General features: G+C 44.5%; 1 protein-coding gene across 2 annotated transcripts; it reads right to left on the reverse strand.

Moving 5' to 3' along the window:
* Positions 1 to 12,089: 12,089 nt before the first annotated feature.
* Positions 12,090 to 104,863, reverse strand: paqr5b (progestin and adipoQ receptor family member Vb). Of its 2 annotated transcripts, XM_080214210.1 has the most exons (9): positions 104,791 to 104,863; positions 83,228 to 83,320; positions 56,531 to 56,752; positions 49,428 to 49,555; positions 37,324 to 37,529; positions 36,053 to 36,179; positions 19,735 to 19,831; positions 16,419 to 16,563; positions 12,090 to 14,792 (listed from the first exon to the last, which is right to left on the reverse strand). In XM_080214210.1, exons 3-9 carry the CDS (start codon positions 56,579 to 56,581, stop codon positions 14,527 to 14,529), a joined length of 1,020 nt encoding a protein of 339 aa, XP_080070336.1. In that variant the 5' UTR covers positions 56,582 to 56,752; positions 83,228 to 83,320; positions 104,791 to 104,863; the 3' UTR covers positions 12,090 to 14,526. The 2 variants fall into 2 exon arrangements, with proteins under 2 accessions (XP_080070336.1, XP_080070337.1); XM_080214211.1 differs by lacking the exon at positions 83,228 to 83,320 and having other exon boundaries at positions 104,791 to 104,819.
* Positions 104,864 to 144,179: the final 39,316 nt, after the last annotated feature.

The raw sequence follows: 144,179 nt of genomic DNA on the forward strand, positions 1-144,179 counted from the left end.
TATCAAATAAATAGGTTGGACTAAAACCTGGTGTTGTCAGACTTTTTACTGTGTTTACGCCAGTCCAACGCCGGCATACCCACATCATGTATTTCATCCCCATGTTCCTAATTGTTACTCACCCAGGACAATGGGGCCAGTTGGAAGATCTCCTCATGGCTGTTACTAATATGATCACAGGAATCATTGGATAGGTATCATAGGATCCTACAATGTGGAAGGAGGCTATTCGGCCCATTGAGTCTGCACCAACTCACTGACAGAATATCTTTTCCAGGCCTACTCCCTGCCCTATCCCCACACATTTACCCAGCTAATCCCCCCTAATCCCCCCATCTTTGGACACTAAGGGGCAACTTAGCATGGCCAATCCATCTAACCTGCACATCTTTGGACACGAAAGGCTATTTCGTATGGCCAATCTGCCTAATCTGCCCATCTTTGCGCTGAGCCTGGTTAGGAGGCCATTCACAGGTGGGAGATTGACAGGTTCAATTAGACTAACTATCTGCTTCTCTTTTTGACTATATCCCCGCCCTGGGTACCCCTGGCCGTGAAGCACACTGTGTCCACTTTTATGCCTGAACCATCTGTGGCAGGTACAAGAGGGGATTGGCAAGAGGAATGACATTATTTAAAAACACATATTAACGTGGATGTTGGAAATTGGAAACAAAAACAGAGCATTCTGGATAAGATCTGGCAGCAATGGTGGAAAGAGAAACAGAGTAAAGGTCAATGACCTTTGATCAGAATTGTAAAAAATAGGAACAACAATTTGCTTTAATTTAATAAGTTCCTTTTCTTTATAATTTGGGATATTTGGGGTTGCACAGTGGCTAGCACTGCTGCATCATTGCACCAGGGACCCAGGTTCAATTCTGGCCTCAGGTCACTGTCTGTGTGGAGTTTGCACATTCTCCCCGTGTCTTTGGGGTTTCCTCCGGGTGCTCTGGTTTCCTCCCACACTCCAAAGATGTGCGGGTTAGGTTGATTGGCCATGCTCAGGGGGACTAGCAGGGCAATTATGTGGGATTACAAAGCTTGGGCAGGATTGTTGTCAGTGCAGACTGGGTGGGCCAAATGACCTCTTTCTGCATTGCAGGGATCCAATGAATGCTAATCTATGACTCTGTTATTGTCCCTTTAACAGAGAGATGGCTTTTGAAAAAAAACTTACATTGATGGCAATTGTGTCAATCTAATTGTCACTTTATGAAAGAGTTAGTCACATAGCCTGGATACCAGAGTTACTAGATCTATGTAATCGCCTGCAGAGATGCAGAGGGTTCTGAGATTTTGGCAGTTTAGTGATCAGCTGCTACAGATTAAGAGCTGAATGTAGCACCAAACCTCTTACCAATAATGCTTAATAGGGCAACACGGTGCATGGTGGTTAGCACTGCTGCCTCATCATGTCAAGGACCCGGGTTCAATTCCTGATTTGGGTCACTACCTGTGCATTTTTTTGCACGTTCTCCCCGTGTCTGCATGGGTTTCCTCCGGGTGCTCCCGTTTCCTCCCACAATCCGAAAGACATGCTGGATGGGTTCATCGGCCATGCGAAATTCTCTCTCAGTGTATCCGAACAGGCGCCGGAGTGTGACGACTAGGGGATTTTCACAGTTACTTCATTGCAGTGTTAATTTAAGCTTACTTGTGATACTAATAAATAAACTTTAAAACTTAAATTAAATTGACAGCAGTTGGCAAAGCAGACATTAAACATAGGCCATTAAGCATACCACAAAGGATGATTTGTTTTGTTCAAATTTAAATAAGTTTATTTTATTTTCCCGCAAATGCTGTACATTTGGTGTTAGTTATGAACAATGTAATAAAAATAGAAAATCTTGAACAAGTTATTGTCACAAATGAAGAATTCTCAATCGTTAACAGCATCTGAGCAGCCAAGGGCACCACAACAAGGTTGCAATTTTAGTGCAGTTATCTCAATTGTAGTTTTATGTGAGAACAGAAACAGCAGGAAAAACACAATGCACATCCCACGTAAATCCTAAACTACATATTTCAGATGTATCAGAAATGAACAATAGCTATAAACTGAGCTAAAGTAGCTTGGCGTACAGTTCTGACTGATTGAAGGAATAGAGACTACATTCCCCATTTCTCTAAGTAATTTGCAAGCCTAGGATCCTACTTTATCACAAGATGGCTTTGCACCAATGCTAAATTTCAATGACACAAGATTCCCCAGAGCAGGAAATTACAATCTGCTCCACCGCAATTCTAGATTTCCACTGCAAATTCATTGCAAAACAAAACTACTTCACACCAGTGGTATAAGCTGCACCTCACTGTCTCTGGGGCCTATGGTATTGCATCACAGTGTGCGAGAGTTCACAGTAGCTCTATTTAAACTGATTTATTTGTTATACTTTGTGCTGGTTCAGATCTGGGGGTCTAAATGTTGCACAGTGGATGGTTCTTCATGTTGGATATCTGGTACCAGTATGTATCAATCTCCAGTCAGGTATCACCTGCGGAAAGATGTCAAGTAAAGCCCCTCCTATTCACTCTTTGACAATCTTGGAAGGATGCACCAACTATTGCCAATGGGGCATGGTCCCATTTACAGCATCAATCGCCACTTCAGTGTCTCTGAGTGAGACTATGAACTTAGTGCTGGCTCTTGGTGATTTAGGAGACGTTTTGTAATTTTTGTCCTTCACACTGACTGAGTTGGAGATGGTTATCATGTTTCACAACGTGCTCTCCTTGCTCCAAAAGGAAAAGGAAGAGAGGTGCCTAAATCATCATAGAATCCCTACAGTACAGAAGGAGACCATCTGGCCCATCGAGTCTGCATTGACTCTCTAACAGAGCATCTTACCTTGTCCTTCTCTCCCACCCCATCCCCACACATTTATCAAGGCAAATTCCCCTAATCCACACATCTTTGGAATTAGCATGGTCATTCTGCCTAACCTGTACATCTTTGGATTGTGGGAGGAAACCCACGCTGACATGGGGAGAAAGTGCAAACTCCACACAGACAGTTACCTGAGGTCAGAATTGAACCCAGGTCCCTGGTGCTGTGAGGCAGCAGTACTACCCACTGTGCCACCATGCCAGCCCAATCTGCAAAGTTGGACTTTGTCCTTACTTTTTCTGATTGCATGGATTTACAAATAATTACAAGACCCCAACTGACAAAGACAAATGCTTAAAGAAAAGCTTTGACATTAGAATTTTACAAATACAGAACGAAAAAATATATTCTTTTTACTTCTGAATAAATTTAGACTGAATTATCAGAGTCACCTATGATTGTCAGCAAACTGCGGCTGTACTCACAGATTTCCACAACCGCTAGCCCACAGTAATTACATTGTGCATCATCTGCCAATATATATTTGTTAATATATTAAAAAAATATTACATCTTCATATATCCTGTGTGCAACTGTCAGCCTGGCTCCATGGATAGTACTCAATGTCTGAGTCAGAAGGTTGTGGGTTGAAGCTTAGTCTAGCGAACTAAACACTAACATTTCACTGCAGTTTTGAAGGAGTGCTGCATTCTCAAAGAGACTGCCTTTCAGGTGAGATACTAAATTAAAGACAAATGTGAGAGAAGATAAGCAAAGGCATTCCTCCCTGTCTGATCAATATTTATCCTACAATCAACATCAGTAAAATAATGAGAGCTTCCTGTGTATAAATTGGCTGCTGCATTTCCTGCATCGCAACAAGAAGTACACTTCAAAGGTACCTCAATGGCTGTAAAGCACTTTAGGACTTCCTGAGATTGTAAAAGGCACTGTTTAAACTACATAGTTTTCCTTTAAATGTATCTATACCATTCACATTAACTATTCTTGAGGTAGTGAGTTCCACATTCTCACCACTCTCTGGCTAAAGAAATGCCTCCTGAATTCCCCAATGAAATTACCAGTGACTATCTGATATTTGTAGTCTTGAGTTTTGGAGGCATGTAATCTCACAGCGTGTGCTTTTACCAACATTTACATAACAAGAGAGTGCAAATGTGACGGGAAATCCATCCACCTGTTATGTCTTTATGAACAGGGTTGACTCAAATAAAATTCAAAGGCTTTGAATCCCTTCACAGTGTGAGCGCTAATAACTGGATTTAAAACAAAACTTTTGAACACATCAGACCAACTCCAGTAACCTCTTTAACAACAAGCAATAGGTAGAATTTTCCCATCCCACCCGCCGTGGGAATCATAGTGGGCAGGAGGGGTGGACCTTGCAAAGATCCATTGATTTTGGACGAGATTTTCCGGTTTTGTGGCAAGTGCAGCTGGAAAATCCTGCCCAAAGTCTGGATTTAGTCTTTTGTTCTGTATAAGTCTGGAGCAAGCACAAAGAACTGCATTCAATATTAGTGCAAGTAAGGGTGCTCCAATACTCAGGCTGGTAACTTTTAACAGTGTGACACACCAGCCAACAGGCCTGAGTAAAGGAGCTGGTCTCATGTTGAACTTGCCTCAGTGCAAACCCGTCTCTGACGGCAGTTGGACTGCTAACCACCTGGAATTGCCCAGGAATCTCTGGAAAGGGAACGGTTAATCTCATAAATGTTACTCCGAGCAACACTCTTGAAGAAAACTCACCGGGAAAGTTCCTGAAAAACATGAGCTTTTTTTCCACATTTCCTTTGAACACTTTTGCTCATTAGAAAAAGGCTCTTTGACTGGGCAAAGCTCCAGGAATGTGTCCAGCCAGAGTTGGCAACCTTAGTTGGTAGTGCCTCAGAGTCATCAACTTGTGGGTTCCAGTTTCACTCAAGCAGTTTAGTCTGATGCTTCAGTATTGCCAGAGGAGTCACCATTTGGGTGAAGATTTTAAACTGAAACCCTGCTCTGCTGGTTTTGATGAGCATTAAAGATCTTATGACTGTATGTAACAAAGAGTAAAGAATCCTCCTGATGACCTGACCAACATTGCTCCCTATCACGTTAAAAATAGACTGGTGACCCATCTTATTGACAACTGTGGGATCTTGCTGTGTGCTTTTGCTGACATGCATGAGATAGGGTGAAGCATAAAATAAATAAATAAACACAGGCCTTTGCAAGTACACAGCTTGGCCTCTGTGCATGAATGTCAACGTTCCTTTTTTCATTCCTTCATGGGATGTGGGTACCACTGGCTAGGCCGACATTTATTGCCCATCCCTAATTGTCCTTAAGGGGGCAGTTAAGAGACAACCACATTACTGTGGATCTGGAGTCACATGCAGGCCAGACCAGGTAAGGATGGCAGATTTCCTTCCCTCTAAGATAGGGTTTTCACAACAATCCATCGTTGTAAAAGGATTTCATGGTCATCATTAGACTTTTAATTCCAAAGTATTTATTGAATTCAAATTTCCCCATTAGCCGTAGCGGAATTTATACCCGTGTACCCAGAAAATTGCCCTGAATACTAAAACCAGTGACAACTCCTCTAAGCCACCATCTCTGCTTTGATTAAAACAATGGGCCATTTTCCCAACTTTCCCAGGCCTGCTGGCAAAGATTTAGGCCGGAATTCTCCGGCCATTCACGCCCCGCTGCCGCTGCCAATGAAAATGGAGAATTTGGCTCACAACCAAAAGTCCGTTCACTGCATCGGGATGGGGGAAGTCTGGCTGTGGGTGAGGTCAGAGAATCTGGTCTTTAAGGTTTGTACAGAGCTGGAGTTATCCCAAATTCTGTACAAAACCCAAGAGGTTTTGAGACCAATTTACAGAGTGCTTTCATGTCTGTGTCAATTTAGAAACCCTACAATGCAGAAAGAGACCATTTGGCCCATTGAATCTGAACCAACAACAATCCCACCCAGGCCCTATCCTTGTCACCTCACACATTTACCCTGGTAATCCCTCTAACCAATGCATCCTGGGACACTAAGGAGCAATTTAGCTTGGCTAATCAACCTAACCTGCACATTTTCGGAGCGTGGGAGGAAACCAGAGCACCCGGAGGAAACCCATGCAGACACTGGGGAGGATGTGCAAACTTCACAAAGATAATCGCCCAAGCTGGGAATCAAACCCAGGCTCCTGGAGCCGTGAGGCAGCAGTGTTAACCACTGCGCCACCATCGCACGGTGTACCGCGTACTCCTACCTCTGCTTGTAAGACACTAAATTATTTCCTACCCTGATCTTCAACCTTCTCATTCTCTGTCCCCTCGCAATCAACTCCAGCTATTGTCCGAGGAAGACTCTCCCACCCATAAAACAATATCACTGGGCTAAGGCTTTGGGCTTCAGTTTCCGCTTGTTTAGCAGAGCAGAGGTTCATTCGCTCAAAGCGATTAACGCATTAGGCTCTTGCAAACTGGAAGAATCTCCTGAAATTACAGGACTGATGAAGCACTCAAGAGGCGTTTTAATCTATTTTCTGTATTACTAATGAAAGAAATGGTTACTTCAGAAGCCATCAATACTGGCCGTTAAACCAGTTCCAGTTCTCATGATTAATCAATAGTGCTTTAGCCATAATTACATTTAAACACCCCCTGTAATTGTACCCCATTATTTCCACAAAAGAGCATCAGCTTCTTTTAAATGGCATCAGTCTGCAGCTCTCTAAGGCATATTAAGTATTCCTTTCATTTGTTTTAACAGCAAATGTGCTTTTGTTGTATTATTTTTAGGCATATTGTGTGCTCACTAAAGTGGTTGATAACTGTTAACATAATTTATGATTCCATGATTCTGTAACCAGGGGGAGCAGGTTTCAAGTTATTGGTAGAATGATGAGAGGGGAATAAAGCAGAATTCTTTTTCACTGAAGAGGGTCCAGAACTCTCAGCATGAATGGGTGGTGTAAGCAAAGGGCGCAATTCTTCAGCTGTGCTGGTCTAAAAGCCGGAAATTCCCGCCTGACCATCAACGGGGTTTCACATTCTCCGCAACCCACTCGCTAAAATTCCAGTGGCGGGCAGGATGGGAGAATTCCAGCCAAAGTCCCTCATCACATCCAAAAAAAAATTGGATTTGGGCTTGGAGTGTTGAAACCAAGAGCTATGCAGACCGAAAGGGGAGGTTAGGCAGGATGGTTTATTTTGGCCAGCGTGGATACAGAGGGCTGAATGGTCTCCTTGGTGTGGATTTCTATGAGGTCAATGCAGGGGAATGGAACACTTTCTATCTAAAAGCACCTGGGGTAGAAATCTGATTTGAATGCGAATATAAGTCTAGGTGCTATCATACCTGTTACATGCATTGCAGTCAATGGAATTGGCTATTGAAAGGAGCCAAAGAAGAGGATGTTGGCATTGTAAGAGGCAGCCAACCTGCTGCTGCTCAAAATAAATTTCTAACCCATGGTGTTAGCGCCAGTTCAGATTGAGAGAGTTCTGTGTAGCTATTCTGCCTCAACATGCTTCAATCTCAAACTCAGTAAAGTACAAGTGCAACATTTCATCTCCCCAGTTCTCACCTGATTGACGGTTGACAGGGAGAGATCAGAGACCTCTCAGAGTCAGACTGCCAATTTAGTGCTAAATTAGGGGCAATATGCCCCATAGAACCTACACCAAGAACACTCAAGATCAACACCCACTGTCAAAAACCAAGAAGATTTCCAATGCAACAATCCGTACTGGATTCAAATTCAGGTCCCAGAGCTGAACATCTAACCATCTCTTTAATACATATACTAATAACCTCCTAATCTTTTTTTATTGTTTCAGAGCAATTAGGCACGATTTTACCATCACTATTCATCATGGTTATAGTTTATCAATAATCTAATAAAATCTCTTAAAGAGCTGATTCTTAAAACTGAGCACTTTAAGAGAAAACTATCTAATTTGCAATATTGAACCAAAAGTGCATTGCCCTTGAACTAAGTTGTTGCTCCAAATTTAATAAATAATCAAACCCTTTATTCTATAAAGGTAAGATAGTATCTAAAATGTATTCCTGTTGTTCAATAGCTTTTGGGCTCAATTCTCCGACCTTGCCCACGGCTGGGATTTTCCAGTCCCGCAGCTGTCAATGGCTGAGCACCAAATTCTCCATTCTCACTGGCAGCAATAATGAGGCACGTGAGTCTGGAGAATCCCAGCCTATACAAATCTCATCACAATGCTTCCTAATCCAACCTCATTCTCTTCCAGGATCTTATATCTATGGAACTCCTTCGTTTCCTCCAACAATATACAAACATTTGAAATTCTCTTGTTCGCTATTCAATAAGTCTTGATCTGTTTCATCTTGTTTCCTTGTCATTTTACGCTGGTTATTTTGTGTGGTGATCCCCACCTATCACCTGGGGCCTTGCAATGAAACAATCCTTCAGATTCCAACCAAATTTATTTGCTCAATTTGAAGGAGACACCAGGAAGAAGAAGTTTAGGATTAAAGGAAAGGAGGGCATAAAAAACACTCTGGCACTAGTTAAACCCCTCCCCCTCAATCCCCATATTCAAATTATTTGGGCAATTGAGGCATTGAGTCAGATCCCAACACCAAAGAGGTATAACTGTGGCAGAAAACATGATGTAGATTTCAGCAACATGACAGTGAAATCAAGGATACATAGAGTTAAAACATACAGTCCATTCAGCCCAAGCAGTTTGTTTTGAATCTTCATCTCCACAAAAGAAGTAGTCCTAATCCCATTGGCCGTTTTTATTCCCATACCCTTTATTCCCATTGCTTTCAACCTCCCATTGAATCTAGTCTTACATCCTGGCACAGTCTCTGCTTCGATCGATAGTGCGTGCCACAACTTGATGTATGAAACATACTTCTCTTGCTCATTTATCCCGAATCTCTTCCATTAAATCATAGATCTATGCCCTCTCATTCTGGACCCCCTCAATCATTGGAAACAACTCATTTCTATCAACCCTGCCTCATCTCATCATATGATCAAATCTTCAAGATCGCAAAGTGACTTTAAGTAACTCGTGCAATTCCAATTCTCCCCTCAAACCTAGTGGTGCACTAAGGCAGACTTTTGTCTGTTTCCATACTGAAGTACCTTCAGTACTTCCTGGAACAGATCACTAGTCTGTCGCCAGGGGCTAATAGCCTGAGGAGCCACTCCACATCAAGCGTGGCTGACCAGAAGTCTCTCCTGCTCTTACCGCCAGCCATTGGCATGTTTGGTAGGGTTTGCAGGTTGACACTCAACTTGTTTGGCTGCGTTATGAACCCACCTCCCTTGGCCATCAAGTTCTGGGGACTCAAATCCAGAGCTTCTGATTCAGAGGCAGGACACTAACCACTGCGCCACAAAACCTCCTAACCTATGCAAAGATATCCAGGAATTTCTTTGAAAACTGCACTGGGATTAACATTCCCAGCAACTGTATTAACCAGAGAGTAAATCATTGAAAAGTGAATGGGTGCTTTGATCTTCGGAGGTTGGACTTAACATAAAGGAACTGAAAGTGCAAACTTCAATGCTATTAAAAGAGGTATGTAGAATTTGTTCCCACATTCACACAAGACTGGACAGATTCTGAGCCAATTAAATATATTAAACATACTGCAAATCAGTGGGCTGTGAAAAAAGATTGGCATCCTTCGCATAACCTTCTTCACATTTTGAAATAACAAAGCAACTTGGCATAAACATGGTAAAACTTCAGATGCTAATATCACACAGCATAGCAAACATCACATGGAGTAGCTGAGGCAAATAGCACTAATGCATTTAAACAGAAGATAGATAAATGGCTGAAGGAGAAAGAAAAAAGAGGGGAAGGTTGATGGGGTTCAATGAAAGGAGGCAGGGAGAAGGCTTGTGTGAAACATGAATGCCAACATGGTCATATTGGGTAACTGGATTGTTTCCAATCAGGAGGCATGGTGGCACAGTGGTTATAACTGCTGCCTCACAGCACCAGGGACCTGGGTTCATTCCCGGCTTGGTTCACTGTCCATGTGGAGTTTGTACATTCTCCCCGTTTCTGCGTGAGTTTCCTCCGGGTGCTCCGGTTTCCTCCCACAGTCCAAAGATGTGCTGGTTAGGTTGATTGACCATGCTAAATTGCCCCCTAGTGTCGGGGGACTAGTTAGGGTAAATACATGAGGTTATGGGGGATAGGGTCTGGGTGGCATTGTGGTCGGTGTAGGCCCAATGGGCTGAATGGCCTCCCTCTGCACTGTAGGATTCTATGTAAAGCCCAGGTCTTCCCTTTCCCCTAGGGGATTACACCTTAGAAGATGCACCGGGGGACCCCTGGACATTCCTATGCAAGGACTGTATGGGAATTTTTCAGAAAGTTTAAAGCTCCGTTCAGCAATTATCCTACATCTGGAACTGTCGGAAACTCCAACTTAAATCAGAAACTTTGGATGGTTGCGACTCTTGAGCAGAGCAGTTACCCCCGAAAAGTTAGAAGTATTAAAACCACTTGTAACTGTAGTGCTGACTATTGCCCTTCACTGGGCTCCTCGATAGCCAGACCACCCTACCCACCTGACTACCCCGTTCATGCATCCAACCCCCACTGCAACCATCTGACCCCACCCACCACCCTACCAACTTACCTTACATGTTGACCTTCACATGTTGAACAGCTGTAAAAACTCTTGAATGGATCTACCTTGCACTAAGTTGATCTTCCTCTACACCCTAGCTATGACTGTAATATTACATTCTGCACCCTCCCAGTTCCTTCACTACGAATGGTATGTTTTGCCTGCATAGCATGCAAGAAACAATACTTTTCACTGTATCCCAATACATGCAACAATAATAAATTAAATCAAATCAAAATCAAAATCAAAACATCTTCTCTGTTATTAAAGTGGTTATCAAACTGAGTGGTTAAGCGGGGGGGTGGGGCATTGGTGGGGGTCGTGGTGCTGGTCTCACTCGTCCCCCCCACTTTCTGCTACATTACAGGGCAGCTAAACTATGCATTCCTCAAGAGGTCCGAGTGAGAATAGGTTCAGTGAAAGCCAGTTGAGTTCTGATGGTGACTCAACAGAAGATCTGGCCCATGGTCTAACTGAAATCTCCGGCCAGTGTTGTGCATAATGTATTTCATTTCTAGCTGTTTTCCAATGGGACTTTGAGTTTGGAGCTTTGGCAGACTAGTTTTCTAATTTGGTCCCAAGAACTCTTAAATACAACGTGAACACCAGTTCAGTGTGATAGTGTGTGATAGTTCTGTGTGATATTAGTATCGGAAGGCTGAACATGTTTATGTCAATTTTATTTCCATTCTTTTAACAGAAGCAACCCATTCAAGATGGATGGAATAGATTCTCTGTTAAAATAATGGATAATAGGTTAAGTACTCATACACTCTCATACAATTACAAGCCCAATTATCCACTTTGTTTCTCAGATGATTACAACCACGAAATTACTATTCCCTACATTACACCATTCCACTTCACAAGTACTTCATTAACTGGAAAGTGCTTTGGAGTCTTCCTGAGGTCAGGAAAGGTGCTACATAAATGCAACTTTTTCATACCTCATCAATTTCTTCCAACAGAAACAAACGGGAAGGTTTTTACTATTTCTGTTGTTTCTCCCCCCGCCCCTGCCCTGCCACTCTTTTTCCTTCTTTGACAAGAAGCTGATTCTGCAACTGTTCAGAGTTGCACACCATACACAATCACTGGACTGAGAAAGGAATCCACTTGTTAAGTTTTAATATTCTGGTTCCCCTCAACCTTCTCTTCTCTAAGGAAAACCATCCCAGTTTCTGTGATAACGGATGTCCCTCACATTTGGTGCCATGAGTAAATCTTCTTTGCGTCCAATCCGAGGGCTTGTTCAGCAGTGATGCACATCTAGCAGCATATCTGAACAAGAACACAAGGAATAGGAGCAGGGGTGGGCCACTCGGCCCATCGAGCCTGCTTCACCATTCAATACAATCATGACTTATCTTGGGTTTCAAATCCATTTTCCTTCCCCCCCACCCCCATATTCCATAATTCCCTGAGAGGCCAAAATCTTGTCCATCCCAGCCTTAAACGCACTCAACAATGAAGCATCCACAACGCTCTGGGGCAAAGAATTCCAAAGGTTCACAACCCTTTTAGTGAAATAATTTCTCCTCATTTCAGTCATAAATGATCCCACCCCTCATCCTGAGACTGTGGCCCCCCCCCACCCTGTGTTTTAGATTCCCTGGCCAGCGGAAACAATCTCTCAATGTCCACCCTATCAAACCCCTTCAGAGTGCTGTAGCTTTCGATGAGATCACCTCTCATACTTCTAAACTCCACAGGGCATTAGCCCAATTTACTTGTTAAAGCTCAAACCTGGAGCTCACAAAATTCAAGGAAGCGATACTAGTTTTCAGAGATCAGCCTATTTCAAACTGAAGTTGGAATACGCAATTATCGAGGGGGGGGTCTTAGAAAAGGGAAATTGGGTGCATTTTGAAAGGGGAACATTCCTTTGGTCACAGTTCTCAGAAAATGCGGAATCTTCTCTCTATGGCTGTATCTCGTTTCCCTTGCTTTGATCGATTTAGGAGATAAAAGAAAACTATAAGGTATAGAAGCAGAATTAGTCCATTCGGCCCATCGAGTCTGCTCCACCAGTCAATCATGGCTGATAAGTTTCTCAACCCCAATCTTCCCCTTTTCCCCTGTAACCCTTGATCTTTTTACTAATCAAGAACCTATCTATCTCTGTCTTAAATGCACTCAATGACTTGGCCTCCACAGCCTTCTGTGGCAGTGAATTTCAGAGGTTCATCCCCCTCTGGCTGAAGAAATTCCTCCTCTTCTTGTTTGCAGCACAGCAAACAAACAGCAATCAAAAGAAATCTCCCACTGTTTCTGAGAAAGCTTGGAGGCAAACAAGCAGCTTTTCTGCAACTTCAATACAAAAGACCTGAACTTGTGCCCTCTTGTAATTGTCATTTCTGCCCTTGGAAAAAGCTTCCAACTATTCACCTTATCTATGCCCCTCATAATTTTATAAACTTCTACCAAGTTGCCTCTCAGCCTCCGTCTATCCAGGGGGAACAATCCCAGTTTATTCAATCTCTCCTCATAGCTAATACCCTCCATACCAGGCAACATCCTGGTAAACCTTTTCTGTATTCTTTCCAAAGCCTTCACATTCTTCTGTGTGGCGACCAGGATTGGATACAGTATTCCAAATGTGGCCTAATCAACATTTTATACAATGCAACATAAGTTGCCAGCTTTTATACTCGATGCCCCATCCAATGAAGACAAGCATGCCATATGCTTTCTTCATCACTTTTTCCATCTGTGCTGCCACTTTTCAGGACCTGTGTGTGTCTATGTTCCTGATGGTTCTGCCAGTTATTTTGTAGCTCCCACCTGAACTGAATCTACCAAAATGCATCACCTTCCATTTGTCCGGATTACATTCCATCTGCCATTTCTCCGCCCGTTTTTCCAGCTTATCTAAATCCTGCTGTATTCTTTGACAGTCTTCATCACCATCCGCAACTCCAGCAATCTTTGTATCATCCACAAACTTGCTAATTAGACCAGCTATGTTTTCTTCCAAGTCGTTTATATATATTACACACAACAGAACTGATCCCTGCAGAATGCCACTAGTTGCAAACCTCCATTCAGAAAAACACCCAACAGAATTGGCAGCGGGCAAGTCCGGGTCATGCCAAAGGAGACCTTTGGAAGGTTTCCGATGCTGGGATTTCGACCCGAGAATGAAAGTTCAGCCCACACCGCGCAGTTTATTCAGGAGCTCGGTAGCACCATGTCCGCAGGTCCTCCCATTCCCAAAACCAAGTCAGTCGAGTTTCCCTCAAGGTCTCTCCCAATTCCCTGCTGGAAGTTCAGGGAAAGATAGCAGGAGATTCCAGTGGAACGTTATCCCTGGATACTTGCTCTCTTACTCCTAAAGTTGCAGTCAAAAACTGGAGACCAAGGTGGAAATTTTAACCTTGTGATTGGTAGCGGTGCCTGACTTACAGCCACAACCGGAGGCAATATTGAGGTTATTTCAGCTTCCTGAAGGCTGGACTTTAGGATTCCAGCCTTAGCTTCCCTATCACAGTACTTCACTGGTGATGACGGAGTCTCCTTGCATTAAAGTTAATAATTAGCCCGTAATGGCACCAATGAGACAGACACCCCACTACTCCAGCTATGGCAAAACATTTTGGTTCCTGTTATCCAAGCCAGGCCTCTTTGAACACAGCATGTCAATCCTGCTTCAAAGGAAGGATGCAACGATATTTTCTACTCCTGATTTTGGGCGAGGGTGCTCTGACCAATCTTTAATGGCAGGAGGTGTTTCCCCGAGTACCAGGGATGAAACACAGGCCACTGAAGGTGAACTGACCTTCCACTTACCCCAAAGGCAGATTTATGACCAAGTTGAGTCAAACACGCACAGTGTAATATAAATATCCACTTCCCCGGACGTGAGCCTATTAAAAGATTACCACGCACCCATTAAAAGGCACAGCTTATCATTTGGGAGACACATCCATTTTAAACAGGAATGTACTTCATTTCTTTTTCCATGTCACAGTGTTACTTCGAGCACTTGTACTCTGTTGAAAGTCTTGGCCTCTTCTTCAGCCAGTTCAAGGTGAGGTGGATCATCCTAATCTATCTTGGACTTCTTGTGCAAGTATGCGTACTTCAGGTCAGGCAATGTTGGTGTCCAGTACAGAGCCAGTGAGAACAGTGCTATGATGAAGAGGTTCAACATAAGGGCAATACCAAGTGCGCCAATGGTGTTCATGAAAGTGGGCAATGGCGCATGAAGGGTGAGCCAAGAGTGGCGCAATGACATGTCCATTATTATGGCTTCCATCTGAAAATGAGTGCCGATGATTGCACAGATGTGGAACAGCTGATGGCTATGACCTGAAAGGCAATGCATTCAGACAGACAGTTGTTACAATGCGTGCAAACATTAAACAACAGTCTCAAAATCTTGTAAAACATTTTTATCAATGAAAGGAGTTTGTAAGCAGTGCATTTCTGCTCTTAATTTCTCACAGACGCTTAGTTGACCACCTACGAAAGGAGGGAAAATGACCTCCTTGTTAGTAATTATTAATAAATACACTTCCAAATTTGTTTGTGTCACAAATGGGGTGGCATAGTGGTTAGCACTGCTGCCTCAGTGCCAGGGACCTGGGCTCGATTCCCGTCTTGGGTCACTGTCTGCATGGTGTCTGCACACTTTCCCTGTGTCTGCATGGATTTCCTCCGGCTATTCTGATTTCCTCCCACAGACCAAGTGACGTGCTGGTTACACGCATTGGCCATACTAAATTCTCCTGAACAGGCGCCGGAATGTGGTGACTAGGGGATTTTCACAGGTTGGAAAGAGAGGGAATGCCATTGAGAAGGTTAGTTGGTCAGTTGTCCAATCAATATTTCCATGTCGGTTCACTGTTCATTGGACAGCATGTTTCCACATTCCTTAGCGTTTACCTGAAGGAAGACAATGGACAGGTAGTTGGCCTATAACACTGATCTAAACTCAGGCGTCTTAGAGGGTTTATCGAGACTTGTCAGGAAGTATCAGGTACATTGCTTACAGTTTAGTTCCTATCGTCAGTGAATGAAATATCCACCTGCGATTTACCACGATAATTCACCAATTTATCTGAGGTCGAAGGCAGTTTGTTGTGGTGACACTGCTGCTCCAATGTGCCATGCCATATTGAGACAGAATACAGCTGTTAATGGACATCTACAAGTGGATTCCAGATGTGGGAGAGACGGAGGGGAAGATTCAAGAGCTGCCCTCTAGGTGGTGACTACCGATAGTCATAGATACGCCACCAACCATCCTTGGCATAAGATTGGCACATACCTCATAGAATCAAAGAATCATGGAGTCCCTACAGTGCAGAAGGAGGCCATTTGGCCCATCGAGTCTGCACCGACCATAATCCTTCCCCCCCACCCCCGGTTCTATTTCCATAACCCCTCATATTTACCCCTCTAATCCCCTGACAGTAGGGTTAATTTAGCATGGTCAATAAATCTAACCTGCACATCTTTGGACTGTGAGAGGAAACCGGAGCACCCAGAGGAAACCCACGCAGACACAGGGAGAACATGCAAACTCCACACAGACAGTTACTCGAGGCTAGAATTGAACCTGGGTCCTTGGCGCTGTGAGGCTGCGGTGCTAACCAGTGTGACACCCCACCTGGCTTTAAATCAGCTAATGAACAAATTGTCTAGAAGTTTCTAAATTGTGAACCGGATTGGCGGGTCATGTTTCTGAAACAATTATGATTCAGTCATTTACTGAGGTTACTAAGGTTTCATTGTCAACTTGTAAACATCAGACCTTAAGCTTCATCTAAACCCGATTCCTTACTCTCATCCTGCCCTCGCTTTTGGGCAGACCAAGAGATGATGGCATCCAGTTCTTGGAATGGTGGCACTGGAATTAAGTTTAAGAGTCACTAAGTTAGGGATGGCATTGAACTTGTAGAACAGAGAATCCAACTCCTCTGAGCTCCTTACCGATATAGTCAAACCTCCCTGGGGCCAGGCGCTCAGGTAAGTGTGTGGCAAACAAGAAGCAGGTTAGGAAGGCAAGTGCCACGTGCCTGTAGTGGATAGGAATCGTTTCATTGTGTGCACAACCTTCCCCCGAGCAAAGGAACAACTGCACAAAGAAAAATAAAACAGAAACTGATTCAGGCGGACTGCAATTCAATTATTGAAAACAATTTAAACTTGACTCTGCATTTTCCCACGTACAATCCATTTCAGCTTTGCACATTGTTATTTAACAGTTTCCTATCTATATTTGTCATCAACCCTATATTCTAAAACCTTCCAACACTGTGATTAAAGACAGTACCTGGCAGAAACTTTCAAATGGTAATAAAATGAAATGAGTTTTGGGGTGTTATTTGGACACATTCGAACTGTAATTCTGTTTTATTCATTCAAGGGACATGGGTATCGCAGGTCAGCCAGCATTTATTGCCCTTCCCTAGTTGCCCTTGAGAAGGTGGTGGTGAGTTGCCCTCTTTGCAACTGAGTGGCTTGCTAGGCCATTTCAGAGGACAGTTGAGAGTCAACCACATTGCTGTGGCTCTGGAATCACATGTAGGCCAGAACAGTCCAATAATGTGTGGTTTACGTGGATTGGCAATGCTAAATTGTCCCCTAGTGTCAGGGGAACTAGTTAGGGTAGATACATGGGATTATGGGGATAGGGCCTGGAAGGAATTGTGGTCAGTGCAGACTCAATGGACCGAATGGCCCCCTTCTGCACTGCAGGATTCTGTGCATAGATAAGGACGGCAGATATTCTTCCCTCGAGGATATTAGGGAACCAGATGGATTTTCTGACAATCAACAATGGTTTCATTGTCATCAGCAGGTTGGTAATTCCAGATACTTTTTTATTAAATTCAAATTCCACCATCTGCTGTGGTGGGATTCGAACCCATACCCACAGAACATTAGCTGAAAGTGTAGTGATAATACTACTAGGTCATTGCCTCCCCAAGCTGGCCTTTGTGATAATAAACTCATTGTGATGAATGACTGGTTCTGTAGCTACACAGGTGAGTGAGCGGAGATTTTTGTGTTTGTTGAAAGCCCGTCCTTTAAAATGGTTTTCAGATTTATGGGGAAGATGCTTTCTGATTTTGGAAAAACTCCAAGGCTTTGCACCTATACAAAGCTGATCTTGAATCTGGCTGCTATTTATAATGTAGGTGTTAGTTCCTATGCAAGTGAGAACACTAACTTGGAAATCGCCACAAAGAACAGAACTTGGCTTGAAAGCTGCTACAGTGTGAGTAGCCCAAGTTCCTAGTGGTATGAATGTGAAACTCAAGGGTGAGACTTTACGGCCTTACTCGACTTGAGACCTGAAAATCCTTCCCATTGTCTCCCCCTCGCCTGCTCCGATTCCTGTGGTGGGCGGGATGGTAGAATTCCTGCGATAATTTTTAAAAATTTATTCATGGGACATGGGTGTTGCTGGCTGGGCCAGCATATATTACCCACCCCTAATTGCCCTTGGAGGACAGTAGAGAATCAACCACATTGCTGTGGCTCTGGAGTCACATGTAGGCCAGACCAGGTAAGGATTTCTTTCCCTCAAGGACATTAGTGAACTAGGTGGGTTTTTCTGACAATCAACAATGGTTTCATGGTCATCAGTAGATTCTTAATTCCAGATTTTTTAAAAAGTTCAAATTTCACTATCTGCTGTGGTGGGATTCGAACCGAGGTTCCCAGAACATCAGCTGAATTTCTGGTCAAGCGATATTACCATAGGCCGTTGCCTCTCTCTTACACAAAGTCGCTGGGGAAAGTAGACTAGACTTTTTTTTAAAACATTTGTTTGAGATGAGGGCATTAACTGCCCAATCCTGGCTGCCCTTCCACTGAAGGGAAAGCTAAATAAGTACATGGGGGAAAAAGGAATAGATAGTTTGCTAAATAGTTTAGATGAATTACACCCAGGAGAAGGCTTGCGCAGAGCATTTTCTTTTATATTATTTATTTCATTTTATTTATTAGTGTAACAAACAGACTTACAGTAACACTGCAACGAAGCTACTGTGAAAATCCCTGAGTCGCCACACTGTGGATGTACCTACATTTGGTGGACTGCAGCAGTTCAAGATGGTGCCTCAAGATGATGGCTCATCACCCCCTTGGCAAGGGCGATTAGGGATGGATAATGAATGCCCAGTAAATACCCAACAAAGCATAAATGGATGTTAATTTAGTCAATAATGCTCACATCCCATGGAATAATTAAATAAGAGGTTAACACTGGCACTTCCTATGAGTCTGTGCGAGGCCACCAAAAAGGTGAATATCTTTTCTTTACACTAACACTGAGTGTGGATTCTGGAGTGCATCACGTTCTCAGCCTAAGTGTTAGTCAGTTAATCCCTCCTGGTGGCCTCCACAAGCAGGTCCCACTAAGGCACACTTTCCAAAGCAGATGCTGGATAATTATTACAGGCAGGAACTCTGGCTGACTTTGCCACAATTCAGGGGCAGTGAAATTATTTTTAATGTTCCTCATACCAGCCTACCTGAGATAAATCAACTCAAGAGGAGCTTCATAAGAATAATTCCAGAAATGAAATGTTTGATGCATGAGGAGGGTTTGAGGACTCTGAGTCTGTGCTCAATGGAGTTTAGAAGGATGTGGGGGCAGGGGTGTGGGTGAGATTGTATTGAAACTTACAGAATACTGAAAGGTCTGGATACAGTGAACATGGAGAAGATGCTTTCATTAGTAGGAGAGACTAGAATATAAGCTCACAGCCTCAGAACAAAGGGATAACTCTTTAGAACTGAGATGTGAAGGAATTTCTTCAGCCAGAGGATGGTGAACCTGTGGAACTGATTGCCACAGAAAGCTGTGGAGGTCATTGAGCGTATTGAAGACAGAACTAGGCAGGCTCTTGATTGGTAAGCGGGTCAAAGGCTATGAGAATAAATGGGAGAATGGATTGAGAAACTTATCAGCCATGATCGAATAGCAGGGCAGACTCAATGGGCCGAATGGCCTAATTCTGCTCCTATAACTTGTGGTCTAACACAGACCAAGGAGCTGAATCTGGGTTGGTCCTCATCTTATAGCTCAATTAGCTGGTGCTTTAATTGGGTAATTTACCAGGAGTCAGTGTTAAACTTTTAAAGCTTTTACTTGAAACCTTTATGTACTCCCACACTTTCTCAGCAGATCTCAGTCCATAGCTTCAAGAGGACTAATGGGGAACAACAACCACCAGGCCAGCTCACTGCAGAATGTCCCTTTCGCCCTCCCATTAACGCTTGCTCACAAACTTACCCGATAAAACAGTGGGATGTTATCAAAGAGATACGGGTAAGCAAAGGCCACAATGCGTACCACTTTACTCAGGATTGGGTGATCCAGTTCTGGAGATCTGAAACAACAGCAAGCATCAAGAAATTTGCACAAATATCGTCCTGTCATTTTTTTTTCAGGTGAATAAATACACGGGCACTGCAGCCAATCCCGTCCTAAATAATAGCGCCAGGTTGGCCAAAGTTCAATTCCAATTTCCGCTGTATTTGCTCATTGCAGCAACTGCAGTGATCCCAGCCCAGGAACACAAGATCATTCATAGAATTCCCAGCATACAGAAGGAGGCCATTCATCCCATTGCGTCTGTAACCGACCAAAATCCCACCCAAGCCCTATTCCTGCAAACCCACGCATTCACCCTGCTAACCCTCCTGACACTAAGGGCCAATTTAACATGGCCAATCAACCTAACCTGCACATCTTTGAACTGTGAGAGGAAACCAGTGCACTCGGAGGAAACCCATGCAGGCATGGGGAGAATGTGCAAACTCCGCATAGATGGTGGCCTGAGGTTGGAATTGAACCTGGAACGCTGGCATTGTGAGGCAGCAGTGCTAACCACTGTGCCACCTTGATTGATTGGGATCCTGATTGTTTTTTGACCTCCCTCACTTAATCCGCCTCTTCCCTCATCCCCCACCCCCTCAATGCACGGTCCTATTGCCATCCCCGGCCAATGCACAGTCTGGGTTTGAACCTGGGATCTTTCTGTCCATATGGTACATCACACTCCACGGCAAAGCAAGAAAACATTTGAATTGTAAAAGAAGGAAATTAGGGTTTAATTAGCAGTCAAATGTAATCAACATAGCAACCCAAGAGCATTATCTTCATCCAACGTGCTATTGGCTTAGTTCCCAAAGACTAAGCAGCCAAATCCATGCAAAGCAAACACGATTGAGCAATTGTACCAAAGCCCTGAACTCGTGCAGTTTGTCACTCACTCAAGGTGCCCATCACAACATTCCCCTCTCAATATCAGCGATGGTATTTTTTTTGCATTCATTTTTATGGGATATGGGTGTCGCTGGCTGGCCCCTCATTTACAGCCCATTCCTAATTGCCCTCCGTTTGAGAGGGCAGTTCAGGGGGTCAACCACATTGCTGTGGCTCTGGTGTCACATGTAGGCCAGACCAGGTAAAGACGGCAAATATCTTCCCCTTAAAAGACATTAATGAACTGGATGGGCTTTTACAACTATGGTTTCATGGTCATCGTTAGACTTTTAATTCCAGGCTTTTATTGAATTCAAATTTCACCATCTGCCATCATGGGATTCGAACCAGAGTCCCCAGCGCATTACCCTAGGTCTGTGGATTACTAGCCCAGTGATAATTCCACTGTGCCACTGCCTCCCCATATCCTGATATGAGTCTCTCGGGCTGCCCATATGATGGTAAGCTGGCAGCCTAAAGCAGATAATTACAAGGACTCTAGTTGAAGGATCAATTATAGGGGGGCACAGATTAAGGTGATTGGTAGAAGGATTAGAGGGGACATGCGGAATAACCTTTCCATCCAGAGGGTGGCAAGAATTCACTGCCTAAGTTGGTGATTGAGGCTGAAATGCTCAAATCATTTAAAAGATATCTGGATCTACATCTGAAGAGAATCATAGAATCCCTACAGTGCAGAAAGAGGCCATTTGGTCTATTGAGTCTGTACTGACCACAATCCCACCCAGGCCCTAACTCTGTAATCCCACATATTTACCCTGCTAATCCCCTGACACTTGTGTCAATTTAGCATGGCCAATCTACCTAACCCGCACATCTTTAGACTATGGAAGGAAACCGGAGTAGCTGGAGGAAATCCACGCAGACACGGGGAGAATGTGCAAACTCCACACAGACAGTGACCTGAGACCAGGATTAAACCCGGGTCCCTGGCGGTGTGAGGCAGTAGTGCTAACCATTGTGCCACTGTGTCACCCTGCTGGAACCTGCAAGGTTACAAACCCAGTGCTAGATAATGGAGTCAAAATGAGCGGCTTGGTTTTGTTCTGGCCGGCACATACACGATCGGCTGGAAGGCCTCTTTCTACACTGTAACGTTTCTATGGTTCTAGTGTGTAATCATTATTCCCTCTCAACACCACTGCATCCCAAAACTCCCCTTCCCCTCACTCCTGAGGGTGTTGACATCTTACTGACCCACGGGCCCTTTGGTTCATGTAACCATCAGTGATTCCATCCTTTGGTCATTCTATATACCTGGGCCGAATTAATGGGGGTACGTAACGGCTGTTCAACGATGGAGGCAAAGGCTAAGCCAGTCTTCAGTTGCTATCCACAGGTTGGATGGGAGGAATCACAGTCGGAGACAGTGAGGTCAGATAACCTTATCACGGGTTCTGGCTGAGATCAGAAAGTCAAGAAGTAAACATGGTTCCTTCCCTCCTGCATGGTTTCAGGAGTTGAAGTGGGGATTGCATTGTGTGTTCACATTGTGGTGAGCGTAACCTGTGAGAAGGTTGGAAATCAAATGAACACCCTACCCGAGATATTTCTCTGCAAACTGTCACTATTATTGTGGTGAGACAGGAGTGAAAAGATTAAAAAAGGCACCTCGGACTGCGGAGTGTGAACATAAGAACAAAATAAAAGTGTGAAGCTGCCACAACTATGCAGAACAGGGAACAAAACAGAATAAAATTAATAAGCACTACCATTCGCACACAGGAACAGAACATACACTATCCGGCTTGTGCTATTTCAATGCTGGTGTTAACCTGTTTAACATCGTGTTAAAATAGCACAAGAAGAACTAGGAACAGGCACATTAAACATCGACACAGGAAGAGTGCTGGTCATGGTCTTAACCCCATTGTCTTTTATCTCATTTACCTTTCCACGATGTTGCAGTTATAGTGGATGATAGGCATGCCAAGCCTGTGGAGAGGTTACCAGAGCGGGGAAGGATATGGCAGGTCTTGGATTAGTAAGGAAGCAACTGGAGATAGCAGCATTTTATACATACATCACACAGCGTTATAGTTGGAAGAGAGACACGCTTCATAGAAGCAGCATTGTTAAACAAACCAGATATGCATGAAGAGACATTTGGCAAACTTTTCTTTGTTTGTTCAACACACACACACATTAACAATGGCTCAGTGGGTAATACTCTGACTTAGAAATTGCTAGTTCAAACCCCACTTTGGCATATATATAACCCATGCACACAGTGCCTCACAGTTTTGGGACCCAAGTTCAATTGCAGCGTCAGGTCACTATGTCTATGTGGAGTATGCATGTTCTCCCCATGTCTGCATGGGTTTCCTCTGGGTGCCCCCATAATCCAAAGGTATGTAGGTTAGTTCAATTGACCATGCTAAATTGTCCCTTAGTGTCCCAAACTGGATAGGTTAGTTGGGGTTAGCCATGGTAAAATAGGTAGGGTTACAGTTATACAATCATAGAGATACACAGCATGGAAACAGGCCCTTCAGCCCAACTTGTCCATGCCAACCAGATTTCTGAAACTGAACTACTACCATTTGCCCATATTTGGCCCATATCCCTCTAAACCTTTCCCATTCATGTACCTGTCCAAATGTATTTTAAATGTTGTAACTGTATCTGCCTCCGCCACCTCCTCTGAAAGGGCGGGGGAGAGGACCTGGGTAACATACTCTGTCAGAGTCGATGCAGATTCGATGGGTCAAATGGCCTCTTCTGCACTGTGGGATTGTATGATACAATGATTTCAGTTCAGTATTGAGAGAATGCTGTGTTGTAGGAAGTGTTGCTTTTTTTTGGAGCCACATCACCGCCACCCCCGCCACCCCCTCAGATGAATGTGAAGCTGGGGTTGGGTGGGGGGGAGTAACCCCCATTATCCTAGGCAATATCTATCCCTTTACAATACGAATTACCACAAGAAATTGAGGTTCAATCCTTTGTGTGTGACACTGAGACAGCAGCAATGCTACTCTGGTATTTCTTAACATAGTAAGCAGTTTCAACCTCAACAAAAAAGAAAGAAAGAAATCTTTGCGAGCCGAACGATCACTGCAGGTTCCAGGGGAAATGCCAGCCTGACAAAAAGTCATTCCTTTCCTCCTCAGGTACGTATTTTTAGAGCAGTCACACTGCACAACATAAATGCAGCACAGTGACTTAGCAGCAGGAATTAAATCTCCCCTTTGATGTGACGGAGCATTGAATTTGAAGGATTCTTGAAAAGAAACAGAGCTCAGTGTGAGGTACCGTGCCAGTTATTCAACTCAACCTTAACAATTCATTTTAAAAAATGCCAATTGTATAATGAAAATGGAAGACGGTGGATAAATACCATAAACCTGTCAGCAAAGGGAGCTGTGATTAAAGGCAATGAGTGAAGAGCTGCAATGTTAATCTAGCCCTTCTCTTATCGGGTATGGATGGAACTGCATGGTTATTTCCAGTTTCTTCTGCTTTTAAGTTGACATAGTGAAAAGACACTTCTGATGCACCCTTTCAGTCCAGAGCAGCAGTACCATAATCAGCCAGTAGAGGTTGCAATTTCCTGATAAGCCTTAACGGTCAGAATGTCAAACATGTTATAGACTCAGAATCATATATGAGGTTTACAGCATGGAAATAGGCCCTTCGGCCCAACTTGTCCATGCTGCCCTTTCTTTACAAAACCCCTAAGCTAGTCCCAATTGCCCACATTTGGCCCATATCTGTCTATACCCAACGTACCCATGCAACTGTCTAAACGCTTTTTAAAGGACAAAATTGTACCCACCTCTACTACTACCTCTGGCAGCTTGTTCCAGATACTCATCACCTTCTGTGTGAAAGAACTGCCCCTCTGGACACTTTTGTATCTCTCCCCTCTCACCTTAAACCTATGCCCTCTAGTTTTAGACTCCACTATCTTTGGGAAAAATATTGACTATCTAGCTGATCTATGCCCCTCATTATTTTATAAGGTCACCCCTCAGCCTTCTACACTCCAGAGAAAAATGTTCCAGTCTATCCAGCCTCTCCTTATAACTCAAACCATCAAGTCCTGGTAGCATCCTAGTAAATCTCTTCTGCACTCTTTCTTGTTTAATAATATCCTTTCTATAACAGGGTGACCAGGACTGTACATAATACTCCAAGTGTGGCCTTACCAAAGTCTTGTACAACTTCAACAAGACGTCCCAACTCCTGTATTCAATGCTCTGACCGATGAAACCAAGCATGCTGAAGGCCTTCTTCACCAATCTGTCCATCTATGACTCCACTTTCAATGAGCTATGAACATGTACGCTTTGATCTCTGTTCTGTAACTCTCCCCAACGCCCTACCATTAACTGAGTAAGTCCTGCCCTGGTTCAATCTACCAAAATGCATCACCTCGCCTTTATCTAAATTAAACTCCATCTGCCATTCGTCAGCCCACTGGCCCAATTGATCAAGGTCCCGTTGCAATCTGAGATAACCTTCTTCACTGTCCACTACGCCACCAATCTTGGTATCAATTGCAAACTTACTAACCATGCCTCCTAAACTCTCATCCGAATCTGAGGGACGCCGCTGGTCACAAGCCTCCAATTTGAAATACAACCCTTTACAACCTCTGGCTTCTGTCATCAAGCCAATTTTGTATCCATTTAGTACCTCACCCCTGTATCCCTTAACAATTAAATGTGTTAGCATGTTTAAGTTTAAGTTTATTGATTAGTGTCACAAGTAGGCAATGAAGTTACTGTGAAAATCCCCTAGGTGCCTGTTTGGGTACACTGCGGGAGAATTTAGTGATTCAGTTAAATAGACTAGTGGTTCTCAATCTTTCATACGTCACAGCACATCTCCATACTGTAGAAATATTTTGAGGCATACCTCCTATTTTCTCTAAGATAAAGGCAAAACACTGCGAATGCTGGAATCTGAAACAAAAGCAGTAAATGCTGGAGAAACTCAGCAGATGTGACAGCATCTGTGGTGAGAACAGAGCCAATGTTTTGAGTCTGGATAAGCCTTTGTCAGTGCTCTGATGAAGGGTCATCTAGACTCGAAACATTGGCTCTATTCGCTCCTCACAGATGCCGTCAGAGCTGCTGAGATTAGTTTTAGTTTAATTACATGAATTTTGAATCTTTCTTCATGGCACACTTGAGGGGGGGGGTCTTCACAGCTCACCAGTGTACCACTACGTGCTAGTTGGGAACCACTGGAATAGATGCATAAGTTTAAGTTTATTTATTAGGATCACAAGTAGGCTTACATTAACACTGCAGTGAAGTTACTGTGAAAATCCCATAGTCGCTACACTCTGGTGCCTGTTCATGTACACTGAGGGAGAAATCAGCATGGCCAATGTACCTAACCAGTACATCTTTCGGACTGTGGGAGGAAACTGGAGCACCCAGAGGAAACCCACACAGACACGTGGAGAACATGCAAACTGCACGAACTGTGACCCAAGCCGGGAATTGAACCTGGATCCCTGGTACTGTGAGGCTGCAGTGCTAACCATTCTGCCATTGTGCTGCCCAGGTAAGAGTAATTTAGCAGAATAGAAACAGAATAGAGGGACATGTTGCAGGGTGGGTTGAAGTAGGGAGGAGGCTTGTGTTCAGTATGAACAATAGGGAATTGTTCTGCGATGTAAATTCAACACAATACAGGGTTACAACATTTATAGTGAGATGCTGAATGAACATGAGGATATAAATGGGCATAAGAAAGATATTAATTACAGAAAAAAAGAACCTCAGTTACTATTTCCATGACAACAACATTTGAGGTTGGGGTTCTGATGGCTTCTCTGTGGGAGTGAAGTTATGGTGCAGCCTGTAGTGTCTCTAATCTTTCACCATTCCCCTGGCCTTCCTCTGAGGGCTGCAACCTCCTGGCACCAGCAATTAGTGCCTCACTCAGGTTCTATTCAACTACACAAGGCATCACGTCCTGACATCTACACCTGGGCGATTTCCATCCGAGATTACAGGACAAGCAGCGGAGTGGCAACTCCAGCTGACTTTCTTCATAACATCTCTCGGCATAGAACACTTTTCAGCTAATAACAAAAACAAAAAAAAACAGCGATGGTAATAATCCTGAAAGTGCTGCTAGCAGCAGTGCTCCGTGCAGGTTAGGGGCACATAAAGATGCGAATGTGATTATGTTGACGCCACAGAATCATTCCAGGCAGCACATCAAGTGAAGCTGAGAACACTAGCCCTCAGAGGGCAGAAATCAGGATAGCAAATTTGTCAGCAAATTTAAAATGACTTTGTTTATCTCCGATTTCAGCATGTGCAGCACGGTGGCACAGTGGTTAGCACTGCTGCCTCACAGCGCCAAGGATCTGGTTAAAATTCTGGCCTTGGGTGGCTGTGTGGAGTTTGCACATTCTCACCGTGTCTGCATGGGTTTCCTCCCATAGTCCAAAGATGTGCAAATGAGGTGGATTAGCCATAGTAAATTTCCCCTTAATGTCATAAAATGTGTAGGTTAGGAGAATTAGCCATAATAAACTGCCCCTTAATGTCCTAAGGTGTGCAGGTTTGGGGAATTAACCATAGGAAATTGCCCTTATTATCCCAAAATGTGTAGTTTAGTTGGATTAGCCATTATAAATTCATCCCAAAATGTGTAAATTAGGGGGATTAGCAGGGTAAATACATGGGGTTATGGGGATGGGGTTATGGGGATGGGGTTATGGGGATGGGGCGGGGCCAAGGTAAAATATTTTGTTGGAGAGTTAGTGCACACTTGATGGGCTTCTTTCTGCACTGCAGAGATTCTAATGTTCATTAATTGGTAAATCAGAGCTTTCATGAATAACAGTTGAAGAGGAGTGGTCTTTTCTCAAAGAGTGCTGCACTTTGAGCTGGATATTTCAACGAGAGAAGTGGCTGGCCCAGACACCCTGCTGAAGTTGCTACTTCGTTACTCGCAGCTCAGTGTTGGCTATGGTTTATCTTAAATAAGGTTCATCATTGCTCCATCCAGCTTTGGATTGGAACCGTTGGCAGATTTCATGTTTGGTTGAGTCCATGTTTGTTTTTGCTCATCTTTGGGTACAGTTATTTATGAGTAGGATTTATCTCTGGGGAAGCTTATCTTTGGGTAGGGTTGGCGTGAGAGGGTGCTTCATGTTTGCGTATTTTTCATTGGCGGTCATGTTTTGTTGTTGTTTACACTTGGGTGATGTTTGGGTGGAGGATAGGGCTAGGGTTAGGGTTGGGACACACATTCGTGGGTGGTTTGCATTGGCATAGCGATCATATTTGTGTGTTCTTTGCTTTTGGGTTGGGCTGATTTTTGGGTGCAGGCCACGTGCTTGCTGGGTTCTTGTTTGGACAGGTTGCAGTTTTGGGTATTGCTCTGAGCTCTTTCCTCTCTCCTACACCACAGCATGAAGATCCCAGAGGAACAGCTTGGAAGCAATGAATCATGAGAATTATTTAAGCTGTATCACCATCATAGCTCCATGCTAAGATGACACTGACTTTCAATGTATTCTTTTAAAGTGAATGAGGCAGCAAAAGCAACATCAACCTGCGCTTATAGTGTTTTTAACATAATAACATGTCCAAAGGCACTTCTTACAGAACCATTACCAAACAAGATTTGCCACTGAATCTTATAAGAAGATTAGGACAGAAAAGCTTGGTCAAAGAGATAGGAGAAATTGCGGTTGAGAGGTTTAAGAAGAAAATTCCTGAGCTTAGGGTCTTGATAAATGAAGGTATAGAATTATAGAATCTACAGAACAGGAGCAGGCCATTTAGCCCATTGATTGGTAAGGCCACACTTGGAAATACAATGTGCAGTTCTGGTCATCCTATTATAGAAAGGATATTATTAAACTAGAAAGAGTGCAGAAAAGATTTACTAGGATACTACAGGGACCTGATGGTTTGGGTTATAAGGAGAGGCTGGATAGACTGGGACTTTTTCCTCTGGAGCGTAGAAGGCTGAGGGGTAATCTTATAGAGGTCTATAAAGTAATGAGGGGCATAGATCAGCTAGATAGTCAATATCTTTTCCCAAAAATGGGGGAGTCTAAAACTAGAGGGCAGAGGTTTAAGGTGAGAGGGGAGAGATACAAAAGTGTCCAGAGGGGCAATATGAAGAAATGAAGAGGGTGGTAAGTGTTTGGAACACGCTGCCAGACGTAGTAGTAGAGGTGGGTACAATAGTTTTTTAAAAAGCATTCAGATAGTTACATGGATAAGATGAATGGAGAGGGATGTGGGCCAAATGTAGGCAACTGGGATTAGCTGAGGGGTTTAAAAAAAAGGTGACATGGACAAGTTGGGCCAAAGGGCCTGTTTCCATACTGAAAACCTCTATGATTCTATGAGTTTATGAGTGCACCAACAACAATCCCACCCAGGTCCTGTTCCTATAACCCCACATATTTACCGTCCTAATCTCTCGGACACTAAGGATCAATTTAACAGGACCAATCAACCTAACCTGCACATCTTTTGGACTGAGAGAGGAAACTAAGCACCTGGAGGAAACCCATGCAGACACAGGGAGAATGTGCAAACTCCACACAGTCAATGACCCGAGGCCAGAATCGAACCCGGGTCCCTGGTGCTGTGAGGCAGCAGTGCTAACCACTGTGCCACAGTGCTGCGTGGTTGCCAGTGGTGAATGAAGTAAATAAATCCAGGGACAGAATTGGAGGAATATTGATAATCGGAGGATAGATATCTTGGAGGGTAGGATGAACTACAGAAATAGAACATTCATTGGAGTGGAGAAGTGAAGAGATGGCTAAGAAACACCTGCTGTAAAAATGGTGTAAATAGCTAGAAGCAATTAGGGTTCATCACTAAATATACCCTTCCCAGCTTTACCCAAGTCACGGGGGTGAATTTTACTGTCTCGCCCACCATGGGAATCAGAGCAGGCGAGCAGCAAACAACGGAAAGGTCCACTGACTCAAAGAACAAAGAAAATTACAGCACAGGAAAAGGCCCTTCGTCCCTCCAAGCCTGCACCGACCATGCTGCTCGAATGAACTAAAACCCCCCACCCTTCCAAATCCCTCTATTCCCATCCTATTCATGTATTTGTCCAATACATGTATTTGTAGCCCTTAAAACTCACTATCGTATCTGCTTCCACTGCCTCCCCCAGCAGCAAGTTCCAGGCGCCCACCACCCTCCGTGTAAGAAACTTGCCTCGTACAACTTCTTCAAACCTTATCCCTCGCATCTTAAACCTATGCCCTCTAGTAAATGACTCTTCCACCCTGGGAAAAAGCCTCAGGTCGGATTTTCTGGTTTTGGGGTGAGCGGGGCTGGGAAATCTCACCCATGATAACCTAAAAAACAACCCAGGATGTTTTCTCTCGTGGAAATCAGAGGACATAAAGACAGTCACTATTAACCAAACAAAGAACCCAGGTGAAAAGCTTCTTAACCCAGACACTGGTGAGAATGTGGAACTCACCACCACAGGGAGTGGTTGAAGTGAATAGGTTAGATACTGTCAAACGGGCAGCTAGATTAGTACAAGAGGGAGAAAATGGATCGCAGAGTGGGCGGCACGGTGGTGCAGTGGTTAGCACTGCTGCCACACAGCATCAAGGACCCAGGTTCAATTCCCGGCTTGGGTCACTGTCTGTGTGGAGTTCTCCCCGTCTCTGCATGGGTTTCTTCTGGGTGCTTCAGTTTCCTCCCGCAGTCCAAAGAGTTGCGAGTTGAGTGAATTAGCCATGCAAAATTGCTCTTTAGTGTCTCAAGATGTTAGATGGATTAGCCATGGGAAACGTGTGGAGTTAGGGGGATAGGGCCTGCGTAATACACTCTGTTAAAGAATCAGTGCAGACTCGATGGGCTGATTGCCTACAATGCAGAAGAGGCCAATCTGTGATTCTATGCTAAACAAACACGTTTGGATAACATAGGATCGAAAGAGATTCAAGTGGAGGCGAAACATCAGCATACACCAGTTGGGCTGAATGGCCTGCTTGTGTGTTGGGATTTCCATGTTTTCCTGTAATGGAAGGTCCCAAACCATCATGGTTACCATGCTAACTAACCCATGGTGTACATTCTCAGGTGCAGAGAGGTCCCTGGTTGGACTTTGCATATCAGCATGCCTTTGAGGGTATTTTCCATTGTCCATACTGTGGAATCTTTCCATAGCTCCCGATGGCATAGGTTCCACCTATAATAGTGGCTTCACAAGACGATGCATGAGAGAGATAGAGCAGTGAGAGAGATGGACAGAACAGAGTGTGAGAGAAAGCGATCGAGGGTGAGGGCGATTGAGGGTGAGGACTGGGAGAGCCGGATTGGGACAGCGAGAGATAGAAGGAGAGGTGAAAGACAAAAGTTGAGAGAGAGTGAGAGAGTGAGCGAGACAAAGAGAAGTGAAACAGAAATATTGAGAAAGAGAGAGATTGAAGGATGGAGAAAAAGAGAATGAGGGGGAGATTGAGAGAGAGGGTAAGTGAAAGAGAGAGGCAGAGAGATAGAGAGAGCAAGAGATGATGAGAGAGAGAGAGTGTGTGTGAGTGAGTGAGAGAGAGAGAGAGAGAGAGAGTTCCAGTGTAATGGGTGGGTGTGTGTGAATGATGAGGAATTTAGTCTTGGCTTTCTAAATACACCATCAACCACAAAATGAAACAGTTTGTACAAATCAACTGCAGACAGAGATTGAATTACAGCTTCATAATCAGCCAGAGCCCAGCCATCTGGCTCATCCTCCTTCCTTTCACAATCTATTCCAAACAGAATGTTAAATTAAAAAAAAAATCACTGTAATGGGTGTGCTGCAGCTGGATATATTCAGAAGGTTAGAATAATGTAACAACAATATAGTAATCATCTAATCTGATGTATTCAGGAGGAAACCTGATAAATACACGAGGGAGAAAGGAATAGAAGTGAATTCTGACAGGGTTAAGTGCAGGAGGAGGAGATTGGTATGAAGTATTAACAATGGCATCGCTGACATGGGCTGAATGGCCTCTGTAAATACTTGTCATGTTGAAATCAAGCACAGGATAAAATAATAGTGAAATAATTTTGGTCCAAACATGGAGGCAAGAGCTGACACCCAGAGGTGAGGTGGGAGCGACTGCCCTTGATATCAAGACAGCATCTGACTGAGTGTGATATCAAAGAGCCCCAACAAAACTAGAGTTAATGGGAATCAGTGGGAATATTCCCCACTGGTTTGAGTCGTATCTGACACAAAGGAGGATGATTGTGGTGGTTGGATGTCACTCCTCAGGGTAGTATCCCAAGCCCAACCATCTTCAGCTGCTTCATCAATGACCTTCCCTCTATTATAAGGTCAGAAGAGAAGATGTCTGCTGATGACTGCACAATGCTCACCATTATTCACGACTGAAGCAGCCCATGTCCAAATGCAGCAAGATCTGGACAATATTCAGACCTGGGCTGACAAGTAGCAAGTAGGATTCATGTCACACAAGTGCCAGGGACTGACCATCTCCAACAAAAGAGAAATCCAACAGTTGCCCCTTGACATTCAACGGCATTATCAATGCTGAATCCCTATTACCATCATCTTGAGAATTACCATTAACCAGAAACTTAACTGGACTAGCCATATAAATACTGTGGCTACAGGAGCAGACCAGAGGTTGGAAATTCTGCAGAGACTAACTCACCTCCTGACTCCCCAAAGCCTGTCCACCATCTACAAGGCATAAGTCAGGGGTGTGATGGAGTACTCTTCACTGGTTTGGACAATTGCGCCAGGAACCACACTCAAGAAGCCCAACACCATCAGGACAAAGCAGCCAGCTTGACTGGCACCTAATCTACCACCTTCAACATGGCAATCCTGCAGGGTTTTGGTGCAGTGTCAGACATTGCTCAATTAGTAATATACTCACCTCTGAAACTCAAGGTTCAAGTCCTACTTCAGGTCTTGAGCCCAACAATCAATCTTCAAGTACTGAGGGGTTACTGCATTGTCAAAAGTGCAATATTTTGAAGAAATTTTAAACTGAAGTGTTATTTGCTAGCTAGGGTGGTGATTAAAATAACCCTATGGCACTATCTTGAAGAAGAGTAGGGGAATTATTGGTCAATATTCATCCCTCAATCAATATCACAGAACAAAACAGATTAAATGGTTATTATCACATTGCCATTTGTGGGATCTTGCTGTGTGCACATTGGCTGTCACATTTTCTACAACATAACAGTGGCAACTCTTCAGAAACTCTTTGTTGGGTGCAAAATGCTTTGAGTGTCCAGTGATTGTGAGAAGTGTTGTATTAATGCCAGTCTTTTAACCCTAGTCTAGTAGCTTGCCATTGCACTTGGCTCACATGGGAAGGACAGGTGAGGTTGTCAGGATCTGTGGAACTCTACTCTAACCAGATCCAGTGTCATCAACAGAAAAATAGGAGTGAAGAAAATGGAGGAAGAAGATATTGAAACTGGGGAGTTAACTCCAATTTTAGTTAGTAAAACGTCAGGTAGCGATGGTGAGCTAGTGGCACCTGGACGTGTCTTTTCTGCCAGTTTTTAAAATTTATTCATGAGACTTAGCCATTACCAGCAAGGCCATCCATTGGCCATCACCTAATGCCCTTGAGAAGGTGGTGAGCCACCATTTTGAATACAACTGAGTGGCTTTCTGGACTGATTGGTTAGGAGTCAGCCACACTATTCTGAGTTGCTCATAAACACAGATCAGGTAAGGCTGGAAGATCTTCTTCCCTTAAAAGGACATTACGATTAACCAGTATTTAAACAGTCACCTTCACTGATGCTAGCTTTTTATTTCAGATTGCTAATTATTTAATTGAATTTGAATTTCCCCAGTTGTCACAGCGGAGACTGGGGGGGTGGGGGGTGGGACCTGAACTCATCTCTCTAGATTATCTATCATTATCCCCTGGATAATTGGCTCAGTATAATCACTAAGCTGCCATATTCTATCAAATCAGTGAAACAAACAAGACAAAGGGCAGCAAGCACAAGGTCATAACGAACATTGTCACCTAAAACTTTCATAAGGATTCTCTCAAATTCATGGGCATTTTCAGCTCAGGAGGAGGCCATTCACCCATTGTGTCCGTGTCAGTCAACAAAGAGCTAACAACATTAATTCCATTTTCCAGCGCTTGGTCCATAGCCCTGGAGGTTATGGCAACACAAGTGAATATCTAAATACTTGTTAAATGTTCCAAGAGTTTCTGACTCAACTGAGCCTTCAGGCAACGGGTTCCAGACTCCTTCCACCCTCTGGGTGAAAAACTTTCTCTTTGACTCGTCCCTTAGTCTTCTGCCTCTTACCATAAATCCATACCCGCTGATTATTGGCCTCTCTACGAATGGAAAAAGTGCCTTCCTATCCACCCTATCTATGTCACTCATAACCTAATTCACCTCTATCAGGTCCTCTCTCATTCATTGTTGTTCCAAGGTAAACAATCCTATTCAATCTCTGCTTGTAACTCAGACCCTCCAGGCTAGGCAGCAGCCTGATAAGTCTTCTCTGCACTCTCTCCAGTGCAATCATATCCATCCTATAGTGTGGTGATCAGAACTGCATGCAATACTCCAGTTGTGACCTAACCAGCTTTATATACAGTTCCAGTATAACTCCCCTCGATCTTGTATTCTGTGCCTCAGCTAATAAAGGCAAGTATCACATCAGCCTTCTTAACCACTTTAAGGGGTCTGTAGAAATGCACTCCAAGGTCTCTTTGATCTTCAGTAACTTCCAGGGTCCTACCATTAATCCTTTGCCTAGTTAGCCAAGTGCATTATCTCACATTTTTCCAAGTTGAATTCCATTTGCCGCTGCTCTTCCCATCTGACCAGTCCATTGGTATCCTCCTGCAGTGTATGGCTTTCCTCCTCACTATTTACTACCTGACCAACTGATCTGTCATCCACGAACTTCCTGATCATACTCGTGACATTAAAATCATTAAGGTACATCACAAATAACAAGGCACCCTAGCTCCGGGTCCTGCGGAATCCCACTGGAAACAGACTTCCAGTCACAAAAGCGCCATTCTATCATCACCCTCTGCTTCCTGCCTCTTGGACAATTTGGGATCCAATGTGACACTTTGCCTGGGATCCCGTGGGCCAGAACTTTTTGGAGCAATCTGCCGTGTTCACAATTCTTGTCCAGGAATTCTGTTACTGTTATTGCGGGAGATTGGGGAAACCCTGTCAGCAATCTATCTAGTGTAATTAGGGCCGGTGTGATTGGGGTTAACGTGTCACTTGGGATCCTTCATACAAAGAGAGACAATAATGGGACAAGTCAGACAGTCACAGGGCAGGATTTTATGGCTTTGCTTGAGCGAGACTGGAAATTCCCACCCAACATCAATAGCATTTCCGTTGACTGCCCCTCACCCGCTCCGATTCTGTGCTGGGCAAGGCGGTAGGATTCCAGCAGTAGAGCCATTGAGCAATACAGCACAGAAACAGGCCCTTCGGCCCAATCTGTCCATGCTGACCAGGGTGCCCATGTTTGGCCCATATCCCTCTAATCCTTTCCCATCCACGTACCTACCAAAAGTTGCTATTGAACTTGTCTCAATCGCTTTCTCTGGCAGCTCATTTCAAATACACACCACCCTCTGTGTGAAGAAGTTGCCCCAGGGGTCCCCGTTAAATTTTTCTCCTTTAACCTTAAACCTTTGCCCTGTGGTTTTCAATTCCCCTTTGCTGGGAAAAGGACTATGCGCGTTGGGATAAAATATGTGAATGGTGGGGGAGGGGTGGATTTGAATCAGGAAGTTTGTAAAGTGCTAAATCTAGAGAAAAGGTACCTTTTTAAAAGAAATCAAGATGGCGCTGGAATGTGCCAAGTTCTTGCGAGCTGTCCCCAGCAGATCCTCTAATCTTTTACTCTCGTTCTATGCTACACTACAGACTGCACCCTCTCCTTTCCTTCTCCCCTACTCTGTGAACAGTACGTTTTTGTCTCTATAGTGCGCAAGAAACAACACTTTTCACTGTATCCCAATATAGGTGACAATAATAAATTATATCAAATCAGAATTCAGAACACTATAATGTGGGTCACAGTGTAAAAGAGATCATAGAGTAATTATAGAGTCATTTTTATAATAGAGTCAGAATTGCAATGTAATTAGCGTTACAATGAGGTTTGACTAGCAACTATCATAAAATTCTGATATGTTCTGACAGCTTTGATCCAGTCAATATTCAATCAATATTTGTAGCTAATTCTGTTGGCATTTCATCAGTAAGTAGCAGGAGGTAAGTTTAATGGACCAAACATTGAAATGTCTTCTTCATCTTGTATCATAATGTCTATGAACATGGTGTGATGCTCTAGTAATCAGTCTTACCTGGAATAGCATGATAGGCCAGTAGAAACAATGGTGTTGAAGACAGCGACAGGCACAAACCACTTGTGGAAGGGAGTGTTGATCCATTTGTCGGGCATGATGTAAGCTGCGTAGACAGTGGCAGAACCTGAGGGGAAAGGGCAATCCAAAATGTAAAACCGTCAGGAGTCTTTTACAATTACAGCAAGGGCTGGTGATGGCCAAGTGGTATTATCGCTGGACTATTAATCCAGAAACTCAGCTAATGTCCTGATGACCCGAGTTCGAATCTCACCACAGCAGATGGTGGAATTTGAATTCCATAAAAATAATCTGGAATTAAGAATCTGCTGATGACTGTGAAACCACTGTTGACTGGTTCACTAACATCCTGTAGGGAAGGAAATCTGCCATCCTTACCTGGTCTGGCCTAGATGTGACTCCAGAGCCACAGCAATGTAGTTGACTCTCAACTGCCCTCCAAGGGAATTTAGGGATGGGCAATAAATTCTGTAAGAAGTCTCACGAGACCATGTTAAAGTCCAACAGGTTTATTTGGTAGCAAACGCCACTAGCTTTTGGGGTTCTGCCCCTTCCCCATTCACCTGACGAAGGGGCAGAGCCCTGAAAGCTAGTGGTGTTTGCTACCAAATTAACCTGTTGGACTTTAACATGGTCTCGTGAGACTCCTTAGTGTGTTTACCCCAGTTCAATGCCGGCATCGCCACATCAATAAATTCTGGCCAGCCAGTGACACTCATCTCCCACAGATGAATAGAGGAAAAAACACGGGGACAGATTTCCTCAAAGCATCTGACCAATGGTAACATTCAGAAAAAATGTTCCCAATGGTGGGGGAGTCCAGAACCAGGAGTCATGGTTTGAGGATAAGCAATAAACCTCTTAGAACTGAGGTGAAGAGAAATTTCTTCACCCAGAGGGTGGTGAATGTGCAGAATTCACTACCACAGAATGTAGTTGAGGCCAAAACATTGCCTGATTTCAAGAAGAAATTAGATATAGCTCTTGAGGCTAAAGGGATCAAGGATATGAGAGGAAGGGTGGATCAGGATATCGAATTCAATGATCAGCCATGATCAAAATGAATGGTACAGCAGGTTTGAAGGGCCAAATGGCCTACTCCTGCTTCTTGTTTCTATGTTTGGATGCATTTGGGTATGCTTTTTGCCAAATTTCCACCACAAAGTTGTCACAGGCCAGTTAGAGAAGCTACGAAGATATCCACCATTTTCCCCACTTGTTGGTTATATATTCAGATAGAATCAATGTACCTAGGCTGTACAGGCTGAGAGCACCATAGTCAAAAAAGAAGCAGATGTGTCTGGCACGGGTGGACATTGAGCTAAACGTATGGGCACAGCTGGAAGTGAATGGGTAGATGCAACTCGACAACATGTAAACCAGGAGCGGCCACGTGTAGGCTTCATTCCAAAAGTCTAGCGTGTAGGAGAGAGCCAAAAGGTTCCAAAGGAAATACCTGCAAGGAAGAAGACAACATTTTTTAATTGACATTAACGTGATAAAGTTTAATACAGACAGAAAAGCAGATATACAATAAATTCAGCCTTTTATTATTTGATTTGATTTATTATTGTCACATGTATTGGGATACAATGAAAACTATTGTTTCCTGTACACAGAGAAAGAAAGGAGAGGGTGCAGAATGTAGTGTTACAAGTCATAAGTAGGGTGTAGAGAAATATTCACTTAATGTAAAATAGGCCTATTCAAAAGTCTGATGGCAGCAGGGAAGAAGTTGTTCTTGAGTTGGTTGGTATGTGTCCTCAGACTTTTGTATCTTTTTCCCGATGGAAGAAGGTGGACGAGAGAATGTCTGGGGTTGTGGGGTCCTTAATTATGCTGGCTGCTTTTCCAAGGCAGCAGGCTTGCACTACCAATTTCCTACATTACAACAGTAACTATATTTCAGATGTGCATCATTGTCTGCAAAGCACTTTGAGATGTCCTTGGTACTTGGTAAGGCTTCCCTCTGCAGTCTTACACTGGAGTTTTCACAGGAGGCACGCAAAAAGTAAAGTCAACAGTCATATTAACCTAAAATTAACGTGGTTTTCAACTGGTGTCCCTTAAATTAAGTTTTTTTGAAAACATTTTTCATTTTGTCATGAGTAGGCTTACATTCACACTGCAATGAAGTTACTGTGAAAATCCCTGAGTCGCCACACACCGGCATTTATTCGGTACACTGAGGGAGAATTTAACATGGTCAATGCACCCAACCAGCGTGTTTTTCAGACTGTGGGAGGAAACCGGAGCACCTGGAGGAAAGCCACGCAGACACGGAGAGAACAGGGTGTCAGTCAAGCGGGCTGTTTTACCCTGGATGGTGTCGAATTTCTGGAGTGCTGCTGGAGCTGCACTTATCCAGGCAAGTGGGGAGTATTCCATCACACTCTCGACTTGTGCCTTGTAGATGGTGGACAGGCTTTGGGAAGTCAGGAGGTGGGTTAATGATCTAATTTGTTGAATAGTTTTGCACGTGGTACATGGTTAAGAGCTTTGGAAAAATCTACAAAGCTTTTTCTGTGGTGATGCGATTGCCAAAATTGCAGGATGGTGAGTTCTAATTCTGTTGATCTCGATTAATGAAAGGCATGGTGTTCACCAATAAGAATATTCTACCTTTCAAGATGTCTCATTATTTGCCTGTCAGTGGTGTGTTTGAGTAATTTACAGGAAATGCTAATAAATAAAATAGGTTTAGAATAAGCTCTAACAAAGGGCCACCTAGACTCGAAATGTTGGCTCTGTTTTCTCTCCACAGATGCTATCAGACCTGCTGAGATTTTCCAGAATTTTTCTGTCTTTTTTTTCCAGAATCTTGCTGGATTGGTCGGGGCCCTTTCTTGTAAACTGGAGAGACCTGGGGGAGTTGATGGGTAATTCACTTGTGTTCATGCACAAAGATAGAGTGCAACATTGGTTCAAACTCACTCACTACAGTTGTGAGTGCAGGGTTTGTGATATCAGGACATCAAGCTTTAGATGGATCAACATTATGAGGTTCTGAGCTTGTTAAAGATGCTACTGAAATGTAAAGTCTTCCCTTTCATTCACCAATAGAATTTTTGCAATGCTGCTTTAACTTTGACTTGTTAAGTTGCTGCAAAATCAGTGGAGTGTGAGAGTTGGAATGCCTGTTTGGTGTCCCCAGAGGGCACATACTAAACAAGAATACTAACTTCAGGATGACTCTGCAGTATAATTGCTCGGCAGGTGCCTCCTTCATTGTAGTGTGAGGAAAAAAAACTTCTCCACACAACGCGTGGTTCAGGGCTGGAATGCGCTACTTGGAAGTGGGTTGAATTGAGGCAAGAGGGCATTAGATAATTACTTGAACAGAAACAATGGACAAGATTCCCTCTCCCCACTACCCCCATCCCGGGCTGTGTTTTGCGATGGCAGAGATGCCAATCATTGGCTGGTGGCAGAATCTTCTGATCCCGCCATTGTACTGTCATTGGGTTTCTCGTTATTCGCACCCTCTGCTGCTGGGGTGTCTGCAGTGGGGGTTGCCGTCGGCAGGACTGGAAGATCCCACCAGTGGGAACGGCTGGAAAATCCCACCCAATCTGTGGGGAAAGGACAGGAGAAAGGCACAAAGTCATTGTCTGGAGAGCTGGTGTCAAAGTGACGGGCCAAATGGCCTCTGTCTGTGCTCTAACAAGCCTGCGATTATTGAAAGGCTTTCACTGTTTAAAATCCAATTGTAGCATTTCTTCTGTGTGGTGAAGGATTGGAACTGGAACCTTTCTGATCTGTGTCATTCAACTGTGTACTCCATGACCTCAATGAGATACATAAAAGAATCCAAGATCTCTCAAGAAAATAAAAAAGAATAAACATATTCTTTTGTCTGCTGCATATGCCATCTATCAGTGTGCACTGTGGCATATCGCAGATTTTTTGCCGGTCTCTTGTTGGAATCCCAGGAAAATGTAATCTGGGTTTTCCGCAATGAATTATCTGGCAGGAAAAGAGTGTATCCCCCGGGGGGGATGTAGACCACTGGATGATATAATGCTCATTCTGCTGTGATTCATTCAAGATTTGTCTATAATTATGTGTTTGAATGCAGCACATTGTAGAAGTCAGAAATATTCACTTGAGTGAGATCCACGGGAAAAGGTTCAAAAAGGATTTACAAGAATAATGCCAGGATCGAGAGGTTAGAACCACCAGGAAAGATTGAATAGATTGTAGATCTTCTCCCTGTGAAAGAGAGAGGGCTAAAGGGAGAACTGGGGCAGCAATCTTTAAAATTATTGGGGGGCTTTCCAGGGTAAACATAGAGAAGATGGTTGGAAACTTCCTATCCTGCCCTCCACAGGGATCATAGCCAATGGGACAGAAAATGCAGCGGGCCATTTAAAGATCTAGGCAAGACTCAGACTAGAATCATACGCCAGAACTTTACTGCCTCACCTGCCTCAAGCTCATAAGATCCCAGTGGAGACCAATGGAGAATGCTGTTCTGCAAGCCGTTAAAATTCCAGCCATAGAATCCCTGGGGTACAGAAGGAGGCCTTTCGGGCCTGCATCGATAACAATCCTACCCCTTTCCTCGTAACCCCATGTATTTATCCCACTAATCCCCCTGACACTAAGAAGCAATTTAGCATGGCCAATCAGCCTAACCTGCACATCTTTGGACTATGGGAGGAAACTGGAGCACCCAGGGGAAACCCTTGAACCCAGGTCCCTGGCGCGGTGAGGCAGCAGTGTTAACCGCTGTGCCACTATGCCATCTGAATCATGATTCTTATTCTGCCTGCACTGACAGGCCTTTACCCTCCCCGGCAGATTTGGAAACACCAGTCTTAGTTCTGCCAATGACACCAGCCCAACAACAATTCCACTGGCAGCACTCACATTGTAGAATGTGGAGTGGTTCCATAATGCAGAAGGAATCATGAGATTCTGGTCTCCAGGGTTATCCCTGATTGCTTCTTAAGACCCACCTCAAAGGTTTGGACTGCTCGTTCAGTCAGTCAGTTGGACGCTGGGTGGTAAGGCACAGTCCTGATGTGCTTGATACAATTTAAGGGGGTGAAATTTTAAAATTCATCACTCATGGAGGCTGTTCCATCATTCAACACTTCAGATATCCCGTGGGTCGAAAAATACTGATGCAATTTTCCAATTTTAGCATGCAACATCATGGACTCCATCCCAAAACTTTGACCCACTTTGAATGGGCATCATCAAGGAACAAATATATGGCCCCCACATAAGCAACAGGAACTCGTACCTGTGGCTGGCTCAACCATTCCCAAGGGTGCAGTGGGGCTGTAGCAGGCAACAGTTCAGAGTGTTTGACTAGGCTTTCAACGTCAGCATCATCAACACCAGGCCATCAGACTTAACTCCTGGCATGCACTTTCACCTTAGACATACCCAGATGGGCATTGTGGCATTTATCTAGGAGCAACTCCCTCCTGGGTACAGGGACAACAGTTGCAATAGTTTCCCTAGGGGCTCCCACAGTTAAGGTATACCTAAACATAGGTTTAAGTTAAGAGAAGAAAGAATTAATGAGGATCAACTTTTTTTTAAACACAGAATGTGGTACGTATGTGGAATGAACAGCTGGAAGAAATGTTTGAGGCAGGAACATTGACAACATTTAAAACGCATTTGGAAAGGTGTATGGATAGGAAAGGTTTAGAGGGTCATGGGCCAAATGCAGGCAAATGGGATTAGCTTAAATGGGCATTTGGTCAGCATGGACCAGTTTGGGCCGAAGGGCCTTGTCTCCATGCCATAGATTCAATGATAAATTGCTGCAATTTTAACGATGGCTTTGGATGGTTATGTGTTTTCACCAATTTAATTATCTCAGTGAATGACTTGGAATCAGACAGGATTGGGGATGTGAAGCTAGGTATTAAATTGTAGGCCTGGGTCCCACACATGATTGCTTTCTCTTCCCCTCCTCCTCCGTTGGCTCAAACATTCAATGTTTTGTGTTCAATCCTCCACAGAGGCAGCAGAAGGATCTACCTGTCCACATAGGGTCATATCTCCAAATACTTATCTCTTTCTCACCTTGAACTGAACTTCAATGTGACTTTATACTCACAATCTTGGGACCTCTTTTATTTTCTTTTACCTGCATCACCAATTATGTAATTCCTGCTCACTAGTTAGGTTAAAAACAGCAGCAACATTTATTTACAGAGAACTATAATACAGAGGCTTACAGCCTCAAGGCAGCCAGTCAGCTTCCAGGGTCCGCTCTAGAGTGATCCCCCCACCCTGATCCCTGATTGGGTACCTGGGTCACGTGACCCTCTCAGCAGATTTTCCCTTAAAGGGGACAAACACCACGATCCCCAAAGTAGATCTGACTGCTGAGCTGTCTGTAATGTATCCTCAAATGGGCAGCATGGTGACACTGTGGTTAGCACTGCTGTCTCATAGCACCAGGGACCCAGGTTCAATTCCTGGCTTGGGTGACTGACTGTGCAGAGTCTGCAGATTCTCCCCATGTCTGCGTGGGTTTCCTCTGGGTGCTCCGGTTTCCTCCCACAGTCCAAAAGACGTGCTGGTTAGGTGCATTACCCTTGCTAAATTCTCCCTCAACGTACCCGAGCAGGCGCCAGAGTGTGGCAACTAGCGGATTTTCACAATAACTTCATTGCAATGTTAATGTAAGCCTACTTGTAACAATAATAAATAAACTTAAACTTAAATGAAACAAACCCACGTATAGTTTACCAGTCCTGTGTGGGAGATTGTTAAGTATGTGTGAAAGAGAAGCAGAAGAAATGAAATAGTGGATGGCCCCTTTAAACCTGATCACTGTTTGTTGCTTATTTACTCTTCCTGGGTGGATTTTTCCTAGGATATTTACAGTCAAGAACATTCCATGCCGTCTGTTGCCAGATTGTTTCTAATGAGTTTTGAACTAGTTTTATTGTCACCAAGGACAGCACAGATCAGCTACACCCTTTTCTGCATGGCTTTGATGCAACTCACAACCAATCTCATGGATTGCAACTCTGCTAATGTGAAAACCTTTCTGACTTTTCTCCACCATGGGGAGAAGGATTTTTGCTTTTCTGTGATAAACTATTCTTTAGGAAAGAAACGATTTCCCTCTTCCCCACAGCGAGATTTTCTAGCCCTTCCCACTAGCAGGATATTCAGATCCTGCTGAAGGCAACTCCCCCCATAACCCACCCACCATGGTGGATTCCCCATCCCCATCGGCCCATCGAGCCTGCACTGCCAACAATCCCACCTAGGTCCAACCCCGTAACCTCACATATTTACCCTGCTAGTCTCCCTGACACTAAAGGGCAATTTAATACGGCCAATCCACCTAAACCGCACATCTTTGGACTGTGGGAGGAAATCAGAGCACCCGGAAGAAACCCACGCAGGCACGGGGAGAATGTGGAAACTCCACACAGATAGTCATTCGAGGCCAGAACTGAACCCAGGTCCTGGCACCGTGAGGCGGCAGTGCTAGCCACCCAGTTTACCTCCTCACCTTGTCCCATGCTTGTGCAAAAAGCTCCATATGACCCTTATTGTCCCCCTCAAATGGACCTTTGTAGCCTATTGTTGATTACCTTTGGGCAGGGTATTTACAAGTGATACCCCAGGGTCAATTTGCTATAGGAAAGGCGAGGTTTATTCTAGTATATTTGGTGGTTTAATAAGGGGCAGGTAGAGGCAACTGTACACTGACTGCCTTCTACAGCCAAGTGTCCATTCCACACACACGGTCTCAGACATTGGCTATCAGAGGTTTTCTGCCATTGGTCCCAACACAGTGAAGCTGATCCAAACATCATCCGCAGGGAAGGAACATGTGTTTATATAGCTTTACACAACCCTGGACTGCCCAAGAACATTTTACACCCCATTAAATATTTCTGAAGTATAGTCACTGCTGTAAAGTAGGAAATGTGACAATACGTGCACAGCAGGATCCCATAAACTGCAATGGATTACATGACCAGCCATCTGCTTAATCCTTTCTATTGGCTGAGGGAAGAATGTTGCTGGGACACCAGGAAATAGATGCCTGCTCTTGATCAGAATACTGCCATAGGTCTTGTCCATGCAAATGGGGCAGTATGGTGGCACAGTGTTTAGTACTGCTGGCTCACAGCTCCAGAGACCTGGGTTCAATTCTGGACTTGGGTGACTCTCTATGTATAGTTCTTGTGTATCTGCACGTGCCTCCTCCAGGTGTTCCGGTTTCCTCCTACAGTCTAAAGATGTGCAGGTTAGGTAGATTGGCCATGCTAAATTGCCCCTTAGTGTCCAGAGATGTGTCGGTTAGGTGGATTGGCCATGCTAAATTGTCCCTCAGTGTCCAAAGATGCGCAGTTTAGGTGGATTGGCTGTGCTAAATTGCCCCTCAGTGTTCAAGGATGTGTAGATTAGATGGATTAGCTATGGTAAATGCACAGGGCTATGGGGATAGGACAGGAGAGAGAGGGCCTGGGTAAGATATTCTGTCAGAGAGTTGATGCAGGCTCGATGGCCAAATGGTCTCTGCTGCACTGTAGGGATTCTATGAAATGCCCTGCCACCAGAAGAGCTGGCAGATATTTTCATTTTCCCTAACCCAGGAGTGCAACCCCATCTGCCTCCGCGCCAGCTGAGACCAAACCTACTCTGCTTCCGCGCGACAGGCTCAGTGAAGCTCAGGGCATCGTGTGAGTGCTGGCAGGAGATGTACTCCTTATTGGATTTTTAGAGACCTTGACCTACTCCACGCTGGCACAAACGCAAACACAGCTTCATCTCCTCGATTAAAACTAATCAAACTGAAATGAGTTGCAATCCACCCTCGGCTCAAACCAGCACCAGAGAGCAAAAAAAAAGATTACGGCACAAGATTGTTGCTAGTCCCGTACAGACACAGCAGCTGTTCTAATTGTTGCTGTTAGCCTGTTAACGATCAGTAAGTTGTCACTTGTTTCAAAATACTCTCTTCTACCTTCTTCCGTTGGAAAAAGGTACAAAGATCTGAGATTATGTACCAACCGACTCAAGAACAGCTTCTTCCCTGCTGCCATTAGACTTTCGAATGGACCTGCCTTGCATTAAGTTAATCTTTCTCTACACCCTAGCTATGACTGTAACACCACATTCTGTACCTTCTCCGGGTCTGGCAGATGCAGTACAATGTTGGTAAATGTAAGGTCATCCATTTTGGTAGGAATAACAGCAAAATGGACTATTATTTAAATAGTAAAAAATTGCAGCATGCTGCTGTGTAGAGGGACCTAGGTGTCCTTGTGCAGGAATCTCCAAGAGTTGGTTTGCAGCAGGTAATTAAGCAGGCAAATGGAATTTTGTCCTTCATTGTGAGAGGGATGGAGTTTAAAAACAGCGCGATTATGTTGCAGCTGTATAAGGTGCTGGTGAGGCCACTCCTGGAGTACTGTGTACAATTTTGGTCTCCTCACTTGAGAAAGAATATACTGGCACTGGAGAGGGTGCAGAGGAGATTCACTAGGTTGATTCCAGAGTTGAGAAGGTTGGCTTATGAGGAGAGCCTGAGTTAACTGGGGCTATACTCATTGGAATTCAGAAGAATGAGGGGAGATCTTATAGGAACATATAAGATTATGAAGGGAATAGATTAGATAGAAGCAGGGAAGTTGTTTCCACTGGTGGGTGAAACTAAAACTAGGGGGTATGGCCTCAAAATAAGGGGAAGTAGATTTAAGACTAAGTTGAGGAGGAACTTCTTCACACAAAGGGTTGTGAATCTGTGGAATTCCCTGCCCAGTGAAGCAGTTGAGGCTATCTCATTGAATGTTTTTGAGGCAAGGACAGATAAATTTTTGAACAGTAAAGGAATTAAGGATTATGGTGAGCGGGCAGGGAAGTGGAGCTGAGTCCGCAAAAAGATCAGCCATGATCTTATTGAATGGCAGAGCAGGCTCGAGGGGCCAGATGGCCTACTCCTGCTCCTAGTTCTTATGTTCTTATATTCTTTCCTTCTCTCCTATTACTCTATGAACGGTATGCTTTGTCTGTATAGCGTGCAAGAAACTGTACTTTTCACTGTAGAACAATACATGTAACAATAATAAATCAAAAGGACCATTAAAAGAAGTTTGCACTAAATGTTCATACTGAGGCAGCTTTGGCCAAAAAAAGATCCACACATTACTCAAACATCTGGGAAGCCAGCTGCGGTGACTAGGGGAATTTCACAATAACTTCATTGCAGTGTTAATGTAAGCCTACTTGTGATACTAATAAATAAACTTTACTGTGGAAAATAAAACTACATGGACGTTGCCAGGCACGCTGAGATTTTCCAGTGTTTTCCATTTTCATCTCAAATTTCCAGCATCTGCAGTATTTTACTCTCCTATTAAAGAAAGACTTTCTCACTTGCTCCCACCATTTGGCAGCCAGTATCTGGTTATTTATAGTGTGACAATGTTCTGTTTACATTGTCCCAGCAATATTGTCATCTCATAACACCAGCATTTCTCCTTTCGCAACATACTCAAGAAAGACTTGCATTTATATAGCACCTTTCACAACCACAGGATATCACAAACACTTTGGCCCCACTGAAATATGCCTGAAATGTCGCCACTTTTGCAGGAAACACGGCAGCCAAATTTTCATGCAGTAAGATCCCACAAATAGGAATGCGGTGATAATGATCAGGTAACTTGCTTTTATGATGTTGGCTGACAGGCAAAGATTTGTTGGAAAACCCAGGGGAATCTCCACTGCCCTTCCTCAGGGGAGAAACACGTGATCCAGGCCAATATCCCCAGTGCAGTACTGAGGGAGTGCTGCACTGTCCATGAAGTTGAGCCTCGGATGTGATATCTGCCCTCTCAGTCAGGGCCCCTGCACTGTTTCAAAGAAAAGGAGGGGAGGTTTAATCCGAGTGTTTTACAAATCTTTATCCCTCAGCCAGATCCCAGGAGAGAATGAAACAAAAATCATTATCTGAGGAATTGTGAGTGGCATTGATCATTGTGCAATCATCAGCAAACATTTCACTTCTGCCCTTATGATCAAAATATCTGACAGAGATGGAGATGGTGGGAGATATATGGGAGAGATGGAGGTACTGAAAGAGATGGAGATAGTGAAAGATATCTGGGAGCCAAGGAGATGGTGGGAGATACCTGGGAACTATGGGCATGAAACTTCACCACGTCCTACTGTCAGATGGAGCTTCACATTGCCATCCTGTCAATGCCAATTTGCTGCAATGGTGGTGCTCATGCCAATGTTCAAGCCAATAAGAGAAATGCTGAAGTGGTCCAGGAGGCATGGATAAACCTTCCCAGTCAGCTGAGGAATTCTGATAACGAGCAACTCTCTGATGACATTGGATAAGAACATAAGAACATAAGAACATAAGAAATAGGAGCAGGAGTAGGCCATCTGGCCCTTCGAGCCTGCCCCGCCATTCAATAAGATCATGGCTGATCTGTCGTGGCTCAGTTCCACTTTCCCGCCCTCTCCCCATAACCCTTAATCCCCTCTCTTATCAAAAACCCATCAACCCGCTTCTTAAAAATATTTAGCGAGGCAGCCTCCACCACTTCAACGAGCAGAGAATTCCAGAGATTCACCACCCTTTGAGTGAAGAAGTTCCTCCTCAACTCCGTTCTAAACCGCCCCCCCTTTATCTTGAGGCTGTGCCCCCTAGTCCTACTGTCTTTTTTGAGCGGGAAGAGTCTTTCCACCTCTATCCTATCCATCCCATTCATCATCTTATACGTCTCAATGAGATCTCCCCTCATTCTTCTAAACTCTAACGAGTACAAGCCTAGTTTATTCAGCCTCTCCTCATAGCTCAACCCCCTCAACTCCGGTATCAGCCTAGTAAACCTCCTCTGCACTCCCTCCAAGGCCAAAATATCCTTGCGCAGGTGCGGCGCCCAAAACTGCACACAGTACTCCAGCTGCGGCCTCACCAATGCCCTATACAGCTGCAGCAAGACCTCCCTACTTTTATATTCAATCCCCCTCGCTATGAAGGCCAGCATCCCATTTGCCTTCCTGACCACCTGCTGCACCTGCAGGCTGGGTTTTTGCGACTCATGCACAAGGACCCCGAGGTCCCTCTGCACCGTCGCCTGCTGCAGTTTTTCGCCACGTAAGTAATAGTCCTTCCCACCATTCTTCCTACCAAAGTGGACCACCTCACACTTGCCAACATTAAATTCCATTTGCCATTTCCTGGCCCATTCGCCCAGCCTATCTAGATCCTTCTGCAGACTCTCCACACCCTCCGCACAATTTGCCTTTCCCCCAATCTTGGTGTCATCAGCAAATTTCGACACCCTACACTCGGTTCCCTCCTCCAGATCATCTATATAAATGGTAAATAGCTGAGGCCCCAGCACCGACCCCTGGGGCACCCCACTAGTCACCAACCGCCAATCCGAATAGCACCCATTGACCCCCACTCTCTGCCTCCTATTTGACAACCAATCCTCTATCCACGCTAACACCCTACCCCCAACTCCATGTCCTCTGACCTTCTGCAGTAACCTCTTGTGAGGTACCTTATCAAACGCCTTCTGAAAATCCAGAAAGACCACATCCACCGGCTCTCCTCTATCCACCGCCCTAGACACATCCTCATAGAACTCCAGTAAATTTGTCAGACACGACTTCCCTTTAATGAAACCGTGTTGCGTCTGCCCTATCAAGCAATTCCCTTCAAGATGCCTCGCAATTTCCTCCTTAATGACGGATTCTAACATTTTACCTACCACAGACGTTAAACTAACCGGCCTGTAATTCCCCGCCTTTTGCCTGGCACCCTTCTTAAACAACGGCGTAACATTAGCCGTTTTCCAATCCTCCGGCACTTCCCCGGAATCCAGCGACGTCTGGAAAATAACCACCAAGGCATAAGCCCAAAGACATCCAAGGTTGACTGTGAATGGAACACTTTGGGAAGATGTCCTGAATCTTTTGTGGCAATTCACTGTGACCAATTTAGTCAGAGGGAGATTCCAATTGTATTATTTACAGTTATCAATTTGACGTGGTGGTAAAAGTCTTGCCAATGATTTAGAAAGTTGGGGATTCTCAGTAACATCACGACCAATGCAATATGGCACTGAGGGATTGCTGTATTGACATCTTTCAAACTAAATGAAGGTTTTGTTAATTCATAAACAGAGTTGGGAGATTGCCTGGTATCCATGCCAATATTCATCCCTCAGTTAGCAGATTAATTACCTTCGGCTCATTCCCCTTGTGGGACCTTGCTGTATATAAACTGGTCGCTGTATTAGCCTGCAAAACAAGAGTGACCGTACCAAGACTGCAAAAGATGCAATATTCATTCTTCATGAGTGTAGTTCCATGTCCAGTGATCACTTACCAGGTCGGGAGGAAGTGCGTCCAGATGTTCACGGTCTCATTTGTCAATTGGAAAAGGCTGAATAAGCAATCGGTAGCTGTACTCCTTGGGTGACGATATCCAAAGATGATGCTGTGTTCGTGGAATACCTGTTGCAAGGAATTAAAGCACATGATTAAGTGGCTTACCCTTTAACTAGGTTGCCTGAAATGTTGTGGCGGGGTTGCTGGGTTTGGACAGTCTGCAGAGAGAAATCATCTCTCCTGCTGAACCAATGTCAAACAGACCAGTGAAGGTGGTAAGACAGGAAGTCTCATCCTGTGTGGGGATAGTTCTGGGATAGCTATCCAGAAAGCAGAACAGTCTTTGTTTAAGAAAGTTCTCTTCTTTCTGAATTTTCTTGGACTTTCACAGCAGACTGGAAGGGAATGAGAGGTTGTGGGGTATATCTTTACTAAAGTGACAACTAAAGTGGAAATGGCCGTGAGCTTCAAGTTTCTAGGTTAACAGACCACCAACAATCTGTCCTGATCCTAGCATGCTAATGTTATAGTTAAGAAAGCCCACTAATATCTCTAATTTCTCAGAAGGCTAAGGAAATTTGGCACGTCCACTATGACTCTCAACAATTTTTCTAGATGCACCATAGGAAGCATTCTTTTTGGTTGTATCACTGCTTGGTATGGCTCCTGCTCTGCCCAAGACCGCAAGAAACTACAAAAGGTTATGAATGCTAGTTGGCCTACTCCTGCTCCTATTTCTTATGTTCTTATGTTCTTATGACTCTGTCTACACTTCCTGCTGCCTCAGAAAAGCAGCCAGCCTAATCAGAGACCCCACACACCCCGGACATTCTCTCTTCCAGCTTCTTCCATCGGGAAAAAGATATAAAAATCTGAGGTCACAACTTTTGAATGGACCTACCTTGTATTAAGTTGCTGGGAAAGGGCGATGGGTGGGAGGGGGGCAGGAGTCAGGGCTACCATGGTGGTGGTGGGGGTGGGGTGGTGCTTGGGATCTGGGGGGGGAAAATCGGGGCCACGGGGGACGGGTCAAGGCTGGCCCAGGCATGTTTGGGGACCAGCAATCGGGTCATGGGGGCGAGGGTCACACAGCAATCAGGAGGACGGCAGACAGGGGCACCTTACATACGCCATCCCTGCTATGACAGATCAGCGCATGTGCAGTGGCCCATTCAGCGCTATGCTGCTGGCCTCTCCAGTGGGAATAGGTCCCGTCATCAGATTTTCGCACTCAGCAGTGCACAGAGTGTGGGAGATTCATTTTGAAACTCCCACTGAACAAAACTGTGTGATTTACTTTTTAAAAGTTTTTTTAGTTTATTGATTTATTTTCTCAAGTAGGTTTACATTAACAATGCAATGAAGTTACTGTGAAAATCCTCTGGCTGCCACACTTTGGGTGCCTGTCCAGGTACACTGAGTGAGAATTTAGTATGGCCAATGCACCCTAACCAGCACATCTTTCAGACTGTGAAAGGCAACTGGAGCACCCAGAGGTAACCCACAGAGACATGGGGAGAACATGCAGACTCCACACAGACAGTGACCCAAGCCAGGAATCGAACCCAGGTCCCTAGCGCTGTGAGGCTCCCTAGCACTGTGATGCAGCAGTGCTAACCACTGTGCCACCATGCCATCCCTAACTCCAGCTTTTACACAAATTTGACACTTAAATTTCTTTCGGAAGAATCACCCACAATACTTTTCACAGTATACTAACATATGTGACAATAATAAATCACATCAAAGTTTTCCTAAGTTTCTTGATAATAAATATTCTTTTCAATTCCAGAGCTGTTTTTGGAATTCTATACTCCGGGGATCAGTACTTGTTTCCCTCATTTTCAGACTACGGAAAAGGGTATGAACAGTTAGACAAGTTTCCCTCTGGGATTTTGGACAGGTTTCCCTCTGGAACATGTGCGGTAGTCATAACAATTTAAAAAAGTGTTTCTTAGAATACTTTTGTTTATGGGTATTTGTTGCAAAAGTACTGAAAATGGGGGCTGGGGGAGATAGCAGTTTGACTGGGCAGGACTGTGAAAGGTGCAACATCATGCGGTGTAACCTCCAGGAATATGTTGGCAAATCTACTCTGCAGGGACCCAACATCCATTCTACTGCACAACCAATCTTTAGAGAGAAGGCTCAAAACACCTGGGTTCAATAAATGGAGGCTTCTCGGCCTTTTGGCTAAGATCAAGCACTAGGTCAAGCCCAAGATGGGGTGCAATGCCTTATCTTGTATGTCTCTCTTGTGGGTACCATGAGTTGGATTCAACTGGAATTTGAATTTGGTTTTTGGAGAAAGCAAGGAATGGATTCAGGTTTGTCTGGTTCACTCTGACCATTGGCGTTGTAACTTTAAGAATTGAGCAAAAACGAAATGGAGGCTTGTCAGAATCCTGAGATTACCTCTTTCCTTAAAGATGACCTTTTCTCTGTTCCAATTGGGAATATCCGACTGTTCACTTCCCCACTGAGACCAGGGCTGGAGTGTACAGAATCATAGAATCCCCACAGTGCAGAAGGAGGCCATTTGGCCCATCGCGCCTGCATGGACAACAATCCCACTCAGGCCCTATCCCTGTAAACCCATACATTCACCTTATTAAGTAAGCCCCCTGAAATTAAGGGGCAGTTCAGCAAGGCCAATCAACCTAACACACAAATCTTTGGACTGTGGGAGGAAACTGGAGCACCTGGAGGAAACCTAAGCAGACACGGAGAGAATGTGCAAATTCCACATTGACAGTCACCCAAACTGAAATTGAACCTGGGTCCCTTGCGCTGTGAGGCAGCAATGCTAACCGCTGAGCCACTGTGTTGTCTGAGTAGGACCCACACAGCATGGGGGCTTCCCCCCAGCTATATTGAGTAGTTGAAGTTTAAAACAATATAAAGTTAAAGTTTATTTATTAGTCACAACTAGGTTTACCTACAGTGAAAATCCCCTAGTCACCACATTCCAGCGCCTATTTTGAACAGGGAGAATTTAGCATGACCAATTCACCTAACCTGCATGTCTTTCGACTGTGGGGGAAGCCAGAGCACCTGGAGGAAACCCACACAGACACAGGGAGAATGTGCAAACTCCATTAAGACAATGACCCAAGCTGGGATCCAAACCTGGATCTCTGACACTGTGAGGCAGCAGTGCTAACCACTGTGCCACCGACATTCGAACTTGTTGAACTTGTTATTTTTAGCACCATTGAATAGGCGTCAAGTTTACAAAAATAAAATAACTGCACAACATCCACACAAACATACAAATTAGGAGCAGGAGTGGGCCATTTGGCCCCTCAAGCCCACTCTGCTGGTTAATAAGATCATAGCTAATCTGATTGTGATCTCTACTTTCCTGTCTACTGCCTTGACTTCCTTGCCAATCAAGAATTCATCTAACTCAGCCTTAAAAATATACAATGACCCCACATCCACATGTAGAACTGAATTCCACAGACTCACAAACCTCTGAACAAGAGCAAAATAATCCTTATCTCCATTTTAATCTGGTGTTTTTAAACTGAGTTCCCTAGTTCTCGCCTTTCCCTTAAGGAGAACCATCCTCTCGAGTTTCCACCCCGAGAAGTTCCCTTAGGGTCAGTGTTTGAAACATTTACCAATGGAGAATTGCGAATAATGAATAAAATATCCTCTGGGTGGTGATACTGATACTATTTTTAGAATTGGTAACTCTGGATACAACGGGAAAAAAAAAGCACAAACGATTGGTAAAGCAGATTCAATGGCATTAGCATCACTGAATCCCCCACTATTGATAATTACTTTGACAAAGGACTCCAAACATCAGCTCTTTTCTCTCCTTACAGATGTTGCCAGACCTGCTGAGATTTTCCAACATTTTCTCTTTTGGTTTCAGATTTCAGCATCTGTAGTAATGTGCTTTTTTTTCCCCTGCTATCAACATCCCGGGGTGACCATGGATCAGAAACTGGACTGGACTAGCCACGTAAATACTGTGGCGAGCAGTGCAGATCAGAGGCTGAGAATTCTGAGGGGAGTAACCCACCTCCTGACTCCCCACAACCTGTCCACCATCCACAAGGTGCAAGTCAGCAGTGTGATGGAATTTTCTCCGCTTACCTGGATGAGTGCAGCTCAAGGAACTCTACACCATCCAGGACAAAGCAACTCACTTGATGGCACCCTACCCATCAACTTACACCACTCACTTCCTCCACCACCAGTGGAGGCTACAAGATCCACTGCAGCAACTTATCTCCCTTGACATCTCCATCCATATCTGTGACCTCTACCTCCTAAAAGGATAAGGGCAGCACACCACCTCCTGGAAGTTCTCCTCCAAGCCGCACACCATCTTGATTTGGAACCATATCGCCGTTTTCACTGTCACTGGGTCCAAATCCTGAAATGCCCTCCCTAACAGCACTGCTGGTGTACCTACACAATTTCATGGCGTTTCAAGAAGGCAGCTCACCACAACCTTCCTGAGGGTCAATGGGGATGGGCAGCAAGGCCTGGCCTTCCGAATGAAAATACATCTCTCATCAACAAATGAAAAAAGAGAGGGACTGTACGTGTACAAACTCTAGTACCTGGCAAATTTACATCACGGCAATAGGGGGAGGACAACTGTCTTCTGCACTGCCGTTCTGTGAAGCAGATAGATTGGACCATGTTCTCACTGCAGATCACCATGAGGTGAACCTGAGGAGGTTAGCCACAGACCGGGTTGGGGTTGGTTTTGATGTTCTCCATTATCATGGAGTCTGCTCACATTACCTAAGGCCATAGTCGAACGCTGGCTGCTAAATCAACGTATCAGTGGTCGGCTGATGGCCATGGTCCTGTAACCCAACCACAGACAGGAGGGCAAGGGGTGGGCCAATGTGTTTAAATGTGATCACTTAAGCAAGGCCCACTGCACAGTTCTGATTTCATGTTAGCAAGTAGTAATATTTGAATAACAAACATTCGAACAATGTGTTCCCTAAAGTCAGATTGATCAATATAAATAGTACAAATAATGCCATCATGGCTGACATTTCAGTTGTAAAACATCATCAGAACAACAATAGTCACCACTTCCTTTGCTAATGTTAAAGTTTAAGTTTATTTATTAATGTCACAAGTAGGATTACATTTACACTATAAGCTACTGTGAAAATCCCCTAGTTGTCACACTCTGGCGCCTGTTTGGGTACACTGAGGGAGAATTTAGCATGGCCAATGCACCTAACCAGCACATCTTTTGGACTGTGGGAGGAAACTGGAGCACCCAGAGGAAACCCATGCAGATACGGGGAGAATGTGCAAACACTGCACAGACAGTGACCCAAGCCGGGAATTGAACCCAGGTCCCCGGTGCTGTGAGCAGCAGTGCCAGCCACAGTGCCCCCATGCCACTGCAATGCTTAACGGGGTAGGGAGGGGGATGCGGTGTTTTAGGTTCTGTGTTTCTTAAATTCTGCTATTTTCTCCTTCTCTAAAAGGCATACATTCCCATGTTGGGTTTCTACGTGTGTCAGGCAATATCTCACCCCCTCAAATGCTTGGCGCCTCTCCAAAGTACTCTTCTTTCATTTATCGTGAGACTGCATCGCCAACTGGGCAGACTGATCTACTGTAAACCTTCGCCTTATCTATTAACTGGTGTGTCGACTTTCAGGCTGTGATCACCTGCTTGGAATTATATAGAGGGTGGGATTTTCTGGTCGCAACTCGACCCCAAACCAGAAAATCCCACCCGAGGTCGACAGACCTTTGCCTGGTCCTCATCTCCCGCCCACTCCGATTCCTGAGGGTGGGCGGGACGGGAAAATTCTCCCCAGAATCTTTCGTACATACCGGCCATTTGCCCCAACTGGTCTCTGGCAATCTTTATGCTCCACTTGTGTCTCCTCTGTGCCTCACAGTCTAACACTATCAGCACGGCCTTCTGTTTGTTTCTTTCCCTTTGTATTCATCTAGCTTCTCCTTAAATGGCTCCTATGAAATCTGCCTTCAGTGCTCCCTGTGGCTGGGCCTTCTGTAAATTCTTAGCACCCTTTGGGTGAAATCAGCTTCTCCTGAACATTGTGTTTGGTTTATTAATGGCTATCTTATATCTTTGAAAGTTCTGAGTGACTTCTACTTCCTGAATGTAGAGGTCCCGGGACCATTTGTATTAACATTACTGGCCATTGACACAGATGACTAAGCACATGAGGGATGGGACCTGGCCCTGCCTTTTTTTAAATTATTTGTTCATTGGGTATGGGCTTCACTGACTGGTGGGCCAGCATTTACTGCCCATCCCTGAGGGCGTTGAAGAATTAACCTCATTGCCAAAGTAAAATTTATTTATTAGTCACAAGGTTTACATTAACACTGCAATGAAGTTACTGGATCTGGAGTCACCTGTCGGCCTGACTGGTAAGGATGGCAGATTTCCTTCCCTAAAGGACATTGGACATGGCAGACGCTTTACCACAGCAATGATGACAGCTGCTGCAAAGCTGCTAACATGATGTTCCGTAACTCGGGCTGCAAGATACTATTGTTTTCCGTAAGACGATCGTTGCTCAGGTGCAAATTTTTTTTTTTCCTTTGTCCTACTTTTCAAATCTCAGGAGAAATAATGCTCGCATCATTTCTTCCAGCAGAATGACGGGAGTAAACAACAGCGCTTCATTCCACTACTTTTCACTCTGCAGCTTGAAGATGATTTTCTCTTTTGTTGTGCTGGGGGTTGAGGGGTTTAGCGCACGACCCAAAGACAAAAATAAAACAGCCAAGTGACGCAAGCCCACGAGTATGACTGCTCCTAATGCAGGTGGGTCCCCAGGAGGCTGGTGTCGAAGCTGAGAGGGTGGGGAGCTTCAAACATTAAAACAAGAACTCAATTCTCCACAAGCTCCAATCCCCAGAAGCTTCCTTGGCCTCATCTATGTCACACATTCGTAATTAAGGCCTTAGGAAAACAGGAATCTTCTGATGCTGGAAGGAAAATAATCTTACCTGTTGCCCCGTCATAAAGCACTTTGGTGTAAAACCACAAGCTGAATTTAGAATTGGAACACAATGGAGCAACAAGAGGAGGTTAAAGGCATGACAGGTTAAAGATTCACCTACTTTGGGCACTTGATTGATGCTGAGTAGACGAGGCAGCTTTAAGCTCAGCATCCCTGAAGTCACTCTGCCCTCCTCGCCCAATGTGTCCGCTTTCTCTCAGACGGGCTGAGTGCGTGGTGAGGGCCCCTCTGCGATCTCCTTCCCTACCTCAACCGCCCAGACTCCGGGTCCTTCACATCAGTTTCCTCTGGCACACTCGACTGTTGCTACAGTACATCTGGTCTAAGGGAGGAACAGAAAGCAACATATGAGTGTTATTGCCCTAGCAACGCCGATGTAAGCAAGTAACAGAGACATTTTAACTTTTGATCGCAAAGCCACCCCGATGGCGATTCTTGGCGGCCTTCTTCTCTGCCAGTGTTCATCTCAGCTTTTCCACAGTGCTGACTTTGTAATGTCAAGATGATCGGTCGGATCAATGACTGACTAGGGAATGTTAATTAATACTTCAACTGTTTCCCAGATAATAACAGACAGCCTCACAAAGATCATAGTTTACAGTCCGCCCACAACTTATAACTGTTATGTATTAAGTTACCCGTGTATTTTCCAACAGAAGCTCAAATGGACACTATGGTGATTCAGTTCTTGGCAATGGAGCTGATTCCAGGAATGTCTTTAATCCTTTGTTTACGGTTGACACAATGACCCAGTGAATGTGGACATCACTGAAACCTCACAGCTTCAACAGTCTGAAATTTGACAGGCCGGTGCTGAGCAGGCTGATTTTCGTGGCACAAACGCAAGTTGCGTTGAACCCAATTGGGGCAAAAAGTAGGAATGTCAGGAACAGGAGGCCATTCAGCCCCTTGGAGCCTGCTCTACCATTCAGTTAGTCAATGCTTGATCTGGACGTCAGCTCCATTTACATACACTTTCCTCATATCCCTTAATACGCATAACCTAGCAAAAACCTTCTGAGAGAGCCCTCACTGCGACACATAAAGAAGCATTCGGCCCATCAACTCCATCAATTCAGCAATCCAACCAATCCCATTCCCCGCCTTGATTTTCGTAGTCCTGTGAGTCTATTTCCCTCAGATGGCTGGGAGTCACATGAGGGCACTGCCCAGTGACCTGGAGGGGGAGCAGGCAGGTACAGTCAAATGCAAGGGCAGGAGGGTGGCTTTCAGTGCCGCCACCACCACCACACACCCACACACCCACACACACACACACACACCCCCGCCCCGCCAAATGAAGCACTGTGTGTCTGTAACTAATGACATCCCTGATAGGAACATAGGAATAGGAGTAGGCCATTTAATGTATGGAGCCTCCTCCATCATTTAGCTAGACCAAAGCTGATCTTTACCTCCATACCATGTTTCCACACCATCCCCATATCCTTTAATGTCTTGGGTATCGAGAATTCTATTGACCTGAGCTTGGAACATACTCAATCACTGGACTTACACAGCCCTCCAGGGTAGAGAATTCCAAAGATTCACCACTCGCTTACTGAACAAATTTCTTCTCCACTTAGTTCTAACTGGCGTACCTTTTATGCTGAGACTGAGTCCCCAGTTCTAGATTCTGCAAGCAATGGAAATGTCCTTCCTGCATCTAACCTATTGCTGCCTATAAGAATTTTGTACAATTCAATGAGATCACCCTTCATTTCTTTAAGATGCAGAGAATATAGAGAATCTCTCTCATAGGACAATCCTGCCATCCCAGGGATTGGTCTGGTGAAACTTTGTTGTATTCCTTCCATGGCAACTACATCCTTCCTTACATAAGGAGACTAAATCTGCGCACAATAGTCCAGTTGTAGTCTCACCAAGGCTCTATACAATGACAACAAGACTTCCTTATTCCTGTACTCAAATCTTCCTGCAATAAAGGCTAAGATACCATTTGTCTTCCTAATTGCTTGGGGCATCTGCACGTTAACTTATGACCAAGACATCCAGATTCCTTTGGACAAAAACACTTCCCAATCTCTCTTCACTTAAGAAATATTCTGCATTTTTGTTTTACTTCGTGACTAACTTCACATTTTTCCATATTATATTCCATCTGCCATGTTCTTGCCCACTCACTCAGCCTGTCTAAATCTCCTTGAAGCCTCTTTGTATCCTCCTCATAACTCACATTCCCACCTAGTTTTGTGTCATCTGCAAACTTGGAAATATTACATTTGGTTCCCACATCCAAATCATTGATATAGATTGACAATAACTGGACCCAAGCAGCAATCTTTGCAGTACTCCACTAGTTACAGCCTGCCAACCTGAGAATCACCTATTTATTTGTACTCTATGTTTTCTGCCCATTAGCCAATTCTCATTCCATGCCAGTATATTGCCCCCATGTCCCATATGTTTAAATTTTGTTGATTAACCTCCTTATTGAAAGCATTCTGAAAATTCAAGTACATCAGGTGCACTGATTCTTCCTTACCTATCCTGCTGGTAGCATCCTCAAAAACTCCAACAAGTTGTCAAACATGATTTCCCTTTCATAAATCCATGTTGATTCTGCCTAATTTTATCTTTTTTTTAAGTGCACCGTTATCACTTTTTAGAATCGATTCCAGCATTTTCCCAACTACTGATGCCAGACTGGTCTATATTTCCCTGTTTTCTCTCTATCTCCCTTCTTAAGCAGTGAAATTACATTTGCTAGCTTCTAGCCTACATACATGTTCCAGAATGTATTGATGTTTAGTTTATACAAGTGTAGAATCTAATAGGCTGCTGGCAATCCTAATAGGGAGCCTTCTGGAGCCATGAGTAACCCATGTGAGTCCCATTAAATCCCTGAACCCACCAACAAATCTCAGTGATCTCAGGGATAATTGGCCTTATGTGGCTCATTAAAGACTGCACCTCACAATGGGTGGGATTCCTATGTTAGGGCCTTCTTGCACTTTACCCCAATCCACTAAATTAGGTTCGGTTATTTTAGTTAATTTGTATAATTAGGGGAGGTGGATCATTAGGCAGACCCCTCCTTCTGACCACCATGGAAAATGTATGCGTATGGACAGTCAGAGGCCAGAACTGAATCTGGGTCTCTGGCGCTGTGAGGAAGCAGTGCTAACTATTGTGCCAACGAACCACAGCAGAGTTTTCCCTTTGATTCCCATTGACTTCAATCTTGCAAGGGTTTTTTAATGCCACACTTGGTCAAATGGTGCCTTGATGTCAAGGACAACCACTCACACCTTACCATTCATTTTCTCTATCACCAGCACACCTTGGCAGCAGTGTACATCATTTACAAGATTCACCGTAATAGCCCACCAAGGTTTCTTTGACAATACCTCTCTAAACCGTGACCTCTACTGCTTAGATGGACAGGATCAGCAGGACACAGGGACACCATCACTGCCATATCCTGACTTGGAAATATATTGTGAGTAGGTCAGTGCTGGGATCCATTCTCTAACATCACGGTGGGAATACCTACATCGCATGGACTGCAAGGGTCAAGAACGTAGTGCACCCCCACCTTCTCAAAGGTGATTAGAGATGGGCAACAAATGGTGGCCTTGCCGTCCATGCCCAGGAACAGCTTTTTTTGAAAATGGGGGTACACTGGGAGAAGAAACAGAGAATGTTTATAATAGATAAATGATTCATTCAGACCAAAGTACCAATACTCCAACACTGTCATTGGAAAGTTCTTGTTATCGTCCATAAATGTTTCTAGTTTCTGACTAGAATTTCAATGTATTTTTCTTTACACCAAATGCAAACAAACCCAGTAGCAATCTGGAAACAATAAATCTCTTCTAAAACAAACTGTCTCTAGACCTTTATGTCCTTTTGGCTTGGCCTGACTGATTTGCTGGGAGTGTTCTGGATGACAGCCCGGCATTTCCCTGTGGATGAAGATTTATCCTGCACTTTATTGATGCCCTCAATCTGCCTTGCGGTCTCTCGTCTCCCATTTAAAGGTGATAGTTCCTATGGAACATGGGAGTCCCTGTACATGTGAGATTGTCAACTGGCCAATTTATAAATTAATAGGTTTTCCATTTCAGGACCTGCTCCAGCACAAGTTTCTGGGCCAACAGAGTTCTATGTAAGGGTGGCTTAGATAAACTTGGCTTGAGAATAGAAGAATGAGTGGTAACAGTACCTACTTACTTCCATTTGCATAGCATTTTTAACATACTGTTGGCTCACAGAACAAAGTTTGACACTGGGGAATGTCAGGAGATATCAGGACTGGTGGCCTTGGGTTAGGGTTGAAAGGAACATTTTCAAAGCCACGAGAAAGGAGAGATGTAGTGAGGTTTGGGGAAGGAATTCTAAATTTAGGGCCCAGATGGCCGCCAATGAGGAAGTGAAGAAAATCTTTATTGTGGTAGGTTAGATAGGCTAGGGGGCGGCATGGTAGCACAGCGGTAAGCACTGCTGTCTCACAGTGCCAGGGACCCAGGTTCAATTCCCAGCTTGGGCCACTGTCTGTGTGGAGTTTGCACATTCTCTTCTTGTCTGCGTGGGTTTCCTCCGGGTGCTCCGGTTTCCTCCCACAGTCTGAAAGTGCTGGTTGGGTGCATTGACCTGAACAGGTGTCGGATTGTGGCGATTAGGGGAATTTCATGGTAATTTCATTGCAGTGTTAATGTAAGGCTTACTTGTTTGATTTTGATTTATTATTGTCACATGTATTAACATAGAGTGAAAAGTATTCTTGCACGCTATACAGACAAAACATACCGGCCATAGAGAAGGAAATGAGAGAGAGCAAAATGTGGTGTTATAGTCATAGCTAGTGTGTAGAGAAAGATCAACTTAATGCGAGGTAAGTCCATTTAAAAGTCTGACAACAGCAGGGAAGAAGCTGTTCTTGAGTCGGTTGGCACGTGACCTCAGACATTTGTATCTTTTTCCCAAAGGAAGAAGGTAGAAGAGAGAATGTCTGGGTTGTGTGGGATCCTTAATTATGCTGGCTGCTTTGTTAAGGCAGCGGGAAGTGTAGACAGAGTCAATAGATGGGAGGCTGGTTTGCATGATGGACTGGATGGATTGTGACTAATAAATAAACTTTAAACTTGAACGTTAGAGAGGATGTGCTATTTTATCTGGTGGGTGATGCAGAAAAAGAGGGTGTAGCCTTACAAGTAAGATTCAGGAACAAACTCAGAAAGCACATAACAATTTCACATAACAATTTCTCAGCAAAGGGCTATGGATTCTGATTGAAGATTGAAATCAATAGACATTTGTTAGATAAGGCTAAGTGATATGGAGCAAAGGCAGGTAAATGGGGTCAGGATATTTATCAGCTATGATTGAATTGAAGGCCATAACAGGCTCAAGAGACTGAATGAACTCCTCCTGCTCATGTGTTGTTCCTAATGATCTTTGACAACACATGTAGCACAACCTAATCTTTGCCAGAAATGATACATCTTTAGAAAAATTGTCACTAAGTCCCAAGAAAGGTTTGAGTGGGAAAGACGCTTTAGCCATTTGATCTTGTCCAGAATATCAATATTCTTATTCATAGAATAGAATCATAAAATCCCTACAGTGCAGAAGGAGGCCATTTGGCCCATTGAGTCTGCACCGATCACAATACCACCAGACCCTATCCCCGTAACCCCTCATATTTATTCTGCTAATTCCCCTGACATTTGGGTTAATTTAGATTGGCCGATCAACCTAACCTGTACATCTTTGGATTGTGGGAGGAAACGGGAGCACCTGGAAGAAACCCACACAGACATGGAGAGAATGTGCAAACTCCACACAGACAGTGACTCGAGGCTGGATTTGAACCCAGGTCCCTGGCACTGTGAGGCAGCAGTGCTAACCACTTTGCCACCCTGATTGATTGGGATTATTTATTTATTAGAAGACTGATTTTGAATGAAGACCCATAATGTGGCATCAGGCTTTTGAGTTCTGGCACAAGATTCTGAGATCAAAGCTGTGAGTGCCTGACCTGGACTGTCCACTGAGGAGCTGTGAGGGTGAAATGGAAGGTCAGGGATTTATTTCCCCACTGGGAATGAGGGAGAGTTCAGGAGGGTCATCCTTGGGATGCTCCTTTTCATCCAGAAGTTGTGGAACAGCCAAGTTGATGGTTTATGTCATAAGGACATTTGAGTCATGGAAACGGAAAAAAATGCTGAAATATAATTACACACGTTCAGTTTTTCTTTTGTTTTAGTGGCTAACTTTTCTCATGAACTTTCATCTCTAATCTCCACTGCTGCCACTGACTGTTCACTGGTACAAAACCACAAGTGCCAATCACCCTCTGGGACCTGACTCCAGGGGACTATCCACCTCAGCAAGCCATCCAATTGGAGTTGGAGGTAGAAGGGTTCTTCACAGTTGGGACTAAGCTTGTCCTCTTACAACATCCACTAGCTCGGAGGAGCCAGGAGAGTTAAGAATAGTGAGAGCCCCAGTCAACCCATCCCTCCCCAGATTAGAAGTATACTTTCTCAGGAGGCTAAGAAAATTTGGCATGTCTGCTCGACTGTCACCAATTTTTATAAATGTACCAGAGAAAGCATCCTTTCTGGTTGTATCACAGTTTGGTGTGGCTCCTGCTCTGATCAACACCACAATAAACTACAAAGGGTTGTGAATGAAGCCCAGTCGACCACACAAACCATCCTCCCGTCCATTGACTCTGTCTACACTTCCTGCTGCCTCGGAAAAGCAACCAACATAATCAAAGACCCCACGCACCCTGGACGTACTCTCTTCCACTTTCTTCCATCGGGAAAAAGATACAGAAGTCTGGGATTGTGTACCAACCAACTCAAGAACAGTCTCTTCCCTGCTGCCATCAGGCCTTTGAATGGACCTACCATATATTAAGCTCATCTTTCTCTACTCCTTAGCTCTGACTGTAACACTATATTCTGTACCCTTTCCTTTCCTTCTCCCCTATGTAGTCTACGAACAGTATGCTTTGTCTGTGTAGCATGCAGCAAACAATACTTTTCACTGTATTCTGAAACATCATAGAATCCTATAATGTAGAAGGAGGCCATTTGGTCCATCAAGTCAGCATTGGCCACAATTGCACCCAGGCCCTATTCCCCATAACCCCATGCATTTAACCTAGCTAGTCCCCCTGACACTAAGAGGCAATTTGGCATGGCCAATCCACCTAACCCATGAATCTTTGGACGGTGGGAGGAAACCGGAGCACCCGGAGGAAACCCACTCGGACACAGGGGAGAATGTGTCAATTCCACATAAACAGTGACCAAGCTGGGAATCGAACCCAGGTCCCTGGCGCTGTGAGGCAGCAGTGTTAACCATTGTGTCACTATGCCACCCAATGACAACAATAAATCAAATCAAGTCAAATCAAATAGTGGCATTAGTTAGAATCATACCGACGTCCAGCCAACTCAGCACAGACAAGGGGTCAAATCTGTCTCAAACCAAGGTTATTTGGCTCAACAACTTACAAGATACCCTCACTGATTGATTTTCAATAGAACAGTTTAATGTTTAATCACTTCCATTTAATTTATATATTTTAGAATCGATTCAATACACCTTGATTTAACACAGTCGTGTAAACACGATAGCACATTGGCATTCCATTGTACATCACTCCTAGTTCCATTGAAGTCATCTGCAGAGATGTAAAAGCAGCTGTCAACTTGCAGTCACCCGTTTTACACTATTCCTCGCAGTTAAGATCCACCCCACTGTTCCGTCTTGTTTTTGAGCAGATGGAAGAACTGACTGACTGCTTTAATTAGGCGTGAAACAAACAATTACAAATTGCCTATTTTTGACTCGCGCTTAAGGAAAATTCCACATCATCCCGAGGAACGTGTAACTTTTCTCGGCAAATTCACGATCACTTTTGACTCGGGTCTCCAGGTGGCCCTCACTATCAACCGACTTCCCCATAATGATAAAAGCAAAATATGCAGATGCTGGAATCTGAAACAAAAACAGAAAATGCCTGAAAATCTCAGCAGGTCTGACAGCACCTGTGGGGAGAGAATAGAGACATAGAGAATAAAATTCTGTTCTCTCTGCACAGATTCTGTCAGACCTGCTGCGATACTCCAGCATTTTTGTTTTTGTTATCCATAATGAACTTCCTGACAAGAGGCTAGAACCTAAAATGAGTATTGCAATCGCCAGTAGTAGTGGTTAGCACTGCTGCCTCACAGCGCCAGGGAGCCGGGTTCGATTCCCCACTTGGATCACCGTCTGTGTGGAGACTGCAGGTTCTCCCCGTGTCTGCGTGGTTTCCCCCGGGTGCTCCGGTTTCCTCCCACAGTCTGAAAGACGTGCTGGTTAGGTGCATTGGCCGTGCTAAATTCTCCCTCAGTGTGCCTGAACAGGGGATCTTCAGTGCAGTGTTAATATAAGCCTACTTGTGACACAAATAATTAAAATTAACTTAGTAATTTCCACAAAAGCAATGTGTATTTATGTACCTCTTTTAATGTAATAATGAAACTCCCAAGGGTTTCACAGAAGTGTTCTGAAGCAAAATTTGACACCAATCTAAGTGAACTATTAAAACTGATGGCCTAAAGCTTGACCAAGTGTAAAGTATTAGGACGTGTCTTAATGAGGGGAAAGAGGTAGAGAGGTGGCTAGGATTACAGAGGGCATTCCAGAGCTTACGGTCTTGAAGTTAGGATGCCACATTTTCAGTCTGTTACAGTTCAGTCAGGCTCTTCATTTTTTTTATCCTGAGCAAGTGACAGCTCAAATTTAATGCAGGGATGTTTGTGTTGCTTTATGGGGAAGATGGTAGCACAGTGGTAATACCAATGGACTAGTAATCCAGACAGTCAGGCTAATGCTCTGGGGACATGGGTTCAAATCCCATCATGGCAGCTGGTGGAATTTGGAATATAAAGGTGGCCTTAGATCGACTGTTGTAATAACCCACTAATGCCCTTCAGGGAGGGAAATCTGTCATCCTCACCTGGTCTGGCCTACATGTGAATCCAGAGCCACAGCAATGTTGTTGACTCTTAGCTGCCCTGAGAGACTTCCAAGTAAGCCATTCAGTTTAAGGCAATTTGAGATAGGCAACAAACGTGGTCCAGCCAGCAATGGCCACATCCCATGGAAGAAGGAAAGGGAAAAAAGATCATTTGATTGACACAGCTGCCATTATCAAAGTGATTAAAATTGGAGATATTCAAGAGATCTTGTAGAGGTCTATAAAATAATGAGAGGCATAGATCAGTTAGATAGTCAACATCTTCTCCCAAAAGTAGGGGAGTCTAAAACTAGAGGGCGTAGCTTAGAGGTGACAGAGACACAAAAGAGTCCAGAGGAGCAATTTTTTCACACAGAGGAGGGCGAGTGTCTGGAACAAGCTGACAGTTGTAGTAATAGAGATAGGTACAATTTTGTCTTTTAAAAAGCATTTAAACAGTTATATGGGCAAGATAGGTATAGAGGGATATGGGCCAAACACGGGCAATTGGGACTAGCTTAGTGATTTAAAAAATGGGGCAGCATACACAAGGTGGGCCGAAGGGCCTGTTTCCATGCTGTAAACCTCTATGACTCCATGAGGCCAGCCTTTGAATGCTTTGATGAACCTCACCACCAATTCTTTCTGATCTAGGTGTACAGTAGCATTCCTAAAATGTACACTGCCTTAACAATGGAAACTCCATTAACTACCATACCTGAGGGGCAGATTTGTAGCTAACTCTGAAACTAGATAGATGTTCTCCAATTCCACTATCCAATTTTCAACTTTGATTACCCATCATTTATCTTAAAAACTTTCCAATAATAAGTTACAGGCTGGTGGGAAGTTCTATAACTGAGTCGCACACATTGTTTGGCTCTTTGTTGGATTAGATTTCTGTAATGATATAATTGCAGTCATTGTTTAACGCTGTTTGAATGTTATTGCCATCACTTGCTCACTGGTCTCAGTTAGGTGAGTTTCAGGTATTTAATGGCTCTGACCTGAATTTAACGTCAGTGGAAAACAGATTTGACACGTTACATGGCCATCTTATTGCAAAGGCTGATCATTCAGAGGTTTTATCCATTCTGTACCTTGTTTCTAGAGAAGTTAAATTGTCCCCTCTCGCTGTGTTAGTGAGTATTCAGCTCTCCAGCAGCCCTTCCCCTGGATCCTGCATTCCAGCTCAAACTCATGTGAACATTTGTACTCCAAGGGACATTGCATTTGCCGCAAGCAGATAATGAGGTGCATTCTTCAGGCATGTATTCAACAATCGCTCGATTAACCCTTCATTATGTATGAGCCCAGTCGATGAATATTGGCAAACTATTCAGCCACCTGCCCTTCCCACCTGACTTCCACACGCGCACTTTACAGCAAGCATCAGTGTAATGGCCACAAGCAGGAAGTTCCTAAAGGATTTGTGCCCTTCTTAGTCAAGACTGTTTGAGTGCAATTCTAGCATCTCCATCTTTTCTTTAGTTAGAGTGACAAAGGGCAGCACAGTGGCACAGTTGTTGGAACTGCTGCTTCGCAGCCACCAGGAAACTGGGTTCAAGTCTGGCCTCAGGTCACTGTCTATGTAGAGTTTGCATGTTCTCCTGTGTGGTTTCCTCCAGGTGCTCTGGTTTCCTTCCACGCTCCGAAAATATGCGGGTTAGGTGGATAGGCCATGCTAAATTATTCCTTAATGTCAGGGGGACTAATTAGGGTAAATACATGGAGTTACCTTGATAGGACCTGAGTGGGATTGTTATCAGTGCAGATTCGATGGGCTAAATGGACTCCTTCTGTACTGTCAGGATTCTATGATTCTGTGACAAAGATCTCCTCTTGAGAAGGAGAGGGAGATCGGTTGGGGTGGGGGGAGGGGGGGGAGATCGGTCAGGGTTGGGGGGGTTGCGGAGGGATTGGTCAGGGTAGTGGGGGTGGGGGGGCCCTCTGCCACTCTGCACTTTGGATCAGTGACCTAGGGAGGGAGTGGCTGGTTGGGGGCTGGCCATCGGGGTGGGAGGTGGAGGAGGGGGTTCAGCCTGCCAAGGGGAGAGGAGGCATCAGGGCTGCTGCGGGGCGGTGGTCAGGGAGATCGGGACTGCTGGGCATGTGGGAGAGATTGAGCTGGGCTGGAGGGGGGTGCCTGGGGAGAGGCTAGTCTGAAGATGTCCAAGAGGCCAGAGGTCGTGTCATGGGGAGGATCGGAGGGGGAGCATTGCAGGCCAATGATTGCGAGGCCGTCAGTGTGGTCCAATGTGCACATGCTCCAATCTCTGCTATGACAGATCGGCACATGCGCAGTGGCCCGCTCAGGGCTATGCTGCCGGCTCTCCAGCGGATTTTCAGCGTGATTCACGCTAGGACTCTCTGCAGTGCACAGAGTGTAGGAGATTCATTTTGAAAATCCCGTTGAAAAAAGCAATGGGATTTACTCCAGTTTTTACGCGAATTTGGCACTTAGAATTTCTTTGGGACAATTCCATCCTGCGTCTTTGCCAAAACCAAACCAGTTCTTCCTTGAGCCATATCCTATCTCTGTACCAATTTGCACTGAAATCCATCCCTTAGATTTTGAGGTATATTGTTTACAGATTAAGAGTGGTGAAAACATTACCTCTGTCCACCGTCAGTAGTGCGGCAATCAACCAACTTCACCGAAACAGATAGTCTGGTCATTATCACTTTGCTGTCCATGGGATCTTGCTGTGCACAAATGGGCTGCAAGTTTACCCCAATTTACAACACTGAGTTCTTCAAAAACACTTCACTAATCTTAAAGCACTCTGAGAAGTCCTGAGGCTGTGTTATATAACAGCAACAACAACAACCTACATTCATATAGCATTGTATAGGAGTAAACCACTCAAGCCACTTCACAGGAACATTAGCTGCCAAATTTCAATACCAAGCCACATGAAGAAATATTAGGAAAGGTGACCCAAAAATCTCGATCAGGTTGGATTTGAAGGAGGGAAAGGAGTAGAGAGATTCAGGGGTGAATTGCAGAGTTTAGTCCATGCAATCCCTATAGTGCAGAAGGAGGCCATTCGGTGTATCGGGTCTGCACTGTCTGTCTGAAAGAGCACCTTATCCAGACTCATTCCCCCTGCTATTCTCCTAACCCCATCCATTTATCATGTCTAATCAACCTAACCCACACATCTTTGGACTGTGGCAGGAAACCAGAGCACCTAGAGGAAAGCCACGCAGACATGGGGAGAATGTGCAAACTCCACACAGACAGTGACCCAAGCCAGGAATTGAACCTGGGTCCCTGGCGCTGTGAGGCAGCAGTGCTAACCACTGTGCCACCATGCCACCAGAAGCCACCTTTGCTCTGGCCCATATCTGGCTGGAATCACAGGAGAAAGGTATCTGTCTTCTCCTTGCACCATTTGCTCTGCAAATCTGGCTTGTGGAAATCACAACTGGAGTTCACAATGGAAACTCTGAACTGGGGCACCTCGTCCTGAAATCTTAAATAAACAACTGCCTTCTATAAACAAACCTTTAATTCAATCAACCAGAAAAAACAATCCACAATTCCTCTGTATAACATTGAGGTGGCTCTTTCGGTAATAACTTGTCGGAGATGTGGGTTGTGCCAGTAATTTAAAGCATGTGTATAGTGGTCCTTCTAAAGATGCTGGGGACCTTCCCCAAGACCCATCGCAGTCTGTATGGTGAAGTTACTCCCACACCAGGTCATCTACCCAAAGTAGACGTAGAATGGGCTGCTACGTAAGCAAGTGTGTGCATCATCCCCTTACCATTGCCATTTGGTCACCGTGGATCAGATAGATGCAACTCAACAATGTATCATTACCTTAAAATATACAAGGTTACTTCATAAGGTAATGGGGAAAGGCACAATCCCTTTTAGTGGTACCAACTGGTGAATAAGAATCTCTGAAATGCATATCCAGCACAGGTTTTTTTCATATATTGTTTTTCTTTGCCTCTCAGTTTTTCCCCTTCTCTCATCACTGTGCAAGTTAAGCTGCTAATTCTTCACAGCTCCCATAGCTTTTCACTCTGCCAATGCCTGGCATGTTGGCACTTATCAGCAGACTTGTGCCAGGCTGTATGTCAGTAGGGTACTGGAGCATACCATCATACCATCTAATTTGAGATTCCACTGATGTCTCCACATTTTCTTTGTCTCCCAAGCGGCAACAAAAGGCAATTGGCAAAAAAAGGTCACTTCACATACAGCCCAACTAAAGCACGTAGGCAACCTGGCAATCACTGTTCAAACACCCACAACTCCCTTCCTGCCTAGTGGGAAGGCTGAGTGCTGGTAGTAACAGCCGCAATATCAGAACAGTGGGGAACACTTCAATACTCAGTCCAACTGCTTGTGAGAGTCTTCAAGTCAAACGGCAGGTGATGACTTATAAACACTGAACTTGCATGAGATAATAAATATCACTGTGCCATGATTAAAGGGGAAATTACTTAATTTCTGAGCTTAGAAAAGCTAATCATTTTTTTGCCACCTATCTCTCCATCTCATCTGAAGTATGGACTCCTGCTTCAACGTGGCCAATGCACCAAACCAACATGTCTTTCACCGTGTGGGAGCAAACCGGAGCACCTGGAAACCCACGCAGACATGGGGAGAATGTGCAAAGTCCACACAGACAGTGACCCAAGCCAGGAATTGAACCCGTGTCCTTGGCACTGTGAGGCAGCAGTGCTTACCACTGTGTGCTTGGAGATGGGTTTAAAAGATGTTGCTACTCAACTAGTGGTCATTCTTTCAGTGTGATCTGGAATGCTTGGGGTTGGCTAACTGTTTCACCGCAGTCAGGAACACTCAATCATGACCTGAAAATGAGATGAGAGCAGCTCTCTCATCCTGGACCAGAGGCTGAGCATTGGAACTTGCATTGAAGCTCAGTTATTCAGTTTCAATACAATTATATCTAACCAGTTGACTGAGATGTGACTGACTATGGGCCCTCTAGATTAGTTTATTTAATAGTGTCATAAGTAGGCTCACTGCAATGAAGTTACTATGAAAATCCCTTAGTCGCCACACTCCGGTACCTGTTCCAGTTACACTGAGAGAGAATTTAGATTGGCCAATGCCCTTAACCAGCACGTCTTTCAGACTGTGGGAGGAAAGTGGAGCACCTGGAGGAAACCCATGCAAACACAGAGTGAACGTGCAGACTCCACACAGACAGTGATGTAAGCCAGGAATTGAACCCGAGTCCCGATTGCTGTGAGGCTAACCACTGTGCCATCCTGTGAAGGGGTTATGAAGGAGTTTGACTGGATAGACTGGATGTTTCTAGTTGACTAGAGGTCATAAATGTAAGATGGTTACTAATAAATGCAATACGAAATTCAGGAGAAACACCACCTTTCTCTTGGGAATGGTCAGAATGTGGAACTTGCTATCACAGAGTGCTGAGGTGATTTATGGGAAAGGTAACTAGATATGTGAGAGAGAAAAGGTAAACAAGCATACGGTTATAGGGTAAGATGAAGTAACAATAACTTGCATTTGTATGGCACCTTTAATGTAGTAAAAATGTCCCAAGTTGTTTCCCAAGTGTGTTTTTAAGCAAATCTTCTCAGCAATTCACGTAAGGGCAAATGACCAAAAGCTTATTGCTCAAAGAGCTAGATAAAAACAGCAACTTTAGTGAGAGAATTCAGAGTTTAAGATTTCAGCAGTTAAATGCATGGCTGCAGCAATTAAAATTGGAGATGTCAAAGAGGCCAGAGTTGGAGGGGTACAGATATCCTCAGGACTGTAGGGTCGGTGGGGTCTCTGCAGAAGAGATAAAGAATGTGATTCCTAGGTTCAGATCCAGGCTGGGCAATGCAGGACTCTGATTGGCAGATGCTATGCATTAGTGAGGGTGACAGGTTGCACCAGACCTGGGCACCTTGTCACAACTGTCAGCAACAACACAGTGGTATAGTGGTTAGCACTGCTGCCTCACAGCACCAGGGACCCGGGTTTGATTCCTGGCTTGGGTCACTGTCTGTGCAGAGTTTGCATGTTCTCCTTGTGTCTGTGTAGGTTTCTTCTGGGTGCTCTGGTTTCCTCTCACAGTCCGAAAAACATGCAGGTTAGGGCTTTGATAAAAGGTCATCTGGATTTGAAACGTCAGTTCTTTTCTTTCCATACAGATGCTACCAGACCTGCTGAGATTTTCCAGCATTTTCTCTTCTGGTTTCAGATTACAGCATCTGTAGTAATTTGCTTTTATGCTGGTTAGGTGCATTGGCCATGCTAAATTCTCCCTCAGAGAACATGAACCGGCGTCGGAGTGTGGTGACTAGGGGATTTTCACAGTAACTTCATTGCAACGTTAATGTAAGCCTACTTGTGACACTAATAAATAAATCTAAACTTAAGTCTTCACATCCAATGAATTCTCAATCACTGATTCTGTGTCAGAAATGTGGCAGCAAGATCCCATTAGCATTGATAGGACAACAACGTCAAGAACCCCTGATCATTGGTGAATGACATTTTGAGCTCTTTTAACTCTTTACCTTATTTATATTGGTTTACATTTTTTTCCATGAAGGTAATACCTCTTTAAGGAGTTGGAAAAGAGGAGTCACAGATGTTTGTGGCATCAGAACATTTCATGATAGGCCTGGTTCTATTTCGAAAGAAGTGCTTGTTCGATCAGGCACTCACTTGCGTTTCTATATTGGTCTCCACTCCTGACCCATTTGCTGTTGTCAAATTGACTTCATTAATCCAAATATGGCACTGTTAAATTATTTCAGGAAATTATTTTGGTGAAGTCTAATTATTTTTGGAGCATTTTTTTCCCTCTCTTGGCCAGAGTCAAGTTTTTTGATCCAAATAGGCTGTGGCTCCAAAAGAGATCAATTGGTCGGATGGAGGTTTCTTGATTGTGTTCAAATGACTTGTAAATTTTTGACACAAGCATGTTTTGGATGTCAAGGGACGTACAGGTTAGGATGGACTGGTTATCCTAAATCACCCCTTAGTGTCCAACATGTGTAGGTTAGGTGGATTTACCCTGGTAAATGCGTGGGATTACGGGAATGAAGGCAGGAGGGTGGCATGGGTAAGATGCTATTTCGGAGAGTTGGTGCAGACTCGATGGGCCAAATAACCTCTTTCTTCACCCTAGGAAATCTATGATTCTATAGCATTCAATGCTATGGGCCAAGTGCTGGTAAGTGGCATTAGGTGGGTAAGGCAAGTCTTTCTCATGTGCCATTGCTGACTTGATGGGCCGAATGGGGATTCTGTGGTTCACGTTGTTGCTGGCTGTGAACTCTTCCAAAAAAGTCTCTATCATATTTATAATTAGTTGTTTTTTTAAGAAGGGCTTTTCTTACAGTGCAATATTACAACTTGGAAAAATATCTCAAACACGTCACGTGAATCACTAGAACACGGTGGGCAATCTCAGCTAGTGAGCGAGCCACAGGAGAGGCCCTCCTTCATCTCAGTGGGCCGCAAGATTGAAATCAGGCTTGTTCACTCACCACGAATAAGATTAAATACATTTAATTCACGCTGAATATTTCATAATGCGCTATAGAAAATGCTCAATCATTTATATGTTAATAGAACTGTCATCAACTTCACATGGTAAAAACAAACTAAATATTGACACTTTGGACACAGAGGGAGAGCACGGCTCTTGCAGTCAATGTTGTGGGCGATCAGCACGCTCCTCACTTCACTCTCCCTTGCTTTGGCTATGTAACACTTCAGTTATACTGGAGGGGACAAAACTACATGGATGGAAATCAGCAGAAGCTGGCAACCTGGCTCATGGGCAATGGTCAACAAAATGTCTTGTAGGCTGCACTCAGAGCTCAGGTGGGCCACATGTGGTTGGAGTCTACACATGACTGCTTTAAAACAAGAATAAAATAATTGCCCGAGGTTCAATGACGTGTTCCCCCTCCGACCCGCAGCCAACGAAGAATGCCATTCTGCGAGCCTCACCTGCCCCGGTTTAGGGGCGGGCAAGGCAGTAAAATTCTGGCCAAAGTCCTCCAATGAACCAGTAGGTAAATGCATTACTGGAGTTTGGGAAGGAAAGAACTTGAATTTTAATTTATTATTTAATTATTTGAATTTTCACAACTTGCCAGGAACTTGCCTCTTCCTGATTGTCATGGATGTTCGAACTGAGCTAGTGAAAAAGGGAGTGCCGCGGTCAATAAAGTTTGTCAGTGACATGAAGCTATGGGACCGAGATGTTGAAAACATGGCCAAGTATCTGAAGAACTGGAATACAAGGGCATAAAGATCAGTACATCAAAGACCCAATTTGGGGACTATCAGTTTGAGTCTTAGGAAGGCACAGTGGCACGGTGGTTAGCACTGTTGTCTCACAGCATCAGGGAACTAGGTTCAATTGCAGCCTCGGGTCACTGTCTGTGTGGAGTTTGTATGTTCTCCCTGTGTCTGCATGGGTTTCCTCTGGGTGCTCTGGTTTCCTCCTGCGGTCCAAAGATGTGTGGGTAGATTGACTGGCCATTCTAAATTGACCTTGGTGTCAGGAGGATTAGCAGGGTAAATGTGTGGGGTTGTGGAAATAAGGCCTGGGTAGGATTGTGGTCGGTGCAGACTTGATGGGCCAAATGGTCTCTTTCTGTACTGTGGTTCTATGATTCTAAGAGGAGCAGAGAAAAGGTGTGAAGACTATGGGTGAAAACTTGGAGAACGTGAATAGTTTCAGACCCATCTCCTGCCAATAGGGTCAGTATTGGCAGGAGATGGAAGTATAGAAATGGATTGGCTCTGGTTGGAGGAACTGGGAGAAGTGCTTTGGAGTGTCATATGACAAAAAGATGTCGCTGGAACTGAAAGGAAGAATCTATAAGATAATTTGAGGCCAGCCTTGTTAGTCGTGCAGAGAGGAATGATGACTGGATTCTAATGAGATGAAGATGCTGATAAGGATGTTTGCAGTAATGAGAAAGGACAAAACCAGGAATCAGCGCATCGGGGGGTTAGCAAAGGTGGTGAGAGCAATGAAGAAAGTAACTGGGAAGGGATTGAAATGGTATTGTCAACTGTTGCAGAGAGAAAGAGGAAATGTGGTGAGGTGAGTGGTGGAATTGGGACTGTGAGGAAGATGGAGAAGAGGAAGATCACAGACCAAATGGAAAGATATGGTAACGAGAGACTTAAAGGCAGTAGCGTTGGAAAAAGAATAGGTGATTGACTAGAAGAGATAGAAAAGAGTGATCGACCAGGACAGTGTTGATCTTGAGTGAAATGGGGTCAGCACACAAAAAGCCAAAAGAGGAAGAAGAAGGAGGTGTCCTAAAGAACTTTACAGACAATGAAGTAGAAATGTGGCCACTGTTATTATGTTGGAACTGATCCAGGTGATCTGGGAAAGGTTAGGTTCAATCCTGGGTCTGAGCTAATATCAGATGGACGCATGGGAGGAAATGGGACCCAGCCACAGTTCCAAGTCTAAGGTATCCTTGTGCATCAGTCGCTAAAGGGAAGCAAGCAAGTGCAGCAGGTGGTGAGGAAGGCAAATGGCATGTTGGCCTTTATTGCGGGCATTTCAAATGCAGGAGCAGGGATGTGTTGTTGCAATACAGGGCCTTGGTGAAGCCACACCTAGAGTGCTGTGTGCAGTTTTGGTCTCCTTTTCTGAAAAGGATGTTCTTGCTCTTGAGGGAGTGCAGTGATGGTTTACCGGGCTGATTCTGGGGATGAAGGGACTGATGTATGAGGAGAGATTGACCAGGTTAGGATTGTTTTAGCTGGAGTTCAGACGAATGAGGGGGGATCTCATAGAGACTTATAAAATTCTAACAGGACTAGACAGGATAGATGCAGGGAGGATATTCCCGATGGTGGGGGAGTCCAGAACCGGGGGTCACAGTCTGAGGATTCGCGGTAGACCATTTAGGAAGGAGATGAGGAAACATTTCTTCACCCAAAGAGTGGTGAGCCTGTGGAATTCATTACCACAGGTAGTAGTTGATGCCAAAACATTGAATGTATTCAAGTGGCAGCTAGATATAGCACTTGGGGCAAATGGGATCAAATGTTATGGGGAAAAAGCAGGATTAGGTTATTGAGTTGAACAATCAGCCATGGTCGCGATGAATGATGAAGGGGCCAAATGGCCTCCTCCTGCTCCTATCTTCCATGTTTCTACTGGGATTGTGCTCGGCTGTGAAGGACAGCCACACAGGAGAGACAATGACAGCTCTGTCCCAGCAACAAAATACCTTCCATCTCCACAAGAGCAGACGGAAAACTTGAGAGTGAGAATGAAATAAAAAGCAGATTGCTAACACTGTGCAACAGATCAGGCATACCTACCATTTTCTTTCTACATGGTTGGGCTTCATCTCCAGCCAACACAGATGTTAAAAAAAAGTTGATAAAGCCCATTCTTTAATCACCTGCATAACTAGACTTCAAAGATCTTTAAATCTAATGTTCCAACCTAAACCTGAATGGCCAGCCAGCAAACGGGAATACAAGTCACCCCACACTGACCCCCAGGAAACATCCTGTTAAAGATTTGTGTGCTTAATGTATCTTTTGTACAAACCCATTTATAGTGATGTTGGGAAAGTGAGCAGCAGTGTGTTCACTGGTCCGTTGTGATGTCATGAATGTGTAACAAGACATTTGCATTTCTGATATCCTCACTCCTGGCGTTAATGGTGGATTATCCAGCATCAAGTCGTCCCTTCTAACCATGTTCACAAGTATAAACCTTGCCATGTACTGGAATGTTTCTCAAATGAGCCTCAGGGGCCTGGACCGGCGCAGAGCAAGGGATAGAATGTCACTGCGTTAACTCGGGTTACTAGGGATGGGCTGAGGTGGGTTGGGTTCTGTGTTTACATTCATGATGTGGTCACAAGAATGCACAGAAGAAAGAGCCTGTACTTATACAGAACTTTTCATGAAGTTTAGATGGCCCAAAGAATTTTATTTTATTTATTTGTTATTCATTCATGGCATATGGGCATCGCTGGCGTGCCAGCATTTATTGTCCATCCCTAATTGCCCTTTGATCAGAGGGCAGTTGAGAGTCAACCACATTTCTGTGGCTCTGGAGTCACATGGAGGCCAGACCAGTCAAAGAGGGCAGTCTTCCTTCTCTAAAGGACATTTAATAATGTGCAAAATGTGCTTCTGAAATACAGCTACTCTTATAACGGAGTAGATGCAGAGACCAGCATGTGCACAGCAAGGTCCCACACAAAACAATTAGGTAGTGAGCAGATAATCTGTTTTAGTGACATTTGACTAAGAAATAAATATTGGCTAGGGAACCATGGTGAGATCACCTGAAGTAATAGAATGGAATCTTATAAAGGGCAAAGTTGTCTTAATGGCTCATCCATTAGTTGACAGCTCCAGCAATGCAGCACCCTCCCAGTACTGTACTGCTTTGGAGTGCCAGCCTAGATATTGTGCTCATGATACTGGAGTGGGATTTGAACCTATTCCATATATTTATTATGTATAGCTGAAGATGCAGTGGGTAGCACCTCTGCCTCTGAGTCAGAAACTCCAGATTCAAGTCCCACCTCAGGGCTTGATGGTCAAGGATGGTTTATAAAACAGTCAAACAGGTTGAGTGTCAACCTGCGAAATTCTTCCAAACACACCAATGACTGGCAGTAAGAGCCATATCTGATGTGCAGTGGTACCCCTCAAGCCATAAGCCTCTGGAAACAGGCTAGCAATCTGTTCCAGGAGAAATCTCACTCTGTGTAGTGATGCACACTCAAAGATTTCATTAAGAATACAAAGAATATTTATTAATTGGGAAAAACTGCACAAAGGTCCCTCAGTCTCGATATATCTCCTACATGCCTTCAGACTGTCTTCTGCCTAAGGCAGGGCTCCACCCCCTGTGGTGATCACCCACTCTCAGTCTCAATTGGTCCCTCAATTCAGGTGACCCCCTTCTGTCATGTTGACCTTAAAGGGACAACCACCATAATCACCGCACTATGCTAAGAGATTAAAGTCTGCCTTGTACACTACCACTAAGTGGGGGAAGAGAAACAACAACAACGTATATTTGTCAGCACCATTTACACATCAGCAGCTGATCCTGGTTTAGATTCAGCATTTGCCACCTTTCTGGTTTGGATTTATAATTGGCTGAAATGGTGATTAAATCTCTGAGTATCGAGTTCTCTTCAAGAACTACACCAAAGCCAGGCGGCAGAGAACACAGAGCTTTTATTCAGTCTACTCGCTCCACATTGCAACTGAGAAGTTGGAATCATTGAACCCTACAGTGCAGAAGGAAGCCATTCGGCCCATCGAATCTGCATCAACCAGAATCCCACCCAGGCCCTATTCCCATAAGCCAGTGCATTTACTGTAGCTAGTCCCCCTGACACTAAAGGGGCAATATAGTATGGCCAATCCACCTAACCCGCAAAACTTTGGACTTTGGGAGAAAACCGGAGCACCTGGAGGAAACCCATGCTGACATAGGGAGAACATGTAAACTCCACAGAGACAGGAACCCAAGTTGGGAATTGAACGAGGTCCCTGGTGCTATGAAGCAGCAGCGCTAATCACTGTGCCGCCTGTTCTATTGCTGCATCCACTGCTTTCCAAATTGATCATTCCACCGCAACTCCTGTCTAAAACTCCTTAAAATGAAGCTAGTTTGTCCCCTTGAAGTTAGGGTGTAATTTTCCACAGTTAACCTCCAGAGGTAAAACAAAATCTGAATGAATTGCAAAGGTCAAATGAGCCATTTTCAGCTCTCTGGAATTTCTGTTAATGGTTTACGGTTGGTTACAAATTACTGTTTGTCCACTAGAATCACATTCTTATTATTTAACAGTCACTTTAAATGCATCTTAATTGTGTCTTGTCAAGGGTACATTGGTAAATCCTTTGCCCAGTTGTATTGACTCAACAACAATATTTTGTATTTGTGTAGCACTTTTAGCATAGATAAATATCAAAAGGTATGTCACAGAAGTAAACACAAACAGGTGGACAAAAGCTTGATCGAAGATGTAAGTTTTAAGAAGGGTCTTAAAGGAGCAGAGGGGAGGAAAGAATTACAGAGATTAGGGCTTTGGCTTCATAGGGCACAGCTGCCACTGAGGTTAAAATCAAGGATATGCAGGGGCCAAAATTGGTGGAGTATGGCGAAATTGAAGGGTTAGTAGGGCTGGATGAGGTAGCAGAGACAAAGAGGTGGAAGCCAAGGACAGATTTGGAAACATAGGCCCAGATTTTTATTACACTGGAGAGTGTCTCCGCTACGGTGAAAATGACCCAGAAATGTTAATCCACCCCCAAATTCACTTCCTATTTTTGCAGGGTGGGAATGGCGTCAGGCTGGTGTTTGCACACACATGGTCCATGGATGCAAATGGCCATTTAGATCATCAGCTGCCTCCACTGAAGTGAACTTTTGATAGGCCAGGAGTTAGACAGCCAGGAGTTAGACAGCCAGGAGAGGTAAGACACCCCTTTGGATATGGTCCTGGGACATCTTTGGCAGTGATTCCCAATTTGGGTCACTGTCTGTGTGGAGACTGCATGTTCTCCCTGTGTCTGCATGGGTATCCTCCATGTGCTCCAGTTTCCTCCCACGGCTGGAACAGTTTGATTGACAGCTCCAAGTGGTTATAGAGTAGAAATGTTTATTTTCCTAATAGATTAGTTGAAGGAGTTTCAAAGTATTGACTTGTTTATCAACGAAAGTGATTATTTTAACAGTAGCATCATCAATAGATGTAACTTTATTTTGTGTCAGCATGGTTCCTGGGGTTTACCTATGATGGATACTGGGTTAGTTGGCATGGAGGGTATAAGTGCAATAGATGATGGGTGGGGGGAACGTGTTGGCACAGAGCATAAGAGGAACCATGGTGTTGGTAAAGGGACATAGGTTGGCATAGGTAGGAATGGATGGGGTATGGGAAGTGTGGGAGGAGGTGGGGTGACGGTGTAAGGGTCGTAGATTTTTTTTTATTTTAATAATTTTTTACATCAAATTCAAAAAAGTGCCCGAGACAGACCATCTACCCAGACTGCCCCATATCCAGCAGCCTCTGCACTCATTCCGGGGTGTCAAGTCTAACCTCTACAATGAAATATTCCTGTCTTGCCCGCTATGGGAATGGTAGCGAGTGAGATACGGACTATTCAAAGGCCTGTTGACTTCAGGCGGGATTTTCTGGCCTTAGGGCAAGTGAGGCCAGAAAATCCTGACCCTAATCTGCCTCCCCACCCCACCGAATGAAAATCAGAAAGTGGGCAGCCTCTTTGAAAGGCTGGGTTCATGGAGTCGTGCATTCTCCCATCTTCACATACCCACCCAGGAGCAAAACACTGGGTCAGATTGAGAATCTGGAGGGGGTTACTGAGCACAGTAGTTAATAGTTACAGCATCTTAAGAGTCTCAGGGTCTGGTGATCTGTCCACACCGGAAATACCAATCCTTATTTCTTCACATATTCTCCCCAATTTTAATAATGTAGATAATCAAAAACTCTTCACTGGCACCCAGAAGGTTGTGATTGTGGGTATGCCGGTGTTGGACTGGCGTAAACACAGTAAAAAGTCTGACAACACCACTGCACAGAATCTTCAACCGATGCTGTACACTAGATACATCGTTGACATTTTCTTCCTTTGGCCTCATGGTGAACAATCACTGAAACAACTATATGATGATATCAACAAATTCCACCCCACCATCAGACTCACCATGGACTATTCCCCAGAATCAGCTGCATTCTTGGACACACGCATCTCCATTAAGGACGGTCACCTCAGCACCTCACTGTACCGCAAGCCCACAGACAATCTCACAATGCTCCACTTCTCCAGTTTCCACCCTAAACATGTTAAAGAAGCCATTCCCTATGGACAAGCCCTCCGTATACACAGGATTTACTCAGATGAGGAGGATCGTGACAGACACCTCCAGACCCTGAAAGATGCCCTCATAAGAACAGGATATGGTGCTCGACTCATAGATCGGCAGTTCCGATGCGCCACAGCGAAAAACCGCACCGATCTCCTCAGAAGGCAAACACAGGACACAGTGGACAGAGTACCCTTCATCGTCCAGTACTTCCCCGGAGCGGAGAAGCTACGACATCTTCTCCGGAGTCTTCAACATATCATTGATGAAGACGAACATCTCGCCAGGGCTATCCCCACACCCCCACTTCTTGCTTTCAGACAACCACACAACCTCAAACAGACCATTGTTCGCAGCAAACTACCCAGCCTTCAGGAGAACAGTGACCACAATACCACACAACCCTGCCACAGCAACCTCTGCAAGACATGCCGGATCATCGACATGGATACCATCATCACACGTGAGAATTCCATCCACCAGGTACATGGTAAATACTCTTGCAACTCGGCCAACATTGTCTACCTGATACGTTGCAAGAAAGGATGTCCCGAAGCATGGTACATTGGGGAGACCATGCAGACGCTACGACAACGGATGAATGAACATCGCTCGACAGTCACCAGGCAAGACTGTTCCCTTCCTGTTGGCGAACACTTCAGTGGTCACGGGCATTCAGCCTCTGACCTTCGGGTAAGCATTCTCCAAGGCGGCCTTCACGACACACGACAGCACGGAGTTGCTGAACAGAGACTGATAGCTAAGTTCCGCACACATGAGGACGGTCTCAACAGGGATCTTGGGTTCATGTCGCACTATCTGTAACCCCCGTGACTTGCCTGGGTTTGCAAAACCTCACTTACTGTACTGTCTGGAGACAATACACATCTCTTTAAACTGTGATCAGTGCTCCTTCCACTCACATTATCAGCCACTTCAGGTCTTGAACAGCAGGTTAGGTGTAAGGATTCGCATTCTAATCAGTAATCTCTAAACTGTCTGTGCTTTATATGCTCTGTCTGAGGCCAGAACTCTCCATTCACCTGACGAAGGGACTAACCCCGAAAGCTTGTGAGTATATTATCAAATAAATAGGTTGGACTAAAACCTGGTGTTGTCAGACTTTTTACCCAGAAGGTTGACACAGTAAGAAGTCTGACAACACCAGGTTTAAGTCCAACCGATTTATTTGATAGTAAACTCACAAGCTTTTGGGGTTTCTCCCTTTGTCAGGTGAATGGAGAGTTCTGGCCTCAGACAGAGCATATAAAGCACAGACAGTTTACAGATTACTGTAATCTGTACAGGGAGATTAATCTGTAATCTGTAAGGGAGAAACCCCGAAATCTTGTGAGTTTGCTACCAAATAAATCGGTTGGACTTAAACCTGGTGTTGTCAGACTTCTTACTGTGTTTACCCCAGTCCAACTCCGGCATCTCCACATCATGACCCAGAAGGTTAACATGGCAAAACTGCCACTAAACTGTGTGCTCACTGTATGACCCGAATGTTTGCCATGATTGGATTTTCTGCACTGCACTTTCCATTAGCTGGTCATTAACTCTTTTCTCAGGCTGTTATCGGTTCTGGTATGTTCTTCCTAACACTTAAGTAAGTGTTTTGATAAGATACGTTAACCTGTTAAAACCAAGGACTTTCCAATCTCAGGCTTAAAAACCAATGAACTGGCTGGCATGGCATGCAGCTCAAACCCTAGCTCTGTTGTTGCACTGCCTTCCACTGAACATAGTCAATGGGGCCACAGGCTGAGTACAGGCTGGTGGCAAGGAAATGCCACCGCTGGCACATGTCAGGGGATTGCCGGTACCCAAGGAGCATCGGCAACAAGCGATGTTCCTGGCGGTCTCTGGCTGACAGACAATATGGCACCCTGCTCTGTTAGGTGGTACAGTAAAAAGTCTGACAACACCAGGTTTAAGTCCAACCAATTTATTTGATAGTACACTCACTAGCTTTCGGGGTTAGTCCCTTCGTCAGGTGAATGGGTTTATTTGATAGTAAATTTATTTATTTACTTTATTTGATAACCGATTTATTTGATAGTAAACTCACAAGATTTCGGGGTTTCTCCCTTACAGATTACAGATTAATCTCCCTATACAGATTACAGATTACTGATAGCCAAGTTCCGCACACATGAGGACGGTCTCAACAGGGATCTTGGGTTCATGTCGCACTATCTGTAACCCCCGTGACTTGCCTGGGTTTGCAAAACCTCACTTACTGTACTGTCTGGAGACAATACACATCTCTTTAACCTGTGATCAGTGCTCCTTCCACACACATTGTCGGCCACTTTAAGACTTGAACAGCAGGTTAGGTGTAAAGATTCGCATTCTAATCAGTAATCTGTAAACTGTCTGTGCGTTATATGCTCTGTCTGAGGCCAGAAGTCTCCATTCACCTGACCCATTCACCTGACAAAGGGACTAACCCCGAAAGCTAGTGAGTTTACTATCAAATAAATCGGTTGGACTTAAGCCTGGTGTTGTCAGACTTTTTACTGTGTTTACCCCAGTCCAACGCTGGCATATCCACATCAGGTGGTACAGTGGCAGAGTCGTGAGCATGGCTGCCTCATAGCGCCAGGGACCCGGGTTTGATTTCTGGCTTGGGTCACTGTCTGAGTGGATCTGCATGTTTACCCCTTGTCTGCTTGAGTTTCCTCTGGGTGCTCCAGTTTCCTCCCTCAAGTCCAAAAGACGGACTGGTTAGGTAGATTGACCATGCTAAATTTTCCTCCAGTGCACCCGAACAGATGCCGGAGTGTGGCAACTAGGGGATTTTCACAATAACTTCATTGCAGTGTTAATCTAAGCCTCCTTGTGACACTAATAAATAAACTTTAATTTTAACTTGTTAACAGGTTTACTCTAGGCAGCCAGGTGGCTCAATTGGTGGCATTCTCACCTCTGAGTGTGTTGTGGGTTCAACCCCTTCTCCAAAAAATTGAGAACAAAATCTAGGCTGATGCTCCCGGTGCTACACAGTTGCAGCTGCTCTCTAGAACAAAGAACAAAATAATTATAGTACAGCAACAGGCCCTTCGGCCCTCCAAGCCTGCATCAACCATGCTGTCCAACTGAACTAAAACCCCCTTCTCTTCCAAAGGCCTCTTCCCTCTATTCCCATCCTACTCATGTACTTATCAAGATGCCCCTTAGAAGTCACTATCGTATCTACATTGGGTGCATCTACTGGATGAGGTGTTAAATCAATGTCCTTTCTGTGTTTGGATGGGGAGATAGTTGTCCCTCATCCAACACCCAGCACAGAGAGTCTGCCACTGATTGCTGTTTGTGCGAGGTTGCTTTGTGCAAATTGGCTGTCAGTCTTCTTACCATATGACAGGTACTATACCAGAGAAAGTATTTTGTAAATTGGCTCTGTGAATGAATTCATTAAAGGTGCTATATAAATGCAAATTCTTTCTTTCAGCAGCTTTGTTTTGCATTTGCTCTGCACTTTGTTTGCTCACATTTTAATTTTTAACTTTATCCTTCTGCTGTCCTGAAGGAAGGGCTTCCCTGATGCGGAACCATTTAACTGGTGAGTCACTTCCCATAACTGTGTTCCTGAGTTTTATGCAAACAGTATTGAAGGGTCACTGAATAGCTTAACAGGTGGAACCCCGTCTCATTTTCTCTCATCTAGTCCCAAAGGTGCTGAGGCCATTTGTAGCACCTTAGTTTCACTATAACTCATCCAAAACACTCCAGAAATCGGAACAGTGCCCGTTCTGACCTCTTACAGAAGAAGGAGGCCAGGTGTAGGATGGCATGATGATTGGCACTACTACCTCACGGATCCAGCAACCTGGGTTCAATTGTGGCCTTGGGTAACTGTTTGTGTGGAGTTTGCATATTCTCCCGTGCCTGCATGGGTTTCCTCCGGATGCTCTGGTTTTCTACCACAGTCCAAAGATGTGCAGGGTAGGTGGATTGGCCATGCTGAATTGCCCCTTAGTATCCCAAGATGTGTAGGTTAGGTGAATAAATCATGCGAAATGTGTTGTGACAGAGATAGGGTGGGGGAGAGGGTCTGTGTAAAGTATTCTGCCAGAGAGTCGGTGCAGACTTGATAGGCCGAATGGCCTCTTCTGTATTGTAGGGATTCTATGATTCTATGACAACCTTTGACTACGAGTCTATGATCTTGCTGGATCAGTCCAGTGAAGACTGAGTGTTGCATTGTCAGTGGGGTTGTTCCCTGAGTGAGACACTAACCTATGTCGCCATTCACCTGGTTCAGCAGTTCGGGCCAATTTTCGCAAGCCTATAGCAAACTGAAGAAGACTATTGAATTCTCCCGGTGTCTGGGACAACATTTTATCCGATTGCAATGTGTGGGATTTTGCTCTGTGGGTATTCTGAGTTTGGCTGAGGTGACGATAATGTCAGTACTTCAATGTAATTTATTATCTGGGAAGAACCCATGAACATTTTTGAGAGATGTGATACGATATCGTTAATTGTTGGAAAGCTATGGATGGTTACCTCTCTCCTCAGGCACTTACAGCTGGTGGCAAAAAATCAGCATGTTCAAACGACTGTGGGACCTGAAATATCCATCACAGTGATAGCCTACTAACAATGATTGGTAGGTTGAGTATTTCAAATGTACATCTGTCAAACATCATTCCACACCAGATTGATCACTTTTGACATTTACTATATTGATCACTGAAGATTTGCACAAGAATGAATGGGAAACAGAGAGCAGAAATGAAATGGAGTGAGCTCTCAGGGCAAATGTCAAATAGGATATTAAGTGTCAACTAGCGAGTTACCACATGGGAGAGGTCTGTGAGCAGCAGTTAATGGAAAAATAAAGAGATCAGAATTGAAATACTTCAGGTCTGGTCTATGGAGGATCAGCCATTCTTTGCTACTGGGCCTTGGTGAGATTGCATCTGGAGCACTGTGTACAGTTTTGGTCTCCGTAGGCACCTGCCCACACTTTGGCAAATCAGACCACTAGGCTATGCCCCTGCTCCTGGTTTACAAAACTGAAACGGGAGAATCCCTCAAAGAAAGTTGTGCAACGTTGTTCTGAGGAATAGGATGATCTCCCATGGGATGGCTTAGAGTCAGCTGAACCATGCAGGTCATCCTCAGGAATCAGGGAAAGGGTAGCACGGTGGCGCAGTGATGAGCACTACTGCCACACAGTGCTGGGGTTCAATTCCATCCTTGGATCACTGTCTGTGTGGAGATTGAGGCCCAGGCAGTTGGAAGCATGTGGTGAGGTGAAGGGAATAGATGATGCACAAGGGTACATAAGAACATAAGAAACAGGAGCAGGAGTAGGCCATCTAGCCCTTCGAGCCTGCCCCGCCATTCAATAAGATCATGGCTGGTCTGAAGTGGATCAGTTCCACTTTCCCGCTTTCTCCCCATAACCCTTAATTCCCTTGTCTATCAGAAACCTATCTACCCGTGACTTAAATATATTTAGCGAGGCAGCCTCCACCACTTCAACGGGCAGAGAATTCCAGAGATTCACCACCCTTTGAGTGAAGAAGTTCCTCCTCAACTCTGATCTAAACTGCACCCCCCCCTTATCTTGAGGCTGTGCCCTCTAGTCCTGCTGTCCTTTCTGAGCGGGAAGAATCTCTCTACCTCTACCCTATCCATCCCCTTCATTATCTTATACGACTCTATAAGTTCCCCCCTCATCCTTCTAAACTCCAACGAGTACAGACCCAGTCTATTTAGTCTCTCTTCATAGTCCAACCCCCTCATCTCCAGTATCAGCAGATGAAACGTTGAACTGAGCTGTCTCAGCTGGACCTAGATGATTCTGTGACCAGTGTTCCACAGAGCTGTTTCCCCAGCTGTTCCGGTCAATTATTGAAAGGATATATTTTGGAAGAAATCTCTTTGACAGATGATATTGTTTGCTGCAAGTTCATCAAAGAGAAACAAAATTCCAAAGTATAATTAAGCACAGGTTAGAAGTTCCCAAGGTTGTCAACTTGTCTTTTCCAAATGAGCTGATCTCAGAAGGGGTGGCAGTAACTCCCTTGTCCATAAACTGGGAAATAAAAAGTGCCATCCAGGGCTCGTGCTCCGGATTACAGTCCAGGGAATCCCAGCTGGTAGGTGCACAGGTGGTGTTCTTCATGGTTCAAGTTAAAGTTAAAGTTAAAGTTATTATAAGTTTACTTATTAGTCACAAGTAAAGCTTACGTTAACTTTGCAATGAAATTACTGTGAAATGCCCCTAATCACCATAGTCTGGCGCCTATTTGGGTCAATGCACCTAACCAGCATGTATTTCAGAATGTGGGAGGAAATCGGAGCACCCAGCAGAAACCCACACAGACACGGGGAGAATGTGCAAACTCCACACAGACAGTGACCCAAGCCGGGAATAGCCCAGGTCCCTGGCGCTATGAAGCAGCAGTGCTAACCACTGTGCTACCGTGCTGCCTATTACCCGTCACTGAAGCTCAGATACTAAGACTGGGCACATTGAAAAAAGTCTGAGGGTGAAGTGTGGGACTGTGAGCTGGATGCCTTTAGAATTAGATGGAAGAACATTGGAAAATAAATAAACGACATGTTTTGAGATAAATGTGTTTCATTATCCATCTCAACCAAACACGCAGACGCAACAAGGCAATTTAATCTTTGGGTTGGTCGGGAATAATGGTGTGAAATATGGTTGCCAACTCTGTTTGGAGGCATTTCTGGAGGATGCATCACATCATCCGGCCCCACACCCTTATGTCTGCTACAACTTTCGCCAATTTTTACACATGCATCAAAGAAAGCATCCTTTCTGGATGTATCACAGCTTGGTATGGCTCCTACTCTGACAAAGACCACAAGGAACTACAAAGGGTTGTCACCCAGAGCCCATCACGCAAACCAGCCTCCCATCCATTGACTCCATCTACACTCCCCACCGTCTCGAAAAAGAAGCCAGCATAATAAAAGACCCCATCCACTCCAGACCTTCTTCTGTTGGGAGATCATGTATCAACTGATTCAAGAACAGCTTCTTTCCTGCTGCCATCAGACTTTTGAATGGACCTACCATATATTAAGTTGACCTTTCTCTACATCCTAGCTGTAACTGTAACACTATATTTTGCTCCTTATCCTTTCCTTCTCCCCTTTGTACTCTACGAACTGTATACTTGACCTGTATCGCATAGAAGAAACAATACTTTTCACTACATCCCAATGCATGTAACAATAATAAATCAAATCAAATCAAATTCCCACTGGCTCATTTTCTGGGTGCACTGCCTCTCCACAGCCACTTGGAAAGGGAACACAAATTAATCCAATTGTATTAATGTTAACTTCTAAATGAAAAACCCCCACACCGGACCTCAATACTTTTAGAAATAATAAATTAGTATTCAGAAAAATGAAAACAGAAAATGATTTTGCTTAATATGGGTACGATTTTTCTCCCGGGATTACACTGGACCCCGGGCAATCCCTAAGGTTTGGCAGGGGTCTCTGGAAAACTCACAAAACGTTGAACAATACTGCACCAGAAATTGTTAACTGGAATTCTTGCATTTTCAACACCCAAACTGCTGTGACAACAGAGGTTTTTGTTCAATAATTCACACCACCAAAGGCAGGAACAATCAATAATCTCCAAAGCTCTTCACCCAACTCTCAGGCTAAATAAAATGCATTTTAAAAATTAACATAATTGAATATTTGCCCACAGGTGTATCTCCTGGAGATAACATAAGCAAGCAAAGAAAACAGGTTTGGAAAAGGCATGAAGTTTTGGAATACAACCATCATTTTCATACAATCATCCTGAGATAAATGAAAAGTGGTTACTTTTTTATCATCTATTATAATTGTTTTCTCAAGGTGAGTTCTTTTGCCCATACTTTGATAAGACCATATCAAGTTTTTTTTAACCATGCGTAAGCAATTCAAGATGCATGAAGCCGTTCCTCCTCTTCATTCACTCGGACCCTGCCTGGTACATAGCAATGCAAATAAGGAGATAGGCATGATTAATTCAATAGGAGAGAAAGGATTAAAGGGCAATTTGATAGAACTGTTTTAAAATTATGCAGCAATTAGGAAAGATAGATAGAAAGAGACTCGTGATCGAGGCAATTTGGATTCAAAGTTTAGAAGCAAGAAATCTAGGACAGAGAGTTATACAACGTTATTAATTCTGGAGCTACTGATTAAAGCAATGCTCTTTGGGCAGCACAGTGGCACAGCATTTAGTACGGCTGCCTCACAGATCCAGGGACCCAGGTTCAATTCCGGTCTCAGGTCACTGTCAGTGTGGAGTTTGCACTTTCTCTCTGTGTCTGCATGGGTTTCTTCTGGGTGTTCCAGTTTCCTTCCACAGTCCAAAGATGCGCAGATTAGGTGGATTGACGATGCTAAATTGCCCCTTAGTGTCCCAAAATGTGTAGGTAAGATGGATTAGCCATGGTAATCTGGGGTTTGGGTAATATACTCTGTCAGAGAGAGTCAGTGCAGAGGCGATGGACCAAATGGCCTCCTTCTATACTGTAGGGATTCTATGATTGTTGAGGCGAGATTAGACAAGAAGGTAAAGACATGGGAATAAAATGATACAGGGACAGTGCAGCCACAGGGATTGAGATCACTCCATGTATGGAGGATAAAAAACCCAAAAGGAAATTCAAATGGAGACCTGAATAAACAAAATCTCAGGTTTTGGACACAGCAAAGCAAAGGTTAGCAACTTTACAACATCTTTCCCCAAGCAGGCAACTGAATTTGCATGTTAAAAGGTCTTCATGTCATGGAATCCCTATAGGGCAGAAAGAGGCCATTTGGTCCATTGAGTTTGCACCGACTCTTTGACAAAGTACTTCACCCAGGCTCCTTTCCCCCATCCTATCCCCATAGCCCCAAAAAATTTACCATAGCTAATTCAACTAACCTACACATCTTGGGACACTAGGGTCAATTTAGCATGGTCAACCCATCCAACATGCACAGTTTTGGAGTGTGGGACGAAACTGGAGCACCCAGAGAGACCCATGCAGACATGGGGAGAACGTGTAAACTCCACACGGACAGTGACCTAAGCCAGAATTGAACCCGAGTCCCTGGCACTGTGAGGCAGGAGTGCTGACTACTGTGCCACCATACTGTGTCAAGGACAACCTAAGGAAACCTGGCCTATCCTTGGGAACAGCGTAGATTCCAGACTTTCATCAAATGTTAACTTCTTTAAGAATCATAAAAACATAGGAAGTAGGGCAGCAGGGTGATACAGTGGTTAGCACTGCTGCCTCACAGTGCCAGGAGTGCGCGTTCAATTCCCAATTTGGGTTGCTGTTTGTGTGATGTCTGCACGTTCTCCCCATGTAGGCATGGATTTCTTCCAGTTTCCACCCACAGTCTGAAAGATGTGCTGGCTAGGTGCATTGGCCATACTAAATTCTCCCTCAGTGTACCCAAACAGGCGCCGGAGTGCGGCAACTAGCAGATTTTCACTTCATTGCAGTGTTTATGAAAGCCTACTTGTGACACTAATAAATAAAAGTTAATACTTAGGAACAAAGGATGGCCATTCAGCCCTTGAGCCTGCTTTGCCATTCAATATGATCAAAGCCTCTATCTCAACATAATACTCTTGCTCTCTCCCAATACCCTTTGATTCCATTAGTGTCTATAAATCCCTTCTTAAATATATTCAGCAACTTGGCCGCCTGAGGGAGAGAATTCCATGACTGATATCCACATCACCAGTCCTGAACATTTGTGCTCCAACAGTAGAAGCCGGCCAGCAGATGAAAATGTAACTGGGGAATCGTCAAGTGATTGATTAATTCATTAATTAACTGTTCTTTCAAGTAAAAAGCCTTTGCTGTTGGTTTATTTTGGATTGAATTATTTACTCCAAGAGTAAAGTGTACACATTCGCATACTAATACATTGTTCAGGGACTAATTTGCGGAAACCATCTGTGACAGTTATCGCGATCTGTTTAGCATGTTTCTGAAGTTGTTTTCTGTCACAACTGTTGCTCCTCACAGCAGGGGTCCCAGAAAATGTCTCAAAGTTGCCCAACAGACGATGAGATTGAATTTACTTCAGGAATGTTATCTTTTCACCCAGCAGCTGATCTGCTATCTCTCCCATCTCAAACAACAACTTGCATTTATATTGTGCCTTTAACTTGCAAATCACAGGGTATCATTGGTCAATATCAGGGAAAATGGCCAGGGAAAATGAAAATCCTTTTCAAAGAGTTACGCCTGTGCACCATTTTATGGATGAGAGCGAGAGAGGGTGGTAGAGGGAAAGAAAAGTCCTAGCCCCAATCATCTTCAGCCACTTCATCAACGATCTGCCTTCCATCATGTGATCAGAAATGCGGATGTTCGCCAATGATTGCGCAATGTCCAGCACCATTTGTGACTCCTCAGATACTGAAGCAGTCCATGTCCAAACGCAGAAAGACTTGGACAACATCCAGGGTTTGGCTAACAAGTAGCAAGTGGTGTTTACGCCACACAAGAGCCAGGCAATAACCATCTGCAATAAAAGAGAATCTAACCGTTGCCCCTTGATGTTCAAGAGCATTACCATCACTGTATCTCCCACTATCAATATCCTGGTGGTTACCACTGACCAGAATCTGAACTGGACTGGCCGTATAAACATTGTGGCTACAAGAGCAAGTCAGAGGCTAGGAATCCTGCTGTGAAAACCTCACTTCCAGGCTCTCCAAAGGCTTCATGCCACATTCAAGGAACAAGTGAGGAATATGATGGAATACTCTCCATTCGGCTGGATGAGTGCAGCTCCAATAACACTCAAGAAGGTTGACACCATCCAGGACAAACTAGTTTGTTTGACTGGCACCCCTCCCACAAACATTCAATCCATTTGCCACCAATGAACAGTGGCAGCAGTGTGTACTATCTACAAGAGGCACTGCAGCAACTCACCAAGACTCCTTAGGTAGCACTTTCCAAATCAAGAACTACTACAATTCAGAAAGACAAGGCCATCAGACACATGGGAACACCACCTCTTGGAGGTTCCTCTGCAAGTCACTCACCATCCTGATTGGGAATTATTTATTTTTCTTTGTTTTATTTATTAGTGTCACAAGTAGGCTTGCATTACCACTACAATGAAGTTACTGTGAAAATCCCTTAGTTGACACATTCCAGCGCCTGTTTGGGTACACTTGGGGAGAATTTAGCATGGTCAACGCAACTAACCAGCACATCTTTTGGACTGTGGGAGGAAATCGGAGCGTCTGGGGGAAACCCATGTAGATACATAGAGAATGTGCTGACTCCACATAAACAATGATCCAAGCTGGGAATCAAACCTGGGTCCCTGGCACTATGGGGCAGCAGTGCTAACAATAGTACCACCGTGCTGCCCATATCGTTGTTGCTTCACTGCTGCTGGATCAAAATCCTGGAATTCACTCCCTATCAGCACTGTGGGTGTACCTGTGCCTAAGGGACTGCAGTGACTTAAGAAGGTTTCTGAAGCTCAGGACAAAGCAGCTAAAAGCGAAACCTCCAATAGTAGAATGATTAAAATTAAATCTATCTCCCTCAACATGGTCAATAGAACAAAGGGCAGGATTTGCCCTTGTTTACATCAATAATAGTGAAGTAGAAATGGTCAAGAACTTCAAGTTTCTAGGTGTTCAGGTAACCAATAATCTGTCCTGGTCCCTCCACGTCAACGCTATAGAAAATCCCCCAGCACCTCTACTTTCTCAAAAGGCTAAGGAAATTTGGCATGTCCACTACTGCTCTTACCAATCTTTACAGATACACCATAGAAAGCATTCTTTCTGGTTGTATCACAGCTTGGTATGGCTCCTGCTCTGACCAAGATTGCAAGAAATTATAAGGGTTGTGAATGAAGCCCAGTCCATCACTCAAACCAGCCTCTCATCCATTGACTATGTCTACACTTCCCGCTGCCCCTGGGAAGTAGTCAGCATAATCAAGTCTCCCATGTACCCCAGATGTACTCTCTTCCATCTTCTTTCACTGAGAAAAAGATACAAAAGTCTGAAAACATGGACCAACTGACTCAAGAACAGCTTCTTCCTTACTGCCATCAGAATCTTGAATAGTCCTAACATATACTAACTACAACACTATATTCTGCCCCATCCTTTCCTTCTCCCCTATGTAGTCTATGAACAGTATTTTTTTTGTCTGCATAGCGTTAAAGAAACAACACTTTTCACTGTATCCTAATACATGTGACAATAATAAATCAAATCAAATCGAATGAAATCATATCTGCACTGAAGGGTAAGTGGGGAGACAATGGACTCGTGGTATTATTGGTAGACTATTAATCCAGAAACTCAGCTGATTTTCTGGGGACCCAGGTTTGAAATCCGCCACAGCAGTTGGTGGAATTTTAATGCAAAAAAGAATCTGGAATTAAGAATCTATTAATGACCATGAAACCATTGCCGATTGTTGGAAAAAACCGTCTGGCTCACTAATGTTCTTTAGGGAAAGAAATCTGCCTTCCTTACCTGGTCTGGCCTACATTTCACTCCAGAACCACAGAAACGTGGTTGACTTTCAACTGCTCTCAGTAATGGCCTGGCAAGCCACTCAGTTTAAAGGACAAGTAGGGATGGGTAGTAAATGCTGGCCAGCCAGTGATGCCCATGTCCCATGAGTGAATAAAAAAAATGTTGGATAGGTAGTTGGAGGGTAAATTGGATAGGTAATTGGATGACTGCACCTGTCTGTGGATGATAACAGCAATGTTGACTGTCTTAGTTCTGTAGCTGATTACCATGTTCTGATTTCTAGCTATGTGGTTCTGTGTAAACACTGCATTAGTCTCTGAATTGTACTGTCCACAATACAAACATTCATGTGGGGACAACAATTTCCTGATACTGTTATCAAAACAATTCACTTTCTCCAGTATCACCATAGACTTTGAAAAGGGCATTGTCATCCATAACATCATTTCAGTAAACCCTTCCCTTTGTTTGCAGACCAATAATGAATAAACAGAAAGGTCGTCATTTAGACAACACGTCTCACAGACTCAGAAGTCCAGAAACACTTTGCGGGCACCTTTGCAAAGCGAGGTCACAGTTGTTAATGCCAAAACACAGCAGCCCTAAGCAGGACTGTAGTAATGACCGGATTATCTGTTTTAGCGATGTTGGTTGAGAAATAAATATTGGGTAGGTCACTGGGGAGAATTCCTTTGTTCTTCTTCGAGGAGTGCCTAATGTGCACCCAAATGGCTAGATGGCTTAACATCTCATCTGAAAAACAGCACCTCTGACACTGCAACATTTCCTCAGAGTCCCCGGGGAGACAGCAGGCACCCACACAGCTCACTCAGCCTCTGGGAGGCAACTGGTGAGTTAGAATCTTTTCCTCACATTCCTGTTCCGTAGAAACCAAAGAATCCCTGCTGTGCTGAGAAAGGTCATTCAGCCCATCGAGTCTGCACCAACTCTCCAAAAGAACATCTTAATCAGACCCACTCCTCACACAACCCACCCTATCCCCATAACCCCATGCACTTATCACGGCTTATCCACCTGACCCACACATCTTGGGACTCTAAGGGGTAATTTATCATGGCCAATCTACTTAAATTGCACATTTTCAGACTGTAGGACGAAACTGGAGCACCCGGAGGAAACCCCATGCAGACACGGGGAGAATACGCAAACTCCACACAGGCAGTCACTCGAAGCTGGAATTGAATCCAGGTCCCTGATACTCTGAGGCAGCAATGCTGACCACTGTGCTAGCCACTTCTGAACCATAGAGTTAGTAAGAAGTCTCACAACAGCAGGTTAAAGATCAACAGGTTTATTTGGAATCACGAGCTTTCAGAGCGCTGCTCCTTCATCAGGTGAGTGATGAAGACTCAGGTGAGAGACTCATCTGATGAAGGAGCAGTGCTCCGAAAGCTCATGTTTCCAAATAAACCTGTTGGACTTTAACCTGGTGTTATGAGACTTCTTACTGTGCCACTTTAGTTCTGACATCTCCACATCATGGCTATCATAGAGTTATACAGCAAAGAAGCAGGCCATTAGTCCCATCGTGTCTGTGCCAGCTCTTTGAGAAAGCTGTCCAATTAGACCCACATTCCTTACTTACTCTCCATCGCCTCGTTCATGTTTCCTTTCTGAGCGTTTATTCAATTCTCTTTTGAAAGTCATTGAAGAATCCATTGGCCTTTCAGACAAGCATTCCAGATTCTCACTGATTTCTTTCCAATATTTCCTGCTTTTGTTTTAGATTTATTCTCAGAAACTGTAGTCTTCCATAGAATCCCTGCAGTGCAGAAGGAGCTCATTCAGCCCATTGAGTCTGCACCAACCACAATCCCACCCAGGCCCTATTCCCATAACCCCACCTATTTACCCTGCTAATATCCTGACGCCAGGGTCAATTTAGTATGGCTAATCAACCTAACCTGCACATCTTTGGACTGTGGGAGGAAACCGGAGCACCCGGAGGAAACCCACACAGACATGGGGAGAACGCACAAACTCCAAACACTCAGTGACCCGAGGCTGGAATTGAACCTGGGCTCCTGGTGCTGTGAGGCAGCAGTGCTAACCACTGTGCCACCGTGCCGCCCATTTCCTTGGCTTTTTGTTTGCCATGTTACACAAATTTAATCGATCCTCCCTCATCTTCTGTCTGAATTTGCAGATTATAATAAAGTTTCTCTCAAAATACTTCCGTCAATAGCAGAAGTCTATGGTCACTCTATTGTACTTAGAAACATAGAAACCCTACAGCACAGAAGGAGGCCATTTGGCCTGTCGAGACTGCACTGACAACAATCCCACCTCGGCTCTACCCCCATAACCCCACATGTTTACCCCATCAATCCCTCTAACCTATGCATCCTGGGACACTAAAGTCAATTTTAGCATGGCCAATGCACCTAACCCGCACATCTTTGGACTGTGGGAGGAAACCGGAACACTCGGAGGAAACCCACTTAGAGATGGGGAAAACATGCAAACTCCACACAGGCAGTGACCCAAGCTGGAAATCGAACCTAGGCCTCTGGAGTGTGAGACAGCAGTGCTAATCACTGTGCCGCCCTAGTTCAACAATGCTCTTTCTTTAAGATTGAAAAGCATTTTTGCATATTAAATGATACATACCAGAACTATGTTGTCTTACATCATAAGTGCATTACAGAAGCGGGTCATTTGGCCCAACATACCCGTCCTAGTGTTTACACTCTGCCTGAGCCACCTCCAAACCTTCTTCATCTAATCGCTCCATTATTTCATCTGTGTGTGTTTATCTAACTTCTCCGTAAGTGTGTTCTAGCCTTTACTGAAATGCATACCCTTTAGATTGACAGCAAGCTGACTCCAACCTGACTCAATATTTACACACCCCCTAAACAAAACTCCACCCAGATTCTTCTCGACTTTGTCTAATACAGAGATTCTAGCTTTATAAGTACATGATTTGAAATTAGGGTAAAAATCCTGTTGTGGGTTCATTCTGCCAGAGAAATGCTTATTTTTAAAAGTCAAATGTTACTTAGGGAATCTTGGTTTCTTATTTCCTTTGGTGGCTGAAAATTTCCTGCGGAGGTCGGGGGGGGCAGATTTCCTGGGGCGCACACAGCCAGAAAATTCCAAGCATTGTACCCGCAATGCTGAGGCTAACTTTTGTACAGAATTATAAAATCCTACAGTGCAAAAGGAGGCCATTCAGCCCGTTGAGTCTACACCGACCATAATCCCACTCAGGCCATGTCACCATAACCACATACATTTACCCTAGCTCATTCCCCTGACATTTCGGGGCAATTTAGGATGGCCAATCCATCTAACCCACAATCTTTGGACTCCTGCTTAGATCAGCATGGAATGAGTAATGAAAATTTGGGACCTTCTAGGTTAATAAGGCTTTAGTGCCAATCTTGACACTTCCAACATCTGAGTCAGAATGTTGTGGGTTCAAGTCTCACTCCAGAAACTTGAACACAAAATCTCAGCTGTCGCTCAGTGCAGTACTGAGGGAATGCAGAATAGGGTTGTCGACAATTCAGAGATGAGCGGGGACATTATCCCCAAGTGACTTTCCAAATCCCCTTTCTCTACCACCCAGAACAAGGGCAATTGAGGCATCACCACCTACACGTTCCCCTCTAAGTCACACAGCATCCTGACTTGCAAATTTATCACCATTCCGCACCCTGGGCATTCTCTCTTTCACCTTCTTCTGTCGGGAAGAAGATACAAAAGTCTGAGGTCGCATGCCAACCAACTCAAGAACAGCTTCTTCCCTGCTGCCATCAGATTTTTGAATGGACCTAACTCACACTAAGCTGATTTTTCTTGACATTCTAGGTATGACTGTGACGACTGCACTCTCTCCTTTCCTTCTCTATGAACGGTATGCTTTGTCTGTATAACGCACACAAGAAACAATACTTTTCACAGTATATTAATACATGTGACAATAACAAATCAAGTCAAAAAATCAAAATCGTTCATCAGTGCTGGGTCAGAATCCAGGAATACCCTCGTTAGCAGAATCGAGGTAGATTGGAAGATGCTGTCAAAGTAGCGTTGAAACATTGCTACTGTGTATCTTGACGATGGTAAACCGCTACACAAGAGTCAATTTAAGGCATATTTAACACTAATATCAGCTTCTTCGCGCATAGAATGATAAACAATGTGGAATGGATTCTGGGATATAAAAAATAACTGTGATTCCTGGAGTCATTTTTAAGAACCAGTTGGATATTGCAATGAGGGGACTTGAAGGTTATTTTGGACTAATGGGCTCAGATACACAAAATATCTCTTTTCTTAACCTTTATTTTGTGATTGATAAACTAACAAAGACAAAGGCCTCCCTATTCTTGTTGGTTAGAAGTCTGAGTAGGCATAATCCAGATCTTTACAGCGCTAAAAAGGTATGGCTAATATACATACAACCAGTTTAATAAAGGCAAAATACTGCGAATGCTGGAATCTGAAACAAATATAGAAAATTCTGGAAAATCTCAGCAGGTCTGACAGCATCTGTGGAGAGAGAATAGAGCCAACGTTTTGAGTCTAGATGACCTTTTGTCAGAGCAGAGCCAATTCTGGCAAAGGTTCATTTAGACTCAAAATTTTGGCTCTACCCATGTCATAAGGCAGCTCAGGACAAAAAGGGGTATGAACTATTCTAGTAGTACTCTTGCCTCTGAGTTACAAAGTACCCCGACTCGAAACGTTGGCTCTATTCTCCCTTCACAGGTGCTGTCAAACCTGCTAAGATTTTCCAGCATTTTCTGTTTTTGTTAACTAGCTTCAACTTTTGATACAAAAAAGGATCTCCATGTTAATTTGATGGAGCTCTTGCAAAAGGTCATTGGAAGTTTTCCCAAAGCGTATCTACGAAAATAACTCCCACTGAAACGGGTTAATGACATGCCAATTAGCACACACAGGAGTTGGGCAGATACTAAATGATGGCTAGGGTGAAGGTTAGAAAGATTTTTAAAAGGTAGGCGGAGATGATCAAACGCTGAACAGAACATTGTTGCTTCACTTGTGGGAATGGCATCCATGGAATGTGACTCATCAGGTTTGAGGTAATGTTACACTAAACATTTTGGATTTCTGAACACTTTGAGAAATGTCACTAGTTTTCTCTTTTTGGTAAGGCTCCCAGCATCTGCTCACCTCTCTCAGCCCCCATTATGTGGATAATCAGAAGGAGATTCTCCTCGGGCCAAAGGATTTTTCCAGCTCCATGCATTTTCCCCAAACTATGTCGCCCTGCCTCTGCTAGCAGCTAACCTGGGATGTTTCTCTCCACATTCCTAGATAGATTTGGTCTGTGACCCTGGCAACTTTGTACCCTCATTCACAATGTGTGGCGATAGAAGGGACAGTCTCCAGATTAAAGACCTTAATAAATGCTGCTGTAATACATGAAAAAGTGATTTGTTTGATAGGACAAGATTGAGATTGAGGATATACATAGTCAGGGCGTGATGTAAATGAGGTTGAATTGCATAGACATTCATTTCTGAAATTGCAGAGCCTGCATTGAGTTTTGTTTGGTATTGCAATGGCATGTACTCAGATAATTGGACTTTCAGGAATTATTTGAATCTGGGGAGTGGTTTTGGATGGCGATTTTGTGTCAGAATTAGTTATACACTGAATTTTCATAATGCAACATGAACCCAACTAACTTTTGGCTTGAGTTCAGCCAGTTCACATCTCGTTCTTTTTCAGTATTGTGCTCCTCACTTGGCCTTCGTGCCTCCGGCTATCCATTGCCTTCTCTGCCCAAAAGCTATAAACTTGTTTTCAAATAAAGGTTCCACTGGTCATCTTTTGGAGAAGCTTAGAAATGTAAATTCAATTAAGTAAATTGGGAATTAAAAAGCGAGTGTGAGTAATGGTGCCTGGAGTATTATGAAAACCCAACTAATTTACTTCTTTTTGGGAAGGAAATCCTTACCCAATCTGGCCTATGTGTAACTACAGATTCATAAGGTGAAAACTTATCAAACAATGGCAATGAGGTTGTGTAAGGTGCTATATAAATGCAAGGTTTGTAGGTGAAACTAGGAGAATGCAGAGCATCTCTGACGCTTTGTGCTGATGACTCAATGGTGCTAAAATTGCATAAAGGCATTTGCTGTATGCAATCCGCCATTCATGCCAGTGGGATTCTCCAGTCCCGCCGGCAGCACAGCCCATCCTGTGGACTTCCGTACAGTGTGGGGTGACATCAATGGGAATTCCCACTGACAGGACGGGACTGGAGAATCCCGTCGCTAGCAAACAACCTGCCACCTGCAGGAAACTGGCAGGAAATACGCAGCTGGGAGGCCAGAGAATCTCATTCAATGCCTTCATTTGATTAAACAGAACCCCCTGCTCCCCGTCCCTCCCTCCCCTTGTACACCACCGATAGCTAATCAATTGCATTTCACAACAACCATCATCAATTGGTATAAAAAATCTATCTGTTCTTTAGGGAAGGAAATCTGCCGTCCTCACCTGGCCTGGCCTTCTTGTGACACCAGACACACAGCAATATGGTTCACTCATAATTGTCCTGAAGTGGCTGGGCAAGCCACTGAGTTCAAGAATAATTAGGGATAGGTAACAAATGCTGGTCCAGCCAGCAAGACCCACACTCCATGAAAAAAAACCAAAACAGGAGATCATGGGACTGCAACCCAAGGGTCAAAATCAGAGGGTATTTTTCTTCTAAGCAGGGGAAGCACTTTATGAAAAGAGGGGAGGTCAATATACACACAAATTAAACAATGGAGAACAAATGACGGTGTGCAAGAAAGGTAAGCAGACTGCCTGCATTGTTGTTCAGTTCACAGCTAGACCACGGGAGTTCTCTGCCAAGGGGCGATGGAAATGCTGAGGGTGTTGTTACAATTAAGTTAAAGTTAAAGCTAATTTATTAGTGTCATAAGCAGGCTTACATTATCACTGCAATGAAGTTACTGTGAAAATCCCCAAGTCGCCGCACTCCAGTGCCTGTTCAGGTACATTGAGGGAGAATTTAGCATGGTCAATGCACCTTAACCAGCACTTCTTTCAGTGTGGGAGGAAACCGGAGCACCCAGAGGAAATGCATGCAGTCACAAGGAGAACATGCAGACTCCGCACAGATAGTAACCCAAACAAGGAATCAAACCCGCATCCCTAGCACTGTGAGGCAGCAGTGCTAACCACTGTGCCACCATGCTGCCCATGTTTCTCTGCTGCTCCTCTGCCTGTGCTCAGGCTGCCTTTTTGCTTTGTCTGAGGCCAAGGGGCTCCCTCCCTGTGATTGTGCCAAATAGCCCTGCCCTTCTTTCCTGCAGTCAGCCTGGCCCAGTGATGAGCAGTGTGGCCTCAGCCTGGCCCAGTGATGAGCAGTGTGGCCTCAGCCTGGCCTAGTGATGAGCAGTGTGGCCTCAGCCTGGCCCAGTGATGAGAAATCTGGCCACAGAGTCAGGGATTCTGGATCAACTTCCAAAACTTGAAAACAGAAGTCCCAGTCCGGTACAAAGGAGAGAACGGCACCGTCACAAGTGCCTTTACTCAGATGAGACATTAAACTGAGGCCCTGTGTACCCCTCAGGTGGGCTATTTCAAAGAAGAGTAGGGCGTTCTCTCAATGTCCTGGTGTTCTCTCAGTATTCTTGAGTTCACCCAGTATCCTGGAGTTCTCTCAGTATCTGGAGTTTTCCCAGTAGCCTGGAGTTTTCCCAATATCCTGGAGTTCTCCTAGTGTTCTGGAATTCTCCCAGTATCCTGCAGTTCTCCCAGTATCCTGGTCAATAGTTCTCCCAGTATCCTGGCCAATATTTATACCATAACCAACATCACTAAACGAGATGTTGAATATCCAGTATTATAACAGCACAAAGGTATTTCATTGATTGTGACACATTTTGAGAGACATTCTAAGGTGAAAAATGCTTTATAAATGTAAGTTTTTCCTTGCTGCCCTGCCCTGGGACTGAAGAGCAAACCTGGAACTATTTGGTTTGTCCCATTCTGTTTCATACAACACAGAGGACTTTTCCAGAGATTGGTTAATGGACAGAAGCATGTATCTCTCCAAGAGATAACAGGAAGTAACATTGGAACTTAGCCTTGCTGCTTCTGCTGTTCAAGTAACACAATATGGTCTGATACTGGGAGAACTCCAGGACACTGGGAGAACTCCAGGATCCTGGGAGAACTCCAGATACTGGGAGAACACCAGGACATTGAGAGAACACTCCACTCTTCCTTGAAATAGTTCACCTGAGTGGCACACACAGGACCTCAGTTTAATGTCTCACCTGAACAAAGGCACTTGTGACGGTGCCGTTTTCTCCTTTGTACCGGACTGGGACTTTTGTTTTCAAGTTTCGGCTCATCTGCCCAATCTAGGACTCAATCATTGTGAAGAATTTCTTTTATTTACATGTGTTTTCATGGCCTCAGTTGTGGGTCTTATATCAACAACAACAACAACTTGCATTTATAAATCATCTTAAATGTCCCAGGAGTCTTTACAGAAGCAATTTATTTCAATCATGGGATGTGGGAATTGCTGCCTGGACCGATTGCCCAAACCTAAACACCATGCATTTAAGAGTCAACTACATTGCTGTGGATCTGGAGTCACATATAGGCCAGACCAGGTAAGGATAGCAGATTTCATAGAAACCTAGAAAATAGACTCAGGAGTAGGCCATTCAGCTCTTCAAACCTGCAACACCATTCAATATGATCATGGTTGATCATGCACTTTTGGTATCCCACTCCCCGCTTTCTCTCCATACCCCTTGATCCTTTTATCCACAAGGGCCACGTCCAGCTCTCTCTTGAACATATTTAACGAACTGGCCCCAGCAGCTTTCTGTGGTAGAGAATTCCACAGGTTCACAACTCTCTGTGTGAAGAAGTTCTTCCTCATCTCAGTCCTGAATGGCTTATCCCTTATTCTTAGACTGTGACCCCTAGTACTGCACTTCCTCAATATTGGGAAAATTCTTTCCGCATCTAGCCTGTCCAGTCCCGTTAGGATTTTATATGTTTCTGTAAGATCCTCCTCATTCTTTTAAATTCCAGTGAGTACAAGCCCAGTCAATCCAGTTTCTCTTCGTATGTCAATCCTGCCATTCCAGGAATCAGTCTGGTGAAGCTTTGCTGGACTCCCTCAATATCAAGAATGTCCTTCCTCAGATAAGGAGACCAAAACTGCACACAATACTCAAGGTGTGGCCTCTGCAAGGCCCTGTATAACTGCAGAAAGATATCCTTATTCCTAAACTCAAATCCTCTTGCTATGAAGGCCAGCATTCCATTAGCTTTCCTCACCACCTGCTGTACCTGCATGCCAACCTTCAGCGACTGTTCCACCAGGTCACGTTACACTTCCCCTTTTCCTAAACTGCCACCATTCAGATAATAATCATCCTTCCTGTTTTTGCCACCAAAGTGGATAACCTCACATTTATCCACATATAATGCATTTGTCAAGTATTTGCCCACTCAGTCAGCCCATCCAAGTCACTGTGCAGCCTCCTAGCATCCTCCTCACAGCACACACGGCCACCCAGCTTAGTGTCGTCTACAAATTTGGAGATATTGCATTCAATTCCTTTATCCAAATCATTAATGTATGTGGTGAGTAGCACTGAGCCCGGGGTAGCCCACTAGTCACTGCCTGCCAGTTTGAAAAGGACCCGTTTATTCCTACTCTCTGCTTCCTGTCTACAAACAGTTCTCTATCCACATCAATACATTACCCTCAATACCATGAGCTTTAATTTTGCTCACTAATCTCTTGTGTGGGACCTCGTCAAAAGCTTTTTGAAAGTCCAGATACACAATATCTACTGGTTCACCATTGTCCACACTACTGGGCACATTCTCAAAAAATTCCAGAAGATTTGTTAAGCACGATTTCCCTTTAGTGAATCCATGCTGACTTGGACTAATCCTGTTACTGCTTTCCAAATGCTCAGTTATTATATCCATAATAATGCTTTTCAGCATTTTCCCCAACACTGATGTCAGACTAATCCCTGTTTTCTCCCTCCCTGCTTTGTTAAAAAGTGGGGTTACATTAGGTATCCTCCAATCTACTGGGGCTTTTCCAGAGCTTATAGAATGCTGGAAAATGATCACCAATGCATCCACCATTTCTAGGGCCAATTCCTTGAGTACTCTGGGATGCAGAGCTTCAGGCCTTGGGGACTTATCAGGTTTTAATCCCAGCAATTTCACCAATACAATTTCCTGATTAGTAAGGATTTCCTCAGTTCCTCCTTTGTGCTAGACTCTCTGTCCCTTAGTATTCTCTTCCCTAAAGGGCAACATAGATTTTTTTTTATGACAATCGACTATGGTTTCATGGTTATCATTAGACATTTATTTGCTGAATTTTATTGATTTCAGATTCCACTATCTGCTATGGTGGGATTCGAACGCAGTTGCCAGAGCATGACCCTGGGTCCACTGAGAAATGAATACACCAACGCCCTGATATTCTGATACCCAGCCGCATAAGGAGATATTAGGACAGGTGACCAAATGGGTGAAAGAGGTATATTTAAAGTAGTCTTAAAGGAGGAGAAAAAGAGGAAGCGAGATTACGAGGTGGAAGAAGAATCTAATCTCCACAAATTGTAGACAAAAGAGACATCTGGAGCAGGGAATGGAGAGGCTTGGTCACTTTGCACGACACTCTGTCTTTCTTCAGTGATCAAGGATGCTTTCCCTTTATCATTCCAAGGAAAAGTTGGAAATAATTGCAGAGCAAAAATGCATATTTTTGCAGCTGTATGAACGTGTTCATACCGGTAGATCCAGTTCCACAACTACTTTGAAAAAATATTTAACACCAGTTGCCAAAGGAAATAAGAATTTCACTTATTGAGACTAAATCAAAATATGATCCAATGAGATACTATAGCAGTTTATACTTGACATATAACAATTTGAGGAAGTTTTACATTTAAATTTTTGGCCGATCCTTCCCATAGATAAATGACGGCACAGGCGGAGAGCATTCAGCCCATCGTATCTGCTCCAGCCAAAAAAGAGGAAAAAAAAGAAACTACTCGAACTGGTCATATATTTTAATCCCATTTTCCAGCACCTGGTCTATAGCCTTGAAGGCTCCAACACTTTAGACACTGATCCAGCTACCTTTTAAAAGAGTTGAGTGTTTCAGCCTCAATCATCAACTTAGGCCATGAGTTCCAGACACCGGTTTCCTCCCACAGTCCAAAGATATGCGGGTTAGGTGGATTGGCCGTGCTAAATTGCCTCTTAGTGTCAGGGGGACTAGCTAGGGTAAATGCATGGGGTTATGGGAATAGGGCCTGGGTGGGATTGTGGTCAGTGCAGACCTGGTGGCCGAATGGTCTCTTTCTATACTGGAGGACTCTATGAATCAGAGAAGGATTGAGGGCCCAAATTCTTGGCAGCACCTTTTTTCAACTGAAGCCAGCAGGAAGGTGGTCAGACCAAAAATTGAAAACCCGTAACGCCAATTTGCGTGCTCTTATATCAGTTACCAAGAAGACGACTCTGACAGTTGTTGGGGGAAGCTGGTTTTCGCTCCCTAGTGAAGGGGAAAATGAGTATGGAATGACTTGTGTAAAATAAAAATCTGCCTATTTTCCTTGAGTTGTTCATTAAAATTGTTGAACTAGTCACCGTCACAAAGCCCAAGGAACATATGGCCCTGCAATAAATACTGCAAAGGAGGTGACCCCCTCACCTCAGACACACACTCTCACTAAAGCCTCTCCCCCAGACAGATAAAGGAGCAACACTTAACTACAGACTTGAGAGAAAAGGGTGGCATGCAGTGAGATAAATCAATATTAAAACATTAAGAGAAACATCTGCCAAACAGAAGAAAGCGACTGAAAAATCCCTGCGTTTCCTGTGGCAGAACAGACACAAAGTGCAACAAACTGCTGAGAAAGATGAGGACCTACCTGCTCTGCTGGCTGCCGCGCCGGTTCTAAGATGCACCTACCTGTGATAGGTATAAGCGTGTGCTTCTGTGTCACGGCACAGTTATACTGCACTTACTTCCTGATAACATTGCTGTTAACTAGTTCTGCAGGCTTGGCAGGAGAAAGGAAGGGGTGGAGAAAATGCGCGGCAAGAATTGGAGGCGGGGTGGGGACGGACGGGGTGTGGGGGGTGGGGTGCAGGCATGGAAGGAGCAGCAAGAGGAAATACTTTAACTAAATCAGCACTTAAAATTCTCCCCACCATGACCTCCACCGCTCGTCCCTCTCCCCCGTAACCCCCAGTACCATCCTGCCAAAGCTCTGGAGTGGGATTCAGCTGTGGGGGCCCAATGAGGTGCAGATATGATTAATTGTAATAACTTCACCTTTGCTATTCCACAAAAATAAATGGACCAAAGTAAGAAGTTAATTATTATAATCTTGCCTTGCAATCAGTCAGATATTCCACTTGTTTTGGCCGGGCGTGCTTCTGTGTTAAATATCTGTCAAACACAACAAGGAGCCGGGGCTCCAAAAGAACAGGAATGTACATTCAACCTAATCTTGTTCCTAAATTTTGCAACTGTCATTCTTCCTGCCTTAAGGGAGGGAAGTTCCTGCCAGGATTCAGTTCCACAGCTGGAACTACTGCTGGGATTCAGTTCTACAGGTGGAATTCCTGCTGGAATAGAGTTAGACAGGTACGATTCCTACTGGGATTCTGTTCCACAGGTAAGACTCCTGCTGGGATAAAGTTAAACAGGTGGAATTCCTGTTGGAGTAGAATTAGACAGGTAAGATTCTTGCTGGGATTCAGTCCCACAGGTGAGACTCTTGCTGGGATTCAGTTCCACAGGTGAGACTCCTGCTGGGATTCAGTTCCACAGGTGAGACTCTTACTGGGTTACAGTTCCACAGGTGAGACTCTTGCTGGGATAGAGTTCCACAGGTGAGATTCCTGCTGGGATAGAGTCCCACAGGTGAGACTCTTGCTGGGTTACAGTTCCACAGGTGAGACTCTTGCTGGGATAGAGTCCCACAGGTGAGACTCCTGCTGGGATTCAGTTCCACAGGTGAGACTCCTGCTGGGATAGAGTCCCACAGGTGAGACTCCTGCTGGGATTCAGTTCCACAGGTGAGACTCCTGCTGGGATTCAGTTCCACAGGTGAGACTCCTGCTGGGATACGGTTCCACAGGTGAGACTCCTGCTGGGATTCAGTTCCACGGGTGAGACTCTTGCTGGGTTACAGTTCCACAGGTGAGACTCTTGCTGGGATAGAGTTCCACAGGTGAGACTTGCTGGGTTACAGTTCCACAGGTGAGACTCTTGCTGGGATAGAGTCCCACAGGTGAGACTCTTGCTGGGTTACAGTTCCACAGGTGAGACTCCTGCTGGGATAGAGTCCCACAGGTGAGACTCCTGCTGGGATTCAGTTCCACAGGTGAGACTCTTGCTGGGTTACAGTTCTACAGGTGAGACTCCTGCTGGGATTCAGTTCCACAGATGAGACTCTTGCTGGGTTACAGTTCCACAGGTGAGACTCCTGCTGGGATTCAGTTCCACAGGTGAGACTCTTGCTGGGATAGAGTCCCACAGGTGAGGCTCCTGCTGGGATTCAGTTCCACAGGTGAGGCTCCTGCTGGGATTCAGTTCCACAGGTGAGACTCCTGCTGGGATTCAGTTCCACAGGTGAGACTCTTGCTGGGCTACAATCCCACATGTGAACTCCTGCTGGGATAGAGTCCCACGGGTAAACTCCTGCTGGGATAGAGTCCCACAGGTGAGACTCCTGCTGGGATTCAGTTCCATAGTGCAGACTCCTGCCGGGATTCAGTTCCAAAGGTGAGATGTCTGCTGGGATACTGTTCTGCAAACAGCATTACTTGCTGGGATATATTGCCATGGCTTGGAAGCCTGCTGGAATAGAATTGCACCCTTACTGGTACAATTTTGCAGCCAGGATCCTTTCTCTGCTGTTTACTGCCTCAGTTCTTTGGTACACTTGGCAGCTGAGACATTGGAAAATTATTTCAATTTATTGTTATGTTGTTGGAAGTGAATGTGCAGGAAGCTGTTGAAGATGGATGAACAAAGCTCCCCAAAGCCCTGCTGTCTAAAAGACAATGCAACACAAAACTAAACAGATCAGAAAATGAAAGGTTTCACCCCCGACCTGCACCTAGCACAGTGACATTGCTCAAGACATCATTAGAAGTATTTCAGCTGCCTTTGGTGTCCCTGGTCAAGGGAATGGAGAGTTAACGGGATTTCCCAACTCTGAGTTGGTGGTCAGGTCACCTTGCTGGAAAGTTTGTGGACGGAGAGGGGTTAGTCCTGGCTCTGGTTGTCCCCACAGTTGAATAACCAGCTGCCACACATGTCAATGAGAATTGTTAATTTGGGTAAATGGTTGGAGTGTCTGTGTGTGTGTGTGTGTGTGTGTGTGTGTATCTGACTTGGGTCACTGTCTGTGTGGAGTTTGCATATTCTCCCCATGTCTGCATGGATTTCCTCAGGATGCTCCAGTTTCTTCCCACAGTCTGAAAAACATGCTGATGAAGTGCATTGACCTGAACAGGTGCCGGAGTGTGGCAACTAGGGGAATTTCACAGTAACTTCATTGCAGTGTTAAGGTAAGCCTTACTTGTGACTAATAAATAAACTTTACTCTGAGTGCAGAATTATCAGCTGTACAAATGTCAGCCAGTCGGAATCTGGTGAGGAATGGCAGGGAGGTAGAATTGGCCAATTTTGTTGAGGTATTTAAATAGTTAATTTTGTGTCTGTCTGCTAAAGGCTGTGAGTTTCTGAAAATGCAAAGTCACGGAGGCATAACGTAGCCGTGCTGCCTGTCAGTGCCACAGTGGATTCTCGAATAATACAGGCACATGACGAACTAACTGCAACTTTTATCTAAAACGAACATTTATAATTGTGTATATAGTAAACACTGCTCCTTCAATCATTTATAATTCCCCAAACATTTTCTTTGACACCTGTAATCATTAAACACCAGGCACAGGCCCTTGTTTCTGAGCTTCCACTGCAAGCTTCACGTTTTCAAAGTTATTGCATCAACAAAGTCCATTTTTTACTCAAACAGATTTTTCACCAGCCCCAACTTCTAACACACTGGCACAGTGGCACAGTGGTTAACATTGCTACCTCACAGTGCTAGGGACCCGGGTTCAATTCCCAGCTTGGGTCGCCGTCTGCGCAGATTCTGCATGTTCTCCCCATGTCTGTGTGGGTTTCCTCCGAGTGCTCCGGTTTCCTCTGACAGTCTGAAAGACATGCTGGTCAAGTGCATTGGCCATGCTAAATTCTCCCTCAGTGTACATGAACAGGTGCCGGAGTGAGGTGACTAGGAGATTTTCACAGTCATTCATTGAAGTGTTAATGTAAGTCCCCTTGTAATAATTAAACTTTAAACAGTGAAAGTAAATCAGGGTTAATATACCAAGCTCCCTACATATGCTAAAGAATCCTTATAGTGCAGAAGGAAGCCATTCAACCATCAAGTCTGCATTGACTCTCTGGTAGAGCATTTCACGCTGGTCCACCACCCCACCCCCCAACCATTCCCTTAACCCCATGTATTTAATCCCCTAATCCACCTAATCTGCACATTGTTGGACTGTGGAAGATTTTAAAGTTTATTTATTAGTGTCACAAGTAGGTTTATGTTAACACTGCAATGAAGCAACTGTGAAAATCTCCTAGTTCCCACACTCAGGTGCCTGTTCGGGTACACTTAGGGAGAATTTATCATGGCCAATGAACCTAACCAGCACATCTTTCCGACTGTGGGAGGAAACCAGAGCACCTGGAGGAAACCCATGCAGACAAGGGGAGAACATGCACAACACAGATGGTGACTCAAACCGGGAATCGAACCCGGGTCCCTGGCACTGTGAGGCAGCAGTGCTAACCACTATGCCATTGTGCTGCCCCTTACCTTTAGTGTGCTTCACATTAAGAATGTTGAGTAAATTTGGTTGCAATTAGGCTACTTTTGAACCTCCTCATAAACCTCAAATTTAGTTAAATGAAGTATTAGCACTGAGATGAGGAGAAATCTCTTCACCTCAAGAGTGGTGAATGTGTAGAATTCACTACTGCAGAAAGCAGTTGAGGCCAAAACATTGTATATTTTCCAAGAAGGGGTTAGATATAGCTTTTGAGGCAAAAGGGGAATCAAAGGATATGGGCTTAAGGCAGGAATGGGTTTTCAAGCTGGATGATCAGCCGTGAACATATTGAATGGCGGAGCAGGCTTGAAGGGCCGAATGGCCTACTCTTGTTCCTATTTCCTGTGTTTCTATCCTGAGACCACCTTGTTTCCCTGTTGTCTATCATTTTACTGATTAGTCTAACAATGAGTATTGTCAGTCCCTATTTCAGCCCTCTGCCTGTTCACAGCCAGAAGGGTGGGGAGGAATATGCCTAGGCCAGATAACCCCTGCTGACCCTGCAGGAACAGAATCTTCCCTACACAATGGGTGTGATCTGTTTATTCATTACTGAGGCCAGCTAAAGAGTTTAATTTTAGATCTGGACTTTCGGAAGCAACTTCAGCACCCATAACATTTGCACCCGATTTTCTGCGTCAGTGCCTTTTTTAAAAAGAATTTAATTTAATTTAAAACCCCAATGTTTAAACGTAACTGTTTTTCCAAACTTTTTTTGTAGAAAAATAGGTACAAAAGGTGTTTGCCTTTCCTTTTGTTCTCAAGACTATTTTACAGTTGTAACGAGGTGTGGCAGCTTAAGTTTGACTTGATATGATTTATTATTGTCACATGTATTCGTATAAGTGACAGCTATTGTTTCTTGCGTGCTATACAGACAAAGCATACCGTTCATAGGGAAGAACAGGAGAAAGTGCAGAATGTAGTGCTACAGTCATAGCTAGGGTGTAGAGAAAGATCAACTTAATGCGAGGTAGGTCCATTCAAAAGTCTGATGGCAGCAGGGAAGAAGCTGTTCTTGAGTTGGTTGGTACGTGTCCTCAGACTTTTGTATCTTTTTCCCGACAGAAGAAGGTGGAAGAGAGAATGTCCAGGGTGCGTGGAGTTCATAATTATGCTGGCTGCTTTGCCGAGGCAGCGGGAAGTGTAGATAGAGTCAATGGATGGGAGGCTGGTTTGCATGATGATTGGGCTATATTCACGACCTTTTGTAGTCCCTTGTGGTCTTAGGCAGAGCAGGAGCCATACCCATCTGTGAAACAACCAGAGAGAATGCTTTCTATGGAGCATCTGTAAAAGTTGGTGAAAGTCGTAATAGACATACCGAATTTCCTTGGTCTTCTGAGAAAGTAGAGACATTGATGGGCTTTCTTAACTATGGTGTTGGCACTATAGGGGACCAGGAGAGTTGTTGGTGATCTGGACATCTAGGCTTATCCATTGACATCATGTACACAATTACTGTAAATCAAATAAAGATGATAGAATGGTGAAACTCTTCCCTGTCCTGCTTAACTTTTATTGGTTTGCTGAGATTCCTGAGGATTCCATAATTATAAATTCACAGCTTCAATCTCCAACTTGTCATGAGTTCACTACTTGCACGTTAAGAATGTCATCCCTGGGATGGGATGGCAGATCTGTCATATGAGGAGAGACTAAGTTGGTTAGGATTATATTCACTGGAGTTTAGAAGAATGAGAGGGGATCTCATAGAAACTTATAGAAATCTAACAGGGTTAGACAGGGTAGATTCAGAAAGAATGTTCTCAATGGTGGGGGAGTCCAGAACTAGGGGGTCATAGATTGAGGATAAGGGTTAAACCTTTTTAGGACTGAGGTGAGGAGATATCTCTTCACCAGAGGGTGGCGAATGTGTGTAATTCCCTACCATAGATAGTAGCTGATGCCAATACGTCTGATTTCAAGAAGAAATTAGATGTAGCTCTTGAGGCTAAAGGGATCAAGGGATATGGGGGGAAAGGGGGGAATCAGGACATTGAATTTGGTGATCAGCCATGACCATAATGAATGGTGGGGCATGCTCGAAAGGCCAAATGGCCTACCCTGCTTCTATTTTCTATGTTCCCATATTTAACTGTGGTTCAGTTAGTAGCACACCTGCTTCCAAGTTAGAAGGTTTATGGATTCAAATTCCACAGGAGGAACAAAATCAAAATTAACACTTCAGCGCTGAGGATGTGCTGCATTGTCTGAGGAGCTGTCTTTCAGGGGACATTTTAAAAACTGAGGGCCCTGTCTGCTCCTTTCAGGTTGGTGTGCAAGATCCCCTGGCACGATTCTCCCCCCACCCCCACCCTCCCGATTCCTGGCTAATATCCCTTAGCTGACATCACAAAAGCACAAGCAGAGGACACTGGAAGAACCTACCAGGTCTGACCACATCACAGAAGCCGTTTCCCTGGTTATTATCACATTGCTGTTTCTGGGATCTTGCTGTGTGTAAATTGGCTGCCATGGTTCCTGTACCATACCAGTAACTCGGCTTCCAAACTACTTCAATGGCTACAAAATGCTTTGGGATATCTTGGCCGGAATCTTGCCACCATTCACGCCAGTGGGATTTTCCCACCCTGCCGCAGTGAATGGAGATGTGGCTGTCGCTGCAGTGGGAGCGTGGTGTAAACAACAGATATCATTGTGCCCCCTGTGTTCACAAGAGGAGTTTTAAAAATGCAAGACTTTCATTTTTTTAATTTTCAAATTAGCTTCAGGGGCTCAATGAAAAGGCTACCCAATGGCTAATCCATTCTACTTTATCACCCTAACTCAGCATCTACAAATGAGGGTTGGGTGAGCTGTGGTGCCCCAAGGGTCATGCATGAGTAATGGCCGCTTGGGAAAGCTCCCCAAGGGAAGCTGTCATGAAGAACGTTCACTTTAGACCTGGGGTGATGACACTAATGGGGCAAACTCTGATATATTCGCCCAGACCATTCACATATAAAGAGGATTGGAGAGAGGCTGGCATCCACCCCCAGACACTCACTACCTTCAGGTGGAAAGGGGACAATACGAATCCATAGAATCCTTACTGTTAAATCCTATTGTACTGAGGTTTCCCCTCAGTAACTACTCCACAGTCAAGCATCAGCGAACACTGATCTTTGTTTAGTCTACTTGCTCCACGCTTTAAACGTTGATTGCTCACACTGGACGGATCCCAACAGCTCACCCCACACCTGAGGTCACATGACCTGTTCCCTTAAAGGGGTCACGCCCCAACAGACATCACACCTACAGTGTTGAAAGAGGCCATTCGGACCATCGAATGTGCACCGAAGGAAGAAATCAACTCAACTTCTAAGCTTTTTCTCAGTGTGAATGGGTCAACTACAAGAGGGCACAGGTTTAAGGTGAGGGGGGATACGGTTAGGGGAGAGGTGCGGGGTAAATTTTTCACACAGAGGGTGGTGGGTGCCTCGAATGCACTGCCAGTGGACGTGGTGGAAGCAGGCACGTTAGCAATGTTCAAGGTGTATCTTGTTAGACACATGAACGGGAGGCAAACAGAGAGATGGAAACCACATATCGACATGGGCTTGGTGGGCCAAAGAGCCTGTTTCTGTGCTGTTTTGAGCTTTGTTCTTAGGACAAGTGTTCTCTCCACGTTACAACACAATACCAATCTGATTTATTCAAACCAAATTGTCCAATGCAATGCATTATTTGCTAAAATGAGGTTAATACAAGAAGACTATAGAGGAAGCGTAATTATCATTGGTATTGGATTACTGCCAGTGTTAATATACCAGTACAGTAAAACAAGGGATCTAAACAGTTGCTTTTACAATTACACAGCAAAACAATTAAACTCTACACTACACTAAATTACTGTGATGGATGCTACATTCAGTTCCAGTAATAGAACATGTTAGAATAATTTGAATAGATAGCTCCAATGTGGAGTTAGCAATAGTACAGGTTTCATAAGATAATCTCTTCCAACGCTAAGGTTTCTACGGCAGGAAATTTTCATGGAGACTTTGGGCCCAAACCCAGCCTGAAAAGTCAGGGAGCCCCTGTTGCCACAGAGCTGGGAAACCACGATCTGATTCAACAGTTTCCAGGTCCACCCCTCTTCGACAGGAAGCCCCGTATCCGAGAGCTACCCGTCAATCAGGTAGCCAGTCCCAGCAGCACAACCAGGAGCAGTGGCCATTGCGGGGATTGCAGCCAGCTTCCTGAGGGGAACAGCATGGAGGCTGGAAGAAGAAATTAGACAAAGCCATTGGGGCTAAAGGGATATGGCGGGATGGGGGCGAAATCAGGATATTGAATTTGATGATCAACCATGATCAGAATGAATGGTGGAGCAGGCTCAAAGGGCTGAATGGCCCATTCCTGCTTCTAGTTTCTCTGTTTTTATGGACTGTAGGGGTAGGGGCTGTGGTTGGGAGGCTGGAGTAAGGGGCAACAAGCAGGGACAGCAATTAACATAGTCCAAAGCCTCACCATGTAGCATGGGTGCAAAATGCCATGACTGGTAAGATACCAGCTGCAGTGGTCAAGACCCCTAAGTGGCTATTAATTGGTGGCATATGAATCTCAATTAAGCCAAGTTTGGTTAGGCCACAATTCCTACCAGACTGCTGGTAAACCTCCAGCAAAGGTTGGTAGTTGAGGGGCACAGTGCCCCTGCCATGTCATTTGATTTTACAACCCCCCCTCTTTTCCCCCATCTGCCAGACCACTGTTAGGGGGTGGGGAGATGCAAGAGTGGTGGAGTCCTAAAGTTCTGGTCCGTGTTTCTGTCAGCAGTGATTCTGTGTAATATTATTCCTTAGATAAGGCCACACAACCTGTTTGTTTCTTTCTTTAGTTGTAATTCTCTCTTGTTTCCTGCTCTTAAAATTGCTTCAGCCTTCCTCTCTCTGTCTTTTTGTCTGTGTATGAGTGGCACTGACATTCTCCCACTCAATTGCTGCCTGTTGGAAACCTGCCCCATCAGAAAGCAACAAAATAGAGGAGGTTCTTGCCATCCTGAAACCAGGTGGATTGGAATTTATAGCAACAGGTGACAGGTCTATTTAATTCTGTTCCCCTTAGTTGAAGGGCAGTCATGAGGGGACATAGATTCAAGGTGAGGGGCAGGAGGTTTAGGGGAAATGTGAGGGAAAACCTTTTTACCCAGAGGATGGTGATAGGTCTGGAATGCGCAGCTAGGAGGGTGATAGAGCCGGCTTGCCTTGCATCCTTTAAAAAGTATCAGGATGAGCATTTGGCACATCATAACATTCGGGACTATGGGGCAAGCGCTGACAGATGGGATGAGGTGTTTCTAATGTGTCGGTGCGGATTTGATGGGCCAAAGGGTCTCTTCTGCGTTGTATAGTTCTATGATTCTATAATTCCTTACAGGTTAAGTTGCATTGGATATATCAGACTGACAGGATCCAGATGCACGATACATGTATAATGAAGGATAATCACACTTTCTGGAAATACATGAGAAGCAGCAAATTGGTGGGCATTCCATAAGTAAGGGAAGGGGCAACCTGTTTCTATCATGGCTGAAAAGAAAGCAAAAGAAATGGTAATCGGACGACAGGAGGGATTTGGAGAAAGGGCTAGTGATAAGAATGAGAGCTCTGCTTTCATCAAGTTCTGGACTCTCGTATACGTCTGACTCACATTGCCCCACCACTGGTGGTTAGGATCTCTGTCATTGAGATGATAAGTGAGGCAGAGGGGTAGGACATTTAGAAAATGAAGAAGGAAAGCTTGCTGTAAAGAGGAGATCAATTCTAAATATACTAAAATCAAAACTAAATTGATACTTGGCTGTGGATGTGGAAATTGACCATAAGATATGGGAGCAGAATTAAGCCATTCAGCCCATCTCCTCCGCCATTCGATCACGGCTGATAAGTTTCTGACACCCATTCTCCCATCTTTTGCCCGTAACCTCTGATCCCCTTACCAATCAAAAACCAATCTATCTCTGTCTTAAATACACTGAATGACTTGGCCTCCTCCACAGCTTTCTGTGGCAATGAATTCCACCGATTCACCACCCTCTGGCTGAAGAAATTTGCCCTCATCTAAATGGTTGCCCTTTTACTTTGAGGCTGTGACCTTAGATCCTAGTTTCTCCTACTAATGGAGACATCTTCTCCACATCCACTCTATTCAGGATTCTTTCAGTACTTTTGACCTACCTGTGTGTGTAGAGCCATTAGTAGAGGATCCAAGAGGAATGACACAATAACAAGCTACTCAAAGGGAAAATCCAAGAGGGTCTGATTGTTCACATCCAAAAATTCTTGAGTCAAAGCAGCAAGGAATCTGAATATGATTTCCAAAACCTGAGAGAGGAAAAAGGCACTGGAGGAACTGGTGAGCGGCAAGTTCATCTCCCCTCTTCAAAAACAAAGAGTGAGAAGACAGAAAGGTACAGGCCAGCTAACTTTACTTCAGCTGTTGGATATGGTGGAGTCTAGAATACAGGATAAGATTACGGTGCATCTGAAGAACGATGAATTAAATTAGGTGAAATAGTCATGTTTATCTGAATTCCTCACATTTCTGTTGCTTTGCTATTTATTTTCGCTCTTTCCAACTTATTGTGGATCAAACTGCAAAGGTAAATCTCCACATCTTGCGCTCCTGAGGTTGGAATTATTCTTGCTGAATAACAGAGAACAAAGAAAAGTATAGCCCAGGAACAGACCCTTTGCCCCCTAAGCTCGTGCCAATCATGATACCCCAATTAAACTAAAAGAAAACCTCATGTCCTGATTCGGTCTATATCCCTCTATTCCCTCCCTATTCATGTACCCATCCTAATCTAACAGTTCAGAGTTCTATTTGTATTTAGCAAAATTTCCTCCAAGTACAGGAGGAAGTTCCTTTACGGTAAGGCACTGTCTCAGAAGAGAATTCTTTCTCGCTTCCTCTCCTGATCTCGCTCTAAGGCCCACTGGTTGCTATCGTGAGCCATTTGTCATTCTTTTCAGCAAAACAATTAAACTAATTAAATAAAAGGACGAACCAAGAAGGGCAACCCTTAAAAGAGAACCAAAGCAGAAATGAAACTTAAAAACACCAAACCAAAAGGTGATGAAAAGGGTCAATAACGCACTCCAGTCCCTGCAGGGCCCAGTGAGTATGGAAGACCTCAATGGCCTCATGGACTCCACATGCTCCCACTCCATGGACACCCAGCAGCAAATGTAGCTGCAGTAGAGGGGCGGACTGTCAGGTTGGACAACCCCCTCAGTCTCCTGCTGTTGACGTCAAGTGTGGCCAGGTCCAGAAGCAAGTTAGAATTGTAGAATCCCTACAGTATAGGAAGAGGCAGTTCGGCCCACTGAGCTTGCACCAACAACAATTCTACTCAGGTCCTATCCCTCTAACCCCACATAATTATCCTGCTGACATTAAGGGGCAATTTAGCATGGCCAATCCACCTAACAGCACATCTTTGGACTGTGGGAGGAAACTGGAGCATCTGGAGGAAACCCAAGCAGGCAGGGGAAAAATATGCAAACTCCACACAGACAGTGACCTGAGGCTGGAACTGAACCCGGGTCCCTGGCACTATGAGGCAGCAGCGCTAACCACTGTGCCACTGTGCTGCCCTTAATAATAACGAGGAGGCCCTCCTCCTTCCCTGCCTCACCCTGTTCTTCACCAGGTGATGGACTACCTTCCAGGGTAATTACTGTCAGCTGACTATAAGACAATTGAAGATATTAAAGAGTCAGCCTTGTCCTGCCTTTACCTGGCATCTTAATGTGTACATTTTTCAGTAGGATAGCAATCAGGAGAGGGAACTCTGGCTGGCATTTAATTTTATTAGTTTGGCAGCGAACCGTTACCCTGAATAAGCTTTAGATAACGCAGCACAGGGCCCCGGGAGATTGAATCTAGTTCTTTCCCGAGTTCCACGTTTAACAATAAGTGGTATTTTTGCCAATTCAGCATGGGGGGAGGAGGAAACGACTAACAGAATAAAGGCACCACAATGTGCATTTAATACATTTTTATTGGTGTTAAAATATTGGTGTTAAAATTTCTCATTAAAACAAAATCTCTTTATCTTAATGGACCTTGATGGCACTAAATAATATGTGTGGGTGTCAGGGTGATTGCCTGCAAGGAAGCAGCAATTTCTGTCAGTCTTGCATTACTTAAGAGTGGAGCAACAATTGTTTAAAGACAGAGTAAGGGGATGGCAATGGGCAATTATTGATATAAACGATCAAGGCTTTTGAAGCTTAATTAATTTTGCAGCTTCTTCCAGTTTATACCCCACTTACAGGATTTCAATTAAACCTTCAATAAAAAGCAATAAATCAATTAAAAGCAATCAACTTGATAAGGCATTAGTGTTTATGACTTTGAAATATTCCATGTGATAATTATACGGCAGCATAACATTGTGCGGCAATGAAGGACATTGGCAAATGGGTTTAAATTTTGCACATTTTGGTTCCATGCGACTGATAGAAACTTTATTTTTTTAAATAAATATGTGATAAATTCCTCTCCTGACCCACTCCCAAGCACAGTGGCACAATCGTTGGCACTCCTGCCTCACAGCGCCAGGAACCCAAGTTCGATATCCGGCTTGTGCCGCTGTCTGTGCGGAGTCTGCACATACTCCCCGTGTCTGTATGGGTTTCCTCCAGGTGCTCTGGTTTCCTCCCACACTCCAAAGATGTGCTGGTTAGGTGCATTGGCCATGCTAAATTCTCCCTCAGTGTACCCAAATAGGCGCCTGAGTGTGGTGACTAGGGGATTTTCACAGTAACTCCATTGCAGTGTTAATGTAAGCCTACTTAAAGAACAAAGGACAAAGAAAGTTACAGCACAGGAACAGGCCCTTCGGCCCTCTAAGCCTGCACCAACCATACTGCCAGTCTGAACTAAAACCCCCTATTCTCAGGGACCATATCCCTCTATTCCCATCCAATTCATGTATTTGTCAAGATGCCCCTTAAGAGTCTCTATTGTATCTGCTTCCGCTACCTCCCCCAGTAGTGAATTTCAAGCACCCACCACCCTCTGTGTAAAACTCTTGCCTCGTACATCCTCTTTAAACTTTGCCCCTCGTGCCTTAAACCTATGCCTCCACGTAATTGACTCTTCCACCCTGGGAAAAAGCTTCTGACTATCCACTCTGTGACACTTATTAATAAACTTGAAACTTTAAACATTTCTAAAAATTGGATTCACAAAGAAGGGAATTCTCCCATCTCTGGTACCCGACTCTGGAGTGAAAATCTGGACCTTAACATAGAATGAAAGAAAATCTGTTTCCATAATGCCTTTCACAACCTCTGGATGAACCAAAGCATTCTACAGTGTTGTTAAAGGGAGTTCCTAATTAGAAGGTCTTGATTGATCTATAGTTGTCTCCTCTTGGTTCCTAAATGCCAAATCCTATTCATTCCTGGGATATGAGCGTCACAGACAAGGCAACATTTATTGCTCATCCGTAATTGCGCCATGTTACTGAACCATGCGACGTTGATGCGCCCGCTGTATTTTTTCTGTTAGTGGCTTGCTTGGCCAAGACAACCAGATTCCCCCAGAATCCACCCCATCGTCCCTGCTGGATGCCAGAAGTTGTTGTAGGAGATAGTGAATCTGAAATCTTTTCTTTCATACATTCATGAGATGTGGGCGTCACTGGCTGGGCGAAGAAATGCTATAATCTTAGCAATATGGTAACTGTGTTTTAAAGGTGAACATTTTTCATGTATGGTTTTTATTGCGTTCTGCTGCTGACATAAAACAACTATTATACTCATATTTATAACTGCAGTGTGATTTAGCTGTCAGGTCTGTACCTGAGTTTTATTGCACTATAAATTCCTCACTGCAAACCAAAATCTGCAGGTTTCTCCTCTAAACCGTTCCAGCTCTAATACCCTGACATTGAGCAGAATGACCTCGATACAGAGCTGGGATAGACTCTGAACACTTATGGACAGTTAAACTATGATTTATCCATCACATATGAAGTGAGGGCGGTGTGCAAGGATTCTGGGATGTTTGTGTTCTGGTGAATTTGGTGCTCACCAAAGTGAAGAAACGAAGCACGTAGAACAATAATTTATATTTATAAAGGAGGGCACCCTTTGGGAGTGGTAAGGCAATTCTTTGGAATTGTGCATAAAAAGTGCATGAATGCCTTGGAGCTGTCAAGAACTGTAAAGCTGTCAAGGAACTGTCAAAGCTGTTAAGGAACTGCCAAAGGATGCTGGGTGAATTGGCATGGAGGAATTAAGGGCAAAGAATGCTGGGTGGGGTCATAGGTTGGGATTTTAAAATGGCGTAGGACCATTATAAAACAAAATATGACAAAATATGTTACCAGATGGCCTGCATCGCTTCAAGAAGGTGGCCCACCATCATTAAGCTTATTTTTCTCTACATCCTAGCTATGACTAACACTAATTCTGCACTCTCTCCTTTCCTTCTCTATGAACACTTTGCTTTGTCTGTATAGCACGCAAGAAGCAATATTTTTCACTGTACACTAATACATGTGACAATAATAAAGCAACTCAAATCTTAAAAAAATCAAGATGTGTAGGTTCAGGGGTTTAGCATGTTAAACATATTGGGTTATGGAGATAGGGCCTAGGTATGGTAAAAAGTTAGGTTGATGCAGACTTGATGGGCCGAATGTCCTCCTTCTGCACTATAGGGATTCTGTGATTCTATAAGTGTCCATTTTATACATTGAAGGACTCTTGGGCTGTCTGAGGGGCAGCTACTTGTCCATTATGGATCGGAGCCTTGTGAAGGATGGATACTGATTCCACACAACAGTACACCTATCAGACAAACATCCATCTTAAACAGCAATGATGTCACTTGCAAGATGAATCGTTTCTCTGCACATGCATCAATATTCTACATTGTAAAGCATTACTTCAGTACATCACTCAGCACAGTGATCTAGATAGCAAGACAGGCCCAGAATCAAACAGTGACATGAGTCACAGAAAAATGACACCGAAATGGGCTGACGCTGATTCAGCAAGAAGAAGCGCCCAATCTTGCAGCTCAGAAGGAGGTCACTCAGCCCACTGTGTCTGTGCTAGCTCTTTGGAAGATCTATCTGATTTTCTCCTACTTTCCTGCTCTCTCCACACAGCCTTGCAAATATTTCCGTTTCAACTATGCATCCAGATCCCTTTTGGAAGATGTTATTGAATCTGTCTTCACCACCATTTCAGGCAATATGTTTCAGACCATAACATATCAAACAATTAAAACATTCTCCTCATTTTCCTTCTGCTTCTTTTGTTAATTACTGTAAATCAGTGTCCCACTCACAGTGGAAGCTTTACTTATCTAAACTCCTCATCATTTTGAACACATATATTAAACCTCCCCATAATTTACTCCAAGGAGAATAATTCCAGCCTTCTTAATTTCTCCGTTAAATGAGAATCCTTTACCATAGAATCACTACAGTGCGGAAGCAGGCCATTTGACCCATCAAGTCTATACTGACTCTCTGAAACAGCATCTTACCCATACCTGTAACTCCACATATTTACCCCACTAACCCCCCTAACCTATACATCTTGGGACATAAATGGTTAATTTAGCATGGCCAATCCACCTAACCTGCATACTTTTAGTGTGGGAGGAAACCAGAGCACCTGGAGGAAACCGACACAGACACAGGGAGAACGTGCAAACTCCACACAGACAGTGACCCGAGGCCAGAAGTAAACCTGGGTCCCTAGCACTGTGAGGCAGCAGTGCTAACCACTGTGTAACCGTGCCACCCCATATGGTAGATTTCCTCTGTATCCTCTCTTACACCTTGACCTACCTAAAGTGAGGTGGTCAAAATTGAGAACAGTTGGCTCTGATTTCTTTAAAAATTTGTTAATGCTGTATTAAATAACTCAGATCATGAACCTGTTTTGGGTGGCATGGTAGCACAGTGGTTAGCATTGCTGCTTCAAAGCTCCAGAGATCTAGGTTTGATTCCCAGCTCAGGTCACTGTCTGTGTGGAGTTTGCACATTCTCCTCGTGTCTGCATGGGTTTCCTCTGAGTGCTCCGGTTTCCAAAGATGTGCGGGTTAGGTTAATTGGCCATGCTAAAATTGCCCCTTAGTGTCCTGAGATGCGTAGATTAGAGGGATTAGTGGGTAAAATATGTAGGGATATGGAGGTAGGGCCTGGGTGGGATTGTAGTTGGTACAGACTCGATGGGTCGAAGGGCCTCTTTCTGCACTGTAGGGTTCTATGATTCTATGATAAAAGGAATACAGCGTATTCAAAGCAATGTATTCAAAACTAAAAATTGCCAATCGTATGCAAGGCGGAGAGAAAGGAGGAGATTTAATTAATCTCAGGACTTCTAATTTCAGGAAGATACAAGTTCATATAAGATAAAAGCAAAATACTACGGATGCTGGAATCTGCAACAAAACAGAAGGTACTGGAAAATCTCAACAGATCTGACAGCAAGTGTGGGGAGAAAATAGAACCAACGTTTCAAGGCCAGATGACCCTTCGTCTGAGTAGATACAAGTTGATACAATTTGATACAGGTTCACATTGGAGTTAATATTGATATCAAGAGCTAATGTGAAATGGGTTTTAGCAAACATTTTGTTTTTCATTTCGCAGTTTGTTTGCATTGTATTGTATAGATAAAACTCATCTTACAATCTATCTCCAATATCGCTTGTTACACTCTCAGTTTTCGGTCAAATTTACAGTCATAATGGCAGGGAAACAGCAACATGAAGCAACTAAATTTCACAGTAATTCAGCACCATAACCAGCACCAGAGCCAAACCAACTGAATTCCAGTGTAAATTGCAGCCATGCTGGCACCAACCTCAGAGGTGAATTCATCACAATGTGATGTGACATGTGTCACAGTGTCGCAACCCTCATTGATTAGCCCCTTGACTCCCTTGTGTCTACTCAGTGGCACAAGTCCAGGTTCTGGGAACAGTACATTTATACCAGAGACTGCAGCAAGCAACAAGAAAGAGAGCGAGAGAGAGAGAGAGAAAGCTCATGTTTAGTTATTAGATTCGCAAGTAGTCTTACAATAACACTGCCATGAAATTACTGTGAAAATCCCCTAATCGCCACACTCCAGCGCCTGTTCAGGTACACTGAGGATGAATTTAGCATGGCAAATGCATCTAACCAGGACTATGGGAGAAAACCGGAGCACCCGGAGGAAAGCCACGCAGACACGGGGAGAACATGCAGACTCTGCACAGACAGTGAGCCAAGCGGGAATAAGAAACTGGGTCCCTGGCGCTGTGAAGCAGCAGTGCTAACCACTGTGCCACCGTGCTGCCCGAGTTAGAGAGAGGGAAAAATAGAGGCAAGGAGGACAAAATGAAAACAGGAAATTCTGGGAACAGTCAGGAGGTGAATCAGCTAGTGCAAAAGAACGAAAACTTTTTAACATTTTTAAAATGTAACTTTTTGTTGAAAGTAAAGGAGAGAAAAAGTACAGCTGCAGACAGACTGAGGAAAAGAATGGGAGAGAGAGATAGGAAATAAGAGAGAGAGAGAGAAAATAGGATAGGAAAATAGGTACTGAATTTAATAGAGGGGAACAGGATGGAAAGGCAAAGAATTGAGGAAATGTAGGAAACTGGATAAAGAGGCAGTGAAGGGTAGAGAGAATGATAAAAATGGGCAGTGAATGGGATAGGGAACAAGGAATGAAATAAGGTGGGAGAAGTACAGGCTATTTTACATTTCAGAGATTCTTAGTGAATTGGCCCAGATACTGCTGTCAAGACTAGGCAGCTGATAGCCCTGAGGGGAGCAAACACTGAGATAATGAGTTGGGCTGAGCAAAAGCTCTTTCTTGGCTGGAGCTGATGTTGGAGAGGTTTCGCTAGATTCCTCTGGGTGTACGATTAAGGCAGAATCTGCACAGAACCAGGAGTTTCCAATCAGAATTACTCTCTGCCCCATGACATATAAAAATCAGAATAGTATACTCACGCAGTAATGAGGCCACAGGCTTTAGATAATCTTTCTTTCCAGGAGTCGCACCAAGTTCCAAAAACTGTTTTCCAAATTTGTGTTCCATTTCTTTTCTATTTTTACTTCCTTTCCTCTTTTTTTAACTCATTCATGGGACATAAGTGTCGCTGGCTGGCCAGCATTTATTGCCGGATAGTTGCCGGAGGGCAGTTGAGAGTCAACCATGTTGCTGTGGCTCTGGAGTCACATGTAGGCCAGACCGGGTAAGGACGGCAGATTTCCTTCCATAAAGGGCAATAGTGGACCAGATAGGTTTCTCTGACAATTGACAATGGTCAACAGTAGATTCTTAATTCCAGACACTTTTTACTGAATTCAAATTCCACCATCTGCCATGGCGGCATTTGAACCTGGGTCCCCAGATCATTAGCTGAGTTTCTGGATTAATATTCTGGAGATAATACCACCAGGCCATCGTCTCCCTTTCATTTTAATGAATAGTCCCCACTGGCAGCAGCAGCAGCCCTTTTGACATTGCTGCCCAGTCGCCATTCTTCATCACATTGGGTAGTCCATTTAGCTGGGCATCACAGCCAATCAGTCAATAAACACAGCGGTCAAACACAGGGGCCCTATACAGAACAAGGGGGCTATAACCTTAAAATCAGAGGTAAGCCCTTTTCAGACTGATGATAAAAAGTACTTCTTCATAAAAAGGGTAGTGGAAATTCAGAAAACTCTCTCCCTTGTTGGAGTGGAAATCTCAAAGCTGAAATTGGTAGGTTTACAAGGATATTGCCAGAACTCAAGGGACTGGGTCATAGGGAGGGATTGGATAGGCTAGGACTCTTTCTTTTGGGGTGTAGGACTTGGTGGGGTGATCTCACATAGGTGCATGAGATCATGAGAGGCATGGCTAGGATGAATGCACTCATGGTGTAAGGTAGGTAAGGACATGGGTGGAATTAAGATGCAGATCAGCCATGATCTAGTCCGAGCAGATTTTGAGGGGCTGAATGGCCTGTTCCCAATTGCCTATGTTCCAACCTGGTTTTAATCTTTAATTCCCTGCACAGATGCTACTACCTCCAATGGTGGATCTGCTATTGAAGACAGAACAGGGGTGGGGAGGAAACCTATGGGCCCCAGAGGTAACTGCTGTGTTCATGGACATTGGCAGATCAGAACCTGAGAGTCTATTTCTGAAGCGAGAAAACTTGAATGACCTCCTTGTGTCTCCTCTAAATTTATATCTGAAGTCTGGCACCAAGCCAATTGAATGCGTTAAATGCCTCACACTAATGATGGGTTAGAAGACCAATGGAAGTAAGTCGGCCTTCACCACCATTAGAATACAGTGGATCAGGTGAGTTGGATGAGGTTACAAGGTGCCTTTCACAAACGGAGAATGTTGTAGAGTGTCACTGACTTTTTTTTGCAGTGCAGTTATTTTTGTGACATGAATTTCACCCAGAAGTCTGGCCAATAGCATAAAACATTCACGTCTGTACTCAGTGGCCTTTCTGTGATCGAAAAACCCCATAATATCATTATACCTCCCAGCACAAGCGTGGTAAATTACACTGCTCTTGTTTTGACCACGTCAATCTATCTCACACCCAACACACATCAGCTAGGGTCAACCCCAAAATAAAGATGCCAGAATAGCTGTTTTATTATTCGTAAAAAATGGTGTCATTGGTTGGCCAGCGTTTATTCCCAAACCCTAATTGCCCTTCAACTGGTTTGCAAGGCCATTTCAGAGGGTAGTTGAGAGTTAACCACATTGCTATGGCTTTGAAGTTACATGTAGGCCAGACCAGATAAGGACGGCAGATTTCCTTCCTTAAAAGGACACTAGTGAACCAGATGTGTTTTTCCAACACTTGGCAATGGTTTTGTGGTCATCAATAGATTCTTAATGCCAGAATTTTATTTATTGAATTCAAATTCCATCATCTGCCGTGGTGGGATTCGAGCACTAGTCCCCAGAATGTTAGCTGAGTTCCTGGATTAATAGTCTAGCAATAATACCATGAGGCCATCGCCTCCGAGCGTTGAAGTGAGACGAAGGGCAGCCCTTTGCTTCTTTAAAAATGTTGGTTCCAGCTAACAATCAGCCTCAGCAAAATGCAGCAAGTTTCTTTCTTTGTCCCTCTAATCATGTTCCCTCTTCTCCCGAAGTTCTGCCAAATCTCAACAGATGACCCACAGATTCTCAATCACCTTGATTGGAAGTAAGAAAAGAAGCTCTGGGCAGAGTTATATATCTGGAATTAAGAATCTACCGAAGATTAGGAAACCATTGTCGATTGTCGGAAAATCCACCTCGTTCACTAATGTTCTTTAGAGACAGAAATCTGTCATCCTTACCCGGTCTCGCCTATACGTGACTCCAGAGCCACAGCAACGTCACTGACATTCAGCTGCCTGCGGACGGGCAATAAATGCTAGCTTGCCAATGACGCCCATGTCCAACAAATGAATTTGAATTTTAAAATTTTCCCGTCTCGTGAACCATAGGAATTGTAGCCAGCGGGGGCGGACCACACAAAGGTCCATTGAGCTTGGGCAGCCTTGGGGTGAACGCGGCCGGAGAATCCCGGCCTCTGTGTTGGTATCAAAGTGGGACGTGAGAAAACCATTCTCCCGGCTTCCTGCTAAGGCAGCTGTAGAAACATCATTAGCCGCCAACCCCAGGGACCGGGCCCTGTTTTGTCAGCCTCGGGTTTATAAACAATCAACACAGGGATTGGCACAAGATAGACTGTTTACAGTTTCTGTGCCAGTTTGTAATGACATTGCAGCTTTACTACATCTTTAAAAATGAACAGAAGGATGTCATTTTCTCGCCTACTGGCCTTTGGTAGAGCAAATGGCAGATTGAGTTAGTGATAAGTGGGGTGTTGCAACAATAAATGTAGTTGGAGCTGCTTTCAGCAGTATTTGCTTGCCTAAACCTGATGTTCCTGATTCTCTTATCATTTAAAATTATCACAGCACCATCAATCAACAGAGCTGGCCAGGATGCCAGGAATTTGAAACAACTCATTTTTTCCTCTCTGAGCACAAAACTCAAAGTCTGTCCCTCAGCAACAGCTTTCACCATCAAGGATTTACAGCAAACCACTTTGCACACTGTAAAGACAAAGCAAAGTCACATCCGTTGAAAGGTCAGAGTAATCTTTCTGTTCTTAATTTGTCCCTTTCATTCATTCCCCTCTTCTCCTCAGACAGAAACCTTTCCCCCGTCTCATTCAAGTGTGTGAGGTGGGTAGGTATTTCCTTTCTTGTGATGGGAGCATGAAGGCAGTGGCCTAGTGGCATCATCGCTAGACTATTAATCCAGAAACTCAGCGAACGTTCTGGGGACTCGGGTTCGAATCCCCAGAACGGCAGTTGGTGCAATTTGAATTCGATAAAAAATATCTGGAATTAAGAATCCACTGATGACCATGAAACCATTCCCAATTGTCGGAAAAACCCATCTGGTTCACTAATGCCCTTTAGGGAAAGAAATCTGCCATCCTTACCCTGGTCTGACTTACATGTGACTCCAGAGCCACGGCAATGAGGTAGACTCTCAACTGTCTCCGGACAACGAGGGATGGGCAATAAATTCTGACCAACCAGTGATGCCTGTGTCCCATGAATGAATTTAAAAGAAAAGCTCTAAAGAATCTTCCAGGAACAGTATGTAGAAGAAAACTGGGGTGGTTCAGGTCCCAGGGGATAGGTGAGTGTGAATAGGGTGGGTAAGTTAAGGGCTGGCCAAATGTGGACAGGTCGCAGGCAGGTGGCAAGGTCACCAATGGAGGGGGAGATGGGGTGGGGTGTTGGTGATGTGGTGCTGCCTTGTCCTAGAGAACTTCCACACCCTCACAGGGTCGAGTTTGGGCATCCACATTGGCTGCATGAAAATGAGCAGGGAATTCTCTCCAGTGTTCTGACCAATAGCACCTTCTGATTATGGGGGAGACGGTAATGTCACAGTACAAATAATCCAAACATCCAGGCTAATCTCACCACCGATGGAATTTAAATTCAAACAATAAAATCTAAAATGATGACTATAAATTATCATTGATTGTTGTTAAAAACCCATCTGGTTCACTAATGTTCTTTAGGGAAGGAAATCTGCCTACGTGTGACTCCAAGCCCACAGCGATGTGGTTGACTCTTAATTGCCCTCTGAAATGGCCTAGCCAGCCCCTCAGTTTAAGGGCAATTAGGATGGGCAACAAATGTTGGCCTTGTCACCAATCATCCCCCCCAAACCACCCCCCCCGACCCCACTTCATGAAAAGACATTATCTGATCATTGCAGTTAATGAGAGCTTGCTGTGCATCAATTGGTTCTTTTGCTTCCAATCCCTTTTCAAAAAAGCACCTCATTGGCTGTAGAGTGCTTTAAATGGTCCTGAGTGTGCAAAAGGTGCTATTTGAATGCAGATCTTTCTTTATCAGTATCAGCTGCATGATTATATCAGTTTTGTGCTTATATGTGGTATTTCAGTGTTAATTAAGCCTCCTGGCCTCCGTAGAGGAGCTATAATGGAAATTGATTCTGCCCTGAGTCCTGTGGACTTTGAAAACAAAATACAAATGGGCTGCCAGGTACGGGCTGAAATCTTGTCAATTCGAGTAGTCCAGGCAGCACATGCCGGTGGCCGATGTTGTGAAGGACGTTGTATTAGTAGAGCAGTTTCAGCAAGGAGCATTAATCAAGTGTGGCTCTGCCTGATTGAACTTGTATGTCGTTTGCCAGCCTGTGCCATGGAAACCCTCCAGGCAAACCTGAGCTCCAGCACCAAACAGGCCACATTGTTATTGACTTTATATTGGAGCAAGTTTTGTCTGCCGCAGTGAAGGGAGGAGAGACTTGACATGGTGGATTGAATGTTAAAAAAAGAAAAGAAGGATTTGCCTTTATATTGTGCCCTTCATGATCTCAGGACCTTGTAAAGCACTTTACAGCTAAAGGTGCACTTCTGGAGTACAGTCACTCGTGTATCATAGGAAACATAATCGGCAATTTGCACACAGCTAGGTCCCACAAACAGTAACGAGGTAAGGACCAGATACCGGCTTTAGTGTTGCTGGTTGTGTGATATCCATCAGCCAAGATGCTGGGGAGAACTGCCCCTCTTTTGTATCGCAAAAATACACTTTATTTGTAAAATATCTGAAAGAACATTCCAAACATTTCAAAATGGCTGCCGTGCAGAGTGCAATCATCGTAAAATCCCTACAGTGCAAAAGGAGGCCATTTGGTCCATAGAGCCTGCACCAACAACAATCCCACTCAAGCTCTATCCGCGTAACTCCACGTATTTACCCTGCCAATCCCCCCACACTAAGGGGCAATTCAGCATGAACAATCAACCTCACCTGCACATTTTTGGACTGAGAGAGGAAACCAGAGCACCCGGAGGAAACCCACGCAGACACGGGGCGAATGTGCAAACTCCACACAGAGAGCGACCCAAGGCCAGAATTGAACCCGGATCCCTGGCGCTGTGAGACAACAGTGCTAACCACTGTGCTACCGTGCCACCCTTAACAATAATATTTAGGTTCTCTACAGAGTCTTGTTACACTCTTGAAGGGTTTCAGTACATTCCAAGAGAAATATTATCGACAATTCAAAACAGTCATTAGAGAATGGGCAATGGTATTTCAGTTTTCTACATCGAACAACTGCACTGTGCTGCTTCAGTACAATTGTAATACATGTAACACTCACTGTGTATCTTCAATGTGAGCCATACAGCTCGGGAGGAATTCTTTACAATTCCTCTCCCCTCGGTACACTATAGGTGAAGGATCTTAGACAGCAACCTTCTCCCGTTGCAGCTGCTCCAAGTGTTGGTTCATCCCTCAGCACATAATCCTGGCCCTTGGAGTGTCTCCTGTTTAAGTTTATTTATTAGTGTCACACGTAGGCTTACATTAACACAGCAATGAAGTTACTGTGAAAATCCTCTAGTTGCCACATTCCAGTGCCTGTTGCGATTCACTGAGGGAGAATTTAGCATGGCCAATGAACCTAACCAACATGTCTTTCAGACTGGGAGGAAACCAGAGCACCCGCAGGAAACCCACGCAGACACAAGAAGAACGTGCAAACTCCACACAAACAGTGACTCAAACTGGGACTCAAACCCGGGTCCCTGACACTGTGAGGCAGCAGTGGTAACCACTGTGCCACCATGCTGCCCAATTGGTTCCTGTTACTCCACAATGTATCCTTAAAGGGACAATCACCACACAGTGTCTCGTACAAGTTCAGCATAACTTCCTTGCTCCTGTAATCTATACCCCTATTATTAAATTCCAGGATACTGTGTGCCTTATTAACTGCTCCACTAATCCCCTTAACCTACACATCTTGGAACACTTAGGGGCAATTTAGCATTGCCAATCCACCTAACCTGCACATCTTTGGAGCATGGGAAGAAATGGGAGCACTTGGAAGAACCCACACAGACATGGGAGAACGAACAAACTCCACAAAGACAGTGGACAGAATTTTATGGGCCTGCTTAAGCGAGACCGGAAATTCCTGCCTGAGCTCAACGGACAATTCCATTGTCTGGAGGCAGCATTGCCAACCACTGTGCCACCCTATTGTCCTTCAAAATGGTGCCAAGGGATCTTTGCCGTGGTTTGATGTCTCTTCTGAAAGTTGACAGTGGAGAACTTCCTCAGCGTGGCACTGAAAGGTCAGTGTAGGTTATGAGCTCTGCTCCTGAGGTGTAGCATGGCCCCATGACCCTCTGACCCAGAGCCTCAGGAGGGTGCTACACAAGGACGGAGGCGGCAAATGGACGGGATTGACACATGGAGGAGAATGCTTCTGTATTTAAGTAGCAAACTCTGCGGTGTGGGCCGCTTAGAATGAGTTAACTAATTTATGGGAGGCTGGTGGAGTGTGAGATAAGGAAGTGAAGCCTCCAGTTTACTACAAGCGAAGATTGCAAGAAATGAACCGCAGTGGTGACAGATGTTTCAAAGGTGCACAAAAAACAATATACTTTTATGGAACAGTTTTAAATTGTTCCTCAATAAATGTAGCAGCAGGTCTGCTGTGCTTCTGAACATGGTAAATATTCTGTTTTATAGGAACAGGAATGTTATTCCATAGCACACACATTATATCACTGTGAAAATAACTCTATGTCCCATTAAGGTCATAATATAATTGTTATTGATAATCTTGTTTGGGGAGGAATTTTTTTAAAAATCAAAGGCTGTAACCAACTTTTATGTTTCAGATCGATGGTGTGATTCATTCTCTTTTTAAAATTGCTTTCCTGTAATGAAGAAACACTTTCAACTCAAAACATCTCCAATATCTTTAATACCATTTTAGCAGCAATGTTCTCCTCTCCCCCCCACCCCCACCAATATGCTGACCCATGGGGTGTGCTTCTGGGGCACCTGCTCTCACACAAGGAGACATTCTTAACACATCAACCTTGATAACAATTTGGCAATTCACCAAGGCTCCTTAGACAGAACCTTCCAAGCTCACAACCACTTCCAGCTCGAAGCACAAGAGCAGCACCACCTGCAAGTTCCCCTCCAAGCCACTCACTATCCTGACTTGAAAATATATTGCCGTTCCTTTGCAGTCGCTGGGTCAAAGCCCTGGAATTCCCTCCCTAACGGCATCATGGGTCGACCCACAGAACATGGACTGCAGCAATTCAAGAAGGCAGCTCACCATCGTCTTCTAAAGGGCAACTAGGGATAGGCAATAAATGCTGGCCAATCAGCGATGCCCACATCCCAGAAATGAATAAAAAACGTTGTCAGTGAGCTATTCAACTTTCAGAGCGTCACAGTTGACTAAACTTTGCCCAACTTCTGTATGATTGCACTTTCTGGAGGGTGGCATGATGGTATAATAGTTAGCACTGTTGTCTCACAGTGCCAGGGATCCGGGTTCAATTCCGGTCTTGAGTGACTGTATGGAATTTGCACATTCTTCCTGTGTCTGCGTGGGTTTCCTCCAGGTGCTCCAGTTTCCTTCCACAGTCCAAAGATGTGCAGTTATGTGGATTGGCCATGCTAAATTTCCCATTGCCAGGAGGGTTAGCAGGGTAAATATGTGGGATAGGGCCTGGGTGGGATTGTGGTCGGTGAAAACTCGATGGGCCGAATGACCTCCTGTAGGGATTCTATGAGTGAGAGGGCCCTGGGCTGATTATTTCTGTGACAGATTGCTAACACGGCTGGCAACCGAACCTGGAATCTTTTCAATTTGTTTGGGTCTGCAACTCATGAGCTGCTGCCTTGTCCACTGAAGAAGTGCGGTGACCTTCACCGTTACATTTTATTGATATTTCATGGTATAATTAATTACTCTGTCGTAAAAAAAATCTATTTGCCCTAATCAAAGACTAAAGGGACTGCACCCTCTGTAACTGGACTCTATAATCACTGGGATGTTAAGCTGGCGAGCATCTTGCATTACATTAAACATTGTTTGAGCTTAAGTTACCCAGGCTACAGCACAAACTACAAACAAATCCATTGTGTGTCTGTTGAGCCACTGACACGTGAGCACTGAAAATTTTGCAATATTTGTGGGAAGCAAAGATTTATTCTCTTCCTATCTCCAGCATAGGAAGTTCCACAAAAAAAACCTCCTAGGTTCAAAGATGAGATGGGGTTGTGGTCCCATTCTATTAACCGTCCTCTTACAGTAGAAGAATGCCCCTCACACCTTAGGACTGAGGGACAGCAGTGTACTCTCAACTCCCTGTCTGTCCATTGATTTGATTTGATCTGATTTGATTTAGAATTATAGAATCCCTATAGTGCAGAAGGAGGCCATTCAGCCCATCGTATCTGCACCAACCACGTTTATTATTATCACATGTATTGGGATATACTGAAAAGTATTGTTTCTTTTGCGCGCTACCAATAAAGCATATCGTTCATAGAGTACAGAGGGGACATGGAAAGCAGAGAGCGCAGAATATAATGTTACAGTCATAGCTAGGATGTAGAGAAAGATCAACTTAATATATGGTAGGGGTCCATTCAAAAGTCTGATGGCAGCAGGGAAGAAACTGGTCTTGCCTTGGTTAGTACATGATCTCAGACTTTTGTATCCCTTTCCCGATGGAGGAAGGTGGAAGAGAGAATGTCCGGGACGCATGGGGTCCTTGATTATGCTGGCTGCTTTCCCAAGGCAGTAGGAAGTGTAGACAGAGTCAGTGGATGGGAGGCTGTTTTGCATGATGGACTGGGCTACATTCATAACATCAACCCAACAAGCTGGAGTTAAGTGTGGCCCAGATTTGCCCCTGTCTACTATTGGCTAGGCTCCAGCTGCAAGGCAAGTGACCCCCTGACACTCCCTCCCACCCCAAGACGGAAGGATTGCAAGATCCGAACTGGGAGTGGAGAAGGAATAATGAGAGGCAGTGACAGCCATAGGGAAGGCAACTCCACAAAGAAAGAAATATCCACTCATGACTGCAGGATATGCCAAAGAGGTTGCATCCAACTGAATATAATTACTACAACAAAAACAGAAAAACAGATTCTCATGCTAGACGATGTGATATGTTTACTGGTTGAGATGGAACTGGGATAGAACTGGAGCTAACCTTCACACACTTTAAATTTATTTACGGCGGTACAGAGCCCGATTTTACCATTTTCATTCGAAGTGCTGAATCTGGGTGTCATGCAGATCCAACTTAGAAATTTGGTCTCAGGCGCCCCCATAAGCACTCAGCCTGGAAAAAATCGCGTTGTGGGCGGGGCTTAGCACGGCCGAAACAATCGGAGCTCTGCACTGCGCATGTGCAGTTAGAAAAGATTTGAGAAAGCGTGCCTGTGTCAGATCACTCACAGGCCGCAGAACGTGGAGAAAGCCGCTTGGGGGTGACAAGCAGGAGCGATGGCCCCCACACATGTCATTATCCCCTTTATCCACCCCCCCACCCATTACCTACACACATCACTGTCCCCCTTATCCACCCCCACCACTGCCCACACACATCACTGTCCCCCTTATCCACCCCCCCCACTACCCACACACATCACTGTCCCCCTTATCCACCTCCCCCACCACTGCCCACACACATCACTGTCCCCCTTATCCACCCCCCCCACTGCCCATACACATCACTGTCCCCCTTATCCACCCCCCCACTGCCCACACACATCACTGTCCCCCTTATCCACCTCCCCCACTGCCCATACACATCACTGTCCCCCTTATCCACCTCCCCCACCACTGCCCACACACATCACTGTCCCCCTTATCCACCTCCCCCACCACTGCCCACACACATCACTGTCCCCCTTATCCACCCCCCCCACTGCCCACACACATCACTGTCCCCCTTATCCACCTCCCCCACTGCCCACACACATCACTGTCCCCCTTATCCACCTCCCCCACCACTGCCCACACACATCACTGTCCCCCTTATCCACCTCCCCCACCACTGCCCATACACATCACTGTCCCACTTATCCACCCCCACCACTGCCCACACACATCACTGTCCCCCTTATCCACCCCCCCACCCATTACCCACACACATCACTGTCCCCCTTATCCACCCCCACCACTGCCCACACACATCACTGTCCCCCTTATCCACCCCCCCCACTACCCACACACATCACTGTCCCCCTTATCCACCCCCCCACTACCCACACACATCACTGTCCCCCTTATCCACCCCCCCCACTGCCCACACACATCACTGTCCCCCTTATCCACTCCCCCACTACCCACACACATCACTGTCCCCCTTATCCACCCCCCCCACTGCCCACACACATCACTGTCCCCCTTATCCACTCCCCCACTACCCACACACATCACTGTCCCCCTTATCCACCCCCCCCACTACCCACACACATCACTGTCCCCCTTATCCACCCCCCCACTACCCACACACATCACTGTCCCACTTATCCACCCCACCTCCCTGCTACCCAGGCTGATCGTCATTCCTGTCCCCCTCCCCTCCACCGATCACCCACAGAGTGGCAGCAGAGCTGCCCCCCCCACCAGAGATCCGTCTGAAACCACCCCCCCACCCCCACCAGTGAGAGATCGGGCTGCACCCCTCCCCCAGCCCACCAAGATCCATCTGACCACCCCCCCCAGACCAGTGAGCGATCGGGCCTCCCCCCTACCCACCAACAGAGATACATGTTACCCTCCTCTTCCGCACCCCCCGATCTGCCCTCACTCATTCCCCTTCAGAGAATGGTCTGACCTCACTCACCCCCGTCCCACCTCCACCGCAGAGGGACATCTGACCCGTCTCCTCCTTCCCCTCTTGCCACCAGACAACGATTCAGCCCGCCACTCTCCCCCACCACCAGACAACGATCAGCCTGACCACCCCCTCGCGAGGAAACCGGAGCACCCAGAGGAAACTCATGGAGACATGGGTAGAATGTGCAGACTCCACACAGTCACCCAAGATGCCAGTGAAATCTGGGTCCCTGGTGCTGTGAGGCAGCAGTGCTAACCACTGTGCCACCATGCCATTCCTTTGTATTAAATGGTTATCTAGTTTTGCTCTTAAATGATGCAATCTTCACAGCAACTATTCCCTGTGAGAGAACACTCTATGATTTATTTATTAGTCATAAATAAGGCTTACATTATCATTGCAAGTTACTGTGAAATTCCCCTAATCGCCATACTCCGGCACCTCTCTGGGTCAATGCACCTAATTTAACAACATCCCGTAATCTCCCTCATTCTTCTGGCGATATTTTAACATTTTTGGAACAGATTATAGGAGCTGAATAGCTTATTCTTGTTCCCATGTTCCTCTGGATCCCCATCACCAACTCCCTATCCAATTCGAATAACTTTTTCCCCATTCACCTTACCAAAACTCCTAATTTTCTTTTCTTAAATTCCAAAGAAAATCTTATTTTGGCTCCCTCTGCTCCTGTGGAAATAATCCCAGTGTTGGAACAACAGGAGTCTCAAACTCCAATCAGTCTTTGAAAGACCACTGAGAAATAATGGCCGACACAGAAGGAGCCACCAGAACTCAAGTGCTCCATGATGATAACAGTGAAGGTTGACATTTACTATTAGCATTGGTGCAAACTGCTGGGAGCTAAATATGGGGGGGATCTCTAGGGAAAGGGTTAAGCAAAGATGTATGACTCAAACACTGAAGCATGAAACAAACAACCTGATTTTGAAAAACAATTTGTCGGTTCTAATCCAGTAAGGTTCAGCAGCTCAGGTCATCAGTGTCACATTTTCTTCCCCAGGGAGATAGTTACAAATGTCAAAAATCAGGAGAACTTGGATAAGTCTTTATACTCCAGAATTCTGCCCTATCTGTGCCCCCTGGTAGTATGTGCTTGGTTATGTCTTTGATCCTGTGAAGGTGAAGGGACTGTGTCTCTGAGTTCAGAACACATCCAGAGTTGAAATTATTAGGAAGTGAATTAGGATATGGCAGTAAGGCGATGACAGGTTTGTACAATAAAAGTTGAGATGTATGTTGTTAGGTTCTTCTATAAGACGGCCAAACGCATCATAATTCAGCACAGTGGCACAGTGATTAGCACTGCTGCCTCACAGTGCCAGGGACCCGGGTTCAATTTTTGTCTCCGGTCACTGTCTATGCGGAATTCTTCCCGTGATTGTGTAGGTTTTCTTCAGATGTTCCAGTTTCCTCCCACAGTCCAAAGGTGTGCAGGTCAGGTTGATTGGCCATGTTAAATTGCCCCTTAATGTCAGGGAGATTAGGAGGGTAAATATTTTGCGGATAGGGCTTGGGTGGGATTATCAGTGCAGGCTTGATGGGCCAAATGGCCTCTTACTACACTGTAGGGATTCTATGAAAATTCCTTCTGGGCACATCCCAAATACAAAGAGCACACTTGAAAATGCCTACTGTTGAAAGGGCAAACTCCTTCTGCTTCTAAAGCACAAGCTGATATGTTTTCCATCCACAAGGTTAGACAATAATGTGATTAGGGAACTTGATGGTGTAATGGGTTTGGCCTTTAACTCTGTTTGAAATCCAGCCCAGACTGATTGCAGTGTTTGAAAACGTCTCCTCCTTTACGATACTCCTTAAAACCGACCTTGTTGACCAGTGTGCAAGTGTCTTCTCTGGCTAATTACACTCCTGTACAATGTGCTAGGCATCTGGCTGTATAAATGCAGTTATTGTTGTAAACTCTCCACGATGGCTTCTAGGGCAACAATAATTTGCCGGGTGTTAGCGATGGAAAGGTGGTAGGACTGGAGGGTCTTAATGACATTACTGTTACTAGAGAGGTGGTGCGCGACAGACTGGAGGGGCTGATTGTGGACAAGTCCCCAGGACCGGATGGAATGCATCCGAGGGTTCTGAAAGAAATGGCGGAGGTGATAGTGGATGCCTTGGTGGTTATTTTCCAGACGTCGCTGGATTCCGGGGAAGTGCCGGAGGATTGGAAAACGGCTAATGTTACGCCGTTGTTTAAGAAGGGTGCCAGGCAAAAGGCGGGGAATTACAGGCCGGTTAGTTTAACGTCTGTGGTAGGTAAAATGTTAGAATCCGTCATTAAGGAGGAAATTGCGAGGCATCTTGAAGGGAATTGCTTGATAGGGCAGACGCAACACGGTTTCATTAAAGGGAAGTCGTGTCTGACAAATTTACTGGAGTTCTATGAGGATGTGTCTAGGGCGGTGGATAGAGGAGAGCCGGTGGATGTGGTCTTTCTGGATTTTCAGAAGGCGTTTGATAAGGTACCTCACAAGAGGTTACTGCAGAAGGTCAGAGGACATGGAGTTGGGGGTAGGGTGTTAGCGTGGATAGAGGATTGGTTGTCAAATAGGAGGCAGAGAGTGGGGGTCAATGGGTGCTATTCGGATTGGCGGATGGTGACTAGTGGGGTGCCCCAGGGGTCGGTGCTGGGGCCTCAGCTATTTACCATTTATATAGATGATCTGGAGGAGGGAACCGAGTGTAGGGTGTCGAAATTTGCTGATGACACCAAGATTGGGGGAAAGGCAAATTGTGCGGAGGGTGTGGAGAGTCTGCAGAAGGATCTAGATAGGCTGGGCGAATGGGCCAGGAAATGGCAAATGGAATTTAATGTTGGCAAGTGTGAGGTGGTCCACTTTGGTAGGAAGAATGGTAGGAAGGACTATTACTTACGTGGCGAAAAACTGCAGCAGGCGACGGTGCAGAGGGACCTCGGGGTCCTTGTGCATGAGTCGCAAAAACCCAGCCTGCAGGTGCAGCAGGTGGTCAGGAAGGCGAATGGGATGCTGGCCTTCATAGCGAGGGGGATTGAATATAAAAGTAGGGAGGTCTTGCTGCAGCTGTATAGGGCATTGGTGAGGCCGCAGCTGGAGTACTGTGTGCAGTTTTGGGCGCCGCACCTGCGCAAGGATATTTTGGCCTTGGAGGGAGTGCAGAGGAGGTTTACTAGGCTGATACCGGAGTTGAGGGGGTTGAGCTATGAGGAGAGGCTGAATAAACTAGGCTTGTACTCGTTAGAGTTTAGAAGAATGAGGGGAGATCTCATTGAGACGTATAAGATGATGAATGGGATGGATAGGATAGAGGTGGAAAGACTCTTCCCGCTCAAAAAAGACAGTAGGACTAGGGGGCACAGCCTCAAGATAAAGGGGGGGCGGTTCAGAACGGAGTTGAGGAGGAACTTCTTCACTCAAAGGGTGGTGAATCTCTGGAATTCTCTGCCCGTTGAAGTGGTGGAGGCTGCCTCGCTAAATATTTTTAAGAAGCGGGTTGATGGGTTTTTGATAAGAGAGGGGATTAAGGGTTATGGGGAGAGGGCGGGAAAGTGGAACTGAGCCACGACAGATCAGCCATGATCTTATTGAATGGCGGGGCAGGCTCGAAGGGCCAGATGGCCTACTCCTGCTCCTATTTCTTATGTTCTTATGTTCTTATTATTTACTGCAGCCATCTTTCTCGATGCATTAAGAAGGAATCCATGCCACCTTAATCCAGATTAAGATACCACTGTTCTTTCACGAACTGTACATTACTGTTGAGATGGCAATCTCAGAGAGATCACTTTTCACAAGCAAAGTATCAATTATCTCTTCACTTCATAGAATTCAAAACCTGAACTGCGTGATTTGGGGTTTATTTGGAGGTAACGAGGTCACACGATGATGGTGGAAAGCCCTTCCAGAAGAACAGTTTATACTCCGGCCACTGGGATTCAAGTGGATCTTCAGGTATTGGCATCAGATTCAAACTGGAGTAAACTCTGGGAACAGCAGATAGCATTGCAACCCAGAAGGGTATGGATTTGATTAAAGGCAAATGCTAGAATCGGAAATAAGAGCTGGAGAAACTCAGTGAGTCTGACAGCATCTGTGGAGAGAGAATAGAGCCAATGTTTTGAATCTAGATGGCCCTTCGTCAGAGCTGAAGGCAAAGAAAATCAGACAAGGTTAATATTATGAGAATGGAGGCGGAGGGACATCTGTAATTGGGACAAAGGAAATGTAAATGGTGATGATAAAGGTTGAGAAAGGTGCTAAAAGCGTCCATTAAGTGATCAGAATGTGGAAATGGCAGAGCAAAGGTACAGATTGCTAGGGGACTAACTGAGGAATGTGGCAGTTGGCTCTGGAGAGGGGTGGACGGTGGTGGGGGAGGGGGGGGAGGGTGCGGAGCTGGAGACAAGATGGAGAGCAAGATTTCAGAAGCGGAAAAATGAAAATAAGAATAAAAAGTGATAAAAATGGATGAATGAAATGAAAAGAAGAAATAAAATCAAATAAATTGAAATGGGGTGAAATGGGAGGGGAGAGTTCATGCTCTGAAGCTGTTGGACTCAATGTTTGGTCCGGGAGACTGCAAAACGCCCAATGGGATTTGGTGTTGGTTGAAGAAAGCCAGGTTAATGAAAGTGATTGTGGGGAGGGACCGCATTGTATGGAAGGTATGAGGATTAACAGGTATTATACACACAGACAATGATATCTCCTGGACTGGTTCCAATTGTTTGAATGAGGCAGAGAGGAATTTTCTAGAATTTCTTTTCTCCTTATTGACCTTGGTTTTCTTTTATTTTCCCAGGAGATTATGTAACTAAAGGGTTGGAGTGATGTAGAGGGTAACCCTCCTGCCTCTGAGTCAAAGGCTAGCTTATACAAAGGGCTGGGCGAGGCACAACGAGCCAAATGGCCTCCAACCATGCCTTAAAAAATTTAAGCATTCGTTATGAAGATGCTATTTAAATGCAAGTTAATGTCTGTGCATGCAAAGGGCAGTGCCCAGGTTGTGCCAGGGTACTGCCTAGTCCTGACCACCTCCCCGCACCGTGTGACACTCCTTTGAGCTCCTCCAGGAGGTCTGCTGGCCAGGCGCACATTGTGAGAGACCAGTCATAATACACACCAGTGTACACCAAAGTTATTATACTTTCCTCAAATGTTGAAGGTGGGGCTTCCTGTTACATCACTGGTTTTTGATTTGGTTTGAATTATTATTGCCACATGTATTGACATACAGTGAAAAGTACTGTTTCTTGCGCATGCTATACAGATAAAGCATACTGTTCATAGTGAAGGAAAGGAGACAATGCAGAATATGGGGTTACAGTCATAGCTAAAGTGCAGAGAAAGATCAACTTAATGCAGGTAGGTCCATTCAAAAGTCTAATGGCAGCAGGGAAGAAGCTGTTCTTCAGTCAGTTTGTATGTGATCTCAGATTTTTGTATCTTTTTTCTGAAGGAAGATGGAGGAAGAGAGAATGTCTGGATTGCGTGGGGTCCTTAATTTTGTTGGCTGTTTTGCCGAGGCAGCGGAAAGCGTAGCCAGACTCAATGGATGGGAGGCTAGTTTGTGTGATGGATTGGGTTACATTCACAACCTTTTACAGTTTCTTGCGGTCTTGGGGCAAAGCAGGAGCCATACCAAGCTGTGATACGTCTAGAAAGAATACTTTCTATGGTGCATCTGTAAAAGTTGATTAGAGTTGTAGCTGACATGCCAAATTTCCTTAGTCTTTTGAAAATGTTGAGACATTGGTGGGCTTTCTTAACTATAGTATTGGCAAGGGGGGGACTAGGACAGGTGATCCGGACAGTTAAAAACTGGAGCGAGGTGGGGAATGGGGAACCGGAACAGTCACGGTGAGATTTTCCGCTTATGTAAAATGGGACTAGGGTCTCTCGCGAGAGTTTCCACTCGCATCACCAAACCCGCCCCAGAAGAATGGGTGTGGAAAATCCTGGTCCATGTGTGTGGACTCAGCTTCAACCTCCCGCCATGATTCTGTCATCACTGCTAGTCCAGGCATGTGCACCGAGAATGAGGTATTGAATGGGACATGGTCTGGACTTAAAGGAGGGCCATGGGAAGGGAAGGGGGTGGGGGCAGATGGAAAAATATAACTTTATAAAATGCCTGCAGGTGACTGCAGTTGGAGCAAAACAGTGCAATTAAAAACCTAGCAATCGTTTTACAGCACTTAAAAAGTTAATCCGTTTAATTTTTATGCCTAATTTATGGAGAATAAATACAACAGTGACATGAATCTGCTCCGACTTGATTAAATGCCAAGCATACAAACTGGAACACTGTACGATTTTGAAAGGTTCCCTGCTGTAACTCAGTGGTTATTGCAGTCATTTCTCACGCTGCCATTTCAATAAATTTTACAGCTACGCTCCCATGCAGGTAATGGTTTAATATTAATGCTTAAGCAGAAAGAAATTAATTTTTTTGTTAGACATATCTCCTGGGAGGATACAGAAATAATATCTGCAGAGAGCTGAATGAGATTAGCACTGCCGGGCACTGCGACGTTACAGTGAAGAGCTACTCGTCAGCAATAAGGGTTCATGCAGTGTCTGTCACTGATCCTTTCCTTCCACCCCACATCACTCTCCTATAGACTGGCCAGTAGACACGTTGGGTGCATTTAAGATAATCAGCTAAAGAGCCAGAGGCAAGTTGGCATAGTGGTATTGTCACTGGACTAGTAATCCACAGATCCAGAGCAGGACTTAGGGATTCTGGTTCAAATGCCACCTTGGCAGATAGTGAAATTTGAATTCAGAAGGGCAGCACGGTGGCACAGTGGCTAGCACTGATGCCTTGCAACACCAGGGATCCGGCTTCAATTCCGGCCTTGGGATGATTGTTTGCTTAGAGTTTGCACGTTCTACCCGTGTCAGCGGTTTCCTTCCACAGTCCAAAGATGTGAGGGTTAGGTGGATTGCTCTTGGCAAATTGTCCCTTAGTGTCAGGGGGAATTAGTAGAACAAATGTGTGGGGTTACAGGGATAGAGCCTGGGTGGGATTGTTATCGGTGCAGACTCGATAGGCTGAATGACCTCTTTCTGCAGTCGAGGGGTTCTATTCTATTCTAAGTCTCCCAGGTGGGACCTTGTTAAAGATCTTGCTGAAATCATGTAGAGATTCTATGATTCTAAAGGTGAAAATTCCTTTCTCTTGTTATGATCGGGAATGAAAGATTGATGGAAGCAGATTCAATAATAACTATGTAGAAGGGATTGGATAAATACTTGGAGAAGAAAAATTTGCAGGAAAAGGGCAGGATGAATGGGACAAATTGAATAGATGTACCAAAGTGCTGGCATAGACTTACTGGTCTCCTTCTCTGCTGTATCATTCTATGATAGGGCGTGTCAATTTGTTTAGGCTTATTTGATTTTATTTGATTTGATTTATTATTGTCACATGTATTAGTACACAGTGAAGGTATTGTTTCTTGCATGCTATACAGACAAAGCATACCGTACATTGAGAAGGAAACGAGAGGGTGCAGAATGTAGTGTTACAGTCATAGCTAGGGTGTAGAGAAAGATCAACTTAATGCAAGGTAGATTTTTTCAAAAATGGCACTAATGGTTTCTGTCACATGGAACAATGGGAACCAATATTTTTGTGTCCAGAAAACAAAGAAATTGTACCAATTGTTGGTAATATCATTGCCATATTTCTTAAGTACTAGATGGCAAGCTGTTGGGAATTTGTGAGTACGGTAATTAGAGTAAGAAAAGGGGTAACTGTGATAGTTTTTGATACAATAATGTATCAAGGGGGATTTCAAATGCTTTCATAAAGCTACAGGAATAGATTTGAATGGGTTGTTTTGATTTAAAGGAGAATCTACAAGTTGTTAAATAAGGTATAAATAGGTTTAAGATGAGATTTAAAAATAAGTTAACTTAACTTGAGAGCTAAAGTAAATAAACTAATCAACTCTGGGAAGAAAACATTTCTAAAGAGAAAATGGAGAGATCATAGGGAAAGAACGCATTTAAGGGAATATTGAAATCTATGTGAGAGGAATAGCTGTTTAGATCTAAAGTAAGTAAGTTTATTTATTAGTCACAAGTAAGGCTTACCTTAACACTGCAATGAAGTTACTGTGAAATTCCCCTAGTCGCCACAGTCCAGTGCCTGTTCAGGTCATTGCACCTAACCAGTATCTAATCTCTCAGCAGGAATAACTGGCCAGAACTCCCAGAAAGCAATGAACAAAGCCAGACCTGAAGAACCAGCTGCTGCCAATCTCAGAGGGCACCCCAAGAGAAAACCGAGTTACTGTGTAGTAACAATGATAGGGATTCGACATATTTTAAAATCTATAAGCAGTTACTGAACAGAAAAGGGGATGGCTAGCTCTACGGGTAGTTGAGAGCTTGTAGAACTGTTTAATAATATTGCTCCTGTGTGCGGTTATTTATGTGTTTGATTCTATTTTGTTTTATGCTCTTCAGTTCTTAATAAACATTTTTGAATAGAATCATAGGATCCCTACAGTACAGATCAAGGACATTTGGCTCATCAAGTCAGCATTGACAACAATCCCACCCAGGCCCTATCCCATAAGCCCACATATTTACCCTGCTAATCCCCTTGACACGAAAGGGCTATTTGGCATGGACAATCAACCTAACCTGCACATCTTTAGAGTGTGGGAAGAAATCAGAGCACCTGGAAGAAACCCATGCAGGCACTGGAAGAACGTGCAAACTCCACACAGTCACTCAAGGCTGGAATTGAACCTGAGACCATGGCACTGTGAAGCAGCAGTGCCAAACGGGAACATCTTTTCCGGATTTCAGGACCTCTCCTCTTACTATACATATTGGAAATATGAGTTTGGAAGCTGCTTCAAGTAATTTGGGCAGCATAATATTTATCATCAGCCATTCCATAATACTTAGGCTAGGGAAGGGAACAGTCAGCCATGGGTGGCCATATAGTTGTAAAATGTAGATTTGGGTGACTTGATTGCTTGACTATTCTGGGACTATAAAAGTGGTTTCCTGTTTCTCTAATGGCTGTGTTTATATTGACCATTGGAGGTGGGCATTACCTCTATAAATAAACCCACAAAAGCCACCTCTTCATTTGGGCCTTAGGACACCATTTATGGAGTTGCCACTTCAAACCAGAACAAAAGGGGACTGGAATTAGATCAATCCCACATGACCACAATTGTGAAATTGAAGAAGTAGAAAGGGTTGAGAGCTTCAAGCTCTTAGGTGTCCTTATCCCCAGTGCCAACACTATAGCTTTCTCAGAAGGCTAAGGAAATTTGGCATAGCAGCTACGACTCTCACCAACTTTTACTGATGCACCATAGAAAGCATTCTTTCTGGTTTTATCACAGCTTGGTATGGCTCCTGCTCTGCCCAAGACCGCAAGAAGCTATAAAAGGTTGTAAATGTAGCCCAACCCATGATGCAAACCAGCTCCCCATCCATTGACTCTGTCTAGAATTCCCATTGCCTCAGCAAAGATGGCAGCATAAATAAGACCCCATGCAGCTGGAAATTCTCTCTTCCACCTTTTTCTGTTGGGGAAAAAAATACAAAAGTCTGGGGTCACGTACCAAACGACTTAGGAACAGCTTCATCCCTGCTGCCATCAGACTTTTGAATGGACCTAACTTGCATTAAGTTGACCTTTCTCTACACCCTAGCTATGACTGTAACATTACATTCTGCACTCTCTCCTTTCCTTCCCTATGGACGGTAGGCTTTGTCTGTGTAGCACATAAGAAACAATACTTTTCGCTGTATACTAATACATCACAATAATAAATCAAATCAAATCAAAATAGGACCTCTGTCTTTCATCCACCCTCCTCTCTCCCACTGCCTGACACGTTTACCATTGATACTGCCTCTGCTAACAATGACAGAAATGCAAGCCAGAGACCCTGAACAGAGAACAAGAGAGCCAGATTATATAAACACTGTACACCAGAATTAATTTGCTCCACAGACTGTTCTGAAATGTTGCAGTGATGAGATAATGCACAATATAAATTGAGGTCTCTCTCCTTGACTAAGCTCTTGTGAACAGAGCCAATTTCAATTTGATCCGTAACAACTTCCCCAAGCTTGATTTCCAGAATAACATCATACTCCATTGCCCTTTG

Source organism: Carcharhinus amblyrhynchos, chromosome 28, assembly GCF_965287045.1.
Source record: "Carcharhinus amblyrhynchos chromosome 28, sCarAmb.v2.hapA, whole genome shotgun sequence".
NCBI lineage: Eukaryota > Metazoa > Chordata > Chondrichthyes > Carcharhiniformes > Carcharhinidae > Carcharhinus > Carcharhinus amblyrhynchos.

Coding starts and splice junctions, on each gene's coding strand:
- paqr5b (XM_080214210.1), bottom strand. CDS start 56,581: ATGCTGAGCTTAAAGCTGCCTCGTCTACTCAGCATCAATCAAGTGCCC. Junction 16,564..19,734: donor ACATCCCACTGTTTTATCGG/GTAAGTTTGTGA, acceptor TTCTTTGTGCAG/TTGTTCCTTTGCTCGGGGGA. Junction 14,793..16,418: donor AGGGAGGTTTGACTATATCG/GTAAGGAGCTCA, acceptor ATTGCCTTTCAG/GTCATAGCCATCAGCTGTTC.